The sequence below is a fragment of the Myodes glareolus genome, chromosome 11 (assembly GCF_982192425.1).
Source record: "Myodes glareolus chromosome 11, mMyoGla1.1, whole genome shotgun sequence".
Taxonomy (NCBI): Eukaryota; Metazoa; Chordata; class Mammalia; order Rodentia; family Cricetidae; genus Myodes; species Myodes glareolus.
Window position 1 is genome coordinate 31221018 of NC_142036.1, and position 144179 is coordinate 31365196.

Sequence of the window (144179 nt, forward strand, 5' to 3'; positions counted from 1 at the left end):
TATACAGAAGATGTTGGGAAAGAATTACCTAATTATTCTGAGAACTTGTTCTATGATTACTTTTTAAAAAAAATGTATTGTTTCCAGATTTGGAGGATGGAGTGGGATAGCTGATGATAAAATCTGTTCTGCTTATTCTAAACTACATGCTCATAATTGAATATTATCCTTTGTACTATTCTCATGATTTTATTTCTCTAAATATGAAACAATTTTCAGACTCAGACATCAAAGACTTTGAGAAATGGAAGACAAATTCGCCATTTCAAGGAACTCAAAGGAGGTTTTTATTCAATGTATTTTATAAATAAGTCTCCTTAGTTATATAATTATCAGTTGGAACTTCAAACAATGTTTCCGATTGCTTTTCTCCTTACTGATTTGCAGTTTCTCGGCTGCAATGCCTGGCATTGACCTTTTCACATCACTGACTCTGTTAAACTTTCTGAAGTATTAGTATCCTATCTCACATGTGTGGTGACCAAGTATTTAGGGTCCTGAAGAACCTCACATGGATTCAAAGTCACAGTTATTTGAGACTGTATCACTCCTATTGATTGTGAATATGTATGTCACTCCACTAGCCTGCCTATTTTAAAGTTAGTCTTTATTTTTATTTACCTTTTATTTTATGTGTATGTTCATTTACCACTTGTGTGCGGGTGCCCATGGAGGTCAGAAGAGGGAAACCAGTTCCCTGGAAGCACAGTACCAGATGGTTGTGAACCTCCTGAGGTGAGTACTGAGAAACGTATCTGGGTTCTCTTTTTGAGCAGTAAGTACTCAATTGCTTAGGCACTGCTCTAGGATCACTGGCTAATGTGTGACATGTCAGACATTATAATAAAACCAATGGAACTGACTGCATGGATATTCTCTGTATATATCCTTTATGAAACTTTAGTAATTGCTGACGATTCTTACAATGAAAGGCATGAACACAGGACTTCTGAGACCACAACAAACTCTTCTGGTTTTTGAGAGCAGGCAGCCAACAAGAAAAATAAAGTGACCATACCCATGGTCCAGTAAATAGTTAGCTTATGTTGAATAAATTCTGAAAACCAATTCCACATATTTTACAGTGGTCCGCATTATTATGTATTCGGTATACACAGGCATTGTGCTGTGCTGTATTGTTAAGGAGTGTAATTTAATTCCCCAATACAGTTGAGAAAAGCAATGGATAAATATGCTCTTGATTCACATCAGTACAAGCTGTGGCAGAGATCTGAATCTAGGTCTAGAGAGCTTTCACCCAGAAATTAAAGAGATCTGTCATGTTTGAATAGGTCAGCCTTTTGTGTGGTAGTCTAAGTGTCTTTAGATTGGTGCTTTCATTCTCATGGGAGTGAACTCCATTACAAAGCAATTCACTTCAGCTTCTCCTTACCTCAGAAAGACCAGGGAAATTGACAGTCACCCTACTAGTGAGGGCCAGTATACAACAAAATACAAAGAACTGAGGGACAGCCAATCAAGAGTTGTCCAAAGAGAGTAGAGATTGGTTGTATTGCATTATATAATGCTATTTCCTTGGACAGGTGGCAAATGATTTTATCATAATCAATTGTACAAGAAAATTAAGGGTGGAAAGAAAAATACATATTCAATGTAAGACTGGAATGTCTGGCTTTCTAAATTTTTTTAAAGAATGAAAGAGAAAAGATTGGGGAAAGGAGTGTTCCTGCAAACCGCAATGAGAAATTTACGTTCATTGATATATATATATATATATATATATATATATATATATATACAACATAACGAGGGATGTATATTAGATTCCTATCCCCCACATGGCAGGTCACAAGTATCTGTACCTACTATCTCAGGAAATCCAAAGGCCTCTTCTGGTCAATGGGCACAGGCATGTACATGGTATACAGATGTGCAGCCAAGACAAAAACAACATACAAATGAAAGACTAAAATATTTTAAAAACTATATTCAAGCAGAAGGGATTGGATAACCTTATTTTCTACCAGAACAGAAAACTAAGAATCTCAGTGATTGCAAAAAGTAACTGGCAAGTAGTAAAAATAGCACCTGCATTGCACAACCATAAAAATACTTTCTTTGGGTTACTGCCTTGCTGGTCATTGCAATACAAAGGTAGATTTACATGTTATGGTGCCAGCATGGTAGCTTAAATTACCATCAGGTCATATCAGACTACAGCTTAATGGAGAGCCTTAGGTTTGATTCTAAGAATGGCAAATAAATACCAAAAATCAAACTTACAGATTTTAAGACATGCATTTTAAATCATGTCATATTTCTTATTTATTTTTGTTTTTGCTTTTCAGGCACCTTCTGAGTACCCCATTCAGGGATGCATGTTTTCTACACATGTTGAACTGACTTTCCAAAAGGACCACACTTATTCACATTCTGCATGATGGATGGAATGGGCTAGATTTACAAAGCCGTGTGTTCTCACTACACTCAGTAGTTGTTCAATGGGCCTTCTCACCAAGAAAGAAAGAGCCTGCTATTTCCATGTCCTATTCCAAGTCCAGTCAGTTCTTTCAAAACTAGTGCAATAATAAAAGATAACAGAACAATGGAAAACTGTCTAGTTGTAATGCTCATAGTTGTACACAGCTAAATTTTATTTGGAAAGCAGCTTTAAAAGGGATGAGATCTATGTCAAATTCTTTTAATTATTCTAGCATTTATTTTTCATCATAGAAAAATGGCTATAGGTCATCTTGTATTGAAAAACAAACCAAAAAAAACCACAAAATATAGGGCTAAATGTCATTCACTTGGTGTTTCCTCAGAAGCAAATACTATGTAAGCTTCTTTGTATGTTAACACTTGTAAGAAATATCATTATCCATACTTACACAAATGGAAAGAAATAACTTCTAATGCAAGTTATTGGTTAGGTTAGTTGGCTGACTAGTAGTGTGGTCAACTTCTTCAAATTAATCAGACTGATTTCAAGTCTGAACTTTTAATTATCACTGACTGTATCTTTACACAAGGAGAAATTATTTTTAGAAAGGATTATATATTCCCCATAGATAGAAATGAGAGAATACAATGTGACCCTATTAGTGATATTTGTGTGTTTTCATCTGTGCTGTGGCAACGAATAATGAACAATAGTCTTTTATGAGTTTACTGCTAAAAATGAAAGTAGCATCTACCTACGCTTTTCAAATGTGGAAAACTGATTTAAACATACAAACTGTCAGAATGTTTGATTTAATGTGGACTGGTGCTTTGTGGACTTTTCATATCTGTGTCATTGAATTGCAAGATAATTTTAAAAGATATTCTTTTATAGGCCTTTATTCCCCAAAACTACTTCAGAGTTTTAAATTTGCCTGTAACTTAAAAGGAAGTTCTTCAATTTTGTGTAACTTGTTCATTCAACCCACGCTTGGGGCATAACATGATTCTATAGAAAAATTTCAAATCAAATACATGGCCACAAGTTTTTCCTATAAATATATATATTATTGGTTAGTCAAAAATTTCTTTGAGGGAGGGTGATCATTTTTCTTCCACATATAAAGCAAATTTTCAGCTATGTGAGCAAGGCTACCCCCTATATTTCAAGCCTCTATTTGTAGAAGGCATTTTGATTTAAGACTTCTGATACACATCAGGGACCTAGAATTTCACTCAGCAATGGACAGAATGAAGGAATTGGTAGAACATGTTCAACGGTTCCAGGAGCATAAGAATGAAACAACTCTATGAAAATTTAAGGTGACAATAGCTAAAAAGTTGACTCGGTGTGTACAAGCATTTACAGCCAAGCCTGGCAAAATGAGTTTGATCCCCAGGATCCAAATGTTGGAAAGAGAGATCGGACTTCAAATAATTGTTCTCTAACCTCTACTTCACAAGTGATCTCAATAGGTTTTCAAAGCAAGGCCATATCATATTCAGGCATTGTACACATAGTGTTTCTCTGCAGTGCATAGGAAAGACTGGAGACAGCCAGAGGACAGAAAGGAGGAAAACGAATCTGAAGAGCTCCCGCAAATGCTGGAATAAGCAGCATCCATGAATGTTAAATTAAACATAAATATGAGAATCCTTGAAGGATGTAGAAACATGAGGAATCTGGGCCAAGTGTCAAGTACTCTCTGTTTCTGGGAGAGAGTTTGATGCATCATCTAAATTCCCCTAGAATATTGTTCTATTCAGCATCCAAACTTTCAGCAAATATTCAAAGGATGGTAATAAAAATGAAACAATAATGACTGACACTGCCAATCCAAGGAGTTCAACAGAATCCAAGGCTGTGTTATATATCATTAAGGGAACATTACCCCAATATAGAGAATTATAAAACACTGAAGTAATAAGAACCATCTTTCCCTGGAAAGTATCAATATGCACATCTGTACACAGGAATTAGTATTGGTGTACACTGAAAGCCTGCAATAACTCTGTCATTAAGACTGAATAATATTTTGTCCTGCACATCAGCCAGCCTTCAGGTTATTTAATTTACTGAATACTCTATGTAGTCCTGTGAGATGCTAAATTCTGACTCCATCTACAACACTCGGGGTTATGGACAAAACACTGAGATTCTCTTGAAGTTCAGTTATAAAATCTGAAGAAGTAGATATGAAGAAAGGGAGGGAGAAGCGAGGGAACAAGAGCACATTTATCCCCATGTGTTCTTTTCACTTCTCAGGTACAGTTATTACATTTGATTGATTCATTTTCTGCTTCTTAATAGAACTTTCATAGGTTGCATGTATAATTTGCAAATATACATTTCAATTTCTTGCTGTGAATTTGAAACCCTAACTCCAACCAAGCCCCTACTTGTCAATATGATATCAATTTGTGACAGTTTATGATACTTAATGAAAAAGCATCATCTCACTTCCTCACTGGTAGATGTACCTATTTTATTACTGTGGGTATACTGTTACTATAGGGAAATAAAATAGAGTACATCAGAATGTCTTTTTAAAAACATATTGGGAAGTGATCTTTGAGATCCTAAATAGCAAGTTCATTATTGTCTGAAAGTAACAGAGGAGAATGTAACATAGCTGCGTAGAAAGGAGATTAGGAGTAAATATTTTGGGTACACGGATTTCCAGTAGACTAGAAAATATAGGTGGTTTTTCTTAGATATCATTGCCCTCTTCTAAAATCTCTGATGTCACTCTAGAGCCCAGACAATGAAGACCTTAATAAATTCTACTAAATGAATGGTTCTTGTTGGCTGAGAGCATAGTCACAGTAACCTCTATAACTTGTCAAAAATAAACAAGTAGCAGTGAATATTGTATATAAAGGCTTCTCAATGTGATATGAATCACCTGTTAACTCCAGTTTTCATCGTTCATTACCCAGTTGAAATCCTACAATTAGTAATGCTAGTTAACTGAAAAGTCATCATTTTATTTCCGATTCATTAATCCCATGCCAAATTCATCAGTGGTGAAATGGTCAAATGTTAGAGAAAGGGGTTCTGTAAAATCATTTGAGACTAATCTAAAATCAAATCTGAGTTATATGGGTAGATGTACTACCTGGAGTATCCATCGGAAAGTACAGATGAACAGTGAGCAATACTTAAAAAAAAGGGGGGGGGACAGGAATTCTCAAAGTTAACAATCAAAATCAATAGTGTATATTGTGAAAATGAAAGACTTCTGTAATTGTGTACATATTATACGTCTCTGTATTTCTCAAACAGAGAGGGCTGTGCTTTCTGCTGTGGTGCATAAATAAAACTATCCTCTGAAAACATTTCAGTGGAGAAAAAGGGAGGAACTACCACATTATCCTTTTACACAGAGAGAACACTGTCTTTAAAAATAGATGTTGCTTTTACAGTAGCAGGGTATGAACACTGTACAATCTACTTCATTTCTGCCGTCTTTGTTGTATATGAAGAATTTCTCATGTTTTTCATTTACATTACAGCAGAAGTACTGGTTACATTCCGGTGAATTTACTCAGATAAACACAATGGGTTTTCTTTTAAAATAAGCCTTTACTGAATATATCAACAAGGTACTGTATAGTGTAGAGTGAAGTTTGTAGTTAACAAAGTGTGCAACATGGTAGGTCTCAGAGGATGCATGACACGGAATCTTCCAGCCCCTTGAAGTCCCTTGTCAGACAAACACACTAAACACAAACCAGAATCAAATCAACATATGCTTCAAATAGTAACAGATCATCAAACTTAACATTCAGTAAATATTATCCTATGAGGGCATACAATGGTGATGCCTCATTTTGTCGGAGCTGGCTACAAATCTCACATCCCACAGACACCTTTACAAACAGCCCATGTATTATGTATGCATGGAATAGCATGTTTTATGTTAATTTTAAAATGCCTGTTGCGATGGCCTTGGTTTGTGCTCTTCTGGTGGATGTGCAGCTATAAAATGAAATACTGTAACAAAACAACCTGGTTTGCTAAAACAGCATCATACTGTGTACAAAATGTATTCCCCACAATCAGTGAAAAGCATTGCAGTTGCCAACAATTGCTTCAATCCTGCTGAAGAAACTGGAGAAGGGTGTAGATACAGCTTCCTACCATTATTTATTTTAACTAAAAAAGAAGAAGCTAAATTTGACAAGATTAAGAATTGAGACTTGTTTTTGTTTTTCGTGTGTATTGTTTCCCTGTTGTTCACTCTTCCTTTTTGCTTTCCCATTTCGTTGGAGAAGCAAGTTTTGAGTTTATGTGTTATTCTCAAGTTCTAAAGCAACATCTAATATCCCCTTTTGACAGGCCAGAGGTAAACCCTATAAAAAAGACATTGATGAAAATTAATCACCTCACTGTCAAAAGCTGCAGGGGATGCTGCAGCTGGAATTTGCTGATCCAGTGTAGCACCTGCCTCTGAAGAAAACAATGGTGCCTTGTATTTGAAATGGATGCTCTCCTCACATGAAGAGTTATGCTTTCTCCAGAGAAGAAGGAAGTTCTGGCTGTGTGGCATGACTAAGACCATTATGACCTCCACTATGTAAAAAACTGAGGTGTAATATCAGTTACACCATTAATACACTTTTTTCCCAAAAAAGATCATATTATAGTTTTTCTTTTTTCTATTTTACCCTTGAGAGAAAATGTCTAATATTGTATCAACAAACATCTGGAAAATTAGAAATAGCATTATTTCTCACAAGGGAGGATTATTCCACTTATATTATAAATAAATAGCTAACACCCTTCTCATGTCTGTCTGTGATGGTCACAAGTGTTGTACTGCCTAGCCAAGACATGTGGCTGTGTTTAAGTGAAACCTAGGGTCGCTCCAGGGTCATATGCATCTCTATAAGCAAGGAGGTACTGGTGATTACCTTCTGTTTAATCACTGATGACATCTGTGTGACCTTGATTTACTTTTCTCTTTTGCAATGTCCTCTAAGAGTTACAGTTATTGTACTGACAGGGGGTGAAACTATTTGAGATAACTGAACTTTGCCTCTTAACTAATCACCTCAAAAGAAATAATGATGAGGCTAAGAGAGGACCAAACACAGAAGAGATATAACTGCAGGACAGTCTCCGGATTAAAGATGCGAGTCAAAATACCATCCAGTAAGGACTGGAGCTCATCTGCTTTTGAAAAAGTGTCATAAGCTAGTAGAGATTACATAATGTGATCTTGACTCTGATGTAGGAGTCCCTAAAGCACACTACTACAGATGGTAGTCTGATTTTCAGGGCAGATGTCTTTGCTATGCTGCTCATAAAATCAAAATGAAGATTTTTTGTTTTGAAACACCTCTCCCAGAGCAGTTTTGCAAGCAACTTAACCATTGTACATGACTGGGTCTCTTCAGTACCACTTCAACTCTCGATAGTGTTGTGGATGCCATATAACATTGCGGGGACCTTGCCATCTTTCTCCTGGAACAAAGAAAAGACATTTCCATAGTCCTGAATCCCACCGGAAGTTAAACATACAATACGAACCGACAATATTGATTATCTTGTTTATAACAAAATAAAAATCTTCAAAAATCAAAGTACCATTGTATTGTTCAGCACACAGTTTTATCTACAGTGAGATGCAAGAGGACAGTGAAAGGCAACCACTCAGCTAATACTCGGGGACCCATATCACTGTCCTGATTTTAGATGATGTAACGCTCCACTGATCACCATTCCAGATGGTCTTGTTCCTTCACTGTGTGAACCTACTTTTACAGAAACCAACAGCCCAAACCCTCTAGCTACTAGACGAAAGAGGAAACCCGAGTCACTTTAGAATTAATTAAATTAATTCATAACTATGTTCAGCTCTACTGACTGCACAGTTTAATGCTTGTGTCTATACCATTATCGCTGCAGTTGTATTTTCTGCTTATTCTGAGGGATGAGGGAGATTAAAACATATAAGTCAGGGTATATTATTAAAGAAAATAAAGCTCTTGCTATAAAGAAAAGCTTGCATAGCATTTTATACCTAAAATTTTACAAGAAGACACATCACAGTTTTATTTTGCTTAGAGAGAAAGAGAAAGCAAGAAGAGTGTACATTTACTTCATGAGTCCCAAAAGTGATGGATGGTTGTAAAGGAATACAGAATGAAATGCCTAAAAGTGGCTTTGAAAAGAATTCCCCAAGGGTAAATTTCTTTAAGCAATGGATGTGGTCTATAGCCCTTCTACACCTAAGGGATGACAAGAATAAGGGTAAATTATGCATGTTTTCTGAAAATGGACTTGCTTCAAAAATATCTAGCATCAATAGTGGGCATCCCTCTCTTCCCTATACCTTCTGCCATGACGAGAGAAATATTGCATTCTCTGACTTACTCATTTTCACTGGTGGGCTTTTAGTATAAAGTTAATTATCACCCTCAGATGAACAAATTAGAGGGACATCCACAACCGAAAAGAAACAAGTGGGAGTTTCGAATGTGGAAAAGGATCAAAGATAATTCCCAATGGAAACACAGTATTGCTTTTTAACAATACGCATTGTTTTGGCCAGTTTGGTGTCTCCACAGAATCATTGGCAATGAATATTCATATGAATTTTAATATATAGGAAATACACAGGGATCATTTGTGCAACCAAGTTTCACATCCACAATTTCTTTGAATTACTAAGCAGAGGTGGTGGAGGGGAAACAAAGGGGGAATATACAACTTAATTACAAAAAATATACGCAAGATGATTGGAAGACAAGAATTTGAGAGGGGATATAGGTATTAACTCAAGCTATTTCAACATGATCCTAACAAAGTCAGGTGATACAGTGTAAGAGAATCACTGATTGTTTTTCCTAAGTGGTATTAGTACTTTTTAAATAAACACATTACTGTTAATATAGTCCAAACACTGTTCTTTGTTGGTCTAAACACCATGTTGATATAGCCTCAGTGAATCTACCCAAATAATTTTCATTATCAAAAATAATTCCATTCAATATAATTCTTCCCGTTATTTTTATTAGCCTCTTCTAAAAAATTATTCTAGAATATAACTCTATTGGATATACTTCCACCTGACATGTTATTTGAATAGTGACAGTTTTGAGGGGGAATTTTCTTGCTAGAACTGATCATATTGGTCCCTGAAGATGACTAGAATCAGACTCAGGTTTCCAACTCTATTATCACATAAGGCCAGGGAAGCATGAAGAGTGATTTTGAAGTTCACAGTCAGAAAGCCAACCCTGGGGTTTTAAGGACATTTCAAACCTCTCAGTTTCTTTGATTTGGTCAAGTAGGCCTAACTTATCTCATGGGAACTGGATTCCTCATGATGTTCTATTTCTTGTACTGGGTCAAATTGGAATAACTACCTCTATTACTATATTATGGAGTTTTCAAACAGTGTTTCTTCCAGGCCAAGAGGTATAGGAAACAGGAATAACTAGGTCATTCTTTCTTTACTCAAACTATCCCTCTTACCCTGATGAGCCCATCTGAATCTATCCTTTCCTATGACTATCAGCTATAGAGAAGGAATTTATTCTGACAGCTTCAACAGCAAAGTGGTTAATATGCATCTTAAATATGAATCACTCATTCTTCTGCCTTGGCATTGGGTCCTCATTGTACAACCCAGTACAGTACTTCAGCAACATTTTTTTTTAATTTTAAAAAGCAAAGAGTTACAAAACTGTTTGTAATTAACTTGAAATAGAAAAGATAGCACTTTTTTTTAAATCCCATTATATAGTACACCGTATAAATTACAGAGTATTCAAATGCACAAACGCATCTGGGTAACATTTATCAAATGTAATTTGCGTGTCTTTATGTGCACACTCATGTGTGTTCTTGAGAGTTTGGTTGTCCACTTTTTCTGACGTTGGACCTCTGGCTGTTACGTATGGCAATGCTCCAGATCCGGGACACTGCTGTTGCAGTATCGCATGTTGTTGGGGATGTGGCAGTCTGTGTAATTAATGCCCCCATTTGGGGTATAGATGGGCTGCAGTCTGAAATCTCCTTTAAGGAGCTGATCGTTATTTAAGGAGACAATCTGAAAACTGGTTTCCGTCATCTCCAGGATGGAGTTGTCTTTTTTGGTGCCTGCCTCACAATAGTCATCTTTCCGTCGGCCCCTGTTGTATTTCCACTTCTGGGAGGTGTAGCGTCCCTTTTTGTGCATGTGCCAGCAAAATACACCGAGCAAAACCACGAGCACAAAAATCACTGCGCCCCCAATTAAGCCCGCCAGCAGAAAAGGGGAGCCCATGCTGTGGGAAGTTGTCTGCTCGTGGCTAGAAGCAGTGTTACTGCCATTGTTCAAATAAGAGGCATGGGTAGTGGCCTCGGAACAGATGGTATCCTCCACAGTGCGGTAGTTGAACGCATCCAATGGCACTAAACAAATCCGATAGGTGGACCTGGGCTCTAAATTAACCAGATTCAGGTGTTGCTTCTCACCACTGACAATTCGTTCCTGAACAATTCCCCCTACGAGACTGTGACCCATTTTCACCCAGGTCAGTTTGTACGCCATCACAGTAAAGAGAGACAGCCAGCTGACTTGAATCGACGTATCGTTCACAAAGTGGATGGAAAGTTGGATCCTTTCAGAAACAGGTGGGGTCACTCTTTCTCTGCCATCCCAGTCAGGGATGGTGGGGAGTTTCGATGGGGTAGGAGCTAGAGGCACAGAGCCTTTGCTGGGGCTTGGAACAGAGGGAGTAGGAGACTGAGTTGTTGGAGAGACCGTAGTTGGAGCTGGGGTGAAGACAGGCAGTCCAGGGGTGGTGGTGGGACAAGATAGAAGATTCATATTCAGCTCCCTGACAGCCATTCCGCGTACTTGCTCAGGACCTTGGCACATGAAACCACGCACGTTAAGAGAAGACGGGATATATTTGAGCCATTCGGTGACCCATTTAATACTGCAGTCACAAAACCAAGGGTTATTCCGAGCAGTGAGTTGTTTCAGGTTGGAGAGATGATCGAAGACCCCTTGAGTTAACATTCGCAGCTGATTGTTGGATATATCTAGCCGTTCCAGCTTACGGAGGTTTGCGAAGGCTGTCAATGGGATGTGGTTGATCTGGTTATCCTGCAGGTAGAGCCTGAGCAGGTGCGTACCTGGGAGATCAGGAGGTGGGTGGGAGAGCGAGTTACGGACTATGGAAAACTCCTTGAGCTTGGTGAGATGGCTGAAGGTGCCCTCAGCAATGCCCTTGTTGGTCAGGAGGTTCCCATCCACAATCAGACGCTCCAAGCTTGTGAGGTTCTGAAAGGCCATGTCTGATATCACTGCGATTCGGTTTTCATCCACTCGCAGCTCTTGCAAGTCCACAGGAAGCCCAACAGGCACGCTGCTCAGGTGGTTCTTCGACAAGAACAACAGCTTGAGGCTAATCGCCTCTCGGAAAGCTCCGTCCTCCACCCCCACTGTGGATATGGAGTTGTCATCTAGGTGAAGCTCCTCCAGCTTCAGGAGCTGCGCGAGAGCCGCCCGCGAGATGGTCTGGATGTTGTTTTCCTGCAGGTGGAGGACTCTGACGTTCTTGGGAAGGTTCATGGGGAATTCATCCAGTTGGTTGCCATACAGGTAGACCGTGTGCACTGACTGCACATTGTGCAGCTCCGCAGGAAATCCAGCATTATTAATTTGGTTGTTGTGGAGGTAGAGTACGGTTACGCCCTCCGGGATCCCAAGAGGCACTGAGGTCAAGCTTCGTTCATTACAGTAGACAAAGTTCCTGTCACAACGGCATACGCTAGGGCAGGCCAGGAGTTTGGACACTTGTGAGGAGAGCCCCAGGGAAATGATAAGCCAAAGTTTTAGAAAAAAAGCCCCATGGCTGGGCCACTTTGTAGTCTGCAGGCCCATTGCTGAAGAACGGAAATAAAATACAAAGTGATGGGGGGGGGGACTAAAAGCAAAGGCAACGGCAAATAATAGTAACAAAAATCCAGGAAGCAAAATCAAAATGGCTGAAGCAGATTCTGTCAAAGTCTAGAGCTTCTGTCCCAGGAAATGACCTGAAGGCAGATGGTAAAAGTATCTTCCTGATGTGTTCAGTCTGATCTGCCTATGTCGCCCTCCTGCGGCCGTCCTCCATGGGCAAAACAACTCAACAGCGAGGATTTCCCACACAGGAGAAGAGTGTGGCCAAGTGGTAAGTATGGTCAACTGAAGTCCAGCCCGTCTGGCAAATCTTGCTTCTTCTATAGGAAGTCAGGCCAGTGCAGAGCAGCCTAGGAATTTCTTGGTTAAACAGAGTCTGGAACCTGTTGTAGAAAAGAAGACATGAGAGTCAGTTAAGCAAGAGAGTGGAAGAAGTAGTGTGACAACTCACTCCTGGAACACAATTCTGACCTGGGCTGTGTGCTGGGACTCAGGCTGGTGCCATCTTAAATGATAACAGTTCAGTTCAAATGATGGTTAAATGAAATAAATGACTGAGGAATGGAATCTTCAAAAGGAGACGGGACTCTTACAGTTTATTACCAAACATCCTAGGTAAATATTATACCTCAACCAGTACCTTTTCTTAAACCTCTGTTTGCATATCCTGATAGGCAAGTGCAGCTGACACCCTGTTGGATTTCTGGTGTCTGTTAATGAGGATTAGCTGAAAGCTCTATTATTTTAAGATGGAGATGGGGAAATTTTAAGAGATATGACATGAAGTCCTATAGATCTATCATCTGTAAAAATGCAACATGAAAACTAAGCCCATTGAAAATGCATCCGTCCTCCTGAAGAATTTCTTCCCAAATGTGCTGCATTTCTAAACATAGATGGCAAATAATATTTTCAATATAGTAGACAAAACTGAAAATTTCTAAGTTCCCATCGCCTGAAAAATAAGTTTTTTAATTCTAGTACAAAATCTTGTTTGTGCTTAAGGGAGAACCTTAGAGAACACTATAAAGAACAGGGGCAAAAGGAGTGGGAGGGTGTTGGGAGGGGGGGCGGAAATGGAAACTTTTATAATTTAACAAAATTTACTAAAAAAAAAAAAAAAAAAAAAAGAAGTCTGCAGCACAACTACCAAGTCAACATTTCACTTCATTGGAAAAAAATAAAGTATAACGAAATATATTTAGCAGTATGACCACTGCAAGCTCCTATGGTGCTTTTACATAAATTAGAAACATGAAATATTTATTCAACAGTTTTAATTTCCATTTCAGAAATGCCATAGTATGCTATTATTCAATGAAGAATTTATTTCATTCCTCTTTGAAAATGCACTGTGATAGGAAACTGACTTTGAATATGATATAAAGTGGTATATTTTTAACTTTAAAAAAAAAAAAGAACAGGGGCAAAAGGTAATGAGAGAAGAAGGGTGTCCTGAGACAAGTATTTACATACTTCCTGTTTTTTTTTTGCTGTGAGAACACAACACTCACATCAAAAGTAGAATAATTATTTACCATTGTGTTAGTTAACAGTACATCATGATTATAACCAGTATCATTAAAAATACCACACATATTTTTTCTCTGATACCATGATGTAACATAATTCAAGTATGAAGTCAAAGATTTCCCTTTTCCACCTTTCTCTCTCCTTTCTTTACTGTAGAACAGCTTAGACTCACTACCAAGGACACTGACCAAACAACAATTCATGGCACATTTACACGTAACCCCTCCATTGAGGCTTTTAGGTATAACAGAAATAGTCCGTTGTGATCGCCCTAAGTGTTGACAACTTCAAACTGAGAATACATTTTGTTTCAACAGGATCACCTTTCAGTGAGAGAGAACTTTCTTGCCTGTACAGGATGACTTTTAGCAAGGGTTGGAAAGACAGAAGCCACAATTAAAGGCAGTCAAGGAAATCCAAGGATAGCACTCATGCCTTCTTGCTCTGCAATGTGTGCCATCTGCTTTGAGATGGAGAGTGAAAGAAGTTAATTGAAAGGTGCCAGATTTGATTTCCTTACAAAATAAGCTAACATGACAGGACATGGCTGACTTCAAGATCCTCAATTCTCACCAAGAGGGAGATTGGAACAACTTGTACCCAAAGCAGATAGACTACGCTTGAAACTATTTCCTTAGCTAGCTTTAGACTTACAGTTTGAAATTGAAAAAGGAGTACTGCAAATGTTATCTAAGTGTCAAAAACAGTATACATTTATTCTGTAATTTGAAGGATAAAAAAGATCAATAAAGCTTTGGAATAAGATATATATATCTTCGTGTCATACTTAGCTTAACTTGCCAACGGTCCTAATGTTTTCTAATACCTTGCCACTCAAGTGTGGTGGTTATCTCTGCAGCATGAGTCTGACGTAAGCTGTTGGTAGGAACACGGAAACTCAGGACGCAGATGGGCAAGTGAGCAACAGTCTGAAGAAAAAAATGCAACTACCAGCCTTACTTGTCTTGAATTCTCCATATAATAAGCTTTTAGAAACGAAGTTAATGCATAGCTTTTATCTGAAGTCATGTATTCCTCGATGTCCCTGCCCAGAAAAATATGCATAGATATTACTTGCTAAAAATAACAAATACAGAGGTTGAAAGCAATCTTCTAAAATGAACAACTGTCACAAGTATTGAATATAACATTTATGGGTAATGATTGATAAATAATGATATTTATAGTGCCGTTTGTTGTCTGGGTCAGTTGAGATCAGTTGCATCTAGTGAGTCAATCTCTTATAAAAGTCTGCCTAAAAGTATTTTGTAAAGTACCTTATTCCTTCCACACACGATGATTTCAATGAAGTTCAATAAAGACAGAGCAAAGCCTTTTATTTGGAACAGACACACATAGCCACACATAGTCTTGCAGCAGACAGACACAAAAGGACAGACAGATACAGATACAGGGACAGATTCACTCGACAGTCTTCAGGCATGCACAGATTTAGTTTCATATAAGAGATAGACAGACAGACAGACAGAAGACACAGGCAGGAAGCACGAAGTAAAACATTCAAATCAGGTTAAATAACTCCAAAGGGAAGTACTTACATTTCCTTCCATAATGTAACACCTATGCATTATTGGCAACTCTGAGTTAGTTACTAACGTCCCTAATTCACACAGAAGGGACCATGTGATTTATGGCCTAGTGGGGCTTAGAAGTTTAGTGAGGGGAAAGAATATGTAAGCAGGGAATTAGCCAACAATTTCAAGAGCTGCGAGTCTATAACACCCAGAGATCTAGCAGTATGTAATGGTGTTTGAAACCTAACCTATGACATATCAGAAAAAAAAAAGGAACAAACAAAAAAAAATACATGAGAGATCGGAGGGATTGGAAACAAAGAAGGCTCAAGGCACGAGTCCATCTGGAACTTTTGTTATGAAGACAGACTGCCTACAATCTGAATCAAGACATACAACCCAGCTCAACTTAGAGGACTAAAATTTCTACTACAGAACACTTTCTGCAACCTTTTATTGTCCTTTTAAAATGCAATAAAAATTTTAAAATCATTCTATAGTCCATTTTCAATTGTTTAAAAGTTGGTAATAAAAAAGCTTTATAAGATGAATTCAATATAAGGAGAGCAAACTTTTTTTCATTTTTTCCTATATTCATAGGGATACTGTGTGGAATATGGCCCTTGCTCAACCCAGATTACAAAGAACAGCTATATAGAGAAATTTTTGGATAAAAACGGAGAGTTGCACTGAGAATGGAAAACACAGCACCAAAAGCCAGGATGTACAAATGCTGTGTGGAGACAGTAGGAACCCAGTCTGTCCAATCTTGTAAAGATGGCAATGACAAGAGCAGTTATTCTAGGCTACTGGAAGCTAACTTAACCCTTTCAGCAGGAACTAAAACTCAAAGCACGTAGATGATGTGAAACTTCTCTGCACATTCCTAAACCTAAGAAGTGTGCCTTTTTAATTAATTCCAGAAGGCTGAATTCCAGGAGCGCTTAATAAACTCAGACTATAAAAATCACAGAACAGAAAATAACATTTGTCAATAAGCACTGCCAACTGCACCACATAATGATACCAGGATAAACCTAATAAAATCTTCATGGTTCCAGAGCTAACTACAGTATCTGAATTGTGGCAGAACAACAATGAGTATGACGGGATGCCTGTAGGAAAGTAGGCCTGGGGATGCAGCTCAGTTGGGAGTGCTTACACACATGCACAAATGCCTGGGTTCTATATCCATCACCATGTAAACTGGCATGCTGATGTTCACCTATGATTCTAGTAACCAGATCAGAAATTAAAGGTCTTCCCTGGATACACAGTGAATTCAAAGCCAACCTACTATACAAGAAACAATTGTGAGAGGGAGGGAGGGGAGGGATTAAGGGAGGGAGGAAGGGAGGGAGAGAGAAGGAGAGAGAGAGAGAGAGAGAGAGAGAGAGAGAGAGAGAGAGAGAGAGAGAGAGAGATCTGAATAAAGAAAAGTTTTCCAGGATTGTGCTCCACTCAGACAAATTTTGGAGTATAGCAATCTGAGTTTAAATTGGACCCTTACAGGTGTGTTGTCCACACAGACAGCTAGCCTGAAACTGATTTCCTTGCAATATAGAATCACCAAAGATATTAAAGATCTTGCACACAGCTCTTCTTCCGAAGCACAAGTTATAAGGACTGTGCTATAACAATGAACATGCCTTGTTAGATGACCGAGATGTGGGATTAGAGAGAGAATCTAAAAGACCAGAATGGCCTCTCCCCCATCTTGAAAATCACTCTGATCGTGAGCAAGGAAGGCAAGGGCACAGGAAACCTTCATCCGACGTTGGATGGCGATACAGATGGAGACCCATATTGGAACACCGAACTGAGCACTCCACAGTCCAAATGAGGAACAGAATGATGAAGAAAATAAAAAAAGTAATCAGGACTGCGAGGGATGCGAGCACCCACTGATACAAGGGGACTGATATAATGAGAGTTCACCAAGGCCGGTTGGACTGGGACTGAACGAGGACATGATCCAACCAGATTCTCTGAATGTGGCTGGCCCGGAGCCTTTTTGAAAAGCCGTTGACAATGACACTGGGACTTGCTTCCTCTGCATATACTGGATTTTGGTGCTCCAGTCTGTTTGGACTCTCACCTTCCCTGGACCTGGAGGGAGGGGGGAGGAACTCGAACTTCCCACAGGGCAGGAAACCCTGACTGCTCTAGGGGATGGAGAGGGAGGTGGAGAGGGAGTGGGGGGAGTGGGAGGGTGGTGGGAGGAGGGGCTGAAATGGAAACTTTTATAATTTAATAAAAAAAAAAAAAGAAAATCACTCTGAAGCAGAAAGATACATGAAGGGATGCCCGGGAGCAGAGAAAGATGAAGGGAAGATGAAGATAGTCTAAGCAGTGGGACAGTTCCAGGCTCCAGTAAGTCTAGATCTGAAAACATTAAAAGTAAAAATAAAACCTACTCTAGTCAAGCATAGACTCTAGGGGTTTCAAAAGTTTTTCTCAAATGGTTTCCAATTAGTTTGAATGGTAGACATAAACTTGAACTAAACAACTACCATGGCCGAGTCAGACACTAAATAAACAAACAAACAAATACATATTCACTACTGCCACCTCTCTGGAGCATTTACTGGAAGTTTGAAGTGATTGCTATGTGATTCCTGCAGTATTGGGGCTGCAAAACACGGACCACTTTCCACATTAAACTCCCTAGAAGTTAGTTTGAGCCAGCACTTAAGCATGACCGGTTGTCTTGACGATGCCCCTAAAACAATTCCTGATGACAACCATCAGAGGTGTGGATTAGTAGCCACGCAAACTCAATTGCAGAAGGAGGAAATGAAGAAAGAACAAAAAAAAGTGCGTGGTGCATAAAGGATGATCCTCCTAGAACTTTTACCTAGAAACATTTTCATCCATGTCTTACAGTGGCTAGGCATGCGCACTGTAGTGATGTTTCCTGGGTAACTGACTGAGAGTCTATCGAGTTATTTTCATCAAGAACTGCTTTCATGGCATCTGAACAGTATGTCCTTCTCTCTCCCGCAAAAGCCACATAGCGCTTGGTTTGCCATTCTCAAAGATCAGTGGGTTTGGGGTCAAACCAAATTGGTTTTGATTTCAGGACAGCCACTCACTAAGTAAGTGCAGGGTGATAGCGTCAGGTTCCACTCTGGATCAGCTGTGTTTACAGAACATCGCGAAGATTAGGTATCAAAAGGATAACCAAGGAACAGCAGCAATTAAACACAAAGTACATTCGTTTTAGAGCGATAGAGCATGGGAGTGGGCTCTGAGGACATATAACCTCAAACAGCATCTACTTATTCTCTGGGTTAACTTGAGCAACTGGATTCACCTCAAACAAACTAGATAATCCAGGGAAGGTTGGAGGAAAGAGTGCCACCATCTCGTAACATGAACATACAGAAAACGATGTGCACTCCTCTGATCTTCCCTACCGATAGTTTAGACAGCAATACTTCCTGCACCCGGGAACATTTGTTTCTCATTTGATAGAGGTGCTTTTCTCAAACCCAGACAACTTCACTTTCCTTCTTCTATTCACTGGTTACAGATTTTCCCATTGGTGTTAGGCACATACCTCTTCCCAGCCACCAGTACTGTAAATATATCAACACATGTAATGGCTGTTCCGAGAATAGGAGACATGATTGGACCCTGAGTCCAGACAGGAGCTGCAGGGCCTTGTTCCTCTATGCAGTCTCCTTGTAGGCAGAAACGTCTCAGCTTTTGATCTGGACTATTGCCACAGAATACACACCTGCATGTGGCAAGCATTTATGAATTCTTTATAAAACAAATGAATGAATCAAAGAAGGCCTTCAGACATTGCTCCGTTTGAAGAGGCAATCTGCAAACCTCTTTCAGGTCTTCAATCTGAGATTTCATAAGAAATCATAAATATCATATTTCAAAATGGCTGTTAAAATTTTAGCTACCCCAACCTATGCAGAACGACTGAGTGATAGAGAGATGAATGAATAGTCCTGAACATTAAGAAACTAGGTGACTGAGGCCGGGTGGTGGTGGCACACACCTGTAATCCCAGCACCTGGGAGGCAGAAGCAGGTGGATCTCTGTGAGTTCAAGGCCAGCCTGGTCTACAAGAGCTAGTTCCAGGTCAGGCACCAAAGCTACAGAGAAACCCTGTCTCAAAAAAAAAAAAAAAAAAAAAAACCAAAAAAAAAAAAAAAAAAAAAGAAACTAGGTGACTGGAGAGAGAGGTATAGAGCATGCTTCTGGAAAAGAATTGCAAATTCCTGTAGCATTATACTTGTTTCACAAAATAACACTAAATTCTATGGTCTTACTAACCTAGACATAGGATCAGAGTGAAATAGCATTGAGAAGCAGGTTCTGAAAGAAGCATGTCAGTGCCTAATGCTTCAGTTCTATGAGGTGAAGCAGGAGCTAGAATCGGGAAACTGTTTCTGGTGTGCTATAAAACACGTTTTTCTGATCAAATAATATAAATACCTTCTAAATATTTACAGAAATTCATCGGGACTGTTCAAGTGACCTTTAATCACATAGCATTTTATCATTCTACACGGTCAGTATCAGTAAAAAAAAAAAAAATAGGCCAATATCATCAAGAGCTAGAAAAAAGCCAATGGTAAAAAATAAACTGAATCCAAAAATATAAACATGGCCTACTTCTTCACCAAAATATTTTACCACACATAACATACATATCAGAACAGAAAATCTTATGTCTCCTTCACAAGGAGAATGCAGATTTCAGTGGGTTATACAATACTGATTATGCAAATGAAATGAAATTACATACTGTGTTTTTCCAGGTGAGTTATCTGGTTTTGAGTTTAAAAAATGAAAAATTCATCACATAAGTTCATTTTGAAATCCTAGGCATGCGTCTGAATGGAAATGGTGTAAGATTCTGTTCTGAATAAGTAGGTTTTACAATGCACATTCTCATCCTCCAAGAAATTGGCCATACTGAGGTGTCAAGGCATCATTCTGGAGAATGTTTCTGGATTCGTGAAATGAGAAGGGAAAATCCCTCGACCCTTTCTGAATCTCTCAAGGATATTCTACCCCTCAAACATGATGGGATACAGGTTAGGAGCAAGCCATTCTCATGATTAAAATAAAACTGTAGATAAGCATAATCAGTATCATATTCAGGGTTTTTGCACAACACGCAGAATAAATTATTAAAAGGAAAATACATTTTAAAAGCAGATAGCAGATTGTAGAAGCCTCCATGTATCGGGATGAGGAAGAAAATGGAACAGACAGATATTGGTGATTCTTTAAGAAATCATATAGGTATGTAAACATACAAGCAGGTCCTTGTCCAGGTTATACACAGTAGGAACACTGCTCTTGTACTTTATCCCAAATGTAAAAAGATTATTCACTCTGCACTCATAGATACTGTTGTTCGACTTAAGCTATTTAATTCTAGGGAAGGGGGAAGGAGGAGACAGGAGGGAAGGGAAGTAAGAGAGAAGAGACCCTATATATCTTCCCACAGAAGTAAAAGAGAAGAGACTATATATCCTTCCACAAAATAAAGAAGGTATATCCTTATTTTTCTGTCTAAAATTCAGACTGCATTTTGAGTCAGTACATGTCCTCAGGCCTATGTAAGCAAAATTACCATCACAGAGGTAAAATCGGTGAAAGGTACCCAAATTACACACACACACACACACACACACACACACACACACACACGCACGCACACATTTAATTCATAGAAAAGATAGTTAAGATTCATTTTTCAATCTTTGTTTTAACCAGTTAATTCCTGGGCAGAATACCAGCAGTCTACACTGCTTAATATAAGTGAAACAAAATGTCAGGGAGCAGTGGGAAGTGAGAGTAATAAAGTAGATTTGAAACAGAGATGGTTATGAAGACATCATTAAATGGATACATGAGACTGAACTAACCAGGCCTTCTTTGGCTAGGCTGAAAGACAGGCCCTGGTTCTGAGGGGTATTGGAATAAGTCCACAAAATAAAGACTGTTTAGCAAGTTAACTTGGGAACATGACTTCACCATTCCGCACCTCTTGCTGATCATATAAAGCACAGGAAATATCAATCCTTCCCAATTGCCTAAACATCAGAAATCAAATTTTCAGCACGCTGGACCTGCTTAGCTTTAAACAGCCAAAGCAACTCAAGCCCCAGTACTAAGCCCCTCGTGTGCTGGAAGTGCTTCTGCTGATCCATTCAATTTCACTTCCTTTCTTCCACCTCCGGGAGCTGTTTGATGGAGAGCTTTGGAAAAATGAGTTGAGATGTGGCCACCACAAATGGCATTTTACAGAATGGAACTCGACTGGGAACTTGATGAGAATGGCATCCAAAAGCAAAGCTTGACTCAAAAGTGAATGACAGAGCCCAAGTCAAGGAGAAAGAGACACATATCGGGAGAAGGACTTATGAGCAGATGAGCTACTACTGTCATTTCCCAATGGACTTTCTTCACTTTCTTAAGCACTGTCCATGTCAGCTCCCTAACATTCACATTGACTCATTACTCTCCAATCAAGCTGGACTACAAGGCTCCCTTCAATACCCTTCTACTCCAGTTCCTCAACATTCAAAAATTTGTTAATATAAAGCAATTAATTTGGACTAGAATGCCACTTTCTCTACAAGTGCACATTAACGGCAGGCAGTTTCAATCAAGAATCAAGTGGGGTGTTTCAGATTTTTGAGAGTGTGTGTTTACATGTGGGTCTATAGACAAGGGTGTCCTTTGATTACGGCTGTGGGTAGAATTATGTGTGAATGGCGCATACGTGTGAAAGTTAGAAGACAACCTTGGGTGTCATCTCAGGTGCCCTCCACATTTTTGTTTGAGACAGGATATCACACTAAGCTGAAACTTTGCCAAGTAGGCTAGGAGGGCTGGCCAGTGAATATGGAACGTAATTCTGTCTCCACCTCCCATCTTGCCATCACTGAGCTTATAGGCCTGTGGCACTATGCCCAGCTATTTATATAGATTCTAATGATCAAAACTCCATATTTGTGAAGCCAGTGCTTATACTTGCTGAGTCAAGTTCCTAGGTCTAGATCTTTGCTTAAAGCTGATGTTTCTTACTTACTCGTGTTGATTGTTCAGTTTTCTTGTTCCCTCTGTACCTTCTTTACCATTTTTTTTAAAAAAATCAAAGTATAGAAATAATTTCAAAGCTAGTAACAGTTCCAGAAGAAGTTCCAATTTCGCAGATCACCACCCCTAGGCAAGTGGTGCCCCGATTTTCAGAGACCGGGATGCATAAAGTCGCAGTGACATACCTTGATAAAGTCTATGCCCTACCAAGATAACAGCATAGATACACAGATTCCATAACATCCTGTGCTAATCCTTTCAGGGCCTGGGTGGCGCAGGTTATGTCCCTAGGCTTGTTCATATATGTAGTAGGGGGAAGGAGGAGCCTTCTCAGTTTGCCCTGGAGTGCATTCAAAGCCAGCTGGAAGAATAACAGCCCAGTCCTACTTGCATTCCCAGCTGTCCAATCAGAATTTTCTGGATTTTGAGAATGCTAAAGTATAAATTATTTGCCCTTGCAGGACATTCTAAGATACAGGTCAGCCACAGTACATAAACCACACACACATCAAAATAAAGTGGCTAACAAGATTCATAACTTTTTAATAATTACACCTATGGCATACTTCTCCATGCATCATTCATGAGAGCTTTGCAAATGTCTCAGAAACGCTTTCTGATGGCAGCATCTCCTTACAAGATGTGATGACTCTTTACCTTCTTAAATGAAGAGAAATTGTGCTCAGTTACTGAATAAATAGAAACATCACTGAGGAATTTATTTCTGAAGCATATTGGCAGGGTGAGCAAAGCAAAAAAAAAACTTTAGAAAATGACATATTAGTTAACTGTTAGAATTTCTAACTCCTAATGCATACTAAAATTAAATAAAAATCCATTATCCACTCATGCATGCAAATTCATTTGTTGAAGGTTTAATCTCCTGTATTTTAGAGTGATGCTATATTTAGAAATGGAGTCTAACATCTCTGTGTCTTATTAAAAATTAGGAAACTAGGATATATAGTCATACTGAGGATAGACCATGTCAAGGAACACAGGAAAAAAAAGTGGTCTCATAAAATCAAAGAAATGATGCCTCATAAGAATCCAACTCTGTCCGTAGTTTTACTCTGAAATTTTAGTCACCAGAATGAGAGAAAATAAGGTCTCACTGCTCTAGATACATAATGGGTGGTGTTCTATCATGGCAAGGTAGCTAATGCAGGGAGACACACTTATCTTCACAATACAGCAACATGTACATAAACATGACATCTCAGATCATACAACTTACCATCAGAGGGGATGCTTAAGAAACACCCAGCTTGAGCCAGGAATGTAGCTCAATGGCAGAGTTCTAACATGTAAAAGGCCATCCCATTCTTCAACCCCCCTCCCTGCCATAAACAGAAACAACCCACTTGATCTAACTCCCACAGTAGGTCTGATACATATGTTCAACTATAGGACAGCTTCTTCTATAGGATGCCCATTTTGAAACTAAGTTTAGCTGCCAGGCGTCCCCCAGAGGAATTCCTATTTTAGGAGCTGAAAACTGTCATTTCCAAGGTGCTGTAGTCTTAGCAGTTCTAAGAATCCACCCAGCTCCTCCTGTCCAGCATAATGAGTTATGACTTCATATCTTCAATGATGATCCATTAGCAAAAATGAAAACTGCTGCTAAGTGTTCATTAAGATAAGTGATATCACCTAACTCTAATTGCATTCTCAGACCATGGAAATCACTGATGTACTTGGATATTTTACTCACCCTCTGCACCAGTAGCTTCCAAAACGAAATGCCTATCTCAGGAGGGAAATATGCCAGATAGAGGTGAGTGGGATTTTCAAGCTGATATTTGATCAGCCCCCAATTCACATCATTCCCATGCTAACTTTGCTCCCTAATGCTTGATCTATAGAAAGCACAATACTTGAAACAGACCCTTACATCCTTAATTAGTTCAGTAAGCACCAGAGGATAAAAATTGGTTCTCGCTAAAAGGAGAAAAATCACCCAGCCGGGTTGTAGTGTTTGTATCCCTCCAACCACATGAAGTAAACAGGAAAAAAAGAATGTGGGCCACCTTTCTAGATAACAGTAATGAAAAAATATGAGTGACAAGGTTGTAGACAACTAATCATGGAAGTAATTAACATTACAGAGAACCCAGCATCAAGTGAAGGGTAGTCTAACACATGACTGTGAGATCTGTCAACTGATTTCAGCTCCTGGCCAGGCTGTGAAATAGCATTACTATGTTATCATTTCTGTGATGTAGAGACAGAATAGTGAAATACTGAAGTCACTTTTCTAAGGTTATATAATTGAGATCTCCCTGCTAGGATCCATGTTTTGGAAATTTCCCTGCCAATATTGCACTGCACTCTGTTTACATGTTGGTTTTGAACTAGCAAAACTCATGATGCAGAGCAAGCTGATCGTAAGCATCCAATCCTCCTGCTTCAGCCTCCTTTGTGCTTGGATTGCAAGTATCCAGGCCATCTATGGCTACTCTCAACAACGGAGTACAAGTGTCCAAGACTATGTAACATCATCAATACTTCTTTTATTGTTCACTGTAAATATATAATTTAATGAAATTTTTGCTATGAAATAATATATGGAAACACAAAAGAGGAACTCATGAGTTATAATGTAACTATTAGCTAAAAAATAAATAAACAAACAAAAACAAAAAATTACCAAAAGAAAACTTCCCACATTTTCTTGTCCCAATCTTCTGTTGTTGGATTGAAGGATAAAGGGGGGGTGGCAAAAGGGAGGGTTGGGAGAAAGGGAGAAATGTGATGAACATACAATAGAATTTGTATGAAACTTAAAAACTAAAAATTAGGAAGAAACGAAATAATAGACCACAGCAATATTTTAAAAATCATTGATGATACATGGTTAAAAGTACTGGTGAACTGAGGTTGAAGGGAAACAAGGTGGAAAGAATCTTAAAATCTTCATTTCAGTAGAAGACAGAAAATGAGAAAGGAGAGATGACCCCCTGAGTGGAGAAAGCAAAGCTGCCTTAGTAACTCTGTGAAAAGACTGAAACCTGGGCTCCACCACCTGGTAAGTTCATGTCAAACTATGTACGGTTTACCTATAAGCTGGCATTTAATGTTTGTTTCATTTTATTGAAGTAGCTACCAATTTTGTCTAATATTGGGTAATTTAATTACAGTCTCAATGTCCAAATGCACATACTGCTACAATGAGCCTTAAATATCAGCTTACTGAGGCAAAACCCCAAGCAGGTAACAGAGAGAGAGAGAGAGAGAGAGAGAGAGAGAGAGAGAGAGAGAGAGAGACAGAGAGACAGAGAGAGAGAGACAGAGAGACAGAGAGACAGAGAGACAGAGAGAATATAAATTACCAAAAGAAATGAACCTCAAAATGTCCATCTATGAGTTACTTACTGTAAGAAAAGTAAATCTGAGAGCAACCTAAACTCCTAGTGCTTTTAGACCAAAGCAAGTGTTGGAAGGATACGAGTTTTAATTGAGTCAAATAGAAAGATATGAGATGACATTTCGGGAGAAGAGGGCAAGGCTGACTTCCAGGCCCATCTTCATTATTTATCAGATTCACTGTAGTCATTCCCCGAAAGGGCTATGATTAGTTAGGGGTACTTACTGTGCAACCTGGGAGAACCCTGTGCTCTGCACAGAAGAGTCCTGTCTTGGGAACAGGACTGAGGACCAAACACCTCTGGAAAGTACACCCCAGTTTGCCCTTTTGTTTCCTAATGTCTGCATCTCAGAACTTAGCACACACACCCAGGAAGGGTAAACCAGTCCCCACCCTCACTCTGTCATAAGTCCTTTTTGAAAATAGCCCCAAACTGCAGATATTTAGAGAAATTCCATTTATCTGGACCTATTTATTGACTCTATAATTAGTCTAATTAAAATAATACTAAAATATATTGTTGAAAAAATCCAGAAGCTTCCTTTTATAATTTTCAAATTATCTCTCAATTTCTCCATTCGTATCAATTGGCAAAAATAAAGGCAACCCACAGTAATAATTCATCGTTGGTATGACCTATCAAAAATTGTAATGTTAAAAACATGGGATAGATAGTAATCATCTGTTCTTAAAGTATGACCTACCAAGAACGCTAACATCCAAGATGTGGGCTAGGTATAGTTAAGAGTCAAAAGACGTCAAATATAATATTTTTGAAATATTTTTAAAGTCCTTGGAAAATGTAGTCTCACTTGGTAAACAGAATTAGCACAACAGAGAAGATTTAAACATTTAGAAAACACAGGAAAAAAAATAAAAGTAGTTCAAGCTCTGGAGAAAAGTCGGAACTTCGACTTTGAGTTCTGAATATTATAGGCATATAGATGTGTCACTCGGCTTTCATTGCCGCTACTCAGGGCACCCTCACAGAAGTGAAGCCATCTGTTTGTCATCTTTACAGTGGGTGACAGTCTTCCAGCGCCTACATATAACAAACTACACAACATTCCACAACATTTTTAAAACCTATTACACAAGTAAAATGGCTTCTTGAGATTATTTAGCTCATCAAAATACCATAAAAAGCAATAGAAATGAACATTGAAAGAAACATAGCTTAATATAATCAAAATAGCCCCAATTACAACACAGGAAAAGGTATTTTGTTACTTAGAAATCTGTACTATTTCTACAAAATTCAAGAGTATCTTATCTGTTCTTTTCACATCCTCTAAGAAAGCTTCTATTGGCAGTGAACAATAATTTAGAAGCCTTCTGATGTGATTATCAGTTACCCGGCAAATCCTAGTGTTTTAGAAAGCAAACAAACACCGTCTACCCTGCCCTCTGTACAAAACAATGCCCAGGACTTCAGCTTGCCCTTTCCTTAGAGCACAAAGGGACCTCCCTCTCCTCTCCTCTTCCACTGACTCCAGAAGAATAACTGTATTCGTTCATAAAAGAGCTTGTAAGTGGACATTGTATACTAACCAGATTCCAGGAACTCAGAAAACAAAACACTTCAATGTCCCACCTGCATTACTTACTAGGGAGAAACACAAAGATGAACTAATGGGTGACTGGTGGCAGAACATCAAAATGAGAGGCATCACCAAAGTTGTACCCCGCTCACAAGAAAGAGAGGCTATTTGATTTGGGAGACCTGAAAAGCCGGAGCGAAAGTTGCATGAGAGATAATTTGTGTTTGCCTGTTTCTATATTCCAGTGAGCTGTTAGAAAACTATCTTCAGGCATCCCCTCCCCCAAAACACAAGCCAAGAACACCGTTCATCCAGAGTTAGGGCAGATTGCTCTGCCATGCATCTTCCAATTGATTATTAGTTTCATTCTCCAAAGCAATAAAAGATCTCCACACAGAGTCCCATGCCTGAAAAGAATCATCATTTAGCTGGAACATTATAAGCAACTTGTTTCCCAGTAAGTTGCCATACCGTTGACATGACAAAAGCCACTAATGTGAGAGTGCACTTGCTAAAGTATAATTGCTCTCTTTCCAATTCAGTCATCGAAAATAATCAGAATGTTGGTCAAATTATACTTCTCTGCCCTGAGTGTAGGACATCATTCAATGACTCTCACTTTGAAGACATCAAAGTCTTGGATGAACCCTGATGCAGACAAAAGGAACAGAGAATGTAATCAGTCCTGATTTCTCTGATTTGTTCTTTAAGCTACAGGGTGCTGCTATGAAGTCAGAAGTGCCATCTTCCATTTCAAATGACAAAAAGAAAAATTAGGGCAGGAGGAGGAGCCAGCCATACAGTAGAACCCCTTCCGCAAAGAGAAGTCTAATTACAGCAGAAGGATTGTCCCAAGGTTATATTAGCAGCCCTGTGACTCTGAGAAACTGGACCAATATTTGAGGAAACACCTTGGTCAGGCTATAACACAGAAAATCATCAAATATGTGTATCTGAGAAAAATTCATGCATCCTTATCTTCATTTACCGTGTTTACGTATAATCACAATATATCTGAATAGACAGAATATGACTATATACTATTAATGAGTATTTATTGATACATTTTATTCATATTTATATATGGTTCAAAAGGATTGATCTATAATGACTAAGAAGAATTGTGGCTTGAGACAAGGAACCCATTCCCAAGTCTCTAAGGACCACTTGCTTAGTATTAAGTGTCTTCTGTGATATAAAAGGAAAACTTTCTCATTCATGAGTATTCTTGCCTGGTACAGGGCAGTACTCTCCATGGTCATCCCAACCTTGGAAGTTTAACAATAATGATGATGATTAGTAAAGATCTAATATTTGTATTTAACTCGTCCATTAAACAATATTCAATATTCTGATATACCTCATTGGATACATCACGGTATCTTGAAAGCAGTATCATCACAGATCCTCCTTTATAAATGACAAAACAGAACCTTGCCAAGGATTTGCTTAGTCTCTTCTAGGCAACAGGCACCAGAGCTTGGAGTCAAGCTATTGTATTCTGTTCTTTCTTTTGGGTTGGCAGGATCTTTAAGGTTTATTCTCTGGGTCATTCATCTATGGTACTTTGCCATTAACCACAACTGAACCATGATGTATTCTATTAATGAGAGAACGCCAGGTTTCACAGCCGATGAGTGATAATGGGCATAATGTTATGCATACAAGTCTGACTATATTTCAGAACCCTTTTATGAAGTTCTGGCCTCATTTAAAATTGAATGTGACATTAAAGTGACTCTGGTAACGGTGAAATATCTTTCTCCGGAGTTGAGCTACTGCAAGTTCATTTGGTCCTGATGGAATGGAAAGCTCTTCACTGCCCATCAGAAGACAGAGTCTGTTTTAGGTTTCTTTCTCAAAGTGCTTCCCCTGAATGTTACTTTCACATTGTGCATTCTGTAACTCCTTCAGCACTGTCAGATATCCCATATACAACCAAAGGCATTGTGCTTAGTTCCCTTCTTTATATACTGTGCCTATCATACATCATCCTTACTTACCTCCCTGTCTATACGAGGATCCTGCAGCCATTTGTGCCTTTGTATTCAAGACCCAACAACATCTCCAGAATATAAAAATATGAAGAATTATGAACCATTCTATCTTGACAAAATGCTAAACTTGTCATCTAAAACACATCCACTAAGAATTTACACCAGATAAGACACTGTAACATGAAGAATAAGCCAAAGATGGGGCCTCAGGCTAAGTCAATCTCAAGGATATAGATGGTCAGCTTTCTACCGTTCCAAGTTTCTAGCACTAGAAACTTACCAACCTCCCACTTGATCTTGTTTTTGCTTTCATGTAAATTGTAATGCCTTTACTTCTTATTTTCTAGTTCCACATACTTTAGCTCAGATCAACTGAATTAGCTTTGGAAGTATGCAAAGTCTCATGGTCTAATGAAGTCTGTGTTTTCATGGACTTATGATCATCTGTCCTTTCTCTGTCATCACCTACCTATACGCTTCTTCTATGTCTACTTCCCAACCCCTGAATGCACCAACATCAAAGGAAAAGAAGACACACACACACACACACACACACACACACACAAACACACACAAGAAGGAAAGAAGACACACACATACATAAACATACACAAACACACAGAGAAAACTATTAGATCAATTTAATATCTATTCAGCCAATCTAATATGTTACAAGAGCAAATAAACATGTTCAAAGGTAAAGGAAGTAGTATTCTATTCCTAAACATTTTTAATAAGTGTGTGCAACTGGGAAGAAACTGAAGTTCATAATGTTTTTCTCTCTCTCAGTATAGGTAATAACAATACCTAACTCCTGGAATTACTTTGACAACTGAGAATACTAATATGTTTTACTTTTGGTCACCACCCACTCCACTATCTTTACTAAGAACTGTGTTTGTGGGTGTATGTGTGTGTGTGTGTGTGTGTGTGTGTGTGTGTAAGTGCATTTGTATAGAGCTCAGAGAACATTGGGTATTCTAGAAAACAAATTTTTATATTCTTTTGGGACAAGTCTCATTGTACCTGGAAACTTAGATTTATGTTTTGGGGGAATAGGCTGGTGTTCAAGAAGCCTCCAGAGATCATTTTATCTCTGCTTCCTTCAGTACTAGGGTTATGCACATGGTCAAGTCCCGTTTTCGAACACAAATGCTGGGGCTTTTCAGCTCCATTCCTCATGCTTGGTATGGAAGTACTTTTAGTCTTGGAGCCATTTCCCCAGCTCTAATAAAACTTTATTTGTAACTTGTATAATGAACACACTCATGGGTAGCAACCAAAAAGACTGTTTCTGAATCTGGGAAAAATGTTTAGCCTCTTAATTCAAAAAAGTCACCTGAATTCCAATTGCCACCTTAATATAAAGAATAACTGTATTCCTCTTATTCCATCCCAAGGCATAGCTGCACTGAACAGATTGTACATGGTTAAGTCAATCATACAGCAGGTATAGTAGAAAGAGGAGACCCTGGGTTCTAGGCTTTAAAACTTTATCTTGATTCTGTCATTAACTAAAGATCTTGGTTGTTTGGAGTTGAGTATTTTGAAACTGCATCAGGAGGGAGTTTTCATAATAAGTAAGGTCTCATTCAGTCTCAGATCCTGAGTTAATTGATGGATGGATGGCTCAGTATACTATCAAGTCCAACTTAGAAGAAGCCCTAGGACCTAGAGAACGTCTCAGAGCATCTGAGTGTCACCAACAGAAGCCAGAGATTATGGTGAATTCACTGACCACGAAGCATTTATGAAGATGATAGAAAAGACAATTCCTTGCACAACTTTTGAGTTTCTGGGATTCCTTATGAATTGTGGCCAAGATTTAACTTGAAAATCTAAAAGAGTTTAAGATTCCAGAATAATCTGTTTACTCAGCTACAAAGCCTGCTTAATACCAGGACGATTGAACATAGTCAGTCAGATTGTAGATCCAAACACTGCTCTGCCATTAATAAGCAGTGGGCAAATATTTAACAAGTCATTTAACTTCTCTAATGCAACATTTCCTTGCAGCATAGTTTTAGAGATAAAATGAACAGTTTTTTCTTAATAAATAGCCTAAATGGAGTAAGTGTTCAATAAAAGATAACCATTATTTTCATCATTAGACATAGATTATGTCTCTATGAAGATCATGTCTTAACACTTTTGAGTGTAGCACCTTAATTCAAAGAATGGTAAATGTATGCAAGCCATCAGAGACAAGTTGGCAATGGGTCAAACAACTCAGCTTAGTTTACAACAACCTACATACATACTGTAACTATAAGTTATAAAACTTATAAAAACTATAAGAATTTTGCTGGTATAAAAGCAATACGAACACTATCTTCTCTGCAGTTCCATTCAGCTATAACATCATATATTGTATAATTTTAAGCCAAATATTACTGAAAAAACTCGGTATTTTTATATTTATTTACAAAAGTAGAAACCACTGAGAAGAGATACACAACATTTTTATGAGCAGACTGAGATTCTCTGGTTTGTTCTGACCCATTAAATATCATAGAGACAACTGCATGCTGATATTTCTTGTATTAACCTTTCAAATGAGAAAAGAGAATTGTTTTTAATCTTAAATTAGAGACTTTTGCTATCTTACTGAGACTACCACCAACAGAATTTAGCAAACAAATAAGGAAATCAAACTTCTAGTGACATTTATGCATAATATTTTTCTTCATAATTCAACCAAACAACTCCAAATGACTGTATTTCAAATAAATTCAGTTTTGGTGTCTGGGAACCAGCCTTGCACAGGTAGTGGTACCTTGAGACTTAAGAAAGAGACAAAGTTTTCTAGAATTCCAAAATTTATGGCACATCTAAAAACTAAACTTTATCATCATGGAACTTGGCATCAAGACAGGTAGAATTTAATTGCCCACAGCAAGCTGAAGGAGCTCATGTGGTATTAAGTACACATGGATTATGACTAACTATATTGTTCCTGGGCTTTCTCTCATACTATCAACACAGTCAGGCCATCAGATGATAGTACACAATTCTTAGATGGCTATTTTCGTGACTTTGCTTGTCCTACAGGGTTTGTGATGTATACTAAGGTCATTTGTCAAGCAAGATGGTAGCTATGACCAAGGCGTCTCTCGTTCTGACAAATTCCATCCTTAATCTTATTTTAATTGACCACAAGTTTCTCTAGATTAGGAGAATGTATTGAATAATATGTGTAATAGGCTTATAATAAATTTTCCTTCTTACATCTTAATTTACATTTGCATATTAAATTTTATTTGATGATTTTTGATTTCAAAAAAACTGAAGTAGTCATGTTATTATAGTGACGTTTTATATCATATCTGATTGACGTAAGCTTGGATAGCTAGTTCTGGTTTTCCTAATTATATTTTCAGAACAGCAGAATGAGCCATATCTAAAAATAAGGAAGGAGAAAATCACTTCTGCCATTAAAACATCCTGACTTCACCGTGATTTTCACTATCAGGAAACACTGTCATTTTTAAATGTTTGCTTACATTCTGAGAAACAGATCTTTAAAGCCATATGCTGTATCCCTGCTCAACATTCTCAGTACCATTTAAAGTGTGCTTAAAATCAACTGAAAGTCAACACATCATATAATAAGGTACAACTAGCATGTTTGGATCTGTGCAATTTCAAGGAAACACCCCAATTCTCCCAGGGATCATGAGGACAGGCAGAAAGAACTAAAACAGGAAAAAAGTTCCGAAACATAATCAGTTCCCAGGAAAGATGATGGGTAGTTGTACTAAAATTTCTAAACTTGAAGTTCTTTTATCTGCTTGCACATTGAACAAATCTAGAAAATATTCTTTCCCCTAACATTTTCACATTACAAATGACTTCACAGGCTGAAGAAATCAGGTAGTAGAAATAGTGCTTGCTGTAACAAGCAAAAGTACCTGAGTTCTGATTTCCAGGACCCATGTAAAAAGCTGGGCACTGCACCAGTGCCCATAATGCTCGGTACTGGGAAACAGAGATAGGTAGATCCCAGAGTTCTCTCACCAGCCAGTCTGCCTTAATCCATCAGCTAGTTCAGTGGGAGACCTTATCTCAAAAACCAAAGTGGAGACTGGTTGAGGAAGACCCCTAGTATCAATCATGTCTAGACACATATAATCATACAAACCCACATATATAATGTATACATGCATGCCTTTGACACACACAAACACACTACTTCAAACTCAGTTTATCTTATGATACCGTCTAATTCTGGCTTCATCGACAATTCTGAAAAGCAAGGATGACAAATCGTTGAAAAATATGCTTCAGCTCTCAAAATTAAAAAAAAAAGAAACAAAAGAAAGAAGACAGATAGAATGTGTGTGTTCAGCTGTGTTACAGATGTATATGGTTCATTTTAATTTTTGTGCATGTGTGTGTGTGAAGATAAGAGTAGACAGTTATTGTTCTGACTCCACCCAAACCTGCAAGTACAATTTCTACATCTGGCTCCAGATCTGCAAGAAGTGATAACCAGTGAAAACAAACAGAGACAGCAGTTCGGACGTGCCTGCTTCCTGCACCCTGGGTGAGAGGCAGCCTCCCTGTCTTGTACAGGGAGATGCTGTTTGTCTTAGGGGCAGCAACCTTTTAAAAGACTCTTCCTGAGCATGGAAAAAATGTTAATTTCCTGAGACATGTAGTCACAGGTCTTTCCTAATATGACTGAATAATTCTAATACCAACTGCAGAATCCTCAGAGGTACTGACCTCCCCCTCCCCAGGGATTCGTACAGACACCCTAAAGGCATACCAAAGAACAAAATCATTGCATGTCAATCAACTGACGATCTCAAATTTTCATAATACCAGGAAAACATGTAAATTCATAGGTAAAGCCAAGAAAACATAACTGACTAAAAATAGCTGAGATTTCCTACTGTAAGCGATTCTTTATATATTCCCTTATTGGAATAACTATAGATTTTACTTCTAGGCTCTTCTGTATTAGGACTTCAAAGAAAATTTTAATATTAATCCTATTGGAAGGTACCCTTTGAACATGGCCAGCATTTAGAACTTGGATAAAAGCAGAGTATTAATTTCTGAGCTCTTTTCATAGACTTCAAAAGGCTCTTTATTTTTTACCATTGAAAGAAATCCATAATTTCTTAGGGTCATGTCCAAATATGTACACATAAATAAATAAACATTAAGACAATCCTTGAAATGTATGCACATCAACTTCTGAGAACATTCCCTACCCACATCAGGCATTGTGTTGAACATTTTTTTATTATTGTATTTTCTTAACAATCTTCAGAAATATCCTGGAAGACCTGATTATTCACGCATTTATGGGACTTTTAAGACAAAAGAAAATTAAAAGTCACTCAACATGATGGAATTTATTTGAAAAGTCAGCACTTGGTCCTATGCATATGAGAATCCCAAACCCACATTCATAATAACAATTTATAACACTCATTTTATGTGAGCTAATTACTAGAAACATTCATAGAACTGTTAGAAAACTTTAGCTCATAACAGGATTGTAGGAAAAATCAATGTGATGTCTGAGATTCAAAGGTTTTAAAACATAATTGTATATGTGAATCAATTTCAAATGAGCAAGACAGAGACAATCCCAAAGGCTCTGCTTCTTGCAGAGTTTAGGAAGATAAGTTTTCTACAAATAAACATATGTTAAAGGAGTTTAAGATGTGTGGTGAAAGGGTGTGTGGGAACAATTTTACACATCTGTGGTCAAGCTAAACCATAACAGCGATGTTTAACAGAAGTGTTGCACACATAAGGGACCTGGGTCAAAGATGTCTGTGGGAATCTCTGCCAGTTCACACACACACCTACAGTCAAAGACACACGTGCATATGCATTCTACACTATACACAAGGCAGGTGTCTTAACTCTCAGAATCACGACTCAAATTTCTCTTTGTCTCCCTTCACTAAGAGCAAACTTGGAAAGCAATCAGAACCCGAACAAGATCCTTGTGCTCTGCTAATCACCATATTCTATAATTTCCAACTTTCTTCTTCTCTTGACAAGCTTTGAACCCAGGACTTAACATGAACTGTGCCTGTTAAATTTCTTCTGTTACTGCTTTGTGAACCCATCTTGACTCAGCTGCCTGGTTGCATCTCACTTTTCTTTCCTCAGACGTCTTTCACAGTCATATTATTATACCACATTAATAACATTTGTTACTTGACCTGTTAAGGTGATAAAACATGCACTTGTTTGTGTGTGTGTGCAAGGCAACTTAAGGAAAGAAGTTTTCACTCCCCAATCAAAAGTACAATCTGTTGTGGCAGAGAAACCACAATAGCAGGAGCTAGTCAAAACTTGTCTAATTGCATCTGTAGTCAAGACCCAGAGAGATAAGAGTCCTATCTCTCTCAGTTCACTATCTCATTTTATTCGGTCCAGGACCTAGGCTCATTGATTGGTGCCAGCAATATTCGAGGCATCAGTCAACCTAATCTAGATAATCTCTCACAGGCACGCCCAGATGTGTATCCTCGGTGGTTCTCCAGACTATCATACTGAAAATCAATATTAAAAAAAAATTTTAAAAAATTAAAAAAAATAAATAAAAAAAAAGAAAATCAATATTAACCACCGCACCAGGCACAACATCCCAAAGTCTGCTTACAGACTTCATGAGTTACTTTATGAGTTACATCATGAGTCTATTTTTGGGTGCAAGAAAGCCCCAGAGCATTTCCAAGGAAGCTGATCTTGTTGTTGGGTAAGATACAACTGGGCAAAGGTTTGGGGCAGTCAACCAGACTCATGAACCTCTGAGTACAGCATGGTGTCAGAATTCTCTTCCCACAAAGGCGATATCATGTCCTCAATCCGAGAAAGACACATATTTTGGTCCTGCTAATAAAAGGCCAGTCTTCATTCTCATTGTAGGTGAATTGCATGTGCCTACCAACTCAATGCTTATTTGAATTTCTTGCAGAAACTTGATTCTGAAGCCAAAATCAGCTCCTGGAAAAACTATAATATGAGTGGACTTAAAAACTTAGACAACAATGAGGACCCAAAGAGAGATATACATAGATCTAATCTACATGGGAAATAGAAAAAGACAAGATATCCTGAGTAAATTGGGAGCATGGGAACCTTGGGAGAGGGTTGAAGGGGAGGTGAGAGGTACGGAGGGGAACAGAGAAAAATGTGGAGCTCAATAATAATAATAATAATAATAATAATAATAATAATAATAATGAAACTCATTATATATACATATATATACATATTTTAGCTTAGGTAAAAGCTAATTACTATGAAAATCTCACTAGTTGATTTCTTGAGATTGTTTAAATAATCCTATTTCAATCCCTATGCACTCCATGTATGTGTTCAGTAGTAATTTTAATATAATTTATTAATAAATACGTGAATATTCTTAGAAAACAGAAAGCTGATGAGATCTATAGTCTAAGGTGACTAGTGACTTACATATGTAATTATTTGGGGGGTATTAATAAAATTACTATTTATTATTTTCATAGAACTGTCCCGCAAATATTTTTTGCCAAGAATATTTCATTTTTTCCTCTTTTATTTTATATTTAGCTTATTTTTATATTTAATTTTATATCCATTCACAGTTCTGCCCTCTACCCCTTCTACTCCTCTGCCAAACCTCTCTCACATCTCATCCCCCACTCACTCTTCCCAATCAGTAAAGATGCCCAAGGGAAGTCAACAAAGTCTGACACAGTAAGTTGGGGCAGAATTTTATAAGAAACACGTGGTAACTATCTTTAGGATTTGGAGTCAGATGCAAAATTATTTCAAGAAAAGGGAGAAATCCATAGGCAATTAAGAATCATCTAAACATTGCTAAACAAACAAAAGAAAGAGTTGAGAGTTGAAAATGATGTAGAATTGTTGACAGGCTACAAAATAATATTCATTAGCTTTCAGAAATACAAAATATCAAATGCTACTTCATGGTACTGACCCTTAGAAAGCACACACGCCTCAAGTAATATCCTACTAGCATGGCCTAATTTCTGCTCCACATTTTCCACCTTATAAAGGCACCCAACTTTTGGTTAAAAGTGGGACCTTATGAAAAATATGCCAAGACTTAGACTAACTGTACAGCCTAATGGTCAAAAGATGTGGAATGAAAAAGAGGTTGGACATAAGATGAAAGAGATGATAAGCGGTTAGCTCCATGGACTTTCCGAAGCTACATGAGCGCATATTAACTGGGAATACATGCAATGTAAACCAAAATTCAAAAAAAATTAGAGGGTGAAAAACAAACTGATTAATCATCAAAAGTCATTTGTGCAAAAGAAAACAAAAAACAAAAAATGATTAAATATTGTATAAAAACTATGTATACGCCTTCTAAAATACCATTGACAGCTTTTCTTATGCAGTTAAACACAACATTCTCAAAGAAACATAACACTGTCAATTATCTATCTGAGAAAAGAAGAAAATATTACCAATATCAGATCAGAAACAAAACAGCAGATAGTAAGGGAAAGAATATTTTCTGTATTCCCATCCATTCACTGATCAGAAAATTATGAATAAAATATTTTGGTAATTTGGGCATACATTATAATACTTACTCTAAAAACTCTGGTGTTCATGAGACTAACATGGTAGCTTACTTTTTAAATGTAAATTCCATAGAACAGCATATAATATCCGATATGAAGCAAGGCAGAATTCACAGACATAATTTTTGATGGAGTAGATATTTTCACATGCTGAGTATATTTATTCTTACAGAAAGTCCTATAATTTACTATATAACAGGAAGAAAGGCAGATTCCTTCATTTATCAACTGCTTCACTATTTGCGGATAGATTGCTACTAGACTAGGAGGAAAAAGCCCTGAATGTGTTAAACAAACTGGGGCACTAAAGGGAAGTGTTTGTTTTTCTCTATACTCACTTTTATACCTTGCTGTTTTACTTATTCATACAATATATAGTGATGAGTATTACGATATTAGAAAGTCATCTTTATCCTGTTGCTCTCCCCACCCGAATAGTCTGGCAAAATGTTTCTATTGGATAATCAGTTGGTGTGTTCTCCCCTGGAAAAGACTTTTTCTCCCACTCTCTGTGTTTCTTAGTTGCCCATAGATTTTTTGAGGGTATGCTTGTGTTTTCCCTCATCTACATCAGCATGACTATGTTTGCTGTCCGTGTTTGGTCCATGATTAGGAGTCATGTTGGTGAGACTTCACGGGTGTAACTTCTGATATTCTTAGAAGACACAGTCTTAGGGAAACTCTTCTGGTTCATAAAATATCCCCTTCCCCTCTTTTGCAATGGTCTCGCATCCCCGGAAACACACATATAATGTGTCATTATGCAGACAGAGCAGGTTTTACTTACGTCTTTATGAAAAATATTTATATTATAACATTTAATGGGTAAAAGAGGGCATGAATTTGAAAAAACACAAGGAGGGATATATGGGAAAAATTTAAAGGTCACGAATGTGATAAGGATACAATTATACTTTTTTAAAATTAAGGAAATATTTAAAAACAATAAAAATATCCCAACAATATTGTTGTGTTGCACTGCTGATATTTTGGATATATTATGTGAAATAAAACTTATTACTCATTTCAAAACATATTTAATCTTGTCACATTATTTAATGACCAATTTCGAATCCTGCCAAATCTATTACTATGATGTAAAGAAATTGTTCATTTGACAATTCTTAAATCACTTGGTAATTTACTTTGTGATTTTTCAATTAGTGTAATAAATTATTCATTTCTTGACTGTTATGAATGATTGAAACATTAAGATGAATGTGTCCTAAATTTATATAACAGTCTGTGTGAGGATCAGGTCCTTTTATCCTACATGTCTGCAAGAGACAAGGTTTACCTGTCAAAATATTTATTAAACAAGGAGAGTACTATACATTCACCAGTTAATGCAATGTCTGAATTATAAATGAAGAGCCACCCTCATCTGTCACTCAATAAATCAAAGATAATTAAGAAGAAATATGTAGTTACCTATAACCCTAGATGTATAAAGATTTGTCTTATTCTCAGATATAATATTGTATTAATTGGCCAAATCAACTTGATAGTTATTTTGTAGGCTTTAAGTAATGGGTCTCTCCATCTCCCAAACGGTGCCCTAAATTTCAAGTGCATATAAGAAGCTGTACTGAGAGGCAGCACACAAGGGACAGTGCTGTGTTGTATGCTCAGCTTGTTTATCTTCAGAATCTAAATTCCTACACCACTGAAGACTTTATATTCAGGAGAAGACTTTACTTCAGCTCAGTGCACTTTTAAGGCACCTCCAGTGCAAGGAGTCTGCTAACTTCTATGACTGTCAGCTGGCTCTAAAACCAAGTAACCACCTTCTTGCAGTTTTCCTAATGGTTGTTTTCTTATTGTTGTTCAAGACTGGCTGGATGATTTCAGATTACTTATGAAAAGTTTGACGGGTAGTCTTCCAAATATGCAGTGGATTCAAGGAATGGAGATAATTCCAAATGGTTATAAATAAAAAAATGCATGGGAATGAGATAAATAGCAGGATATCCTTGGGTTGGTGTGTCAGTGCAGCTGCTGGGCTATGCTTGGAGTGCGAGGAGTATGTGTGTGGACCTGGCCCTTAGGTACTTACTGGTTAGGACAGTATAAATGCTGTATGACAGAGGCTAGGCATGAGAGTTGGGGATGGCACACACAGGCAAAGTTCTAAACAGTCAACAGGCTGGGACAGTACAAATGTAAGACCCAGGCTCAGCCTAGAGATATGAAATGGTTTTGTTAGAGTCACGACAGGTTAGAGTCAGGCAGGCTTTGCAGATTGATATGTCACAAGGATGCTAATCATGGAGGGTGGAAAGGGAATAAGAGTTCTATGGTCCACAGCACTCACTAGACTGAACAGGCACAGACAAAGTATCACCAGGTCTAGAGGCCAGTCTTCAAGGATTCCAACTCTGACAAAAGTGTCTACACTGAGAAAACAGAAACAAAATGGTAGCCTGCAAGTCAATGAAACCTCCCAGGTTTCACTTAAGAAAAGAAAAATAACGACTATTTCACATCAAGAGTTAAAGTCAAAACACTCGATGCTTTCTTTCTCAAGCATGATATTAACCCACTTGGAATTTCTTTCAAACTACCTTGTTGTTAGCCCTTTGCTACCTACCAAAAGACAAAGGTAAAAGAAAAATCAAAAAGAAAAAACAAACAAACAAACAAACCCTCTCACTTCCTCTACATTAAAAAACAAAAACAAAAAAAAACCAAACAAACCAAAAAAAGAAAACACAAGCAATTCAGTGACCTACTCAAGGCTTTCCAGCATTCAGAAGAAACAGCGATTAAATGTCTGACTTAACAAGCTTATGACTGCCACAAATTGCAAGCGCACGCTCGATGTGAATAATCAAATGGCACTTCACACAGGCCTCTTCATATGTTAGCATCTGTAGATGCCATGGCCTTCAGGTACCCAAATCTCTACACTATTTTTAACTGAATACATTGACAAAGACAAGAGGGGAAGTAAGTGAGTTTATCCATGTGCTGAACCGATCACCTTGGGGAACAAGTAGACACTAGTGATTCGATTTTTAGAGGATAAAATGTCAGGTTTGGAATTCAAAATTTAAAAAGCGAGGGGGCAGAAGACACAAGCTGGCATGATTATTACCTACGAATTAAAGAGAGAAGCAATTTTACACATGAATTAAGAAAAAAATAAATTAGTCTAGAACGTTCCCAGACTCTGCCACATAATGTAACTATCATAATAGCTATCTGTTAAAACAATTTTACCTCTCAGCCTCCACTCTCTGAACCTGGGCCCAGGGAGGAACTTTTGACAGTCCCAGCCTGGGGTGTGATTAGCATTGAGTGGGCAGAGAAAACAGAGATGGCTAACTCTCCTACAATGCTCAACACAGCATGACATTTTGAAACAAAGATGTCAGTGTTTTGAGTGTCACCTTGAAGGAGTACTGAACTGGGGTCAGGAACTGGACTAGGTTACTTATTTTCTGGAGCCTTTGTATTCCCATCTACATAATATTACTAATACAACAGCAGATTTGACCATGAAAGCTACATGTTGGTGAGTCAAGTGGGAGCCTGGTTTGTTTGGATGCTCACCTTTATAGACCTGGATGGAGGGGCGAGGACCTTGGACTTCCCATGGGGCAGGGAACCCTGACTGCTCTTAAAACAACAGAGGGAGGGGAAGGTGGGGAGGGGGAGGGAAAAGGGAGGCGGGGAGGAGGTGGAAATTTTTAAGAAATAAATAAATAAATAAATTTTTAAAAAAAGAAAAGAAAAAGAAAAAAACCCAATTCAAATCCTTCATTCAATTACTCAAAGTCTCCTGAAAATTTAACATTAATGCTACCTGAAAACGTTAAAACACTTACTTAAAAAAGGAGAAGAAAATTTAACTCCACAAAAAATAAACACTAGTCTTAAATTTATAACACTGAGAAAAATGTCCAGTATTGAAAACGTATATACTTGATATATTTTAGAAGACCTTTGTCTAATTCAGTCACCACCAATAAGAAGGGATGAAAAACAAAAACAAAAACAAAACAAAACAAAAAACACTAGAATAGTCCCTCAATAATTTCTCATGCCACAATTCTGAGTATTTTACTGAATGTAAATGGTAATTAAAAATTATGGCCAGAATTTAAACTGGCAACATTCACACCAAAAAAAGGATGCTAAAATTGTAATTATATTTGTACCATCTTTGAAACACGAGTTCCTCTGCCAAGGCTAAAATTTTTATTTAGTCTTCAGGGATCCGATATGGTTTGTTTGAACTGTCAACTGTGACCACATCTGAAGATGTGGATTTCATCTGTCTGTTGATCTTGTGGTGAGTTTTGAATAACAGGGATGTCTTCACTTGGGCATCAGGGATTTTTTCCTCCCTGGTCAAGTTATTTAATTTGTTGAAACAGTTGGCACTTAAAAAGCAAGTTCCTATTAAAATGACCTGAAAACCCAATATGTTTTTCTCCACTTTAAGAGGTGTAGAGAGCTATAAAGCACAAGATTATACAGTCAAGGAACAAACAAAACAAGTCGAGAGGATCCGGACAGCAGAAGGAGCTCATCAGCAGAAATTCACTGCAACTATTAGCACATTGGTGTTTGCTGTCAGTGTCAATTAGAGGGTCCAAGATGATCTCTGCTATTAAATTTTCTTTCATTCCTCAGCCAGTACAAACTAGATGACAAAGCATTTGTAGTGCAAAAATGCACTTGTGCCCACTTCCTGAAATGCAGAAAGTCTGTGTGAGAGCCAGCATTCATGTGCATAAGCATCACTTTTGGAAACAAGGCTAAACTGAGCTTCCTCCTTCGATGGTAAGAGGCAATCACAACACATTTGTCCACAATATAGTAAAGTTGCAAATGCTGTGTGAGAGACTGGTTATATAAAACTGCTCAGGTTTTGTTGCAGTTAAAGGGGAGACTGTTGATCTGGAAAGGAAAATCAGTGAAATCAAATACATAAATATAGCAAGCATTTTCAAGCTTCCTGGGAACTTCCTTGTCCCACTAAAACTCCATAACAACCCTTCTGTGTGTGTCGAACATTTCGTTGTGAATTTCTTTCTTATTACTTTGAGGTCACATTGGACAAATGCTAAGTTCATTTCCAAATGGAAACTATATTGACCATTACCATGAAAATGTGCATTTTATATATAAAAGTTATTCACATATTTTTATGTGTTGCATGTATTACATATGCTTCTATATACTATATTTAAAGGTTTGTTTTACTTTTAAATTTGTGTGTTTGGTTGTTTTCTTTTATGTGTATAGGTTACAAATGTTTATGAGCAACCATTTTGGTGCTGGGAATCAGGCCAGAGTCCCCTGCAAGAACAAGAAATGCTCTTAACCACTGAGCAATCTCTCCAGCTCCACTGAATTCCATATGTTAAAAAACTACACAACAAAAATTATTACATAAACATTGGTACATACAGAAAAGATTTAAACATAAACTTTTAACACCACACTTCATTTTAGAAATTTTACTGTACTATAGCAATCACATCTAACATGTGATCTACCCACTTATCAAACTTTTAACTGTTCAGTATGACATTTTAACCACGGGGCAATGCTGTCCTGTAGACTTCTACAGTTTGTTCTTTTTTCATCCTTGAAACTTTATGATTGCTGATGGAAGATGATAGTTTGCACTGACTGGCCAACTGAGATTAGAGCAAAGCTCCGGCTCTACCAGTAAGATACAAGTACAGTACCTCACACTAACTGAGTGACTTAGGGAAGAGTTATTTAAGTTCATGGTGACTTATTTCCATCATTTGACAAACAGAGATGAAATACTTATAACAGAGTTATTTTAAGAAGTATCCTGGGCTAGGGATATACATCAGTAGCAAAGCACTTGGCTAGGATGTAAAAGGTCTTAGCTTCAATTCTTAGTAAGATTTAATACTATATTGAATATATAATGCATCCATAAATACATGCATAGCATATATGTGTTTATATTATATAAATGTTGATTACATTAAATACATGTTAGTTGTAGAAAGTATTTAATGAAATGCATTCATTTACTCATTAAAACCACGTAGAACTGATGCCAAGGAGGAAAATACATCAAAATATTTACTGCAATTGTCAGCAAAACTAAAGCGCTTTTGCTCTTCTGCAGCATTAGAAAAGCACACAGAGCCACTCATCTCTGCTCTGACATCCTCTAGACCTAATAGCAAGTTTCAAGAAGAAATATAAGGAACCTTGTGGATATATTTCTCTCTGACTTCGATTAGGTAAAATGGGGGGAAAATCTACCCTCATTCCATGAAGCCTAAACAATACACTAAGAAATTCAGTATAATAGATTACTTCATATCTACAATGACATGTAGATATAAAAATAAACACACATGTACACACCAAAGTGCACACACAATGATTCCTTCTGCATGTTAAGTTTACAGTTGCTGCCTAGTTGACTCTTTAGTTTTGTATTTGGAAAAGTCATCAATCAATCAGTTTTGCTTAACATCTGAAATTAAGAAGGCTTCCATTTTTGAAATGTGGATGGATTTAGTGCTCCCATTACACTGAGCACTAAGCTTCCCTTTGAATGGGGAAGTCAGGGTAAGTCTAGTAGAATTTATAGCCTGTCCTGAAAAATGAAAGTCAGGAATCACACAATCCTGAGAGAGATTAGGAAGGGAAATTGAATGCCTCAGCAAACAACTAATCTTTCTCAACTCAGAGGTAGACAATCAACTCAGTAAAACCTGATCAGACATGGCTTGCAAAGGGTAGGGCTCTCAGAGAGCTGATGACAGAAAAGGTGGCAGGCATTATCTCCCTTAATCGCAGCCCTTGTTGTAGGTGTCACTAGAGTACGTCATGAGGAAGGCAATCAGAGCTCAAAGCCACCCAATAGGTCAGAAGAAGACTTTTAAATACCTTCATATTCCTTGGAAGTAAGTCAAACAGCCACTCACTACGGCACAGAGACCTAGGCTGTCTCTTGTCTTTTTCTGGTCCATCTATTTCTGTATTTATTCTTTTGCCATCCCCCCGGTTCATTCTCTCTATACTTTTTGGATGTTAGCCCTTTTCAATGAAAAGCAAGCAAATTTACCAAACCTTCCTCTATCTTCCACACAGAACGCCTGCCTAAGGTGGGGCCAGTGATGATGGAACCCACAAGCATCCTCACAGATGTGCAGCTGCAGACATGCACAGCACATGCATGGCTCAGAAAGCAGCTCTCAGCAGCACTTAGCACCCCATGTGAGTGTGCATCTGCAACAGCAGCCAGCCACTGCACAGTGAGTGATTCTCTGCCAAAGCCAGGCAGGCCTGCGTGTGAGCAGAGCAAAGGGCCTGGGAGGCAGAGAAGAACGTCCATTCTCTGTGGTTCTGGAGGGTGTATTGTCACATCCTGAAAGACAGGAAGGGAAAAGCCAGCCAAAGGCTGTACATGGATGAACGTCAGCTCCACTGTGGCTCCCAGCCTAGGCACTCACGATCTGATTCTTTACAGATAGATACACAGAATGAAGGTGTGGAGTAAGAAATTTTCCTGCAGATTGCATCGGCCCTCCATTTTTTCTCATTTAAATCTTTCAGGGGTTTGGTCACGAAATATCTTTCCTAATTATTTAAACAAGGAAATAAGTATCATGTCCTGAATCAATATTCTACAACCTGGGAAGCGCACATCCCACTCAGAACAGACATCTCAAGTCTTATGCAAACATTAATCAACTCACTCATTCATGTTATGAGGTAAGTAGCTCAGAAGCCCTAGTTCAGCAGTGCTTAGAAAGGTTAAGACAACAGAGCAATTTAATTGAAGGGCCTTCCAGAGCCTTCGAGCTGACTACCAAAGGAACGCGGCCGTCCACATTCCCTGAAAAACAAATAAGTCTGACTGCAATGCTAAAGACAGTTCATACCGTGGAGCTCAGTTGATAACAAAAAAACAATGCCAATCACGAGCTGTTCTTATGCCATTCATACACTCATGGTCAGATTCTGATTAGCTTAAGAAAGGTCCCTGTTCTCCTAACGGATCCCTAGGAGGCTCTTGCTCTCTGTTTCCTACATTACGGCAGACAACTTTCTTCACTCATTGACAATAAGTCGAGCCATATTTCCTTCTTTTAACAATGCCTTGAGACAACCTTCCTAAATGGTGCCAGGAGGTATGGTTCTGCCTTTACTATCTAGGAGTTCAGGAATAGGCTCCAAGTAACTCTCAGAGGCGTCAAGGGCTGATTCTGGAAGTACTTGCGGCTTTAAGCACCTGCTGCCAAAATAGAACTGAACTCCTAAAATTCGTTGTACTAACCCACATTTGAATTCTGCTCAGGAAGGAGTGCCTATCCATTGCTCAATGGATTAACTCCTTAATAACTACTACTCTGAAAAATGTGATGTCCCTGTCTTCCAGCACCAAGAAACTGGGAGGGTTTAAGAATACGCACAAAAATTAAAGACTCTCCTTGATATTTTTTTAATTTTCACATTTCTGAAAATGTTATGATAAACTTCACAAAAGTGAGACAGACACCATAAATGGATACATATCTCTAAATATTGTTGGGAGAAGTCCTAGAAGAAACAGTCTGATCCTTAAAGGTGAACCTTGCCTATTATGTTCACTACACACAGAGATTATCTTCCATTGACATTTCTCAACACAGTTCTTAGAATCCTTGCCATCAACGCGATATTCCATTCCTCAAAAGGGAATTTTTTCTAGGTTCTTTCCGATTTTAAGTCTTATTATTATATTATTGTACATGTGTGCCTCTACTTAACAAGTTATCAAAATGAGGGGGTTTCCTACAGAATTGATAATAAAAACCCCGAATTTACTGGACACTTCTTTAAGCTGAAAGGGTCTCTACATGAATACCTCATGCCGTCCCCTGAATGGCCACTTAAGATCAGCCTAATTACCATTGCTTTTATACACTCACAGTAGCAATTACATTAGTAAGATCTGGGAGAACTTAGCTGTATCTAAATGAATGTGCCTTCATTTAGCTCACGCAATAGTAGTGAAGTAGGTTCTTCAGTTGTTTCCAATGTACAAATCAGAAAGTGACATCATAGAACATAAATGACTCTGTGCCTCTGGAAATAAGTGCCAGGATTTTAACTTACAGTGCCTGGATCCTAGACTTCATAACCTCTGCGTAGTGTTACCTCAAAGAAATGCTAGGTACAAATGAAACTTAGTGAGTAGAATTCAAAAGAATGTCTAAATGTATTGAGTAAATAATTGCCCAGGCTTCTATTTCGAACTTTCTGGCTATTTCCATTATTCTTAAATCAAAATAAACCGTAGCTACATTTCACTCAGAGAAAAACACCCATGCAAATCAATGAATGCTAGAATATTTCTTGTGACAAAAATAATGTTCATATCATTACTGAACAGAATTATAGCCAAATTCCACTTGTTTTACCTTACTACAAGCCTGCAGTATCTAATAGCAGGACCTGAACATGCATTTTAGTCTGTATATCAGAAAGGCTATAGATTAGCAGTCATCATTAAGGAAAGATTTCTCAACACGAGAGATACCTTACATGTCTCTAATAGCGTGTTTATATTGCTTAACATTTGTGTTTGCCTGTACATGTGCCTATCATCGGCAAGGTTGCATTCTTTCAAAGGCCATAATCTTGGTAGAATATAAATGACACACAATTTTGTGCATGACACTTCCAAGATGGGAGCAGAATAAAATGAAGTAAGGAAGGAAAGAAGAAAGAAAGAAAGAAAGAAAGAAAGAAAGAAAGAAAGAAAGAAAGAAAGGAAGGAAGGAAGAAGGAAGGAAGGAAGAAAGGAGAAGAACAATGAAAAATAGGTTTTAAAATTTTTATCACATTTTTCTTTAAATGAAATATGGAAAACAAATATTGGCTTAGCATTCTCATAAGTTCTGCAAATATGCGCACTGTTTTCTTAAAACCAAACAATAATTTCATAATTTAAAATTCATTACTATCAATTAAAATATAAAAGTGTCTAAAAAGCAAACCTTTAGGAATTTTTGCAATGTCACACCACCATTTTCAAGAGAGAATTTATCCTCTCGTTTCTCTTTTCATTCCCGCAGATAATGAGCACCTGCGTCCTGGAATAAACCGTTAATGCTAAGGTTACTGTAATGATGAGCATGTATGCCTTGGAAGACCAGGGTTGTGAACTCTGAGGAAGGAAACAAGCTCCACAACCACCACCACAGGCTTCCAAGAAGTTGAGAAGTGGTCGAGGTTCCTGAACGGTTGCAACCAGAACTCTGTGGCACTACCCAGTTACTGTTTTCTTTCTTGACCACTAAAGCAGGCCTTTTCTGAGCGGAGTGGCTTTCTTCAATGAGCCACTGAGACCACAGGCATCCCATTCAGCACATGGTTTGTTCTCTTCTGGAATTCGGAATACTGGCTGCCCTGGCTGCTGCCTCCAGACCATCACTGAACAAATAAGAAAGCAATGTGTATAGGCTTCATATCCACTTCTGCTTTTTGTCCAGGTCTAGATCAGGATGGTAGAAACACCCCAATGTTGAGGTCACTAATATTCAAGGGTATACAGAGTCCTAAAAGGAAAAGGCTCAAGAGCTACTGGAAGCTAATAGCGGAAGAGAAAGGAAGCCTATTGCAGGAAAGAATAAAAAGACCCGACTGACAGTGAAACATGTCAGAATGGAAGAACCTGGAATCACTCTCTTGTCCTATCTCTGAGTAGCCAGCATTTATAGAGTGTCTATGAGGTATCCCAGGTACTTCACTTGCCTTTCTGCTCTTAATATGCAAAAGGGGGTAGAATTATGAGGATATTCAAAATACTGTAAGAGAAGAAACAAGATACAAATGCAATAATGATTGAATTTAGACCCATTTTCTTAACTCGCAGTCTGGGTTTCTCATCAGTCATTTTTTAAGAATCCTTTCCCATGATAGGAATTGTGCTGTTATATGCAACTAAGCACTTCAGCAACTCACTCCGTTTTCCACTGATCTGCTACCTTGAACATTAACTAGCATTAAAGCCTACTAAGGTTGTGTGTAATAAGCGGGGCAAAGCCATAGTAAAGGTACATTGATAGTAGCATATGCAAACATGAATAGATATTCCCCATGTAAACATACTCATCAGGGGCAAAAACCACATTTCCTCTCAAACTCTGTAAAAGTCCAGCAATACCAAAAGCACCTCCCCTGGATCATTAATTCTGACCCACATTTGTTATTGTCAGAAAAGCAGTCACACTGTCCAGTCAGACACACACCTGCTATTAGGCAGAATGTGCCTGCCATCTTGACATTCTATTGATTCTCGTCCAAAGCTTATGAAAAAAAAAAAAAAGAGGGGAGGGGAGCACCTCACAGTTCAAAAGGAATCTCAGCCACAAATACTTTGGAGGAAATCCAAGCAACTAAAAACTGAAAGAAAGAAGAAAGGAAAGAGGGAGAGAGAGAGAGAGAGAGAGAGAGAGAGAGAGAGGGAGGGAGGGAGGGAGGGAGGGAGAGAGAGAGAAAGAGAGAGAGAGAGAGAGAAAAGAGAAGATGCAAATCTGAGTGACAGAACTGAGGCAAGTCAAAACAGACTAGTGCATGTTCAAGGGCAAAGACGCAAAGATGCAGACATCCACTTCTGTCAACCACACATTCAGTAAGCCACAGCACTGTACATATGGGATGGCCGCCCTCGGTCGTCCCATCTGCAGTACTGTTTACACATTCACTAGAAAGCTTTCGCATCGATCCCAGTGGCATTGCCTTGAAAACGTTTCAAATCTTGCTATTTCAGTCTCTGTGCATACCCAGTAGCACCTGCCTTGCCATAAACACAGCCCTGCTTACGACAAATGATTAAAGTCATTGAGCAGTTAGAATAAATGAGAAATCATATAAAGTGCCTCAGCATATCACATCTTTTAGTCATTAAACTACAGTAGAAGCAATAGGTTTTGTTTTTTTTTTTCTGTTTTACAGATACAGAAAATTGAGTTGGGGGGGGTTATTTGATCCATATAGCAAATTAATGAGGAAATAGCAAGGAGAGGGTAATAGGGCCTTTTATGTATTTTTATGACACTTCCCTATCTCTTTCACCCATTCTCAATAACTTATGTCAATAATCTATGTCCAAGTTCCAAATCCTGGCACCAGTGGCTTTGGATACAGGTGCTCATCACACCCAATTCTTCACAATCAAACTAATAACCAAGTGCTACTGAAATCCTGATGTCTTTTTCTTTTATTTTAGCAAAGAGAAATTACACATTTCACATCAAAAACAAATAACGGAAAAGGGGGAAGAGGAGGAAGCCGCAGTTCCATGGAGCAATATGGACGTCTGCTGGCTCTTATTTTACTCGTCAGTGTTTCACTTCCCCCAGCCCACTGAACAACTCCCACTGCCTTCAAAACCAGCTCCTGGGGAAAAAGAAAAAGAGCAGTGAGGTCTAGCAGGGTCAGTGGGAGGAGGCGCTGATCTGGAAGGGAGGCAGCAAGAAACAGAGATTCATTGCAGATGCCAGGCACCTCAAATCGTGCGTTCAAAGAATCCTCCCAATGCTGATTTCTATCAGGGTTCTGGGTTGGCTCAAAAAGTAAGAGTTTCCATCTGGGAGGGATGTGCTTCTGCTGTGCAGATATTGCCCAGGTTTCTAAGACTGTTCCAGGTTTCTGTGGGCCAGTCTGAATTTGACGAGGAGGGAAAGGGATCCATATGTCAACTGGACTTAATTTACCACTACCATGACAAGGCAGCCTTACTCTGCTTCCCACAGAGCTGACCTGTCTCTACTTGCACATTTCTGTAATTTCAAGGAGTCCTCTTTTTTTTCAAAGAGGAAAAATATCGACACTATATTGAGCTAGAACATAAAACAAACTTGTGATATAACTAGAACACTACTTACAAGAGGTTTCCTGTGTTTCCAAGCTCCAGCCTCTCTACATTGCTTGGGTTTCTGTTTCTTCTGCTGTATCAGGGATTGGAGTTTGCCTGGAAGTCACATCAATGCTTCCCTCCCTCCACTCTGCCACTGATTTACAAGCTGACTTTGTTGAGACAGCCACTTTGGCTTTTATTCTTATTTTACCATCATTGTTACTTCTGTGTCATTATTCAAAATCATTACAGACTTAAAACGATGAGCCTTCTGATAAAAATGTTTGCAATAAGCTTCCTCAGTGCTTAGTTCATACAGCATGCCATTAATTTCTGCTCTGCCACAAAAGGGTTTCCTGTGTGTCAGCTTTCTGCATGGTGCCACGTAGAGTTGAGAGGGACAAAAAAAGTCCATGGCATCTTTAGAAATAATAGAATAATAATAGAATGAGTGACCTTTCATGTAGCGATGTCAAGAAAAAGGAATATGGATCCCAACACTAAAAACCACTGGCCCATTTGTTCTCAACTCACTTTTTGAGAAACTCTCCAAGGATTTTGACACCATCTGCTGAATGAAGGCCCAAGTCTGTCCTTCACTTTCTCATACATGGTCTACTGAGAGTCAAGGAAGTAAAACACATTCTGAAGGGAAGTTATGCTCCTTAGAGACTAATAAGTACACTATAAGACAGTACACTGTCTAGAAAGTAAACATGGAGGGAGTGTGGCTGCAGGGAATTATTAAAAATTTCATGCATCTCCTTTTAATCGCAGCAGCAGTGAGCTTGTGACTAGAATCCTATCTATAAATGCACTCCCTTCCAATGTCGACAGGAGGTTTGTTACAGCATTGCAGAGAGAAATGGATTCATACGTCATTCACAATGATTCATTTTGCTTCCTCGGCTGCATTTTGATATATATTGACAAAATATAAAAATGCATTCTTAAAAAAAGTCAATTTTGTTTTGTAGGATCCTCCTGAAACATCGAAAGTAGCCCTGAGAATTAAAAGACTTGACAGCCTGTGAACAAATACTTAAGTGGGGTGACCCACAATGGAATTCCATGGGCCTCAGACAACCAGCTCACAAAGAAAAGTGCCAGTGCTTAAGTGTTGCAGATTGCTCTTGATTTATTTTGAGATTTGAATTTCCATTTTATTTTTAACAAGAGCTTTACAGTTCGCTGACAAATGTCCTGCACTATATTTAGAGGAATAATAATGTTTAAGATCGGGAGCACACACTGACAGAGCTGGCTTCCCATTTTTTTCCTCCACAGACAGAGAAAGCAAAGGCACACAGCAAAAAAAAAAAAATCATGTCTATGGTTCACATTTTCCAGCAGAATTGTCAGTTCGACTCTGACCTCTGTAGTAAATGGCCTTGTAGGTTTGTCGGGGATGCTTTCAGAATTCCTCCATGATGTCTTTTCCCCTATGGACCAAAAAATTTCTACCATTAAACAGGCAATTAGTTTTATCCAAGGAGAGCCGCGAAGCTGACAGTGAATTTGAAAACAAAAATAAAAAGGACAAATAGCTTGTTAACCTAGCCCTAAACAACATAAACAGGGTGTACTGCCTTTGCATTTAAAGTTAGATTTTTCAGCAAAAGAAAAACACTGTTTTTGGCTTTCCTTGAAAGAAAGCTAGAGGCAAGAAATATGCTGATTATTCTTCAAAGAAGAAAGGGTGTTGAAAGCTTTTAATAACATGCAAAAATCTCAAGTTTGCAAGCCACAAACAGCAAAGAACGATAATGTTTTATCACATTATAAATGTAAGTCACTCTGTCTACTGTTTGGAGACTGCACACACTTTCAAACAAATGAGAATGCCTTTACTTCTATGCTCAAACAGAAGAAACAGTCAGGCACTTTGAGGTATTCAAAGATAACTGTTATGATAGAATTATATAATATTCATCCTAAAGAAGACATACATAATAAAAAGAACACTGAATAAAAACAAAACTGAGTAACTGGGATTGGTCATAAGTTTCTGAGCTTACTTCTGTCAGTCAGATTTTCAAGTATAGCACAGATTGTCATTGTTTTCCTTGGGATGGTCACTGTGAGTTCCACAGTAGACCATTAGTTGGAGGAAAACACAGCACATAAATAAATAGGCCCATGGGTTCACGCACCGAGCATTTACTCCAAGTCTGGAATGTGCTCTTCCAAGAAGCAAAAAAGCATTAAGATTTCCTGAATCCTAAAGGGCTATAGCCCTGTATGGTAATGTGCTATGCTCTGAACTGATAATATTTCCTTTAATGCTTCCCATGGCTCAGCTTAGTAATAGAAGACATCATTTCTCTTGTTATGAACACTAAACACTCGAAAGTAAAGGCTATCTATGGCTGTCCTCCACTAGTAAGAAGGTGAATAAAAGGCCCTCTACCTTCCCTCCTAAGCATCATCAGTGTGTGGTTCCTACATTGACCATTGGAACTGTGAGGAAAGTTCTTCATATACTAATCCACTTTACCCATGGGAAGGAGCACAGAAGGAAGAATTTTCTATACAGACCATAACACATGCTAGTGTAGGGCCTCAGAGATTCTACTTTTCAGTTTGTATATATGGTGGATTACATTGACAGATTCTCATATGTTGACCCATCCCTGCATCTCTGGGATGAAGCCAACTTGATCTTGGTGGATGATTGTTCTGATGTGCTCTGGGATTCAATTTTCCAGTATTTTATTTAGTATTTTTGCATCAAGGTTTCTGAGTGAGATTGGTCTGTAATTCTCTTTCTCAGTAAAGTCTTTATGTGGTTTGGGTATCAGAATAACTGTAGCCTCATAAAATGAGTTTGGCAATGTTCCTTCTGTTTCCATTGTGTGAAACAATTTGAGGAGTATTGGTATTAGTTCTTCTTTGAAAATCTTGTAGAATTCTGAGCTGAAACCATCTGGAGATTCTAAATGTTCGTCTCCCACTACTCCATGAAGCTCTGTTAAGCATGGGTTGATAAGCCACGCCAAAAAACAGAAATATATTGTTTTTCTTTACTTCCAACCTAACTTATCATTTCCAAAAAGGTAAAGTCAGTTAATACTTGGAGATTACAAGTTCCTTGATGTTCTTCTTTTAAGAAAACTACTTTTAAGGTGACAATATATATGTAGATGCATTGGTGTTGGAAGAAACATTTCAACAAAAAAATGATCAAACTATCAATCTTTGAAAGAGGACACAGGGTTTGCTCCGACTTGTCTCTGCATCTATACTACATCCTCAAGAATCCAAAAGTAACCGATACATACACTCAGTGTTTTTCTGCAATATAACACCACTCTTGCACTAGACATAATATTGATGTGCAGGTTCATCTGGTTCTGAGTTTCTCCGTCTCGGATTGTAAATGCCTGAGGACAAGCATTGGAGACAAACAAAGATGATGATAAGTTTGAGTCTGGCTGGAACAACTGTTTCCCTGGCCATCCTAACTAGGCATTCCAAGTTCTGTATTAGAATCTGATACAAGCACAAGGCAGGTATACTCATAGATGAGTACAGAAAACCACATGTGATCACTTATCAAAGGCCACAGAGAAAGCATTTGCTTATCCAGGTCACAGGACTTGTCTGCTGGGTGAACCTGTAACATGTGTGGGTGGTACCCAGAGATCTGAGTGGAAATGAATCCTGGTAATGTTGCTATTGACCTAGTTTACTCTTGAAAGGCGGCCAAAGTCTGTGTTTTGTGCGTTGCCTAAAATCATCTGGACACTTTTGTTTTTCTCAAAATGAAACTGAAAAGGCGTAGATCAATTACTGTGAAAAATATTCCATTTGAAATAATGAATTGAGAAGACAAAGCAGGCTACAGGGGCATTGTGAACTCCTCATAGACCAAAATAAAGTCCTGCAGTTTAGAAGGCTTTGCATCCAAATGAGAAAATCTGGTGCAAACTACCATGCACAGTGAGGACTTAGTAAGAGCCATGGGCTAGGCACCTGTGTACTCAGTAAGAAAACCTTCAGTTTATTTAAGGAACAAAAGTATATGTTGAATTGCCACTGAGTGGTAAAATCAGAGGAACAGAAATGAAATATAAATAAGATATCTCCAAATTTCTAATACAATGATTCTATAAAAAGTATCTTAACATGGGTCCATTACAGGACCAATGCCTCTACAATGTCCTTGTCCCAACCTCTACAATCTTTCTGTATTATCATTTGAGAAAAAAAAAGGAAATTTTCTTGACTCTATACCTCACAAAGAGCAAGCATAATAAACCAACTATAGTTCTCACACGAGACATATAGGTACAAAACACAATCACTGTTTGTCAGAAATTCCAATGTAATCTAGCGTACTGAAATTTACTTATTAACACCAATATTGTATTAACAGGAAAACCTGGCAGTCATGAGTCAAATACTGAAGGGTATGTTCTTGGTTAGGGATGGAAGCCAGAGGTCCTTATCTAGGAGAGCACTTCCCAGTTTCCTGGGACATATTTTGAAAACACCCACTGTTGGGATTTCCTTTTTTGATCAGGATTCTTGTGAATCAAGCACCATTATGTTTATATGATGTTTATAGTCCCTTCGCACTTTCATCCAGAAATAAATGTTATAACCCAGACCAATAAAAGGGAAAAAAATGAAGAAGAAAAAAAATACACTAAGGTCCTCCAGTGGCTCGGATTGCTTCACCAGGACTATAGAATTACTTTAGAAGTCCCAAACCTCCCGACAGCATCACCCTGGGAATGATTAAAGAGAACGAGCCAATGCAAATGACAGTCTACTTCTTTAGCACCCAGATGAGGACGCTACAGACGAAGTGAGCCTCACCTAAAGTAGGAAGCCAGAAGCAGCAGAATAGAAGTCGTGGGACCTGACGTTGTAGCTTCCACATGCTGTCCCTGCTGAACAAGCCCCTCTCGGGTCCTGTTTCTGCAACAGCTGAGAGAGCTGACACGCCCAGGAGAAGGAGTGGAGACATTTTTCTCAGCTTAGGTAATGTGCTAACTCCTTCATTGCACAGTGACTGTCCAGTCAAAACACGGCACAACAAAATCCACACTGGAATTAGGAATTATCTCAACAGATGTAAACTGATTCCTCATTTTATCAGCAAAGGGGCATGTAGCACTAAAAGTGAGGACAGAAAAATATAATTGCAGTTCAATAAAAAGAAAACAAATTCCTTTCTGCTATGGATATATATTGTGTTTGTCCACGTGTGGTAAGTGATGTGTTGTGGTGTAGCAGGGTAGAGAAGGCAATAGCCTTCTTTGTTTTTCTTCATAATATCATTTTGCGACTAACATCATTAACTTTTTACATTTATTTTATTTTGAAATTAAGTATAATTACACCATTCTCCCATCTCCTATCCTTTCTCCAATACCTCCCAGGCCCTGCCTTGAATTCATGGTCTCTTTGCCAATAATAATTATTGTTACATATGTGCGCCCATATTAATGAGTAAACATATAAATACAACTTGCTGAATCCATTTACTATTGCTCATATGTGTATGTTTTCCAGGCTGATCACCTAGCATTTGATAGCCATTTAAATTGCTCATCTCTGGGGAACATTGATTCTCTCCCTCTCAGAACTCATTAGCTGCCTGCAGGTTTTCATCTAAGGGTGGGGTCCCATGAGATTTCTCTCATCTGTGTTGGCATGTCAGCTGGTGTCATCGAGCAGGTCTTGTTTAGGTAGCCACACTGTTGAGATTGCAGGGGTGTAGCTTCCCTGTCACATCTGGAAGACACAATTTCAGAGTCACCCTTTTGATATGGTCTCAAAGACAGGGGTAAAGGATTCTAATATAAATGAAATGTATCGACTGGATCTGGCACCTCACTGCCCATTGCTTTTCTCTGCGTTTGTACCAGCTGTGGCCTCCTGCAACTATCTGGCCCTGCTACAAAACGAATCTATTTTGGAGAGGAGTGAAAGCTACACTTAGCATCTTTGTGGATTAACATACTAGGCTTTTAGCACAGCCCATTCTATATGTGGTCCTTTATAATGGATGGGAACTTCCCTATGTAAGGGTATGGATGACAATTCTGGGAATTCCAAACTTTTAAAATGACGACTCAGCCATTGAAAGCTATGCAAAGAAAATCCCTTGCAAATCGAGGCAAAGAATGGCCAAGGGCTGGAAAGCTGAAGCTGCGGTGTAGATGCCCATGAACTCAAAACTGCATACAAAAAAGCAATGAGTGACAGAAGTTTCCTCTTGAAAGTTGTCCAGACCCATTCTACAATTCAAGTTCCCCCTTCCCTGGCTAATAAACAGAATATTCAAACCCACACCCTCTGAGCATCCTAGCAATATATGAAGAATAAATGAATTGATATATGCTAAGTACTCACTGCACAGAATAGCATGTGTCAGTAAATGATCAGTAAATGACAAGAATGAACAGAAACAGAGTATATTTCTGTGCACCCAAATGATTTTCCAAATACTATACATTTACCAATCCTCAGGCACAAATTTACTTAGTGCCTAGCTATGAATGTAAGATTGCTCTTAGCTATTAACAGGACAAAGGAGAAACAGGATAGCATCAAAATCTATCACTTCTCTTGCCCATCATTGTCAAATAACTAAGGAAATCAAGGCATAATGCTTAATACAAACCCGTGTCAAGATCTTAGCATAGGAGTATTCAGATAGTACACACATCGTAAGACTGTTTTGCTGAACCTCCACATCATGCAGGAGAAAATAATGTATGATTGACTTGAAAAGTTAATAGGAATGATTAAAATAACAACTACAAAATGACTACATAAAAGAAAAGAAAGAGTAGCCACGGAGCATTAGCCAAAGTTAGTATAATTAGTTTAAAAAAAAAGTTATAAACTTAGAGGAGAAAGGAACTACCTTCACTGAGAGAAGTCTGGGAATTCCTCATGGAAGATAAGCCACTCAAGTCAGGCTTTGAAAAAGAAGTAGAGTTCAGATAAGCAGAGAAAAGGAAATCCTTTACTTATGACACAAGTGAAGGCACACTCTGTATGAGAAAATACAGAGTCAAAGGATGACTGGGAGACATTGCAATCCGTGATTGATGTTGTTCTTATCTTCAAAAGCAAATGCCAGTGCTGAGCCACTGAAGTTTATGGGCTTCCAACAGTTTGGTATCTCCCCAATTTATTGCTATTATATAATAGTCTTAGTATTGTCCATTTTCAAACTAAATGAAAAGCCAGCGAATTAGAATTATATCCTCTCAACAATTTAAGCATACACTCATGCTTTTGTTCTTTGGAATGCAAAGTCCAGGAGTTTCTGGACACATGGCTTACATCACCGCCATGGGAAACAGGAGCCACTGGATGCTTTGACAAGACATATCATAAAACACTCGATAAAGAAAGAAGGTGCTGATGTTGCTCTTCAGGCATCACTTGCACAAGAAGTCAGACAAACACAACTTTCTACCACTCTTCCCCCGTCATCCTAAGCAATTCCATTTGCTAGAATTCGTGCCTCAGAACCACTGTGACTACATCATGGAAATAATACCAAATGAATATTGGTTAACCTACCTATTTTAGGAATGAATTATTGACATCGCCTTGGGACATGTCAATCAATGAAAGGAGAGATCTCAGAAATAAGATGGGCAATTTTTTCTCTATTCCTTTACCAAGCTCTATCAACAGGACTGGATTACATTTATACATTGTCACCTTTTACAGGGAATGGGGGTATCGTAACACACAGTATTCAGACATCTGATAATTCACTACTCCCCCCACCCTCTACAACTTTTGGTTAATAGATTTTGAACATTTCTGAAGTGTGTGTGTATGTGTGTGTATAAAAATATAGCCATTTTAATTTTGAAAAAAAATGCTAGAGGATTTATATTCTATAAACAAGATAGCTGATCCCAAGTTAACATCATGGTACTCTTAAAGTGACATGTTTACCTACAGAAAGATATCAGTCTTCTGCATAGAAGTAAAGCTTTGCTTTTTAAACCATGTCAACCCTGCTAAAATAGAGGAAACAAAGCATGGTTCCAAATCTTTAGCATGTGGCCAGGACAAAAGATCCACTGTTGTCAATTTATGTCACTCTAACAAAGACTGAGAAACTTAAAATGGGCATCAAACACAGAGAGTTCTTGGCAGTTGCTAATAGAAGCAACAAGTTTGATCTCTGAACTCCTGCTGTAGCACAGATTTGAGAGAAAAGTCTAATGAGTCTATTTTATAGAGTATTCCTGTTTTCAAGAAATAATGAAAATTGAAGGGAATATACAAAATATGCTTCAAAATCCTCAACACTGACAAGACAGTGTTGCATGATTATTATATGGCATTTGGTAGGTAGAGGAAGGGATATTAAGAGTTCAAGTCCTACCCAGAATATATAGGAAGTGGGACTCTTGCCGAGGATACATGAGACCTTGCCTCAAATAAGACATAACATAACAAACCAATAAGAGCAAGAATAGAAAAGCATGTACTTCATTCTTTGCTTCCTCATTCAATTGTGTAAATTAAAGAAGACCAATCCAAACTTTTAAATAAGCAATGAATCCCTAAATGTGAAGTCATTTGGCTGCTTATAATACCATGCTCACATTGAGATGAGAAAGCAGAGCCAAGGATTCTAACGTCTAAAACAAACAAAGAGCTGAATTACCACTCTTTCCGTTCCCATACGTATTCTGAATTATTTACAATATCTTCACACAGACTCTAATCTAAAGTTGGGTTTTGGAACCTATAAAAAACCAAGGTCTTTCATCTTTAGTGCTCAATGGAAACTCGACACAGAAGTCAGAAAACATCTTTGAAAGGGCAGCGATATTACTCCTGTGTTGAAATGACAACTCTGTACCCCTGGGTGACGGCTATCGATACCAGAAGCCAGAGAGAATGGTAGAAATTCCTATGCTATTTGGTGTGAAAGCTTGTCACTTTCAGCTTCTGATTTCCTCTAAGGTTGGAAGATGATATGCCCATTTGGAGAAAGACTGTTTAAAGAAGGCGGAAGTAAACAAAATGAGCATAGCAACAACTTATAAATACCACCGGGACACACTGTCACATTCAATTAACCTGATACCAAAGGTCAGTCTTCCAAAAATATTTAAAATAAAACGGCCTTGCCACCACAGCTCCGGTGATGCTTTTCAGTGTTAATGCAAATATCCTCTAAGAGCATGGGAAAAAGAATAAAGCCTTAATAACATTATCCTAAAATTGGCATTCTTTGTCTCATCACCCTTTAGCAAGATACATATATCTTTTAGTATATGTAATGAAATCCTAACAAGCCATAGTTACAGAGGACCAGGGACAAAATAAACCTCACCTGGAAGTCTCAAAAATCATTCCTTACCATGACAGTCTACAGTCGTATATTAGGACTCTCCAGTACACTTACAATACCCTGGCCCTGAATGGTCCCTTGTTGTAAACTTTCGCCTGCACAGCTGAAATGAATGCATCCAGTGAGGGTTCATTCAACATGGAATGACATCTTGTCCCTGTTGCCCTTGCCCTGCTCTGGCCCCACAGTCCCAGGATAGAAGATTTCATTTCTGATTCTGCCCTCCTCCTGATTTCTAATGCCATTTCCTGGTCAGCCAAGGGAACCAGAGGAGATCAGATTTCCCCTTCCCTCCAGGTCAGGCTGGAAAAAGAAAACCTGCATTGACAGTGGCAGCCTGGACAGTAGCTGTGCAGCTGCCAAGGATGTGGGGGAAATGGCAGAGCTGCTCTGGGCAGACACATTTCCTTTTCTTCCTAGGAGAAACCCAAGAGTGGCACTCAAAGACAAAATGGTGGGCACCTGTGGCTGTTGCAGTGTCCTTATTTCCTTCCCTCGGGTCCCTCACGGCTGTGCCACATGCCTGCCAATGCAACCTACCAGTTTAAATCTATACCACTGTGTGGACCTTCCTGCTAGCAAAGGCTGCAGTTGCTAGGAAATTGCAATTAAACTATCGTATCATGAAAGAAATTACTGATCAAACTTACACTATTTCTAAAATGACAAATCCATTGACCTGCATATCATTTAAGAGAACATAGTATCAAAATCAAGCAAAAATGTGATTAATAAAAGTCCGGGATAAGGAGTAAAAAAAAAAAAATTGAGGCAGACATTATGCTGAATACTTTAAAACACACTTGGCTTTCAACATCTGAGGGTTACTAGTATCAAGACATCATTCTCCCCTGGGAAGGAGAAATAGACAAGATCTCCTGACAAAATTTGGAGCATGGGGGTGGAAGAAACAGGGAAGAAGGGAGGGTGGAAACAGAAGGAGGAGGGGAGAAGGGGAAGAGAGTGGAAAGCTTGGGACAGGACAGTTGAGATAGAGCAAGGACAGAGATGACAACAAGGAAAGAGATATTTTGATTGAGGGAGCCACTTTGGGAGTAGCAAGAAACCTGACACTAAAGAAATCCCCAGGAATCCACAAGGATGACCCCAGCTAAGACCCTAAGTGAAAGTGGAGAGGGTGCGCAAACTGGTCTTGCCCTGTAGTCAGATGGACAACTGTCTTAAAAGTCACTAGAGAACCTTCATCCAGCAAGCGATGGAGACAGCAGCAGAGACCTGAAGTGGAGCACTGGGCTGAGCTCGCAGAGTCCAGTTGAAGAGTGGGAGGAGTGAGCATATGAGCAAAGAGGTCAAGAACATGATGGGGACACCCACTGAAACAGCTGACCTGAGCTAATGGGAGCTCACCAATTCCAGGCGTACAAGGAAGGAACCAGCATAGGCTTAAGCCAGACTCTCTTAATGTAGGTGACAGTTGCATACCTGGGGCAGACTGAGGGGTCACTGGCAGGGGTACCAGGATTTGTTCCTGTTGCTTGTACTGGCTTTTTGGAAACCTATTCTCTGAATGGATATCTTGCTCAGCCTAAATATATTAGGGAGGGCATTGGAGAAACTTGCCTTTCCCTCTCTGGAGAGTGGATGGGAGGTGGAGTGGGGGAGAGATGGAGGGAGCAGGAGGAGGGGAGGGAGTGGGAACTGGGATTGGTATGTAAAATGATAAAGGATAGCTTGTTTCCTTTAAAAAAAAACATAAAATTAAAAACAAAAGTGAGAAAAAAGACATTATTCCAGCTCCAAAGACTCCAACACTTCAATCCCTCTTTTAAGTTGATAATACTTAAATAAAATTTATACCCACCCATCTTCATATTAAATCATCCCTTAATGTCATGTAATACTGAATACAACATATGTGCTATATGAATAGTTATTGATTATATTTTGGGGAATGACAAGTAAACTTTCCAGGTTCAGTACATTGAGATACATTTCTTTTAATCCAGAATCAGCTAAATATATGAATGCAGAACACACAAAAATGTCATGCCTGCACCTCACATCCATTACCTTACAAAGCCAATAATGTCTGTTTCACTTTACTAACTGGAATTGGAACTCAAACTGGTAAGTAACTAAGGGCTGGTGGTGTGGCTCAGCAGTGAAGTGAAAGTCTATCTTTGTGTGTGGGTGTGCACACATGCATGCGTTACTATATATAATACTCAATACTTACTCTCATTCCTAAATTTAAGCAGAGATTAGGTTAAAGGAGAGTAAGAATAAATGTAAGGCATTCTCTTAATGATAGTGTAGACACATATGAATGAGCAATTCTTTTTTTGGCTTATAATACAGAGACAGAAGGCACTGAAGAGGTAAGAGAGGGCAACCAAACTGAGGCTGGGTCCCACTGTAACTAACTGAATGGCAAAGGGGACAGGATCTGAACTTCTTCCCTAAGAAACTTCATAAAAATAAAGCATAAAATGGCAAAATAAACCCTCTGTAGGTAAACTGAGTGACTTATGATTAGTCAAGAGCTAGACAAGGCCACTTGCATGAAATATTTGACATTGTGATCTCCATAGATCTTGTGCAACATAAGGAAGATTCACTTAAAATGAAGACCAAGCTTTCTAGGTATGACTGTTGTGTTGGTATTAATACTTGACATGTAATCTAAGAAGTTCAATTATTTCATTACAGATCAGCACAATATGCCTCTAATATACAAGCAATAAAGAAATAATTTGCCTAAAACTCAAGTGTTCTGTGCTTCAAAGCCCCCACTCTGCACTGAGCTATTTCTGGCCTATACAGAGATCAACGGGGTTTTTATGAGAACAGCTTTAATTAGTCTTTATGTGCCCCCTTATGAAAGAGGATAGCTGAAAAATTCTCAAGGAACCCAAGTCAAGAACAAGATTGTTACTTAGCCTAGCAGCTGTCAAACTCCATGCTCATGGCATCACATAAGCAGAGCAGAACATCTGTGCTGAGAGGAAGGCAAACCATGAGGTTTTACAGGTGAGTCAACCAGATAAACCTTCCCCTACAGTATATCCGCTACTCTAAACCATTTAAAGATACCTATGAATTCAGGCATTACTACACATGAAGTTAGTGAGATCTTCCCTCACTTTACAAGGAGAAAAAGGTAAGATTGAAGGCAAGCTGCCAAGGAAGCAACTGGATAATATTCACCAAAACAATAAGCAAACACCAATTGTACTCTCAAAGAGCAGTCTAGAAAGCTCTCTCTCTCTCTCTCTCTCTCTCTCTCTCTCTCTCTCTCTCTCTCTCCCTCTCTCTCTCCCCTCTGTCTGTCTCTCTCTCTCTCTCTGCTTCTTATCTGGCTAAGATGAAGAAGGAAATGTAGACTCTAGACCCACTAAGATCATCTTGCAGATCCAGGATGGAAAACATAGAGATCAAGACTATGTCTCAGGGTTCAGGGTGAACAGTCAAGTACAGCACCTACATTTGGATGGTTCCAGATTTTAAATTTTAAATCTGTAATTCTCCTCCTAGTTTATGGATATGTGTGTATATATATATACATATATATATGTATTTCCCCAGCTTTAGCCTCTTTCAATAAATAACAATTCAAAAAATATTAACATAATATATATTTAAACAAGTTTTAAAAGATATTTCCCTCCCTCAAATTTCAGTGATGTTATAGGATGAGAAATTTTGTATAACTAAACTAAGCTTCGTCACCCTTTAATCCCAATACAAATATTATTAGTGTCTGAAATGTCATAGTATATTATACTTCATCTGGCAGAAATGGACTGCTCTTTAATTGTGACTAATTCACAAATTACTACACCATGAAGTATTTATGCTTTCTTCATTTCTTGGAAGCTGATACATGGACAGAATAAGTTCCTTTTTCATGTCAAAGATTTAATAGGAATGAACACTGACATTATTTTTCAGCCAGTGGATGACACTTCCTTTTCCTGCAAAGTAGGCTAGGAATTATAAACCCTGTAAACACTACCATGCACAATTCTAGCAAATAAATAACAATGATAAATATTGCATTTTCTAAAAGTCTTTCTCCAAAGTAGCAGAAATGTCCTTCTTGTTCAAGCACTTATGCGCCTGCCCACACACGCGTGCACACCACACACACATAGACACACACACACACACACACACACACACACACACACACACACACACACACACGGGGTAGAGGAAAGAGATAGAAAGAGAGAGAGAGGTAAAGAAGTAGAGGTAGGCACACATAGAATGAAAGAGAGAAAGAGACATATACACACATACACATAAAACCGATTAACAACCAGCTTGTCTAAGATTAGGTTTGAGAATTCTGCCAATGTTTTATCATATACTGAAAAATCAGGATGGATACTTCACTTTTCTTAAAAAAAGGTTTCAACCCTAGAGAAAAACTCTAATTTTTCAAAAATTAAAAATAAAAGCTTTGTTATTTTTGTTTTTTCTCAATGAAACCTTCCATTATGTATATCTCGAGTCAGACTCATATATTATCTAGTCACTGGATTCTAGTGAATGCCACTGTCCCAGGCCACGTACATGGAGCGTGTCAGGTTCTTTTGGCCTTTCCATATCTACTATATCTAGATGTCACTGTATGTTTGGCTCAAGCATTTTTTTAAGGCCCCAGTACCGAATAAATAGGCAAGGACCATTACAAGCACCAACTTTATTCTATATCTAATTCCTGTGTTCCCTAGTCACCCCCAGTGTGTGTATCATCAGATTACACCCCGATAAAACTATTACTGACAGAATAAAATTTAAATTTCCCCAACTTGTTCATTTTTCTAAACATTTTCATCTGTTACCATGGTATATATTTAGCAGACGATAAATATGGTTATTTCATATTTTAAAAGTTTGCAGGAGGATCCTATAAAATTGAGTATGTGCATTTACTCAGGTTCAATGGCAATCTCTCTTTAAATAGAGCATTTTCTGTATAGGAGGCTAATAGAAACATCTTTTCTCCCTTAACATAAAGTTGTGGTATTTTGTAATAAACTCCATCACAGATTCTGTGGCCCTATGGATTTAACCTGTGTGAATACATTACTGTCACACCAAGCACATTTTCCTTCATGGTATATAGCAGCTTTCAATCCAGGAATCCTTTTATGCTCTTTCAAAATGTCTTTCAAGCCAGACATCCCAAAATAGCAACATTTATTTTAAGACTTAACAACCTATATTTTAAAACCTGTAACCAGATTTCAAGGACTCCCCCCGCTCCCCCCCCAAAAAAAACGACAATACCTATCTTTGTCCTTGGTTCCTGATATTATTTGGAAGGTTAAGAGGCAAATTAGTAAATAAAGAAATAAATTACCAAGCATGCAATAGATATGGTGATATTCTTATTAGTAAGATTAAGAAATTGTCAAGATTTCAGATAGTATACAATACTATGAACAATTACTGTAAGATACTTTTCTACCAACAGACAGACTATTCTCAAAACCTGAGGGTTCTGCTTGTCTCACAGACACATTTTAGCTTAAAATGAATGTGACAGTTTTCTTATGAGAAAAGTAATAGCACACCGGTGATGTTATGACAAAAGTTATTTTTATTATCCTATATACTTTGATGAGTTTACCATCAGTTTATGCAAAAGGACACACTACACACACACACACACACACACACACACACACACACGGCACTCCTGACTGCCCATCACTTGAGTCAGAGAGACGTTCACTATCCCCACTCACTCAATCAGGGAAAGAACAAGAAACAAGCTCAAAAAACAAGCAAAACAAACCAGTAGCCAGGATTTTTTGTTTTGTTGTTTAGCTTTTATTTTTTTTTAATTAAGTCCTTTCATTCCTGTTCCTAATACTCTTCGAAAGAAAAGCAGCGGCGATAAAACTGAAAGTGTGGCTTGAACTAGAACGCCGGGATTTCAAGACGTTCTTTGACTCTCCTACATATCACCACCTTAAACTCTGGACGTGAGTCTGGAGCAATTCAAAGACTCACTGCTTGTTTCTTACTGTCACAGACAGTAAGAAAAGACAGTATAAAATTATTAATCATGTGGTAAATGACCTCTCTCCTTTGCAATAAGAAATCACCATTATGCATTCAATAGCTCTCTTTATAATACCCTAGAAGTTAGGTGACTCCATCAAATCACTAGGTAGAATTCTCTTTTAATGTTGAAGAAATGAAATTAGAAAAATCCCAAAGACCAGTCTAAGTCCTACATTTATTTGCTTCTCAAGGAAGCCAGGAATGTAATTAAGAACTGAGCTATAGCTATCTATACAAGCTATACAATAATTGGAAGAGACATCAGTGAAACGAAAAGAAATCAAATTATTATTACTATTTGAAATTAAGAAACAAAACATCATGAGAGACTCAGAGTTTGAATCACTTTAAAGACTCACAATAATTATCAGCCATGGGGTTCACATGTGAACAGGACTTTTTCACTTCAAAGTCACTTCTACACAGTTTCACAAAAAAATCCCTTGAATTGCACACTGTTACTGGTCTAGTGGAGTGAATGAAACAGCTGGTCCCCAGGGGATACAAAGCTTTAGTTCAAGAACTACAGTATTCAATTACATAGTGTTTATTTCAGTAAGAATAGGAACGGTAGTATACGGATAATAAGGTTACCAAGATGTAGAAGAGACCTAGAGAATGGTCTAATAGAATCTTGCTTTCAAGTGCTTTCTTTTAATGTTATTTGAGAGCATTATCTATATGTGAAAACCAGTCTTTCTTGATGACATCAAAATATCCCCAAATAGACCTCAATAAAAACATGTTGCATGGTACTGGTTGGTCCAATAATGATACAATGACTTAGTCTTTTAATCACATAAATAACACTCTCAGTTTTCTAGTGGTTATTTTTGTCTGTTTTTTTTTAAAATAAATTCCACCTTTCTATAACAAATATTTTTTTTCCAAAAATGAGATAAACTATTGCCTATTTTACTGTTTCTAAATTCCTACTTGACATAGGGTTTAAAGAGTGATAGAGCTTCTAAACTAGCAATCTATTCACACCGATCCATCCAATGAGTATTCAATTCATTAATAGATGCTGGCCAAATCAATTCACGAGGAATGAAGAAAAGATTTTGGCTGTAATAACATTCTTATATTAGACAAGAAGGAGGGTGTAGCCAGTGAAATGTATTTTTGCCATATTACTAACAAACAAAACCTATGAGAAAGGACACTACTGTGAGCAGCCGTTCTCAAATGCAAGTCACCCTGTATACGACAAAGGCTCTTACCCAGCCTCCCCAACCAAGTATCATATTCATAACTACCCTTTTGAAGATCTTTCCATGTTAAGTCTTAAGAAGAATCCATCAACATCTTCCCTTACCTCCAGTATATTCACTGGGATTGACAGTCAATCATCCTCCATGGAGTTATAAAAATGTAAGAGACATTCCTATGATTTCTGCCTAGGAGGCAATCTTTGCAGTGCTTCACATATTTGGGGAAAAGCTCCATGTAACATTTTTTGTTTAGCAGATTTGTGCCTATTTGTCAGTATCACGTAAACTATCAGGACTTGATATTAGCAAAAGATCTGATTTAAAAGCCAGAGCCAGGATTCAATAACCCTTTGCTGTCTGTTGCAAAGCAAAATCTATTCAATCAGTTGAATTGTTCCTATTTCAATATCCCTTCTTCTTGACTGTACAGTCCTGACAATTGAGTAATTGTTAGGATATTACCCAGGAAAATACCTGTGATAATTCATACTACATTTCCTCCTATAATGACTAACCTGAGAAGGAAGAATTGTCCATGCAACCTTAATTTCCTAAAATAGAGTTCTTTACGTAGTAGGTACATTGCAGCATGTATTCATGAATTTTAATAAAAGACATAAAGACACATTTTTCTACTATAATTATTTAACATTATAGAAAGTCATAGAAACGTAGAGAATAGGACCAGGACATGTCCTATGATGTTTCACAACCCCTCTCTCTTTCTATGTGACCAGAGAGCATCTCTTCATAGAGGGTTCTGTTACCATCTATTGATTTTCTCTCGCAGTATAAAATTTCCTTTGCCTAATTTCATTGGGCTATTTCCCCTGGGTCATTCTGAACAATTATGTTCTTTGCTGTTTACACTGTTGAGCCATCAATAGATTGTGTTCTTGAGACTAGTGGAGCAATCATGTGACTGTATTGTTTCTTGCAAGTGAGCTGTTACAACCTGATGAATGTCCCAAAGAGAAGAAACAGGAACTGTGCTCTTAAGCATCAGACTCTTTGAAAAAAAAATAGAAACAAATTATAGAACTTAAAAGGAATGTGACAATGACCCAAGGCAATCTTTGGTAACAAACACCACATATCAGACAGTTTCTAGCAATCTATTTTCTATAATGATATACAGACAGTAGCTCATCAAATCCTTGCAATTCATCTATGTGTCCATATCATTACATGAAATGTACAATGGAGACTCAAAGTTTTGAAAAATTTAATAACTTTCAGTAGACCCCGGACTCAAAATGTAGTAGATAATGCCCTAGACACTAACCAGGAGTGTGAGGACATCTTTCAGAAGCCAGGGGTAGTTTTGTGTCCATGAATATTTTTACCCAGTTCCTGAGTCATCCAACAAAGTCTTTCAGAAGATACTATAGCTATAGCATGTAGTACAAGCCTCATGAGTTTGAGGGGTAAATACTTTGGGGAACCGCCCTTATAATGTGGGTTTGGGGTCAAAGTCACTATAATGAGAACGAGTCTCCCCCTCAATGAGACTGGCTTCTGTCATCAGAAAACATTAGGACACATGTAACAAAATGTATGTAATCCAAGTGCATCAAAGGTGCAAGGAGGAGGCTCTCGGGACGTTTAGGAATAGCACAGCTGAGAAATAGCAATAAAAAGCAAATACAATAATACAAAATATTTCATTATATGTCCTAGACTCAGATGCCTGCAGAACTGGTCATTTTATTTTTATTACTTTGCCTGTAAGAGTGTTTTGACTACATACATGTCTATGTACTATATGCATGCAATGCCTGTAGAGAGCAGAAGCTGGAAACAGATCCCAAGGAACTGGAGTTGCAGGCAGTTGTAGGCTACCTTGTAGGTGCTGGAAATTGAAGCCATGTTCTTTGCAAGAACAGTAAGTGTTCTTAATCAGTGAGCCATCTATCCAGCATTGGGACTAATGATTTTAAGGTCTCCATTATAATACATTTAAAATTAGGGCAATTTCTGATAGCATATAGAAAGTGATTGTATTTTATGGCATTTCCAATTATCATTGTCTTGTGGGCACCGTTCTGTAACTTTATTGGTTGTCAATAGCTGTAACAATGGAGGGAGAACTTCCACACGGGCAGGAGCCATGCATCAGGGTGACTTGTCATCCACCTGCCAAGGTTCAGGGAGTGTTCTAGTATATTTCATCGGCCCATTCCGTACAATTTATAATCTAACAGATGGCATCATTAAAGAGTGTCCCTGATAGTCAGTCTCATTGAAAATGAGGTCAAAGAAATGAATGAAATATTGTCGACTAGAATAATACATATGCTTTTTCCTTATACTATGTTGACAATGGCTGACAAATTTCTAGGGGATGTAATCTCCCCGAGCATGCACAGTAATGTTTTATAACAACATAAGCTCGTAAGATACCTTGATAAACAGCACCTTTCTCACCCCAGGCTGTGTTTTACTTCCCTCAGTTACACGTACCATTCCCATTCCCATCAAAAAGCCAGAGAGAATTACACAGTGCTCAGGAGACAGCTTCAGCCACTGTGGAGGTGTTCAAAAAGCTATATTCAGATCATGAGGTAGTGGAACACAAACACATCATACTGAATATATTACCATTTTCTGAGGCAAAGAAATATGTGCTGTGTAAGAGAAATGAAATGGAGAAAAATTTTAGCATCCTAAGACTAGACAGTGAACCAATATTGGTGTGATTTGGAGCTTATGTTTTCTGTTTGGAGAATTATGACAATAGGACAAGGCTATCATTATAATTAAGAGAGTAATTATCATATGTGGGTAGCTGCTCTTCTGTCGGAAGTTTGACTCCATCTAAAAGATCTAATGTTAGGCGAAAATAAGAGAAATGTATACACGTATAATCCTTTAAATTTTCCTATAACTGGCCCAACAGCTCAAGGATGCATGACTAGCCTTATGGGCACAGACACACTCCTTCTGTTTGTTTCCTGTGGATACCCCCCGCCCCCGCTTTTTTAAGCAGTTACAAATTCCTAGTTCAATAGAACGGATCTGCATGTGTTGGGTGTGTGAGGAATCAGTCTTCACTTGAGTGATACCATGTCTAATTCTGTTAGATCTGGTTCTGAATACAGTCATTCTAGTTAACTGAGGGACTACACCCTCTCATCTACAGAATGAGGCAAGGTAAAGCATACAGAATGAGGCAAGGTAAAGCAGTTTTCTTACATTATGCATGTCCATGTAGAAAAGAATGAGGATTTTAATAAAGATTCAGAGGCGGTTCAGGAAATACGTCTGGTGGGAAATGTTTGAGGTGTGGAAATGAAGAAATGGCAAGTAAGAGATTTATTGAATTTCCTGGTGATTTGGCAGAGTTGACAGAGAGTCAACACTTTATTTAGATTTCATAGGATGCCTGAAATAGTCCAAATGGCACTCTTAGGAAAGTCACTAGCAAGATGTTGATAATGATCAGAGGACAGAGGTCAGAACTGACTGCCTTCTGCAATCTATAGTCCAATCTGAGAGTCATGGCAAGGAAACTTCATGGGAAGAAAAAATCCCTATGAAATTCCAAAAGTAACACTGTCTCCATTCCTCCTTATCCTGCTCTGAAAGATAATTGTGCTATTAATATGATTCATTGACAGTGAGGTTGAAAAAAAAGAAAAAGGAGGAAAAGAAAAGCAGAATGTATAAAAGTTTTATAAGCAGCACATGCACACAAATATGCACACAAACTACACATTTAAATAAATATGGACATGGGTGTGTGTAAATAGTTTTTATATACTACAGTCAAGTCATCATGGCATAAGCCAGTTTCCCTGACTCAGTTTCCTCAAGACATAAACCCAACAGACCAAAATAACAACGGATTTATTTGAAAATGAAAGACTATTAGCTCATGAGTAAATTTAATCCCAACGTGTTTACCTCTATCAAGAATCAGCTCAATGGCCACTCCTTCCTAGAAGCTGCCAAGGTTACTGAGGGGAAAAAGCCTCACTTCGCTCTGCTCCCACCTATGTGTCTATATCCTCTACCATCAAATAATGTTACGTACTCCCATCATTGTTTAGTGCATAAGTAAACAAGCTGAGAAAAGAAACTGTGTCCTCTAGACACAGAGTTCTTTACACTAAGCCCACATGTAATCTATGTGTGTTCGCATGTACATGTATCTATGTGTATATTGCCTCCATGTGCATTTCTAGCTCTGTAAACACATTTTAAACTCAAAGTCTCCTGATTAAGATGCTAAACCCCCAGGAAGCCAAGAGCCACCTTGCACAAATTATCCTATCTAGAAAACGCTATGCAAATAATGAGCTCTTTTATTTCGGGATACATTATTTCTCAAAGGTTGCAGCCTGTGCAGATAAAGGAAGTGTCACAGCCATTACTGCAAAGCAACATTGTGTCAGATACGCATGACCCAAAAGCACCCCCCAAAACACAATGTTGATCTAGAGAGGAATCATGTAGCAGGAACTCCCAGATGAATGAGCACCTCCATGCTGAGATGGTGCTCTGCAGACAGGCAATCACACTCTCTCTGTGAGGGGATTTTAAACCTTAAGCATTAGGGAGCAAGAAGTGCTGTAATTAGAGCTTCCCAGAGACTGAAGGAGCACTGTGAGAAACTTCTCCTTTGAAACCACATTTCAATTTTTCTCATGTCTCTGAAAGAAAAAAAAAGCTCTGACAGTCTATATTTTATCTCTGTTTCATTTAATAATGCATATTGACATTTATCCAGGAATATTGGTTCCTGATATACTGCTTTCAAATCAACTGAGCACGTGCCCATTCCCCAAATTCTGAATCTTCTCATTGGCACCCATCTATTTTATCTTTTTCATTTCTTCATATTTACTTATTTTTTCCAAATTAAGTTTAGAAACAATGTTAAATCATGCAAGGTACAGTAAAAAAAATTTTTTTCTCTGAAAAACTTCAGTATGATTTGTGGGTGCAATAAACATTTTAACTCTCATCCTGCTTACAAAATAAAAATGTTCACTAAACCTAGAGAAAGCAGGGACACAGATACATGTGCACACACACACACACACACACACACACACACACACATGAACACACATACTCCAAGGGCAACACGGAACACCTGGAGGCTTCATGATCATAATAACCTGTCCCTAGATATGTGAAAGAGATGCTTCCTGTAGAAATCCATTCTGTGCTTTATTTTCCTGAAAATGCTTCCAGGCAGACAAGACCAGCTCAATGGTCACTCCTTTCCTTTTAGTATGAACAAGTAGAAAGAAAAAAAGAGAGAGGGATGAAGGGAGGGAAAGAGAGAGAGAGAGAGAGAGAGAGAGAGAGAGAGAGAGAGAGAGAGGTGGCATCATATCTTATCTAGGCCTATGCATGACATTGTCATTAACATTACTCATATTCATACTTTAAAGTTAGGGGAAAGGCCATTAAGGAAGATTTGGTTATCATTTTAATGCTCAGCTAGGTACTGCACAGGTATCACGAGATGCATAAAGCACCACCCTTGCTTTTGCAATATTTTAAAACTAGCACTTCAGCTATCTCATTAAACATGTTTTAAGAAAGAACACTGGAAATCGGTGATTTTTTTAAGCTTCCACATCAGCAGTAATATGTTTTATACCAGTATTTGTGATAGTATTTAGTAGGCAAACTATGAGTGATATAGAAATTATGCCAAGAAAGCATCATTTATAACTACAAGTAAAAGCTAATACTTGCCATGCAGAAACCATGTTCTGAAGTTATCTGTATGCTAACTGATGTAATCTTCTCCATACCACATAAGATAGGCATCCCATTAACACCCACATGTTCTAATAGGAACTTTAAGAGATTCAGAGACAAGAGGCTTGTCCAAAGTGACACTGTGCTTGGAAGAGATGCCGACTGAAACTAGGGAGCCTGATTCCCCAGCCTGTTTAACATTTTCTTCAGCTTAAGCAATCTCCCTTAATATTGAGGGTGAATGTGCCTTTCTCCCAAGAATATGCTATAACCCGAAGTTACATTCCATTTCAAATGAACATATTTTACAAATACAATTTTATTGATGTTTCCCTTTTATTTGAATATGAAATTCAGGGGAATGAAACAAGGATATTTTGGGGAATAAGTGAGCACTTTGAAAGGAAAGTTTTTGTTGTTGATTTTAGTTTTTTTGTTTTGTTTTGTTTTGCTTTTTTTAAGTGCTTGTTGCTAAAATCGTTGTATTACAGACAATCCTATCCAAGCTGCTTTCCAAAGACCCAGGTGGCATTCTTTCTGCATCGTGATTACTATAGACAGAATCCATACATTTTTCTCTAGCACATGATGCCTGGTCATTTTAAATTCCAGACAGTAGGAATTACTTCTGATGCTTTGATTTTCATTTTAAAAGAATCATCTAAATATTCCATTTAGTTCTATGCAAATAGATAACTCCATGACCAAAGTAATGCAAGCTTCCATTAAACAGATGCTTTGAGATGATGCCACGGTTTCAATCCACACCAGAGCACTCTTCAGCATATAACAGATACCCAAGGCAAATGGTAGGTTCTGTGGGCTGGCAAAATGGCTTAGGGTGTAATGGCACTTCACACCAAACCTGATAGCCTCTCAGTTTGATCCCCCAATTCCCCAAACTGGAGAGAGAAAATCAATTCCTCTAAGCTCTCTTTTGATGTCTACATGTGCACCATGGCACATGCCAAGCACGTGTGTACACACACACACACAGAGTACACTAAACAAATATTGTAAATTACAAAAGAATTTGAGATTTGCAAATTTGAGATAAGATGATTTGCCAGTTTGATGGGGATCCCCTAATTCTACTCACAGTGAAACAACATCTTATTGCTAGAAATCAGAAAGCTAGATGTCCTTTTGTGTGTGTATATTCACGGTCATGAATGCCGCAGCACACATATGTGGAGGTCAGAGAACAACTTCAAGCACCAATCCTGACCTTTCACTTTATTCTAGTCAATGTGGTTTGCTGTTCACCACTGTGTATGCCAAATTAGCTTGCCTGTGAGTTTCCAAATATTTCCCTGGAGGAAACAGCAGCATGTGCTACCGAGTCTGACTTCTTACAGGGATTCAGGGGATCCGGACTGCAGTCATGCTTGTATGGCCAGTGTTTGCCGCACAGAATTGTCTCCTCATATCATGTGCACTATTGTTGGTGGTGGTTTTCTTTTTGTGATATTTTTATTTCTCCTTCTCATTTTAAAAAATGTCCTCAAGATTTTTAGTTGCCTGTCTTCATTTTTTCCATTTCCTCAGCTAATCAATTTTGTCAATTCAGGGGCAACACACTGGACTACAAGGCCCCAGGTTCAATTCTGAACAACAACAAACAATAGCAAAAGAACATCCTTTATTCCGTTCCTAAGTCATGTATTCCTTCCTCCCTCTCTATTAGAAGAACTTTTACACATAGAGCAATTACCTATTAAAGCTCTCAGGAACAAAACTGCACTTCCAAAGTGATGTCTGTTCCCAGTAGACAGACACTAATAGAGGGTACATTGTTTTCTTTCTGTTTCTTTTGTTTTGCTTTTCATCTGCATCACAGCATTTTGCAGAGCTTAGCCTATATTCAAGCGGTGAGGGTATGTGGTCCAAGCTCAAAGTAAGGGCTAACCCTGACCTTACAGGACAACAAACTATCACTTTCAGCCATAGAGACAAGAAAATCATATTTTCAGATGGTGGCCTTCACGTTGTAATGGTGCTCCACCAAGCTAAATTCATTAAAATTCAAAGCAGAAGCTCTTCTTTTTGACCTTACATTTAGAATGAAATTACTAGAGGGATAAACATTGTTTGGGGTAGGTTAAAAGCTACACTAATATTCATAATGGTAATTGTTCAGGTCAATGAATTGAACTATACAAATGATTCAAATGGAAATCACATAGCTTAAAGAAGAAGCAGCCTCTTTTTTATTTGATAAGTTAGATTCATAGTCATGTTTTCATGTAGCACTCAAACTGAACCTATATATACATATGTGTGTGTGTGCGCGCGCACACGTGTGTGTTTTGTGTGTGTGTGTGTGTATATATATATATATATATTCTCTTTTTACCCTACAGATCATTTGCATACATATTATGATGTTAAGATTAGTGCTTTTATAGGATTTCTGAGTGTGTGATGAATGGGACTATTTTTTGTGCCTTCTCTTGGACTCTCTTCCTTTTGCTTGTTTTGTCCAAATGTAATGTTAGTTCTTGTTCTATCATATTTTTACTATCATCCCATAGAATGTTGTTTTCTAATGAAAGGCAGAAAGTGGGTGACTCTGGCTGGGTGGTTAGGTGGGAAGAAACTTGGAGGAATGGAGGGAAATGAAATCATAACGTATGTGTGAGGAAAAAAATCTTTTTTCAACAAAAATAAAAAGTAAAAAAGTAAAATGAGTGCACAACCACCTAAGACCTAAAAGTCATCTGCCATCCACTGGTACTCTTCAAAAACAAATGAAACTCCTGGGCATTCTGGGCCATAATTTATAAATATACTACTATGCTGCAAATGTAGCATATACTGGTAATTGTTAAAAAGGGCATCACAGCCGTGACAATGGCTTGATTAATGTTCATCTTTAATAGTTTTTTTTTTTTTTAACTAGATGACAGACAGGGTGGTGAATCACTCAGGACGACCACTGAACTAGCTTTAGAACTTTCTGGCATTTGGAACTTCAATAAATACTTGATGATCACTGTCTCTGGCAAGAAAGGATTTTTTTATTTTTGCTTAAACATATATGGTATCCTGCAGAGTGTCATAAAACCTTCTACTAAGTAAAGCTCTTAAAAGAGAATAAAATAAGAAGTTTTCCCTTTCTTCTCTCCATGAATGAAAAGGGAGGCTTTGCTTTGTGTTTCTGATAAGATTTTCTTTCCAATTTAAACCCTCAAAAGCACACTTGACAAGTATCTACCCAACCCTGTAAGTCAATGAACATAGAATCTATTGTGTTTCTTTGGGCAGAATTGCATTTTAATATGCCTTGAAAATTCCCACTTAATTCTATTTCTTTCAGAGTCCTCACAAAGTCTCTGTCATTCTCAAACATTAAAGTGGAGAATAAAAATAAAAACAATTTACAATGTGTTGGAGGAAAGCTTCAATTTTTTTCACCTTACACTTATCCCTAAAATCTCTTCCTTTTCCTTTACATACCCCCAACCCCTGTCTTCCACAAATATTTGCTGAATCTCCAATTACTGTCAGGATCTGAGGACAAAATCATGGATTTTACATCTATAGTCCCCACGTGTTTCAAGAACAGATGGCCTTCAAAGTTACCAGTGACATCACAGCACCAGTTCCAAGAGACAGAGAGAACTCATGGGTCACAAGGGGAAGACAGCTTAAAAAAAAAAAAGTAAGCTTCCATTTCAGTCTTTCCAAATATGTAATCAACTGCCCTACCTATAAGCAATGGTTAGGTACAACCTATATATCCTGTCAGAGATCTCCTAATCATAAACAAGTATATAAGGATTTATACTCTCTTTAAAATTAAGTATAAAGAATGAGATCACTCTAATTTACATCATAGTGTCTCCTAATCTAGTGGCGTTTCCTGGCAATCATTCGTATCCACATATATTAGAGTCACCTCATTTCTTTTCAGCTGTGTACAAAATTCAATCATAAGAAAGTATTTTAATTTCTCTAAGCACTGTATCACTAAAAGCCATTTAATTTTGCTTTCCGTTACTGTTCTTTTTTTTTATTTTGTCATTGTATACAGGAGATAGGGTCTCCTGTAGCATTGTCTAGTCTAAGTAAGTGATAACGACCTTGAACTCTTAACCTTTCAGCCTGTACCTTCCAAATTAAAAGGATAATATGTAGGTACCTTTCTATTGATTCTGACCCTTTCTATTTATTCTTTTATTTTTCTGTTGGGTTTTTGAGACAGGTTCTCTGTAAGTCGTTTGACTGTCCACTAGTAAATACCCTATATTAATCACCATATCTTGTCTTCACTCATGTTTCTTGGCCCATCAAATTTTGTAGCTCCAATATTCATTGAATCCTTTGGCCTTCCTGAATATTGCGAAGGATAGTCGGGAGCACATTGCATAGCAATCTCTAACACTGATACTCACATTCTCTTACCTGAATCAAAAAGATAAGAACCAATATGCAAAAAAAGCAGCTGCTCTTGAAAGTTCTATCTGATCCTCCTTATCAGCTTTGCATGAATATCTTTAAAAAAAAAAAATCCCATCATTGAAATTCAGTGAAGGATTCTCATGCCAAACACTGCATGAGAAAAGGATCACTGCTCCTATAGTCTTCAGAACACTATCCTAGTAACTAGGCTGCAAATTTTCAGAGACTTAACACAATGGCAGACAATCAGATGGATGAGCGTCAAGTGTCATTAGGACAGCCGTTTAGGTGTCTTAGTATTTCAGAAATAGCTAAGTCCCTTCCAAAATACATAGGTGTCCCTCACAACCTGCCATAGTACCACAGGTCTCCACAACGTGCCTGTCTTCACCTGGGTGCCTCATGCTTCACAAAAGCATCAACACTATCATTCTCAAGCCCCCAGTGCCTAGAAAGACTTACTTTCCCTTTGAGGAGGCCTGTGAGACATGTTAGGATTAGTCAGGATGGCCCAGTCCTTGGGGTACTTCATTGAGCATGGTTTAGACTCCTGAGTAAATAACACAGAAATATATCAGTTTTCTGAAACTATCAGAGATACTTATCCAAATATATTTTCGGAAAAGGCTTGGAGGTATTTATTCACTCCTCACCTGTACCAGGTACTCTGGCAAAGGATTCCTACTAAATTGCCATTTAATCCCCAGGCAACTCATTAAGATGTTTGTAATCAATGCTTCCCACACTGCCCACATATGAAAAATGAGGGTCACACATAGGTTAAGCATCCTGTCAATGACAAAACTGTGGAACAATGAAGGCAATTATAAATCCAGGATGACTAAGTGAGGGGCCAAGTCTTCATCTGCCAATGTTGGCAACCTAGACTGAAAATCAGAGATTAGTTCTAACATATAAACTGAAGCACGAGATTAAGTCATTTCATGAAACACAAAGAATTTTTTAAAAGCCGTATAAAAATTAGAAGGCAGGATTATCTATAATAAATATTATTGGCCTGTCGAGAATCCCACATAACTTGTAAGGCTCCATTCACAGTATCAGTTGTTAACAAAATGCCTATTGGAACAGATATAGATAGGTAGAGAGAGATAGATGGAAGAATAGAGATAGGTAGATAGAAAGAAAGAAAGAAAGAAAGAAAGAAAGAAAGAAAGAAAGAAAGAAAGAAAGATAGATAATCACCTTCAGCATTCCCCAACAGGGGATCCACATGCAGGAGAAAGTAAAATGTCATAAGCCCAATGGACATGTTAGTCAAAGGAACACAAATTACAAAAAAAAAAAAAAGCATTAGTCTTCCCTCCAAGTTTCTCATTGCCAGGTTATATGCATATACTTTCTTTTTTGTAATAATTGAATTGAATCTGCAGTTATTCCTGTGGATCCCTTGTAATCTTAAACAAAATAAACCTTTATAAATTTAGAAAACCAAAATCTCACACAAATGCATTCAGCCTCTGCATGCAGGCCTTTTTCAGTAAACTTACGAAACAGCTAGGATATGGAAGTCAACTGTGAGGCAGACATAATACCAACAACAATATGCTAGATCCCTAGACAGAGCGCCGTGCTCAGCCTGTTTCGCTTAAGTTTTCTATGAACTGCAATAAAATATTCTCACATTATAGGAAGGGCTGAGATAAGACTTATAATATTCTCGTGTTTTCAGGACTATTAAATTCTAAATTGATGTGGCACCTGTAATTCCATTCGCATAGAGTCATGCTTGCCCTTGTCGTGGGAAAACAGCCACTGCCTCTTCAGTCCTTTCCTACTGAACAAGACACACAGGGAAGACCTGGAGTCTCGATTGTTATCACAAGGGCTTCCAAGAGATAACTAGATGAAAGCAGGCGTTTTACCTTTCTGAAATTTTTCAACAAATTAACAGTTAATGCCTCTTGGAGACATATAAGGTCCACTCTTCAAAAATGGCACACAGAAGGATTTTTTTTTATATCCCTAACATACCTGGAGCTTTCTTGAGTATTTTCCCATCATCCCACCACTCATTTTCAAATCTCTGTGCTCAATCTTCTTTCTCATATTACTTCAACTCTCATAAAGTGCTCCCATTCATCACCTTCCATCCAACAGAGTACAGTGTTCTTAATTTCAAAGAGAAAAATAAATGGAATTCGAAGATTAGATTCCCTTCATCTTCCCATTAGGAGTTCTGATATAAAATTGAAGTCAGTGCTGTATCCAATCGACCAGTCAAAAGAATCTAGAGACAACACCATCGTTAATTATTTAGAAGCCTCTCCTGCGCACAAGGAAGAGTTATTTGAATAATAATTTATTTCAGGAATTTATATGCTATATTCAGAGAAATTCCATTAATGATTTAGCAATTTCAAAGCACAGAGCTGGATAGGACAATAATGGTCAACTTGTTTGCACACTTGTCAAAAGACGACTGAATTGATACTAAATTATTTAAATGACATCTCCTGTTCTTAAAATCTCTGGTATGGGAAATGCTTGATATTTCTCAGGATACCACTTCCAGATCTCCAAAGTGTGTTGTATGGGAGATCAATCCTCCCACACAAAAAAATATTCAGCATTCTTTTCCCTTGGGTCACAAACATGTTCCATAAATCACTGTATTTATGTCTGATATTGACCTTGCAGATTATGTGCAAACCTTTAAGTTCTAGTAAAAAAGAAAAAAGAAAAGAAAAGAACACTGGGCTAGAGTGACAACTCAATGGCTAAGAGCACTTAGTGGTATTACAAAAGATCCTGGTTATGGTCCAGCATCTGCACAAGGACCCATTCCTATGCATGGGTTCCTCCACTTCCAGGAAATCCCAGGTTCTCTTTTAGCCTCTATGGGAAATGCACACATACATGCATATATGCAGGTAAACCCACATACATTAAAAATCAATAAATCATTTTCAAGAAGAAAGGAATACAGACCACATTTTTCTCCAACCAGTGAAAAGGACAAAAATCTAACATAATTTTGCATTAGTAAGGAACTTGGAAACAAAAATTTCATATAGTTTCAGATGATATTAATATCATGCAGAAAAACAAAAGCACTCATAGGCAAACTATAATCACATTTATCCTATACTGAGCAAAATGAAACATATCCCATGTCATAATGTGATAGAGATTTATTCAAATGATTTACCTATTTATTATTTATTGTTTATTTCTGCCTTTCTCTTTCCAACCACTCTCTCATTTGTTCATCTGTCTGTCTCCTAACAGTCACTCCCTGGGGTTCTCTAAAATACATGTTCACCTCAGACACTCTTACGGGAGAATTGCACCTAGAGGAAACATTCGCAGCATTGTCCCCATAGACTACATCAGGAATCCTGTACTGGCTCGTTTATAGTGACAAGATGAAATTTAGCAGAAAAACTCCCTTTCCTCCTATTATCAGCAGCCTTCCTCTACAGCCATGTACTTTGAAGAAGGCTTTGTTTGGGTAATTCCTTTCTATCAAACCCCATTATCCACTGTCTGTGAAATGATGAGACTGCGGGAAAGATTTCTCTTTCTTTTATCTTTCTTTCCCTTTTCTTTCTCTTTCTTTCCTTTCTTCTTTCTTTTATTTTTTTTTCATTTTGTTCTCAGAAAGAGAATTGATTTTACAAGCAAAGAGGATCCTCATTGAGAGAGAGCAATAACTATTTCCAGAGTATCTTACCTTCCTCTGAACCTCAGAAATAAATATTGTTATAGAGAAATGCATGGTGGCCAGACAGAAGGTTCCATTGCGGGAACCAGTAGCCGCCTTGCAGAATGTTCTTATCTATGCAGGAGAAAACAGCGACTTAAAGCCAAATTCCCTGTGTCAAGTTGATTGGTAGACGAGAAAGGCCTTTGTTCCGGGGAGTCATGATATATGCCGGTACCACATAAGCTGCCAATCAAAATGGTCCTATGAGTATTATATATCCTCTAATTAAAAAGTGAGAAAACAAATATAAAGGGAAAGAAGCATGCTGACAGGCTGAGGCCGATCCAGGGTTCAAATCTATTCTTTGTAAATCCAAGCCTTCCTCCTTCTCCACCCTAAGATGTGTTCCCTGTATACTATGGAAATAATCAAAATATGATTAAAAAATACAATTATTGTATTTTGCAAAATACCATTTTGAATTCCGGCAAGAATTCTGGCAAGCTGGAGTCTATGGTTTTGCAATATCACAAGTATTTCTTTCACAATAAACTACCAAACCACTAATTTTGGCTATCAAGCTCCAGTTTTAAAAATCCAATTCAACATAATCAAGTTCTAATGTCTCTGATTACTCCCATTTGCTCTTGCCTGGAGGCCTGGAAAGAGTACAGGTTCGACAGATATAAACAGAGGACTCATGATGCCATTGGAATGCTCTACCTTCCTGTTTTCACAGCAAGAGGCCACACTGCTTTGAAAAGTACTCCACGGAGAGAACAAAGGAAGCTTCTTCTATTAGATCATTTAAAACCTTTGTACATCAGCGTTGTTTGTACAAGATCCATAAATACTAGTATGTTCAGCAATGAAAACGCCATTGGAGCAAGTATCGCTAAAGATGGGCTCAGCCTGTAGCAACACTTAAGTAAGTTTCAGAGGTAGAGAGACAGACACCTGAGTGTTCAGCTCCTCATTTTTGCAAGTTACATTTCCTCTGCGTGACTTCACAGTCAGAGAGTAGAAACACCATTTGGGAGTACTTTATACCCACACTGAGACTAGCAGAAAAATAAGTAAAAGCCTATCCTTAATTTAGTTCAGAAAAGGAGAAGGGTAAGTGTCCTTGAAAGACCAGGGAAGACTTTGGGAGTAAAAAATTTAGTTTCAGACTCTGGAAATCAGCCTGAACTGCACAATTAATGTGAAGTGTAATTACCAGGAAGAGTAGAAGTCATGTAACTGCCCTTGAGGTCAGTGAAGAATGCACAAAAGGAGGGACTAAGTGTAATTCACTACCCTGGTGACCATTGTAAGTCTCTGCTACAGGCCCTAAGGAAAGAATTCCCTCATAATGCAAGAAACGAAAGGTGGGAGGAGTAGGGACGAACAAGGAAGAATGGTAACAGTTACTCAATGTTGGCCAGGCACTGTAGAGAAAACCTGTACTTCCAGCACTTTGGACGCTAACACACAGTCTCAAGAGTTTGAGGCATACCTGAACTGCAGACTGAACCCGGACTCACAAAACAACAAGAACAGATGACCCAAAGTCGTGGTCCTATATAGGCAGCACCTATTGTTCATAAAATATCTGCAAATTGATGAGAGGTGGGGCAGGCCTTTAATCCCAGCACCCAGGAGGCAGACACAGGCGTTTCTCTGTGAGTCCGCGGCCAGCTTGGCCTACCAGAGCTAGTTCCAGGCCAGGCTCCAAAACTTCAGAGAAACTTGCCTCGAAAAACAAAAAACAAAACAAAAATAAATGAATAAATAAATAGAAAGAAAGAAAGAAAGAAAAAAAAAGAAAAAAATACCTGTGAATCAAGCATGAGTGGAATTTTCCCAATGATGATTAGCTCAACCTAAAATATACTGACACTGAAATCTGGAAAGCCCAGGTAAGTTCTGCAATAAAAGGGAAAAAGAGAGTTCCCATGCCCGAGGCCAACCTACTGAGGCTTGTGGTGCAGAGAACGGAGCTGGCCAGCCATTCCCAGAAAAATTCACAGAAGGCAGTTATGAGTTGTGTTGAAATGGACTTGATCCTTTCTAAAACCAAGGTAACCAAAGTTTATATCCCCTTGAGTGCAGCGTCCGAGATAAGAAACACTAAAACATTTCCAGAGCTCTAAAATGAGCTGTTGTTTCCAAGGAGTCAGAGCTAGGTGGCTGTAAGGATGCTCTCCAAAATTTTCCCACACCTGGGTATTGAATTCTGTCAGACAAGCCCCTAAGTGAGCTCATCTAGACTGACCCAGGTCAGAAATAATCTGCAGTGGCCTCATGACTCACTGCAGCTAATGGGGTAGGGTGACAAATGTGTGCAGGGATAACAGAAACTACAGCCTGCTGCCTTAAGGGAAGGGAAAGGAATGATAAACAGAACCCTTGGTTTCAACAGTATTAAAAGTATTTACGTGCAAATATCATGAACACGTAAATGGGGGAATCTCAATTCTAACTCTGGAATTTAAAAAAAAATACAAATTTTGCTTGTGCAGAGATAAACTCCATTGGCAGAAAGTCAAGAAGACAGGAGGATGGCCAAAAGAATTTAACAGACAGGAGATCTGAAAGCTTAGACTTTGCTTATTTTCAAGTCATCAACAGAGAATAAGTCTTTCCCAGCCCATCTCTGGGTCATTTTTTCACTCAATAAAATTCTACCACCCAGGCAATTACATAGATTGAGAAAAGGAGCAGACCTGACCTATTTATAACACAGTCAATTCTCCATTATTCCAGGCTCTCTCAAGCTATACACTTTATGTTGTTATCTGCCCTCTGGTCACTTCATTGCCCATTATCACCTCCACAGGGAAAAGAGGTGAATCTCAAATCAATTCATTTAACTATTTATTAGCGATGCTGGTAAGCAGGCAAGGAAAAAAGAAATGAGAGCCTCGTCTACGTTTAAACATAGTCCTCCACTTCTACTTTTTATTTGCAGACTCATACTCCTGTCAAAAATGTTGCTAAGTGTTGTTGTTCTTTATTTACAAATAAATGACACTTCCACTATGCCCACTTCACTGAATTATATTAAGTGATTCAAAAATCATTTCCTTCGTGGAAAACAATGGCAAGGATTATATCACAATGTCTTAGGTGGTTGCACTGTATAAACCAAAAATATTAATAATTATAAGGTAAGGTAAGGAAAGTAAACAACCCTACCATTTGCTCTATGTGCAAAGCAGAACCTTTACAATATCAGTCAGAATAAGGTACTTCACACAAGCTTTGTAAAGAATTTAATGTGGTATCATGCATGAATTGAATAAGCAGCCTTCTAAAAGAATAACTCTATGATGGATAGCATCATCACTAACCTTTAATGAAGGTGCTGTGATTATTGATCCTCTGGATGAGACTGTGGCCTCTCTAACACCCTTTGCAACTCAAGAACAGGGAGACGCTAGTGCTTCACAGAATCCCACAGATTAGCACTAAAAATGTGAGATGCCATTAGTCTGCGGTGTGAAAGGTCTTGACCTTGTGGAAACCAATCTTAGTGTGTGAAAGAAAGGACAATATATGCAACGTTAAGGGAACCTTACAAAATGCATATCAAAATATATGCCTCATTTTTCCATACTTTTCTGCCTCTGCTTTGTTCTTCTGAAAAACAGGTGCAACCATAGACACAGCGCTTACAAGCTAGCCGTCTCTAACCACCTATTCATCACCCACCATGAAATCAGAAGAGTGGAGTTAGAATTGTCTTTTGACCAACAAAATAAATAAAGCTATGATTTACCCACTGTAGTTGCCATGATTAACTACTGAAGCAACTTATGCTATACATGTTTGGAACTCGTGATAACCTTCGCAAGTCCTTTGCTGGACTCAACATGCAAATCCAACAGACTAAGCAGACCCTGTTGTGTGGAGAAAGAGTGATAAAGAGGTTGTTATTTCTAGTCTTCTTTTGCTCTCTCTGGAAAGCCCCTGCCTCTCAGAGAACGCTGTTAAAAAAACTATGCCTAAGATAGAATACATAAAATAAAATCAAAGGACAAAAATTATAAAAGGAGAGCAAATGTACAAACCCTCACATGTGCTTTGCTTTGTTTCCTTTAATACTGCCAAGACAGGTCCATAAAGGTAATTTCAGTGAACTATTAACTTTATCCCATGTGAAAATACACATCTAATATGAGGATCCATTCAACAGTTTCATTTGGCATCAGGAAAGACATATCATGAGACAAAATTATCTCCTTAAACAGATACGTGCTATGTGGCATCTGAATTACCTCACGTGTGGGTTGGCAAGCCTGATGCTGATCAGGGTTTGGTTAACCAGCTAGTATTTACTTGTAAAACCTGCTTAGAACAAATCAAAAAGGCGGGGGCAATATTTCTTTCCATTAGGCAACCCGTGTAGGGGAGTGAAATGGACTTCCGACAAACAGTCCTTCTCTGCTACCATATGAATATCTTGTCATTCATGATCAGCTCAGGACGTTACAAATGAACTCATGTAATTACACGGATGCAGAATTTGCTGAACCAGGCATTTTCACTATCACTAGGAAGAAATAATGACTGAGTCAAAGTCTGGAATACAGTGAGAGACACAGACATGAGTGAAAACACATTAAAATAGACCATAAACCAGTAGGCAAGGAAGTTTTAAATGATGCTTGGAAAAAAAAAAAAAAAAAACAAGCTTACTACATCCCAGTGACTTTTACAGGAAAAGTTGACTAAAAGAAGAAAAATTGGTTAATATTCTGCATAAAAGATAAGCACCATGGGAAAGGTTGATTTTTCTTAACTTAAGTACATGGCGCGGGTGTTTGAGAACAAATGAGAGCTTGGTTTTATCCAGATACCTGGATAATCAGGGATCTTGCAAGACAGACCAACATATTTGGACAGGCTTTGTCTAGAAGGACAGAGAACCCAGGAAACTCGTGAGGTGATGAAGAATACGATGCAACTATATCTTTTGGCTTCTTTGATGTTTTAGTAAATTAATTCTGAGAATAATAAAAACAGGATATGAATTCCAGGTGGCGGGGAGAACAGGTACTGATAGAAAGAAAAAAATATAGGACACTGTTGCTTCTAAGCGTGAAGCCACCCGGATATCTGAAAAATAAAGAACTATGGAGCAGTATTTTTAAGTGGGAAATGCACGCGCGCGCGCACACACACACACACACACACACAGAGAGAGAAAGAGAGAGAGAGAGAGAGAGAGAAATTCCTGTGATTCTCAACTAGCTGATCACATATCTACAGAATACTGAGGTTAGAAAGAATGAAATCTTATAGTTACAATTAAGTTGTTCTTAATTAAGAGCCCATAATCCCAGGTTCTACTAAAACACAATGTCCAAAAACTCGCATTTTTATCCAGTGTCTTCACTTAATTCAGCTGTGGCTTTATCTATTACCATTGTGTGAGCAAGGACGACTTCCTGCATAAACTTTTATCCCAAATGCCCTAAGAAAACCTAGCATGGTGCATAGCACATGGATAAGATTCAGTCTTTGTCCAGGCCTCATTTATAAGCTCCTGACTCCAGCGGAAGTCTGCCTGGCATTCCTTGGAGCCTGAGATTATTAGACTGAAGTTTTAAATTCCATTGCTGTCAGCACTACTGGACTTGTTCCTTACCTAGTTGGGTAAAAAGAAAAATATTTTTCAAAAAACTCAGTTTCCAAAGAATTTTAATCTCTCCTTCATGTTCTAAAGTAGCAAAACAGGCTCTTATTGTTTTATGTTGGGTTGAATTGTAGCTTAGAAGCTACTTAAAAATACATCAAAAGCTTACAAAGGGTACTCTAGTGTCTGCTGCCCACTGCACCAATTTGATTAATTACATGTATTTGTGCTACATTATATATTATATGATCTTAAAATGCAAAGTTACTGTCTCCCTACTTGGGGCTTAGGCCTGCCTAACATTCTGTTAAAGATCACCTTTATAAATCAATACATTTATGCACTCATAATGTTAAAAATAAGCAAATCTCATATATATATATATATACTATATGAATTTATACTAATTTCTGCATTTTGATCTGTAACTATATATATACACACATAAATATATAATGATATGTAATATTTTCTGCATACATATGTGAGCAAAATGATGAATTAAAATTGATTTTGAACAGTGTATCTGAGGAATATACTTGCTGAGAAGACTGTTGTGGAAGTTGTGCAAAGCCCCACATTTAAATTAATTGAAACTGCTTTTGAGAGAAATGGTTTCGCCCTGAAATGATGGCCCAACAGCACCCTCCCACATCCGATGTCCATCATTACATAAGGGTTCTAGTCATGCTACTCTGAAAACCATCATGACCAAAAGCAACTTAGGGAAAGAAAGGGTTCACTTCAGTTGCTTACACTTCCAAATCACATCCCAACACTGAGGGAAGCCCGGGAAGGAGTGGAAGCACTCGGGGAAATTCTTACACAGTTTCTTAATTTGCTTGGCTAATGATGGTACAGTCTACAGTGGGATGGCCCCTCGCACTTAAATTATCAATCAAGACAATCTCTCACAGATATGGCCACAGACTCTGAATGAGGTGATTCTTCCGTTGATGTTCCCTCTCCCTAGCTAATTTTAGGTTGTACTGAGCTAACACTAAAAACTAACCATGACAATTATGGTATAATCGTGGCACACAGACAGAAAAAGTATTAAGAAATTACGACAATTATTATAATGTTAATTTTCTACAGCAAAGTGGAGAGTGTTCCATGAATCTGGCAAGGGTCATGGGTAAAGTGAATTGGTCAAGGCAAATGCTTAAAATTCATTGTGATAAAAATCGCTGTACCTTGACAAAGACATCATCACCACAGCTCACTGTGTTCAGTGTCCCAGTCTAGAATCTGGCTTTCTTCCCAACATTGGCAAAGGGTGTAAGGATATACACCTCAAGGTGTGAGAGCACATTACACAAAATTGTTAATCAAAAATTGGTGCTTTCAATGAACTCATTGGTGTAACTGTCTGATTTCCCAACTTGAGAGAAGTTCTTATTCTGTTCCTCTCTCTTTCCCAGCCTCATCACAAACCACCTTCTTCTTCCACTCACTACTAGCTGAACTTTTGATACCGCATAAAATTTTATTCCCTTTCTTGTTTCACTGCACGCATCTCGCTCCTTCTTTCCCAGTCCTTCTTCAGCTGGAAATAGATAGCAGAACCTTATAAATACTAAGCAGTTTCTAGACCACAGAGATACATACCCAGCCCTCCCATTTTCTACTTAAACAGACAAAGACTGAGAAACATTTTAAAAATGGGCACATTTCACCAAATTAACAAGCAGAAGAGCCAACATTAGGACCTAAGGTTGTCACTGTCCAAAACCAGAGTTCCTTTCATTGCATATTCTTGGCTCACTTACTCAGGCTGACAGCAATGTCTTCAGCCATGCATAAACCACTGATGAATCAGGCTTTGCCCCACCCTCTCCTGCCACCAGCTTGGAGTCTCAGCATAGGACTCATTCACTACTTAAATCTTGACTCTCCAGTCATACTGGTTGTTTATGCCTGCATTGAGTTCCTGGCCCATGGCAAACGCTAAACAACATCTTCTGAATGAATGAATAAGATTTCTTCACAATCTGTAGTCTACCTTCTGCTTCTAAAGAATCATACTCTATTTCACAAGAGACAGATATGCTCGTGGCAGTTGGTATTTTTCTTCACAAACTGTTTCGTTCAACCTACATGGAAAAGAAAAATCTCCAATTAAAGAACTACAGGCACCTAAGGAAAGCAGAGTGGGACAAAGAGTCTTCTCCAGGGATGATCACACCAGTTGGCTGTCTGATATAAATATTCAGTCCTGAGAACATATTTGTGAGTATGCAAATTGTTCATACTGAGCAGGTTATGTTTGAGAATATATGAGTATATACATAAACAATACATATATGCATGCAGCAGTAATATAAGAAAGGCCTGAATTTGAAAGAGAGCAAGGTGGGGTGTATGAGAGGGTTCAGAGTGCAGAAAGGGAAGGGAAGAAGTGTAATTAAAAAAAGAAAGAAAGAAAACATGAGAAAAAGATAAAACTTTTAGTGAGTTTTTTTTATCCTATTTTTATTTTATTAGCTCAAGAAAACAATAGCTAAATTAACAACAGCTTGGTACTTCCTCTCCAGTCTCTAAGATTTAAGATTATATTTATTCTTAGCAAGGTTACACACTAACATACTAACTCCCCACACAGATACATATAAGGTCCTTTCATTTGATTATTTAACTTTAAGTAGTAGAAAACATCTTCTTTCTTAAAATCTTATTATTAAAGTATTTAACAAGTCCATAACCAAAAATACTTTGATCCATACTGTCGAACTAGCTATGATCATGGACTTTATGAGGTACTATAAAATGCAAAAATTCAGAAAGACTAAGCAGTAGTGATACAGACCTTAACCTCAGCTCTTGGAAGCAAGGACAGGTAGATCTCTGTGAGTTCAAGGCCAACTTGGTCTACAGAGTGAGTTCTCGAGCAGTCATGGTTAAACAGTGAGAACCCCTACTTCAGTAATCTCAAAAAAACATAAAAAAATAAAGAAATAAATAAAACAAAAAATTAAGACAAAGTTTTAGAACTTGGAAAGCTAATAAATTAGAACTCAGAAAGAATTTAGAATCATTGGTTAAAATATTAGTTCTGACCAGGAATCCCCATCTCAAGAGAGTTTTATATATTTCACAAATGCATTATCCTTGTAAAACTTTGGGTCATGGATCATCAAACCAATCAGAATTAACCTTCACAATGGCCTGCATGCGAACAAATTAGCAAAGGGTAATAAATGTGTAAACAACTGTTTAACATAGGACAACTGCACAGATAAAAGCCGTAAAGAAGTAGGTCACTAAGAGTCAGTGACACTAACACCACAAAGTTTTGTATTATTTGTTTCCTTCATAGCAAATCAGACTCATTAATAACGAAGGAATTGTTTTTCAACCAAAGAACTAAAATGATAATCTTTTTTACAAGATAAATGCTTTATTAACAATGTGTTAAACTTTTTTATTTTTTATTACTGCTGTTATTTCCACATGAAGTAACTCTTGCACATACAGTTTAAGCTTGGTCAGAAACAGAAGCAATTTAATTTCAAGGGAATGTGTAGTTTCTTCCAATAAAGATCTGTAACAGAATCCATCCATGATCAATTCAGCCTCAATCAGTTCTTCAGTAGCTCAAGGGAAGGAAAGGCTAGTACTTGAACTCATCTCACCCTTTCTACGGCTTGGAAAGAAGTCCATCAAAACAATGAAGCTCACCAAAGGAATCACCAAACAAATTGAAGAAGAAAAAAAGAGATACGTGGGTATAAAAAAAATTCATAAGTTAGGTGAAACCACACACAGAAGAGCCAAGACTCATTAAAGAGCAGGGGAACCTCTTGGTTAACCTGTTAATTAGACAGAACCTAGCCTATCCCAACATAAGACAGTCATGCTGTGATAAATGTTATCGACTTGAATAATGCCTCTTTATGAGAATATAACACTGTATTGTTATCAAGGCATTCCACACACATTAATCTTATTTGACCTCTCAACAACTCTGTTGAACTCTGCAAAGAGGAAATTAAGTCTCCAGGAGATTAAACAAATCCTACAAGGTCAAATATAGGAAGGAATATACTGACAAAAGAAGGCTCTCTGTATTTTTCTTTCCTCAAAAAAAAAAAAAAATGTCATTTCTCACGCCCTGTTGTGGTTGAGAAGCCAGATGCCTACACCACAAAAATATTCAGAAAAAAAAAAAACTCGTAATCTTGTACAATCGTGGAAAAAGGGTAGGAAAATACTAATGTTTAAAATGCAAATATATCAAAGACTGCCATGAATATCCTGTATTAAAAAAAAACAAATTCAGATCAATTTTGGTGGTTCTATAAAGAATGAAATTTTTGATCTATATTTGGAAATTTCTGCAGTTGCTTCCTTAAGATTTAAAATGAATTAAATGGATATGTACAGAGCATCCCTTAGCTTCAGAATGTCACTTACATAGAAGTTGGATCACGAGGGAAGAAGAAAAACACTGAAATTTCTAATATAGTCTTAGAGGGCAATGCTTATCCAGGCTATCCTTCTTAGCTCCCCTTTGTCCTTCATGGCACTGAGCACTAGAACTCCCTCACAACTTCTAGAACAGCAGTACTAGAACTTCTTTACCCAAGCATCTGCATCCAAGTTGGGGAGCCAAGTCGGATAGGAAACGCTCACAAAGGTTGCCTTGACCCGAGATTCTCATGAAAGTGACACCCACAACCTGCTGGGGATGAGTGACACCAACATGTGAACCTATTTCAGGACTAATATGTATCTAATGTTTTCCACTTGGCCACGTGACCTGGGTGGACTCTGGTGAGCAGTGTATTCGTGAGTCGACACAGGAGCCACTGCTCTTTCACTCCCCGAAAAGGTGGTCTCAGTGACCACGGGCATCTACGAACTTCGAGACCTCCTAGTTTTCAGTAGGCTTAACTCCAAAACCCTTCAGGTTCTTCAACAGTTCACATGGGGAGTTCTTTTATCTTTATGAAAGCCTGGACAAAAAGAGCTGAAATACAACAATATGATTGAAATGAGCAACAGGACCTATAAACTTATAAAAACTTAGGTCAACAGAAGGCTGCTTTCAAATTTCTTGCACATTCCTCTAAAATCAACACAAGAAGAAAATGAGAAGCGTCAAGGAAATGTTTGCAGCTCCAAAGTCTTATTATGTGAATGCTTCCAAAAACGGCTGAAGTCTTTAACCACTAAGTTGCTGGGAGAAAAATGTATGTCCTTATTAAATATCAGCAGAGTAACTGACCAGCATTTGAGAATTGTGAATGAGGCCTTCTGACTTCCTCAATTATAGCAGAGGATTTTCTGTGACCTTCCCTTATTGCAGTTTGGTAACAATGATACTGCTTTGTTGAAGGGACTCGGGACACACAAGGCAAATGCACACTTCTGCAGAAACACATCCCACATTAAATTAAGTTAGAGGTGGTATTTGAAAAATAAATAACGGAGTTCCAATTCACTGCAAATGGTACAGGAGGCCAGTAAGTAGGAAGCCTTCAAGAGAAGGACTTCTTTTACAAAGATGTTTTACAGGACTTTTTCTGCGTCATTAACTCTCCTGGAATCCAGAACATACCATGATGAATTTCCCTAAAAAGTAGCTACTGTTTAATTTTGAAGCACTTCAAAGAGCCACAGTAGAAAGAAACAAAGAAAACCAAAAGGACCAGTAGATGTGACATTCGCCAAAGGGTAGGGAAAAAAAAAGGAAAGAAAAGGGAAAGAAACATGAAGGTTCTAACAGATTTTGACCATGTACTCAAAATATCACTGATTATTTTGTTAATACAGTGTTTTACTGTTTCACGAGACTGAAATAAGCCTCTGTATTCATCAGAACACAGAGTATTCCTATTACAATATTAGTGTCATAGCCCTTAAAAAAGAAACATACTTTGATTTTTGAAAATAATGTCTGAAAATAGCTATTGAGGTGTGTATGTGTGTATATTTTATTATAAACTTGGAGGTTAGTTTTTATTAAAGAAGATCACAACACACTGATAATACTGCTCCTACCCTCAACATGTAGTTGTAGAGGAAAAATATGATTTCTCAAAAGCAAATAAAGGAGGGCAGGAACAATAAGGAAAGGAAGCCCGTGGGGATATTATAATACTATAATTGTTTAACTTCAGTAATAACAATAATTGGTCTTTAAAAATGTCTCTTGTATAAAACCTGTACAAGGGAAAAGAAAGAAAAACTCCTAAAAGCTCCAAATCCAAAACACCACTACATGAAAAACATGTGGAAAATGTCACATAACGATATCCACTAAAGTTAAGAAGTGCAGAAAACTTTGGCTTCAATTAACATTTTGAATAATCAACTAAAATTTGGATTTCTATTCGAAAAGCCCCAGAAGATACAGCTGGATTAGGAGTCAGGCTTTTAGAGTCTCTTTAAAAGACCATTTGTTTACAGATATCGTTTTCGTACTCCACCTAGTCCCTCATCTGCACCTAAGTTCACAGCAGAAGCCAAGCTGAATTTAAAGAAGCAGGCATACGGCAAGTAAGAAGTCCAGTTACCACATATATGTTCTGGGCCTGTCTCCAGTTTCCCTTGTTATGTAAGCACTTGGGGGCAATAAAATTTCACAGACATTCAGCAGCATTGTGAGTCTCAACATAACAGTAGCCTTGAGTGTGCAATTCTGCTGGGATTTAATTTATGTTGATCATATTGTCGATGCTTTATGGAAAAACTATTTAGTAGTACTGTTCCCTGATAACATTTATTACTGTTATTAAATATCATTATCTGCACTGAACTCTGTATTAGAAAAATCAAATTAGAAAAAAATATGAAATATTCAGAAAGATCTATGGAGTTGGTAGGTCCCCAGACACTCATCATCTGTCTGCAGATGCTGATGAGAAGCAAGAAAAACAATGAGTATTCACTTCTCACAGATAGAGGTCACTAATGGACTGAATTTGAATCAGTGTGGCAGAAACCACAAAGTTATTAAAGCAATCCAGTGTGTGCGGGGGAGAGAGGGAACTTGAATTAAAATTAAATATACCAAAAGATGATTGTCCAGAAAAGCATGAACCAAACAGAATCAATGCTCATCACCTTCACCTTACTGGAATATTCCAAACAGACAGCAAAATCTCTGAGCGCTCTCACTCTTTCTATTTATTTATTTATTTTGAACCCAAGGTACTGCTGATCACAGGAGCCATTCTTCCTTTCAAAAGTATAGAGCTGAAGAGTCAAATCAGATCAGATGCTCCAGCTGAGCCTCTACAGAATACTCTGGTTGTGGACATACTTGAAACCACAGCTTCAAACAGGGAAACTTAATCGCTGCTTTAGGAATATTGGTCTAAATCCTAAGTCAAGCTATCCAGCAGGCCAGAATAAACGTAAAGTGCATCAGAGAAGGTTCAAACGAGATCCAGACGTTCAAACTCAGATATGATCACATCATCTCAAACCTTGCATACAGGAAAAAAACACAACTGCTCTAGGAACCCCAGAGTAGGCCAGCATGGCAAAATTTATTTCCTTTAAAGTGAAACTACCTAAGTAGGTACCAAAAACAAACAAACAAACAAAAAGGGATGGAAAGGAAGAACACAAAAAGTCTAGCATTCCTCCTGTGGTAAGTCTATGATAGGTCTACAATAGCATTGTTGGCCCAATTCCTTTTACAGCTCTGTGTTTCTACTATCCAACACATGGATAACGTTTGAAATCACATTTCCCAACTTTCTCCAGTCAAATATATTTGCAACTTGACATGACAATGTGGTGCTGTACCATCAGCAGTCATTAGTAAAGACGCTTAAATGGTTTACTCTAGCCTGTTTTGATTTCCTCAGGCTTCTGGAGAAAAAAAAAATGAGGAGATGAGAGAAGAAAAGATGTACACATTCAGGGGCAATAAGACAGGTAAAACAGACAAACGGGCAACTTTCCTTGCTGCACATATTCCTCAAAGATTGATTCTCCTCTAATATGGTGGTCAGCCAAACCACATGTATCTGGTAAATATCCTTGATGATTTAAAAGACATAATCCAGTTCCAGCACTTCAGATTCGGACCTGAAAATGCATATCCATACGGCAACAATCAAATAAAGCACTGGATAAATGCCAACCTGGCATCCTATTTATCTCCCAATTTTGGGGAAGATGCTTCTTGGCTTATTTAATAAGGTCATACCAGGTAGGACTAGAGAGGATCCCACTCTGATACAGAAGCCGTCCTTCATATTAGCTTTGGACTGGGGGAAGCTAGGCACAATAAATTTAGCAATAATCCTGTAAGCGAGTGGACATGCTCTGAAGCTCACTGGAGCCCTGTGTGATTTAAGTAGCCTCCCAGCTGAATAGGGAGCAAAGGCTCCCATTTACAAGAGGCTATGCATGGCAGACACAGCATGCAAAGAAATCTGATAGGCACCCTGTACCCCTGGAGAAGCATTTGCTTGCATTTACAGGGATTTTCGCCTTGCATTTACTTGATTAGTTTACTGTTAGCTTAACGGGAGAGTCCCTCTATTAGAACTAATCACAAGCTCTCCAAGAGATGGTTTTCATTCAGAGAATGTACTATGAGGTTCCAGCAGAATTAATAATGATCATCATAATAAAAATGATACCAGGGCCCTCAAGAGCTGCTTCAAAACTCTATAGTATTTTAAGTGGTGGTGGTGCTGAATCTTTTCTGCCCTGGGAGCAAGGAGAAGCTGTTTTATTAGCTGAAGTGCGTGGAGCTGCTATTCAGAACTGTGAGTGTCTTCCCTCTGGTACCCTAGCCTCTTCGCCCACATGAAGCCATTCTCAGTTCACCCACATCACTGAGCATCAGACCAAAGTGTGTGTGGGGGGGTGCTCCCTGTAACATCACTAACCCCAGGCAGTGGAACATACCAGACACATCCATACCCATTCCTCCTGTCTCTCTTTCCCCTACTATACGCAAATTTAGAGCTAGAAAGGCTAACGTATTAGCCAAATTTCATATTGTCCTTCAATGAAAATGTGACTTTTATAGTTCATATTTTATGACACCAGAAGATGAATGAAATTAGGGAAGACTCCGAGGATGTCAAAGGGTCGGGGGGGTTCGGGGGGAGAGGATGTTTTTTCCACTTTGCTTTCAATATTCATACCCCTCTCTAAATCTAAGATTCAGAGAAGACTGCGAGAAGCAGGCAAGCAAAAGTAAGCTTCCTTTCTTTTTATATTAAACAGGGCTGAGAGAATGGGGTGAATGAAATCCATCAATCACAATGGATTCAGGCACACTTAAAAGTCCTTGAATACACTTTCTAAATTTCCAAACTATACAGAATCAGACACCAGCTGGGGCCCACGGTTCTCCTCCACTGAGAGTGGGGGGTCGATTTACACAGCTGCCTATCTGGCAGGAAGAAACACCAAGACACTTCCCACCCCCGCCGCCACAGGCTCCCATTCCCATCCCCAGTTAACATGACTGTCAACTGCCAGCGCTGGAAACCCATTTCTGGGACCTTGAACTTGGCCCCAGTCTTACTTTGAGTCGAACCTAAAGGATCCAAAGCCTGGGGGGAGGGGACACGGTTAAGGGTGCGCATTTACCTGCTAAGGTTTTCCAGGTCTCTCTCCAGCCCTGCTGGTGATCCCGCTCAGCGCAAAGCCCTCCCCCAGATCCAAACTTTTGCTCGGTCCTCCAGGTGGCGGCGGTGGCTGCTGCAATCCAGCTATGTTTCTGGCTGTGTCGGAGCTCCGGGAAGCTGAGGCCAGAACCTCAGAGCGGTGCGCACCTCCCGGCAGCTTGCCGGCGCCCAAGCGCCCTGCTCGCCTTGCCTGTAGTCGCCTACGTCCCCTACGGAGCCGCGGCATCGTCTTCCCCCGTCCTCCGCCACCTCCGCCTCCAGGGGTCCAGCATGCCACTTTATCTAGGCTCCGGCTGCCACAGCTCCGGGTGTCCTCTCTTCCGTCTCACCCCTCTCCACCCTGTACCCCGAATAAAGTAGAGCGATCTAGTAGGGCGGTGGAGAGCGTCCCGGTCGAGTTCGGGACTTCTCTGAGACAGAGGACCGCGGGAGTCGGCGGGAGAACTGGGCGGGCGGGCGGGCGTTTGGTCGCAGCGAATGTGCGGACCACGCGCAGCAGGGCGTGCAGTTCGGGCTGCGCGGGGGCGGGCGCGGGGCTGACTCCAAGTGCAGCGTCTGCGGGGCGCGAGTCTGGAGGCTGCTCCAGCCACACTGCTGCCTTGATCGGACCGGGTCCGCTAATGTAGATGCCGAGGTCCCCACCCCCACCCCTCCTGACACCCCCGGGAGATGTTTACTGTAATGAATTCGCAGGGTCGGCTTTGCAGCTTGCACGCCCCTCCTCTCCCTCGGTCCCTCGTGCTCTGGCGCGCTCCCCTCTTCGAGCCTTCTTTCTTGGCCTCCCTCTTCTCCTCCCTCCCAAGCCGAGTCCCTCCCACTTCTCTGGTTTAAAGAATGCTTGGGAGGAGCCGCAGCAACCCTAAGCTTTCCAAGAGGCAAAGTCAGATGGGGCTTTTAACCCTGTCCTCCCTGGAGAGAATTACGTGCACCCGGCTAACCCAGGAATGCCAACTTGACCTAGCACCGCGCCTCTCCCTCTCTCTCTCTCTCTCTAAGCCTCAGGCATCCTCCCTACTCTCAGTTTCTCAGAACGGTGAAGAAACCACCAGGTTGTTCGCCCGATGTACGTCCACGCAAGAGGAGCTATTACTTAGACTCAAAAATGATCGAAATGTAACATTAGAGGGTAAAAATAGAGCAAGTCTCTCAACCAAAATGGCGTTATTTTACTGGCAGGGAACACTGGGGATGTGTCGCACCCCCAGCCCATCAAAGGTCTACTCATCAAGGTTTCTTCCATAAAGTTTAATTGGAGGAATTAGAGTTTGGCATCATATTTAAACAAACACATCAATTTCCCCCTGTCACCCTGGCTACTCCTGGAAAGAGTGATTATCAGTAGGTGAGCTGTCTCTAGAAATTACAATGAACAACCCGACAAGGTCCGCTTCAAAGACTGAAAACAGGCTGCGTAGTTAAAATGTCCAACTGGCACACCTTTGCCACTTGGGATTCTCTTTGCAAAGGTTAAAAAGTAATCTAAGAAATCTGAGACATATCTGTCTCATTTTTTTTTTATTTTTTCCCTTTCTCTTTTTGGCAAAGGGATGGCAGCCTGGTTTGCTCTTCCATTCATTGTTGCCCATAAGTCTCCAGCAAGTTGTGATCGTGTTTTAACTAGTCTGGAGACCCGGAGAAAACTAACAGAAAAGGGAGAACAAGCACGCACCGAGCTTTAGGCTGCAGTGAGGCGCGCTGTGGGTAGGGCCCCAGGAAAGGCAATTTGCAAGTTGAAAGCTCGCTCTGGACCAACTCCCTCGGGATCTTCTCAGCATTCTGGGCTGACGACTTTGGCAAGGGCGTTGCCTGTAACACGCTGGAGATGATTTCCGGACGAACCCCAGGCGCGACCGCACTCCTTGTCCTCGGTTCAAAGTCTGAGTCACTTGGCACCACTTCCCCAATTGTTTTTATTTCCTTGCATAGCTGTTGTGTCTGCTGCCTTCATAGATTTGAGCGCTTAAATCCTGGTAAAACGACTTGGAGATGCGCCCGATTCGTCTCCCAGACCACACAAGGATCCACCCAAACGCACCGCGACACATGCATTCACACACATTGACACACACCGCTGAGGTCCAAGAGAGCTTGCCACTTCTGTCCTTTTTAGATACAAAGGCAACTAGAAAACACATATATGTAGCCTGTCTTTTTTTCAAACTCGAAGTGTTCCTGACAAATATCCAAGAAGAATGGGGCACCAATGGAGACTCTAATCTGAGGAGAAGGAACAGTGAGAGTCATCTTGGAAGCTTCCGAAGAGAAGCGCCAAGATGACAGCAGCGATTGCTTGCGGTAGCCTTCAGCAGCAACTGCCTCGGCCCAAGACCTGACTGGCAAGATGATTTATCCAAACAGCAAGTTTAGGACCAGTCCTTTCAAGACAGACAGACTCTTTTCTAAATGTTCGCTTCCCTGATTAGTGCAGAGACCTTAGCTCGCTCGGACCCTTCATCGTGGAGGGTTTGCAAAACAGAAGTGATTCGCGGCGGCGCTGAAAGCTCCAGGAAGAGCCCTGGACTGGTAGCTTAGCAGTGGAATCTTTCCCAGGAGGTCGCTAGTCTGGTGGGGACTTCAGGGCAGCTTGATGGGTCCTTGCCCTTACCACTTTGGGCATCTGTTCGGCCTTGCATTCAACGCCGGGGGCGGGGAGGGGGGGGTAGAAGGACCCAGATCTACCTCCCAGGCACGCGGCGCAGGGAAAGTGATTATAGAGTTCCGGGGGACTTCTCCATCCCCCGCCGGTGAGTCAGGAAAGCGCAATTACACGAACCCTGGAACTGCCAGTCCCCAGTGCAAGAGCAGAACAGAAAGGGTCCTTGGTTTGGAAAAATCACACTCGATTGGAAAGAAAACAAACTAGCATCCTCAGTTTAGTAGCTAATTAATCCCGGATTTGGGGCACAGGGCGGGTAGAGGCTTCAGATACAAATATTACTCCTAGGATTCAACAGGGACGGGTAGGGGTGGTTGCTACTTACCGGACTTAAGAGAATCGTTCTAGGGGAAATGGGAAGCTGGAGTTCGAAAAGCATGGGGGATTTGGAAAACTCCATTTAGGATCGATGTTTCTGGCAGGCAGCAAGGGAGCGTTTTTACCCCCACAACTTAGTCACAAAACACCCCTAAAGGACGTGGATTCGACTTGAGAGTATCCCCAAGTCGGGATAGAAAGAGAGAGACAAAAAAAAAAAAGCCTATATTCTTTGGGAATGTAAAAAGACAATACTTAGAACTCCCACCCAACGACCATCCACCACTTGTTCAAAAAAGGAAAAACAATCAATCTTCCCAGATAGCGTGGTGCCCACTTAAGAAAAGCTAAGACAACCACTAGAAACTTCGCCTGGCTTTGCAATCCCTTTACCTGGTGTCCTCGTCTCCTTAGTTCATCCGAATTCGACTGGGTCGGGAAGGTGGAAAGGGAAGAAGCTGGCACAGCGGCAGCAGAGGGACTCCCCGGGCATGGTATTGTTTTAGGGGTCGCCGCCGAGGTCCCTCCTGCCCATCGTTGAGAACTTCCACCCTGGTCCTGAGGCTCCGTGGACGCCGTGACGGTTTCAGACGTGCTGTCTCCAGCTGCAGGAAACTGGAGACGGAGGACCAGAAAGGAGCGCACCTGGAAGCAGAGCGAGCTCTGCGTGTTTGAGAGGCCCTGCACTTGGTGTTATCTCCTAGCGCACATTCCTCGGTTGTGACAATGGATGACGCCAAACTCACAAGTGATGGCTACCGCTTTCAACTGTACAACTAACTGCAGAGTACCCTGCGAGGCAGAACGCTTCGTTCCCCCTCCCCCTCCTTTCCCTCCTGCTGAGGAGGGAACTAGCTTAACCCTGTATTCACCCTACACTCCGGAGAGAAGCTAGATTGCACTGAGAAACCGCAGGCGGTGGTTCTCCGGGCAAAGGCTTTGTTCACGTGCAGTTCCAGTGGGCGTGTGGCTGTCTAGGGGCACTCGCGTGGCAAGATGCCAGTGGCGCTCTTTGCGAGCCAGACTCAGGAATTGGGAAGGAGCCTAGCGTTTCATCCGGACCAGACCCAGCCCTCACAATCTATTTTTTACCTCCAGTTACCGGATTTATTGAAGTTGCCAGAAAAGTTGGTTTTTATTCCCTTATTTCTCGGTCCCCCCTCCCCGCCCCTGGTATCATTTCCTTTCCCAGCTGCGCTTTGAAGACGTGGAAATCTCTGATCTAGTTCTAACTCTTAACAGAATTCGGAGTGCAGTGCGAGAGAAATGGAGGAGGGTACACACCCACTCCAGGCAAATTTTAAAGAAATCACAAGGACAGCCGCCTCCCACTTATCCATCTGAGGCCAGTGTAAACTAAATGACATCACTTAAGTAAGAAAGATTAAGACACCTGAAGACCCAGTGGAGAAGAAAAAAAAAAGAAGGAAATTGATATGTGATTGGGGAAATGGACAGAAAGGGAAAGGCTGGAGTGTAGCTACACGGCGGGGGGAGGGGGAGCAAAAATAAAAATGCTAAACATATAATAGGCAAGAAAAGGGAAATAAAAAGCGGGCGGGGAGGGGTGGACTTGAAACAGCAGGTCAGTTTTAAGGGCGATTTGACCCCTGGAACAGGTTAAACAAATAATAAACTCCTGCTTGGATTTAGTAAACAGCTTTGCCTATGCACTGCATTCAGAACTTCCAGGAAGTTAACTGAAATAGCAGAGAACCATCTCGCTGACCCTGAAAAGAAATTTAGTCCCGAGAAAATCGTTCTGAGGCGCCTCTCCTGCAACCTTCACACTAAAATGAGCCAAGACTGATGTGAGCGCAAACCCAGATCAGTGCAAGGACAGCATCGCTTTCTAGGGCTCTGTTCTGCACTAAAGAAGCAGGAAGCTGTTAGAGAGCTCTGAGAGTTACAAGTAGATCTTGCTGAAGCCGGATTGTTTCTAAAAGGAAAGAAAAGCATGCTTTTCCACAGAATAGATGCCAACGTCCCCCCCCATCCCCGCCCCGCAACACTTCCAAGCCAATGTGAACAGCAGTCATTCCAAATGCTTGCTTGAGCCCTGCAGTCCTGAGAGGCCAAGCAAGCAGCTTCCAGACCTCGGCGTGAAGAATTCCGTTGTAAATCCTTCTGATTTGCCAAGGTGGCAGTAGAACATAGGGAGAGCTCCTCAGGCTCTTCAATCCATCCGCGAAGAAGACCACACTTTTAGGACAAATGAGCTTCCAACTGCCTTTAAATAGCCATTCTCCGATGTAAATGTGTCTAGGTGCCTGCGGAAGAGCTCTTAGCCTGCATCCTTCTTCTGAGGAGGACGGTTTATTGAGTTTCACCCTTAAGTACATATTTAGGTTAACTGGCAAGATGGAAGCCTAAACAGGCTTTACTTTCAGATTTATGCTGTTGGGAGGAGATGAACAGCGAAAAGGAAGAGAGAACGGTTATCAATATTTAGAATTTCATCTTCAAGTATTGGTGATTCTTAATTAAAATAAAACAGTGAGATGAGCATGCTCTTCTCTTTAAAAAGCCACTGGTACAGTTATTACAGTTCTGATTTTTTAAAAAATATAAATAAAAATAACAGTACAACAACAAACGCAATGTAGTAAATTTCTTGTCCACATGACTTAAGCATGACCTTTAGAAGTGTATGAAGGTGGGACCAGACAGAGCAAAGGAAATGGATATGGTCCAGGGGCTCCTAAGTACAATGGCTTTATAAATTCACAATCTGTGATAGCTACACTCTTTTACTTCTATTGAGAAACAATCATTAATAATCAGAGTGTTAACAGTTGTCTAAAGTGGGAAGAACAGAAATAAAAAGAAACAGAAAACTAGTAATCTTTAAGGTGTTAGCCCTTAATGGAGTTTTTATTGCAGCTAAACTTTTTTGCCACCTCAAGTTATTCACCTCCCTCCTAATACCTCAGATTATTCTCCATTAATAAGTAGCATGTGCACACGCTTACAGGAGCAATGGGGTGGGGAGAGGCTGACCTTTCTAATTCTAGGTTGTAACATGAAGAGGCCGGGCCTGCTTGTTGGGGTTTTTGTCCCGCCCTGTTCCCCCAGCTGTTTAGCCCCAAAGTAAAATCACACAAGAGATCTCTATAAGTTATAATGTTGATTGGCCCATTAGGTCAGGCTACTTATTAGCTAACTCTCACATCTTGATTAACCCATTTTTCTGATCTATGTTAGCCATGTGGCTCAGTACCTTTTTCAGTGGGGCAGATCACATCCTGCTGCTTCAGTAATCTGGGCAGGAGTGGGAGGAATCAACTTCCTCCTCCCCAGAATTCTCCTGCTCTCCTTGCATCATTTCCACTTCCTGTCTGGTTTTCCCACCTACACCTCCTGCCTGGCCAATCAGCGTTTATTTAAAACATGATAGACAGAATACAGACAATTCTCCTGTACCACTAGGTAACAGTTAAAAATAACACAATACCTGGGTCACAGTACACAGTTTATACATCAAGTGCTGAAAATTTCAATGTTGTGTAAATTCAAGTCTACACCGAGTCAGTGTTACTTGATTTAGAAAATGGACATGTAATATTACGCTCCACAGGGAAATCAGCATAGGCAAGGTGTATTAGCATGAATTTGCTTATTATTGTTAATGGGGTTATCCTTACATCTCATAGTCCTAACATTCACTGCATAGGCAAAGTCCTTCAGTTTTAGTATAGGCAACATCTATTAATATTCTCACCTTGCTTCCAAATGTTTATCAAAACTGGGAAATCAATATGCCTGCATACTGCAATGAACTAAGTCCACATTTCAACATTTTCCCATTTTCCCCTTACCTTTTCCTGCCTCAGGAGCCCTTAAGGTTGACTCCTTCAGTACGTTCACTCTGACAGTTTATCAATTTCTCCTTTTTTTTTAATGAGAGAGAGAGAGAGAGAGAGAGAGAGAGAGAGAGAGAGCACATACATGGGGAGACCAAAGGTCTACTTTGACTTCTTCCCAAATTGCTCTCCACTTTATCTTTTTCAAGATAGTCTTTCTCAGTCGAACTGACAGCTCACCAACTTGGCTAGACTGACTAGCGTGTAATCCTTGAGGATTCTCCTGTCTCCTCGCCAGTGCTAGGATTGCAGGCACACATGCTCCTGGCTTGTTATACAGTACATTAGGATGCAAACTCACATTCCCATGATTGCACGAGAAGCACATTAGCATGAAGCCACCTTTCTAGCCCCTGATCCTGAGAGTTTTTAAAGTGAGGATTAGGGATTTTGTGGAATTTCTCAGTTTGGGTTTTTAATATTTTTCATGCTCTGACTTTCATTGTGAATAATCATTAATCAATCTCATGGGGTCAGGTATTACTTATTACATCAAAATTCTAATATTCTTCACCAGTTTTTCTGCCAAGAGCAGTAAAATGCCAGTTTTACTTTGTATTCTCTTCTTGGGAAATAAATTGCTAAATCCAGCCCTCACTAATAAATTAAAGATAGTCAAAACAGCAAAAGAAGTATCCAACATGATGGACAAGAACCCCAGATACAAATTCTCATAGGGTTTCTCACAGAGAAGACCGCTTATGAGATACCTATGAAAATCTTTTATTTTCCTTTTTTCTTTTTAACACTTTGGGGCATTTTAGTTTTTATTTTGGAGAACTAAATACCTGAGTACTACTGTCTACATCATCCCCACCCAAACCTTTTCCTTGAGTTTAGTTCATGGGCCCCTCAATCAGTAGACTCATTAAACATTATTACACACCACACACACACACACACACACACACACACACACACACACACACACACACACATACACGGGGTGGGGGGAGACACTATTTAACATTGCTTGCAACTCCTTGTGTCAAGGATAACCTACATGGGATTGGAGATCCTGGGAAGTCACCTTGGGAAAAACAGATTCTACCTCTCTCAACCTGTCATTGAGAAAACACTTGTAGTTCTTTTTCTAGGTGTGTGATGATGTGGTATTTCTGCTGTCCACAATACCATGTCAACTCGCAATGTCATTAAACCACATTATAAAATCTCAGGTGTACATTTTGCATGTTATGTTTGGGATAACATCAGGCATCCTGGAATGCTGGATCTTACAACTTTTCAGACCCCTTTTCCATAAAGTCCTTTGAACTTTTCATGTGTAGGGTTGTCATTACCAATGTTACAGTTTGGCGTAACAACCAGCAGATCTTATTCTCTATATTTCAACAAGTTGTAGATCTTTATAAGAGTCTTCATCTGCTGCAAAAGAAGCTACTTGGATGAAGGGTTACAGTCACATTCATCTGTGGATTTAAAGACAACGATTTATAATAGGGTTAGGATTTATATTAGTTTAGAAAAATGACAGTACTAGGCTCTATATCATCTCCAGACATAGATAGTTAGCTAGGTTTATAGTACGAGGCATTAATTGCTTACTGTTGTGCATGTTTTTAGCCCAATTGCACCTTTGGGTGATGTAGGGTTGCCCTCTCTATGCTATGAATATGTTTTATTACCATTGGTTAATGAAGAAACTATTTTGGCCTATGGCAGGGCAGAATATAGGCATGCCAGGAAAGTAAACTGAATGCAGGGAGAATAAAAGTGGAGTCAGGGGAGCATCACGTAGCTGCCAAAGGAGAAGGACACCAGAACTTTACTGGTTAGTCACAGATTACTAGAAATGGGTTAATTTAAGATGTAAGAGCTAGCTAGAAATATCCCTCAGCTATCAGTGAAGGAGTGTTGTAATTAATATAGTTTCTATGTGATTATTTGGATCTGGGCAGCTGGAAAACAAAAGTGCAGTCTCTGTCTACAAATGGTGCCTAATGTGGTGCTCAAGACCACAACCCTGAGATTAAGAGTTTCATGCTGTACTGTATGAACTAACCAGGCATTCTCAGTTATCCCAGAACTGGTTGTGGTGGTGCATTCTAATAGTAGGATTTTCTGAAGGAGGCTGAGGCAGGAGGATCATGAGTTTGAAGCCAGTTTGGGCTGTACAGTGGATTTCAGAACAGACTCCAAAGTTACAGAGAAACCCAATAAGACATATTAGTAGCATACAGAGGGGAATCTCATATCAATTTGGGATATCTTGCAAGTACAGACATTGTTGTGGTTGATGTGGATTATATTTGAAGAGGACTCTCCTATCCAAATTTGGATTCATCCTCTCCCTTGGCAGTGGGCATTGCATAGCACCTTCTGATACTAAGAGAGACTCCAGTATTTATCTGGAAGAGTGTTCTACCTCCCCTTTGTGTACTCACATTGAAGCAATTTTAACGAATCTGTGCCAAAAAAGTGTTTCTTCAACCTTTTTAGTGCTTGGCTGTGTATTCTGCATTTTCCTCTGTATTCCTACATCACATCCCTCATTTTTTCAAGGTTTCAAATTCTTGATGCAGAGATGAAAGTCTTTATGCCCACTGCTCTCTGTCTTTCCCTCTCACATTTTCCCACTACTGTGCTGCTTGCATAGAATGGATTTATCTTCATGTCTGTCTGTCAACTAGATCTTAACACCTCAAAGAATTATATTGGTTACACTTTTCTATTTCAGTCATACCCAGACCATCACACTTCTCCTGCCAGATGCTCAAAGATGGTTTGACTGCACAAATAAGCCTTCTTTGACATGCATAGAAATGCATCCTTTCTTCTAAGGTGAGTATCATTGTAAGGAAATCCATGCCTAGAACACAGTGATTAGATTGCTTTTCTTCTCTTTCAGGAGCAGAAAATACTACTAATATATGAAATTATTTTGTGAGTGGGGTTGTTGTCCTGCCATCTTCAGCTCCAAAATACTTTTCCTTTTGATTAATGTCACACTAGAAAGTGTAGAGTATACCTACAAATATCTATAGGAAATATTCGACATGTGCCAGATCTTTGATGAATAGATTGTGTCTACCCTGTCAAATTCTCAGTCTAGTGGAGACCCAGAGACACATAATTATATGCTCATTATAGAAATAAAACAACTTTAGTATGTGCAAAGTGCTTTAGTGATTTGCAAGGCGTTTCTCTAGAGAGAAGGCCTCATTGAAATGATGATGAAGTTCTCTTGACAGTGTACTGATTTTATAGGGGCCTCTGTGGCATTATTTTATATCTACCCTTTTGCATGTTGCAACCCCAGCTACTGGAGTCTCTGGCCCCATGAAAAGCCCTTTTGACAAAAATTGGAAAGCCAGCCTATAAGTAATTGCTTGAACATCCATTTTCCTAGCTCTGATTTTTTTTCATTTCTGTGTAGGTTACAAGATGATTATGCGTGAACAAAAACAGAAGGTACACACTGACAGGAAACAAAAGCACATTAAACCATGGAGATTTCCTCTTACATAAACCTGCCATTTGTTCTGTAGTTGCTCTGTTCCAAAGGAAGGCTAGCAAAAATTTGATGTATATTCTCCAACTGCTCTAGTGGGAATAACTGAGAGACACACCTCTTTTAAAAGGGGGTATAAAAAGAAATGCAAATCTACCAAGGGACTTATTTAATCTTAGATGTTGCCATTATAGTAAATGTAACTGAGCTTCGTATGTCTAACTGTAATTCTTATAAGCAGAAGCAATGACTACAATCTAAGAAAGCTCATTTAATTGAATATTCTATCTAAGATTCTGAATTAAAATTGATATATATCTTCTCAGTTTCTGTGTATTGACATACTAAAAAAATAAACTTAATTTCTTAGGAAGGCAGAGACAGCATTCAAAGCTGACTTTTATTAGGAAAACAAGCACATCTTCACTCTGGCTTGTTCGATTACAGATATTCCAAACTTGGACTTAGAAGATCTTATTTCAAGTCTCCATCAATTTATCAGGTAATCTTTAAATGGCTTTCAGCCACAAGCTACTTCCTACCAAGTAAGAAAAGTTAAAGCAAGTCTGCCATCCAGAATGCATGTGTAAAAATCAACTCCAAAGAGGCAACTCAAGCCTCAACATAGAAAGAAATTGTAATTATGTATTCTTCAAAGCATAACTCAACATCTGACATTTTTCAGTCCAGATAATCCAATGTTTCTTCACTAGAAACAACAACTTGTGTGTTGTTTCTCTCTTTGCTGTTCACTTAGGTCCACGCAACCTCTCTGAAACTTCCCATGCATATGGCCACAGTATTCTTGCAAAGTTACACTCCACAATGCCTTCAGGTATTACATTTTGTATCAAAGCTCACTCGTGAAATACAGTACCTGACCTCAGAGACATTAATCTGTCACCATGTTATTTTAAAACTTCATATTATTTGCTGAAGAAATGTTATTTCATGATTCCTCCTCATGTTAGCAGAAGCAATTGTAAAGGTTTTAAAGCATATCCTCCACTTGTCATATTTTTCAGGTTCTTATATTATTTTAGCGACTGAATTTCCAAGATGTAGTTTTCTCCTTTACTTACCAAGTTGGAACTCCTACTTGGGTTCCGTGTTTCCTCCTTTTTCTACTTAAAACACATTCTGAAAATTAAAATTATCACTAGAACTTGGTACTAAAAAGCTTAAATAGTTTCTCATAGATAGTGTTTCTCAATCTTCATAACTTTATTTTGAAATTTCCCATTTTGTTTTAAAAGCCACTCTGGATTTCTAGCTTGCTTCTTTTAGGTTGACAATAGTATTTTACTGTGAAATAATTGTGTCACTTGATAGTTTTGCTGAAACAAGATACCAGAGAAATGCACACATTATTTGGGCTCATAATCTGAAAGAACAGTTCTTCATGGTAGAGAAGGCATGGAGACAGGAGCAGCAGGTAGTTGGCCACAATAACCCAAAGTCAGAAAAAAGAGAAAGAACACTCACCTCATTCCTTATTTCTACTTCAGCCTGGAACCCCAGTCCACGTGTTCATTAGAGTCACATTCTGGGTAGGGCTTCCACCCTCAGCTAAACCTTCTGGAACACATTCTGAGCCCTAGAAAACTATTTCCATTGTGATTCTAAATCTTGCCAAGTTGACAAGGAGCAATCATCACACCTCCATACCTTGTCAACCTGACACCCAAACACATCAATTTTATAATAAATCATTCCACCTCTGGTTCCTGACACTTCATTTTCATATTATAATGTAAAGTATATTTAGATTGTCTCTAAATGTCCCCTTATACATTGCTGTTTCCAACATTGCTCCATATGCTAAAAGTCTTTTGAGACTCAAGACTATAAGGCACTAAAAATTAAGTTGTATTCATCGTATATATAATTGAATAAACATTTTTCGAATAACAAAGAAATGCTAAACCAAAGACAGAAAAAGAGCAAATTCAAAAATTTGCACCTTCATATACAGCATATGGAATTTTGGATTGCATCTCTGAGCAGCCCTGGTACCCCAACTCCAATGACTGCAGCACACACATACTCTTTCTTGGGAAGGCTCCAATCCATGCATGAAATTTTGTTTTTGTTTTGGATTTGGTTTTTTGTTTTTTTATAGAGTAAAGTTGGACATTTATTAGGTGGGTTATGGTAGGCACCTCAGAGCAATGCCAATGACCTTTGTTGTTCGGGAGAGCTCTGGAGCTTTCCTGAATAATAACTTATAAGAAGGAATTTTATGATGGTCACTGAGATTTTTCCTTTCACCTCCCTTGTCTTTTTGGAGTAGCAATGTCCACCTAATCAGATCATCTCTATTCAAATTCTCTTATTTATTTATTTATTTATTTATTAAAAATTTTCACCTCCTCCGCGCCTCCCTTTTCCTCCCATTCCCCACCTCCCCCTCCCTTTCTAGTCCTATGAGCAGTCAGGGTTCCTTGCCCCATGGGAAGTCCAAGGTCCTCCCCCCTCCATACAGGTCTATAAAGGTGAGCATCCAAACAAACCAGACTTCCACAAAGTCAGTCCATGCAGTAGAATCAAAACTCAGTGCCATTGTCCTTGGCTTCTCAGTCAGCCTTCATCGCCAGCCACATTCAGAGTGTCCAGTTTGATCACTTGCTCCATCATTCCCAGTCCAGCAAGCCTTGGTGAGCTCCCATTAGATCAGTCCCACCGTCTCAGTGGGTGGACGGACCCCTCGTGCTTCTGACTTCCTTGCTCATGTTCTTCCTCCTTCTGCTCCTCATTTGGACCTTGGGAGCTAAGTCCAGTGTTCCAATGTGGGTCTCTGTCTCTATCTCCATTCATCGCCAGATGAAGGTTCTATGGTGATATGCAAGATATTCATCAGTGTGGCTATGGGACGATCAAGTAGGCTTCATCCCAGAAAGGAAGGGCTGGTTCAACATACGAAAATCTATCAATGTAATTCATCATATACATAAACTGAAAGAAAAAAACCATATGATCATTTCATTAGATGCTGAAAAAGCATTTGACAAAATTCAACATCCCTTTATGATAAAGGTCTTGGAGAGACTGGAGATACAAGGATCATACCTAAATATAATAAAAGCAATATACAGCAAGCCGACAGCTAACATTAAATTAAATGGAGAGTAACTCAAAGCTATCCCACTAAAATCAGGAACAAGACAAGGCTGTCCACTCTCTCCATACCTCTTCAATATAGTGCTTGAAGTTCTAGCAATAGCAATTAGACAGCATAAAGAGATCAAGGGGATGCAAATTGGAAAGGAAGAAGTCAAACTTTCATTATTTGCAGATGATACGATAGTATACATAAGCGACCCCAAAAACTCTACCAGAGAATTCCTACAGCTGATCAAATTCTCTTCAACAATGGCAATTAGCTTGTGAACTAGTAGGTTTCCATAAGGCCTATTATACAGTATTGGTTTTGATTAACACACTCCTCCTCCTCTCAATCCCTCCATCTCAGACTAAAAGATGAAACTTCAGCATTTCCCCATCATTCGTATTACACGAGTTCTACTTTAATCTGGACAATTATATCCTTAATTGGGTTGCAAGATAGTTTTCAAAATGGCATTTTTATATACCTTCAAGCATATTAAACATTTGTTTAATCTTCTCTTCCTCTCCCCCTATTTTTCCAGATTCCTAACACATTCCCTCCTTAAGCTTTTCTACCACTAGTAGTCTCATCTCTATTTTTTTCTGTGAGCTCTGTTTTACTGGCTCTTCTCCATTAATACACCCCACCCCAGTGTTTCCTTTAGTTTTCTAGACTATGCATGCTATAACACAGACTTGCCAAACAAGATAGGCCCACTGATGCAATCATGGTGTGACACTTGGTGAGATAACCAATCATTTTTTGTAAGATTTGAGACCTGATCTACAAGAGAGAATTCATTACTGAAACTATAAACCTCTTCAAAACCTGTGGCTGGGCACATCATAGAACTTATAAGGGAACTTCCTGTTATTACTTTGCCAAGTGGTCAGATTTTCCTATTACCTTCTAATATTTATGCTCAAACACATAGAGTCAGACTTTTCTCAACTCTTCAGAGCAGTTTCCTTTTACAGTAGGCAGCCATCAGTGTCAAGACAGAACTGTTCTAAGGTCTAAGAATAATTGACTGTTGAGTACTCACACATAAATGGGTCATCTGCATTAATTATCACCTAGTGCCTTCCTCCACCAAACATGAATCATGAAAGAGCATGAAAGAAGGAGCAGAAGAGAATAAGAGACGAAGAATGGGAAGGATTGTTGTTAAATGCTCTCTTCTATACACCAAGTGACTGCTACACTCATGAACTGTACAACTGTGACTATCGTCACATAATCTGCATAAGACCCAAACAATAGAACTTACTAAACGAATGGGGGGAGAGCTCAGCGGGTCTTTTCTTAGATGAGAATCTAATGACAGGTAATGGCTGCCTTAGAGAGAGTTGTTTTTCTTTAGGGGTGTGTTCCATTAAATGGCCGCATGCCCATAAACATATGAAGAGCACTACTTGGACTCATTAGAACACCAAGCCATCTTAAGTCAAACAAAAAAATAAGAGGACATGAAATTGGATGGATAAAGGTTTGAGGTTGCAGTTTTAAAAGCTGTAGGCTAGAGGAGAGTTGATGAAATCAAAAAACGTGGTACACATGTATGATATCTTCAATGAATAAATGAAGGTAGTATGAAAAGTATATGTAGGGTCATAATATTATGGTGCTGATGTTCTGAAAATATTCAAGGTGACAGATACCTCATTTGTTAAGCTTGTTAGAAAATCATTGAGCTGTATACTCAATAACAGTGAGTTGTATGATACAAAATATGCCTAAATGTAATTATTTTCTAAACCACTAACAACAAAATGCCAGTATCTATGATGATTTAATCTTGGAAGATTGTTAAATTGTCTTTCACTATCAATGTCTAAGATTGAATCTTAAGAGTAGTAAATGAGGTATTGGGTGTATACTACAAATGACGAAGTAATGAGAAAAGTAATACAGCCTGTGATTTTCAAGTTCTGAGTTTTTTGTTTGTTTGTTTTTGTTTTTGTATTATTTTGGTTTGGTTTGGTTTTGGTTTTTGAGGCAGGGTTTCTCTGTAGCTTTGGAGCCTGTCCTTGAACTAGCTCTTGTAGACCAGGTGATCTCAAACTCACAGACATTCGCCTGCCTCTGCCTCCCAAGTGCTGTTATTAAAGACATGTGCCACTGCCGCCCAGCTAATTCTCAAGTTATTTTGAACAGCGGGTGATCAGAAATTTTATTAAGTTCATCCATGTGATTTGCAAATATCAGAAGAAGCATAAGCACAGTTCAAAGTGACTTATCCTTCCCACTGTATTTTCTTTAAAAGCTACAATACTTTTTAAAAGGCATGTGAACCCACATGCAAAGGAAATGTCCTGTTTCTGTGTTGCCATCAACACCCAGATACAATGTCAAGATGTCTTCTGCTAGGACAGCTGTAGGGATATCTGTTTACTAGGCTTAAAGTGCAATGGATGGTTGTTTCTTATGAAAATTCTATCTTTGATCACTAAATTATGAATTATTTGCACACAAAGAAGTTTAATTCTTTTATATTCAAGCACTGAGCATTTTTTTTTGCCCTTGTCCAGCTACAGAAAACATATAACTCTCAATTTCTGGGAATGTCAAATTTTTCTTTTTCTCTTCTGTCAAAATAAGAAACAAAAGACAGATGGTTTAAGAAGAAAATCAGACATAGTGTCTGTTGCCAAGGGGGAAAGATAAGGACAACATCTTGTCCATCAAGGAACTCAGATCAAGGGCCTTTCCTTACTCAAATCGTGACAGCTACAGAACTACGAGCCCACATAAAATCAATAACCAAAGCCACCGAAGGTACTGCTTCTTCACGCTTTTCACTAAAAAAGTTAGATCTGTTATTTTACTAGGAAAATGACCTGACAAACTTAACTACAAAAAAAAGGAAAGAAAATTCAACAAGGGTGTGTCATGTCTTTTACATTTGGGTAGCTGTCATCATGCTTTGGGGGACACTGTTGAAGAAAATCTGCAGGAAAAATAATAATAATAATAATAATAATAATAATAATAATAATCCCCATCTACCTTCAGTGGTAGAAAATGATTCACGACGCACATCAGGCTCGTCTCACCAGGAGTATCAAGACACTCGACTCAGGGCCAGTCAGTGAGGACAGCTCCTGGTTGCTGTTCTCTGTTCATTTTTTTCCAACCACACATGCAGTAAAATCAAGTTGGCATGCCCTTTAATGGCTTTTTACAGCTAAGAAGACTTTGATTTTTAAGCTTGAAAAAACTTACTAGGATGAAAGATGTCACGACGAGATCTCCTGGGCCTGTGAGTCGCCTATCAGTTGTTCTGAGGGAAGCAGCCTCAGTGAGAGGGGGGCAGCACATTTTAAAAGGTATGAGCCTTTGCTGGGCAGATAAAACACAATTAGGAACATTTAGAGAATGCTTATTTTTATTGAAACAGTAAAATATGTCCTTATAAATATAAATCATATGGCTTTTATGCTTCATATTACTTTGGGTAAAAGGGTAGAAACTCAGTTTGTAGATGTTAGGAAAACTTACTAATCAGCCAGTTTCTTTAGTCAATGCCTTATAGGAAGTACTTAGGTGAAAAAATATGTCAATATATTTTAATAATATATATGCATGCATGTTTATGCATATTATGAATTAGGAAGGGAATAAACAAGAGTGGAAAAGGGAGGAAGAAGGTAAGACAAAACAGGGGTGAGTTGGAACAAATACAACAGAATAGAGGCATGACTGCCATAAGAAAACCTATGATTTTGCATAATAATTAAAAGCAAAAATTAAATTGAGCTAAACTGAATTCTAGTTCAAACAAGTTCCAATCTGTTATAATTCAGGAAAGTCACTTAATGACCTGTGCCTCAGATACCTCAGCCATTCCTGGACATTGCTCAGGACAGCGATTCCTGGCAATCTCTCTTTACACTACTCTGCATGTGTAGAAGAACATGACTGATGTGAAAATGTTTGAGAGCAAAGTCTCTTACAATGCAAAGGTGTTTACCTCATTTAGAAAATGAGACTGCTTCCTTTTTAACCCTGTAGCTTACTAGAGGATGGAAGCCAGGCTTACCCCTCTGGAAACCACTAAGCTCTGGCTTACATTTCTGTCATTATTGGGGTGATAAAGGTTGATCTGTAGTCATGACAAGTCCAGTCCTATGCTGGGGTGAGAGCTGGAAGAGCCTCATTAATCACGCTCCATTGTGTTAGAGGTTCTGTAAACACGGCAGAAGCATGAAGTACAACCCTACTCTTAGTAACATCTTTCCAGCCTAACCCCAGGAAGCCTTTGAGATTTCCTTAAATGACTGGATTTCATTTCAGTCATTAGTTAACCCTGCCTGGTGGGTGACTCTGAATCCCACCAGGCAGAAGTAAGGGGATATGCATTCAAACAGTTCAAACAAGGTTTGTCCTGCCACATAACCATTGAGAACCGTAGGAGGCCTTTCCTTTCTCAGGATCAGTCAAGTTGTTTATGTGAATCACATAATATCCCACATTTATTTGCTTTCAGATACTTAATAATCTAAAGCTGTAGTTAGGAAAAGAGTGCTGGCAGCCCTTCCTGCAAATATTCTGGGGGAGATTAAAAGGAAAACATTACTTCTATCTGACGGCTGAAGTCTTTGGCAAAAGCAGATTCTGGAGGAACCGGGTTATTTACACAACCAAGAGTTGTTGGTCAAAGGACATTTGAAATTTAGTACTTCAGAATCCTCTCTTTTGCCAATGTTTTATTTTTTTTTCATATTTACAAATACTTGCTAATACTTTTGTTCTTGGAAATGTCTGAAAACACATCTAGTTGCAACGAGCGATTTTTCAAAAAGCTGTAGAAAGAAGTATCTCAATAAAATTAATGCTAACAAGAATACTGAAATGATTCTTTGAACAGAATTTGAGTAGAATATGTAAGTATTTATTATAGTATTAATAATTTAATGATGACTGGAGTTTCAATATCAACATTGCTTTTGAAGTTTCGACCATTAGGTAATATTGAATAAGATTAAACACTAATGTTCTAGCAGTATTTCCTCTCATTGAACATCTTACTGAGCTGTTGTCCAGGTGACCTTGTAGCTACAGTAGTTTAGAGACTGATCTAATAAAACAAATATTTCAGTCATTTAATTTTATACTAATTAATAATTTTGTTTATTACAAATCAGGATCTAGGTAAGCAGTGATGAAAGTAATACTAATAATATATATATATCGAAACAATAACAACAGGTAATTCATAAACATTATCATAAATATGACACAAATAAGGAAATGTTAATATATGCATCTATATACTAAGTATATTAATAATCAGCATAAAAGATACAGCTACGGACTTGTTCACTAAGTTCTACATGTGATGAACCAACACATAAGTATTGTCACTACACCATTATCTCTTACAGCTTTATGATATTTCTTTCTAAAACTTAACAAATGTCCAATAAACTTATGTATTCTTTTAATTACTCTTGAGGTGTTTTCTTATTCCCCTCAGCTTTTTTTCCAATTGCATTGTTTCAGAAAAATCTTTATATAGAAATGGATTTTTCACTTTTCTTTAAAATAATAAAGTTCTCTCTCTCTCTCTCTCTCTCTCTCTGTGTGTGTGTGTGTGTGTGTGAGTATGTAGGTATGTGTGACCTTAGTGTGTGTATATGTACCAAATAGATGCAGTACACTAATAGAAGCCAGAAGAGGATGTCATTGTGAGTCATCAGGTGTGAGTACCGAGAGCCAAACTTAGAACATCTGTAAGAGTAGCAAGTGCTCTCAACTACTAAACTACCTCTGTAGCTCCTTTCCTCTCGTTTTTGAGCATGTGAACACTATATAGATTCTATTGTATATTATTATTTGCATCAATGTTTATTTCTTAAATCTTCCTATATACCAGGAAGTGTATTTGTTGCTCGTGAATGGGGAAGTAATTTGGACAATGAGTGAAGCAATAGAGAAACTCCAGAAAGTGTTGAAATTTTAATGTTTTATGGCATAATGTTGGGAGGCCCTTTATACACTCTATCAGAATTAGCAGCCTTTCCTAATATGATGTGGGATACTATGGAAACGTATTCAAAATTGTTCACGCCTAGAATCTCTATTGTGTAGGAAGAAAAAAAATAGCACAGAAGTAACAACAAGCCATACAAAGTGATGCTAGGTAGGGAGTCCCTGGGTGTTTTGAAAAGGATAACAAGAAGTTCCATTTTGTGCTGTTGCTACACATTCTGCTGTGGCCTGTACCAAAGTAAGCAAGCACTACTATAGTCCAATAAAACTTCATTGACAAAAATCAATTATCAGAATTTGACTCTTGGTTCAAAGATTGCAAGCATTAGCAAACTACTTATGATATAAAATTGCAAGATAAATGATGGGTAAAAGTAAGGAAGGGGGAGATTTGGGCAGATTCTGACCTAATCAGCATGTAATGATAAATACCAATGAGTAATCTTAAAGTTCACATAATAATATACAGAGTGCTTTGAAAAATATGATATATTAATAATATGTAATTATCCATTGAAGGATATCTTGAAATAATACTGCCAAAACCCGGAGTAGACTCGTAGAATTGTAGAATCAAAGCCCAAAGCATCCATTCTTCCCCTTGTGTACATTATGATGCAACTCTACAACCTGCTAAACAAATAAACACTTTTAATGCTGTGCTGAGGAAGATGGTACTTGTTTGAACATACTAAATCCCCAAAATAAAAAAAGGTGTTAGGTACAGGGAAACTATTACGTTATGTGTAATATTTTGAAATGCTCTGCTCAACAAAGAGTCACACATAAGCTGTAGAGAAAGGGAAATATGGAAGCATTTAAAGAAAGGATGTGACTCACCGGAAGAGAGCCAATGTGAAAACTGAGAGAAACGGAGGGAGGAGGCCACGCAGAAATCCAACTTGATAGGAAATAGCGGCTTGGAGAGCAGATGGTGCACTATCTCATCCGAAGAGATAAGATGAGGGAAGGAGCAGGGTGTATCCTAAAAACGTTACGTGCTTTCGAGTGCACTTTAAAGAATGCCTCTGCCTGTAATCTGTCTTTATTCAAGATTTCAAACCCATCATTGTTTTTTGTTTAAAGATAACATCACTGCTATCACCTCAAAGACAGAGTTTTCTCCTGCTATTTTCTTTCTCTCTCCCTCTTTCTCTCTCTCTTCCTCCCTCTCCCTCTCGCTCCACTTTTGGCTGCCATCATTCATACTTTACAGATGAATGTAGAGACAGGGTGGTATTGTTGCAATTAATGTTAAAATGTGTGGCAACTCCTAATTACTGTTTCTTCAAGAAATTGGCAGATGCTCTGCTCCACTGTGAGTAACTGGGATCTCTGTACATCGCCTTTCTGGCGAACTTCTTTCTTGGGTCATCACAGACAATCAGTGAGAGACGTTGCTTTATAATTTTCAAAGAATATAGCTTCAAACTTCAAGCTTTCATTGTTTTTAGCATCTATAGTCCAAATACCCTTTCGTGCCCAAGTTTGCTCTGACTCCAGCAATCTTTGTTCTCTGAACACTTGGCATCATTACCTTTTAAGTCTGAAACTTTTGGCATGTAAACCACCAGCAAACAATGAAACATTTCCTTTTCATGTACACCGAGCTGTGTCAGGGTGCTTTAGATCTCAAGCACCATTCCACAAACTGTTTTCAAATGCTCTCCATCTAAAGCAATGGCACTGATACAAATGTCAAAAGCCAGTGACAGCAGAGCAGATTCCATCCGCAGCACTCTGCTCCAACATGACGAGCCCTGAGTGTGTCCAGATGTATGTGGGCAAGGCTTCATAAAACTTGCCAAAATGAATGTGCAGGCACACAGAAGACGATTATGTATTCAGAACTATACATCTATGTACATGTGCATACGTATATGTATATCCATTACCTATACTTCCAAAGAAAACTATAGAATCCAAAAATTATATTCAGTTATTTGCATTTCCAACTGTAGATACCAGATCATGTTATTGTTATTCTTGTTTTTTTACATGAATTTCAAAAGTTCCTTCTAGCTTTACTGTCTATCAGATGATAGCAAACACACAGGCATAGCAATTAATGAGTAAGTATTTTAAAGACATAGTTAACTTTTTAAAAATATATAACGACAGTTAAATAAAAATAAAATAAAAGAGGTGACCGCTTTTAATCAAGAATATTGTTAAAGCACGGAATTACTTATTAAAGTTTAATCCTAAATGCTTTTTTTAGGTGGACCATTACACTAAAAATGTAAAGCATAGACTGGGTACATTGCCCATTAGTTAAGAACACTTATTAACAACTTGCCTTTACATTCCAAAGCCCATGTCACAGGGGTCCACGGTCTCACACATGTCTGTAACCTCAGCGTTTAGCAGGACAAAGACTGGAGGATCTTTGGAGTTTGCTGCTTGCTGACTACCCACAAAACACAAGCTTCAGGTTCAGGAGAGCTCCTTCCTCAAAGTAAAGTGTGTAGAATGATAGAAGACAAGATTTGATGCTGTCCCCTAGCTTCCACACACATATGCATATATACCATATACATATGCACTCACACAACACACATTTTTAATGTAAGAAATGTCGTCAGTCAAATATAAATGCAAACAAGACCGAGCAATCATTTCTAATATTGCAAACATTCATATTTATGATATATTATTGTCTCAATGTGTCTTTGCTCTAACCTAATTCACCCAGTTGCTACACAAAGTGAATAATTTTCCAAATCTCTTGTTAGCTTCATTAAAATTACTGAAAGGCAATATTTACAAATAGTTGCAAAACATCATTGTTTTGTCTGAAACAGATCTAGAGTAAATGAGATTGTAATTTAAAATTTTATAACTGCAGAACATCAAATATATTCCAGACAATATAAAACACAAAATCAAACATTGCTTTACAAAGTCTTACCCTGTCCAATAATTACTCGAGTCATCTGGAGAACTCTCAGATATCCACTATTTAGAATATGCTTATTAGTCCATGTTATTCCAGGGTGATGTTTGTGATGCAGGCCAAATCATCTTATCCATATCAGTTTTACAAATTCATGGATAGCCATGTGTTCCTAGTGACTTTAACTTTACTGTTAGAGCCCTCTTAGAAAGGACATGGTGTTAGCACACATGTAATTCCAGGTAAAGAAAGGAGAATAAAGGTTCAGGAACAACTTTGTGTAAATTGTGATTTTTATGCTAGCCTACCCTTTTACACACACACACACACATACACACACATGCACACACATACAAAAACAAAACATAAACAAAAAAATACAATGTGAGGAAGAATAAGATAAGGTAATGGGGCAAATATCAAAATAAATTACACATATTTTAAAATTTATTCTTATATATAAAAGAATAAATGTAAAGCATTAAAAAGAAAAAACAACAAACTAAAACCAAAGCAAAACCAAGTCAAAAACCTGTCAGAACATGCATTTTGTTTATGTTCTACCCAACCATCAATTTTATCTTTCTAAAGTTCTATAGGAACTACCCCAAAAGAGAATGTCATTTTTAAACCTACTTTCTCTCCAAGTTTCTCAGAAGCAATAACTGTTGCTATTGCACTTGGCCAGCTTGGGAAACAGTGACTTCTACAGATATTGAGAATTTTCTATATGCATCCTGAACAACCAAGCCAGGTAGTAAGAGCAGAAATTTGACTAGGAAGCACGTCTAGTCATGCTCCTCTAACATTTCTTCTTTTGAAACAAGCAGAAAGAATATTAAGTTGCTTAAGTTGGCTATCATGACCTACATATACAAAAGGTCATCAATTATTATGATCTACAAATAGCCAATTTTCTTTTGTTCTAGAGCATGTCCAGAAAAGGACTTGCTAATTTTATTAGCAAGCTGAAGTTTGGCAAAATGACAAATAATTCTTGCACAACTTTCTAGTGGGTACGGACTGAGCTCCCAAGGCCCAGATGAAAGGTGGAAGGAGGGAGAAGACGAGCAAGGAAGTCAGGACCATGAGGAGTTGGTCCACCCACTGAGGCAGTGTGCGTGTTCTAATGGGAGCTCACAAAATCCAGCTGAACCGGGTCTGAATGAGCATGTGATCAAACCAGACTCTCTGATTGTGGCTGACAATGGGATCTGACTAAGAAGCCATTGATAAAGGCACTGGAACTTGTTTTTATGGCATGTGCTGGCTTTTTGGAGCTCTAGTCTATATGGATGCATAGCTCCCTAGACCTAGATGTAGGGGGGAGGGCCTTGGACTTCTCACAGGGCAGGGTTCCCTGCCCTCTCTCAAGCAGGGTGGGAGAGGGAGGAGGGGGTGTGGGGGAGCAGGAGGGGATTGGGAGGAGGGAAGGAAGTGTAGATAATTGAATGGAAAAATAAAAATTAAAAAAAGGAAAAAAAAGACATTTAAAAAATATTGTTACTTTGTTTAGCTAACCACTGAAGATGTGAAGAATTATTTACTGAGTAGTTTAATAAATTATAGAAGCAAGACTCAAAAAGGTCAATAGCCAATAAGAGAAAATATGGCTGATTTTATCATTGATATATATATATATATATATATATATATATATATATATATATATATATCCCTCATAGGGTTATTTCACTTCCACTGACTTCAGCTAGCCTATCTTCAAGCATTCAGTGACTCTCTAAAGGAGTAAACAACATTTTTAATTTTTGATTTATTTTTATTTTATGGATATGGTAATTTGCTTTATATCTCTGTGTTCCAAATGGACTCCCCTGTGTACACAGAGGCTAACAAAGGACTTTGAGTGCCCTGGCAGGAGATACAGATAGTTAGAATCATCATGTGGGTACCAGGAATTGAACCAGGCTCTGCTGAAAGAGGAACCAGTGCTCTTAACCACTAAGTCATCACTCGAGCCAAACATTAATCCTTTATGTCAACATGTTTATATGAATCAAAACCTACTCAACTTGATGGCCTACTGATAAAACTCATTTTGGCTGGAAATTCCCCAAATATTTACTGACTACTAATTAAGAATAAATGAGAAGGAAGTGTAGATAACAAAAGAGAAATGCATTTTATCCAACAAAGTAGAAATGTTGGTATTCATCAAACCTAGATTTTTTTGCATCCTTGAGTTTTATCTTTTGAAGCTAGCTAATTAACTCCAGACACTATCATAAGAAGTGATGTCAGTGGAAAAGGAGACAGAAAAGTAAAATAGATTTGGTTTCTGGGTTAGTTGCTTTGTAGACAATATTTTCTTCTATCTGCTGTGCATGCTTACATATTAATAGGTTATAATATCTTCTTTGAAGAAAGAAAAATTTGAAGTTACTAAATAAGCTCTCTTGATCTATGTCCTTCAAGTATGTGTGGGACAAACACATGACATGGACCCTACTTAATATTTTCCTTGTTTCCATGGAAGCTATTCCTAGATTCCAATAATTGCTTGATATTCCTCAATATATTACCATAATCCATAAGAACAAATGTTTTATACAACTGCAATCCCCAAGAATATTGGCTTTATTATCCTACTTCTGGTATTTTCTTAGATTTTTTTTAACTATTTCCTCTTGGAAGTATGTGTTCAACATCATTAGATGAGCACAGAAACATCTCTGTCCCTGTTGGATTCCTTAGTCACTGGCTTATGCTCTTATGCTCAGCATATCATTGCAAGTCTAAGTAGAATGGGATGAATGATGGGAGAGAGGGACAGAGCGGGAAAACAATTAGTTTTAATAAAAGATCCTAGATGAATATATTTGGAAAATGCTACATCTTGCAGTCTGTAGAAGAAGTCAGATTGTAAAAGTCAGAGGTGATGTATGACTTCAATTGTGTCCTCTGGACACAACAGGGCTGATATCCATATAACTGACAGAGACTGTGGCAATATACGCAGACCCTTCCCCGATTCAAGCCAGAAAGGCTTCCAGTACTGAACACGAGAGATGGACATGCGTTCCCATCCCAACCAAGAAGCTGTCTGCAGTAGGTACTTGCATGAAAAGGAAAAATAATCTTCCTCAATGGAGTCTCACAGAATACGCTCATCAAAATTCAAGGTTGGCCTCATGTTCAAGAGTAGATGGCCAACACACACACACATACACAGACACACGAAGACAGACACACACATTAAAACAACAACAACAAAAAAAGCGAAACAAAACAAAAACCCTCAATGGTAAGATTGTAGACACTTTCTGTCTCATAAAGCTTTATATGGATCCTTTTTTGTTTTATTGGTCTTTTGTTTGTATGTTTTTGTTTCTCTATTTTTTTGTGTGTGTGTGTGTTTGTGTTTTTTATTTCTGCTTGCTTTTTGTGTTTTGTTTGGTTTTTAAGAGGGAGAGAAAGAGAGAACATAGAGTGGTTGTGTATGGAAGCTGAGAGAGTCTGCCAGCAGATGGGGAAGGGAAAATTTTGATCAGTTTTGAGATAAAAAATTTAACAATAAGGAAAAATAAGCAAACTTACCCAACTTTTGCAGGCTTTATCCAAATATATTTTATTATGAAAAAGATTCCAGTTACTTTTCTAACTTTTTTTCACTTTCGCTTAACTTTATGTTTAAGTGTTTATTTATTGATTGATTATTAAATTTTTGGTTTTTCAAGATGAGGATTCTCTGTGTAGCAGTTCTGGCTTTGCTGGAACTCTCTTTATAGATCAGACTGGCTTTGAACTCAGTAAGTTCTGCCTGCCTCTGCCCTCTAAGTGCTGGTATTAAAGGTGTGCACTACCAAGCCCAACTTGATTGATTATTTTTAAATGTATGTGTTTATTTATATACCTGTTGAGTTTATGTGCAAGAGATTGAGGAGGCCCGAAGAGAGCAATGCATTTCTGGCAAGTGGAGTTATAGGTGGTCATGGCTGCCACACCGGTACTGGGAACCAAATCTAGATCCTCCAATTACAGCAAGTGCTCCTACTCACTGATCTATCTCTTGAGCTCCCCATTCATATGTATGTCTTAATGTTTTGAATTGCTATCTCTACTTATATGAACCAAAAAATTCATCTAAGTGAACTCAAAGATGACTATAGTTTCAAAACCATGTCTATTAGTGCCTCCAAATCCTTAAAGGCACAAATCCCTTCAGACATTCTCATTATCTTTTGACTAGACCTCTCTACTTGAACACTACTTTTTCATAGCTGGATAGCTTTTTTTGGAGGTTTGTCAGCCTCATTTCCACTGAAATTTGAGATGAGATGACTACAATAGAGAAACTGCCCCAGAACATTGTAGACTCATTTATTCAGAAAAAAGAGTAGCTCATATTTTTTTCTTTAAAAGTGATGTCTTGTAGATGATGTCTCAATAAAATCATAATTACATTTCTTTTATCCTCATAGAGCTTTCTGACAACTCTAAGTATTTGAATTTAATTTGTCTATTTCTTACCTATCTAAGGATTTTTTACAGACTAGAAGCACATCTAGCTTCTACTTACAAGATGTCAGTTATACTTTTACCAGTTGTGACAATAATTCTGAAAAGACTCGAGATAGTCCCAAAGACTTGTTGGCTTTGAGCACTTTTTTGTATGGTGTTGGAGAGGTTCTTCTTGGTCGATATATTATGACTACTAAATATTCTCTGAATTGCACATCTGTGAATTGTTCTCATTCACCCTCTTAAATGTTTGATTGCAGTTGACAAGATAAGAGAGAGAGGGAGAGAGAAAAAAATGACATACTTTAAAATACTTTAATCTGGCAAATGTTGTGAGCTCCATTTTCTGCATTCAGATGTATCAAAGCCAAGCTTGAGAAAATCCAGGACAAATCCTCCCCATCCAAACTCTGGGCAGAGCTTCCAAGGCTTTTACTATTGGATTATGCATTCTAAAGTCATCTTCTGCTTTTGGCTTTCTCAGATGCTCAGGGTTTGCTGAACTGAACACACAATTGAGCCATTAAGATTTGCTAACTGCAGTGGTTTGTCTTTTTTCTTTGTTTCTCTTTCATTAATGATATTTAGCAATTTGTCTCCAGAGATGTTTTCTTTTAATATATTCAGAAAGAAGAGAAACTCATATTTTTTCTTTAAAAGTGATGTTTTGTGGATAAGTCTCAACAAAATTATAATTACATTTCTTTTATCCTCATCAAACTTTCTGACAACCCTAAGTATTTGAACTGAACTTATTTATTTCTTAGCTATCTAAGGATTTCTTACAGACTAGGGGCACATTTGGTTCTCTTTAATTTTTCTGGATACATAAAAAGGTAGTTTATAATCAAATAGCTGGTGTATGTATACAAGTGTGCATTCAAGTATTAAATTTGCATAAGTGGGATGGTAATATCCATAATTTCCCACTTCTTATTTCTTCCAATGTATTGCATCCTCTAGGTCTGTGATTTGCTTCTGCACATGCAATATTTCATAGCATAAAATGATCACTATTTTATATCTTTGTATTTGAGAATTATTAAAATATTTAATTTTCTATTAATCTTCATATATACCCAAGAACTTTGTCTATAACAATGATCACTATGGTTTATTCTCAGTATTTATATCCCAATTTAGAGTAACAGGATGAATTTAAAAGAAACAAAATGTTGAGATTTTCACCCAAACCTTATCTGAACATCCAGTGTTTTAAATTTCTCGTCCCAAACACCAAGAAATACTTTTCTCCCCACAGCTCCTTGATTTTATGAAAAGCAGTTAATTTTGGAGAAATTTCTTATGTAGGGGCTGAGTACATGTTAGCCACTAAAAAGTTGATGGAGAAGGGTCATGTTACTTTCATTGGTTAATAAAGAGACTGCCTTGGTCTTTTTGATAGGCCAACCCTTAGGTGGGTGGAGTAGACAGAACAGAATTGTGGGAGAAAGAAAGCAGAGGCAGGCAGTCTCCATGACGACTCTCCTCTCTGAGACAGATGCTGGTTAGAATCCTCCTGGTAAGCCACCACCTCGTAGTGCTGCACAGATTATTAGAAATGGGTTAGATCAACATGTAAGAGTTAGCCAATAAGAGGCTACAGATAATGGGCCAGGCAGTGTTTTAAACTATAGTTTCACTATAGTTTCACAGCCCGCCGTTCCTTATCTCTACAGAGTGCTCCATTTACAGATTGGCGCCCAACGTGGGGCTAAATTCACTTAAAAACCTGAGAGGGCTTTAAAAGGAGAGACAGAGAGTTTAACACAGCTTTTTGCTAGGGTGTGCTGTAGAGAGATTTCCTGTTTCTGTATTAGCGGGAAAAAAAAAAGCTGCACCATTTTAAAACACAGCTTCCTGGGCCCTGCCGCTGGTGCAAACTCCGGCTATGGAGCATTTCTGGGCCCGGACGTTTGTGTGCCCACTCGGGGTTGGGAACAAAGTAGCTGAGACCATGTCCATAGCTCGGTTCTTCCTGCCTGAATAAGCACTGGGATAAGGTCTACTAGAAAGTGGCAGTTTTGAAATACCAGTTTCTGGGCTGTGCTGCCATCACTATCTCTGTCTGGCTCCTGTGGGAGACAGAGCTCTTAAATGGAACATTTGGAATAAAGTGCTACAGCTTGCTTGATGGCAATGTGGACTGCTGTGTGCCTAGAACTGTGCACGGCTCAGGGGCATCAAATTGCTCTGAGGCAGGAGCTGCTCAGCTCAGCCATACTGAATTGTGCTGGTCTCAGGCAGAAACTGTCATAATTATCCTAATAAAACGCAGTTAAGGTTTAGACTGGGCAGAAAATAGGCGGTGCCATATTACTTCTACATGGTGCAATTTAAGTTTTTAAGAACTGCTTAGCATATTAAGAAGTGCTCCTGGATACTAAAAATATTACAGATTCACAATAGGACAGATTCAGACATATAAGACCTATAAATGGGTCACATTGTTGGATGACTGTACTAGGCTTGGGAGACAAAAGAAAAAGAATATAGAGAATAAAGTTAATGCTTTAAGGAAAAAGGATAAAGTCTTTAAAGAGACAGAATACAGATACTTATAGATTAAAAAAAAAGAAAAATAAGCCACGTAAAAATGGAAAATTCACAAAGATTCTGGATTCTTTGTATTATTGTGTTTTCTTTAAATCTTTTGACTGTAAAGGAGCTAATTACAGAGAGACATTTCATTATATGGGCTGCCAAACTAAACCAAAACTGATATCATAAGGGTATTATGACTTCAAAATTTGGGTCTAAGGGTATGATGCTTTGGAGAGGGTCTTCTTCTGTTTTCACAGAGGATGAGACCCTGTGGATTGCTTCTATCCCAATATGGTATGATAGACCACACCCTCCTGAAAGGTTGCTGTGAACACCCTCAAAAAATTACTTCGCTAAACTGCCAACTGAGATGAACCTGGCACACAGGTTATACCATAATAAACCTGATTAACAGCGCCCCTATTCAGCAGGAAGAAGTTTAGAAAAAAATAACTATGACCATATTCCCAAATATTGTTTATAAATTTTCTTTTACATTTAAAGGGGGATATGATATAGATATAAATAATTTGCATTGGTATGGAATTTAAGGTCAATTTTGTTATATGTATATGCATTTCTGATCTTGATTAAGGTATTGTGATTGTGTAGTTCATTTAAAAATATGATGTATAATTAGGAAATATAGGTTGTTAATGGATAATTATCGATAATAGTAAATCTTGTAGTCATGTTAGTTAGATTTTCTAGATATATAGAGATATATTTCAGTTAGATAGGCATTCTTCATATCTTTCAAAGACTTCAGAATATGGCATTAAATGTTTTAATAACTTAGAGTTTTTCATGACAATGAGACACGTCTATTCCTGGTAGCACCAATCTACTTCAAGAGGAAGATGGGCATCAAAGAGGCTCCTTATGGAGTTTGATATCCATTTGGGCAAGAAACTGCTCTTGCCTGGACTGATGCATAAACTGGACACAAAGAACCCACAGAGAGAGAACTGCTGAACTTGCCGAAAGGTGAGATGATCTTTTGGGGTTCCTGATTCATGAAAGAGTCTGCGAGACATTCTACAGGACACAGCATATAGTGACTGAAATGCCTTTGAAATTTCCTGCTTCATGGAAATGTCTGCTGGATACTATGGGCCTGAAGGCCAAAGATGGATGCCCCAACGGTACAGAGAAACTTTGGGTGACTGTCCAGGCAATGAGATGTCTCTGTCATTTCTAGAGTTTGGTAGTTGCCTATTTCTTGTTTGCTTAGGTAATATATCCTTCTGGAGTCTTTGATGGAGTTGAAGAGCGGTTAGTTATAATTTTCCTTAGTTATGATAAAAGACAAAGTAGATATAAATATTGTAACTGTAATTCTTGCTTGATAACTGTTTTGTTATATGCAATTTTACTGTGTTAAAGTAAAAGCCTTTCTTTTTTGTTTAAACAGAAAAAGGGGAAATGATGGATAAGGGTCATGTTACTTTCATTGGTTAATAAAGAGACTGCCTTGATCTTTTTGATAGGCCAACCCTTAGGTGGGTGGAGTAGACAGAACAGAATTGTGGGAGAAAGAAAGCAGAGGCAGGCAGTCTCCATGACTCTCCTCTCCGAGACAGATGCTGGTTAGAATCCTCCCGGTAAGCCACCACCTCGTGGTGCTGCACAGATTATTAGAAATGGGTTAGATCAACATGTAAGAGTTAGTCAATAAGAGGCTACAGATAATGAGCCAGCAGTGTTTTAAGAGAATATAGTTTCTGTGTAATTATTTCAGGTAAAGCTAGCCGGGCAGGTGATGGGAACACAGCCCACCGTTCCTTAACACTACAGAGTGCTCCATTTACAAAAAGTAATTAAAATTATAATAAAGAATTTTCTTAATTATCATTATTTAGTAAAACATATGTTGAACTCAATCTAGGGATCATTCAATCAATAACTTTTGACATCCTACTCAAATTTGTTACTTGAAAAGAAAATAAATAGTCAACATACAAAGAAATAGTCTTAGTAATATCTTTTCTCCTTGTTTGACTCTCCAAGGTCAGACTGTGAGTTTTTAAATCAAGTTGAGAGATAATCAGTGGCAGACACTTTTCATCTTATTTTTTGAAATACTTTTTGTGTGTTAACCTAAGCACAAAATAGTGAAAAAATAAATTGGCATAAATTTGGTATCTTCCACAACTTAACTTTTGCTTCTTTTTACAATTATTTTTGTTTTATTCTAATTCCATGTAATAAGACAATCAAATACTCAGTCGTGCCTGGCTTTCCTTTCACTGAAAGGAGACTTGCCTATATTCATTCCCCCTGTAACTCCACATTTGTCACCTCTAAACATCATAGTTATCGGATGTCGATTTTCTGCCTTAATATCGAAATGAATTCTTCATCTAGAGATTTTTCTAAACCCCCCTTTCCATAGTTTAATTGTGTTTCTTCCCCAAATGCTCAGATTTTTTTAAAGTGAGCACAAACAGCATCTATTACTGTTTTTGGTAGAACAGTTGCATAGGACAACCAGAACTGTCAAGCAACCTATCAAGAGAAACCAGTTCCTTTAAGTGCCCATTTCATAGTTAGTGAATGAAGCTATCTTCACATAGATTCCAGTGTGAAGTACTTAGTAGGTGCCTTTTAGGGGGCTCTGGTGTAATGTCACATTTGAGGCAACTGCCTTTAAAGTGGTTCTGGGATTCTAAGTGTTTCCCAAAGTGGTTATGCTATGCAGTTGAGTCCAGCAATGTCTTCACAATCTGTGCCCAAAAAAGTTTCTGCTGTACAAGTGTGGCTAAGCCACCACTGCCTTTTGCCACGGTCATGGCTTCTTAGTCCTTTCTTCTTTCTCTGCTTGTTATAGTTTGGTCTATATCAGTACAGAAAGGTCTTTAATGTAAGTGCAGTCCTAACCCTCCTTTGCTCAAATCCTTTTGGTAGCTTCTTGCTCAGAGTGGAGGTCAAAGTCATTGCAATGCCTCACTCAGTCCTTGTGATGCGAACCATGAATGATTTCCCTTTCTCATGGCTCAGCAGCCCACTGCTCCCTTGCTCTTCTTCCACATGGCAGAAAACTTCTACCTCTGGCTGCCAAGGTTCCAAGTTTTACTTCTAATTGTCTGTCTAACTTTATCTGTCCAGATTACCCATTAACTGTTTCTAAGTCTTTGTTTAAAGCTCCTAGCAAGGCTTTTTCTAAACAACCCTACTTAAAGTGAAATTCTCCTGCACCTGGGGACATTTTTTCTATCTTTCCCAGTTTCTTTTGTCTATATCAAATTCTCATCACCTATGTATGATTCCATACTTTTTCTTTAGTTTATATTTTCTCTATTCTTTCAGCTGTGAGCCATAAAAACTAGACACTTTAGTAAAAAAAATATGTTTTAATTCAATTTCTTCACTGCCAAATCGCAACCCTAAGGAATGGGAAGATATGATACCCAATAAATATTTATTGTATTGAATGGATAAAGTATCTCATTGTAACTATCCTACAAAGCACTGTTATCTCCACTACCAGATAAGGAAACCAAGACTTATAAAACAGAAATAAATAGCCTCCTGAAAGTCCCAGAGCCCATAAAATCTGAGCAGAGATTTTCTCTGAGCCAAACAAACTGTCCTTGTCACATTTTCAAATTGTTTTCAGTATTCTCTTCATTCAGTTTCTAGAGTGCTAAATAAGAAAGTGGTTTCTGCTTAACCTAGTACCTGATCAAAATTAGAGAACAATGCAGAAAACAGCCATATTGAATGAACAACTGTCCCTGTCATTTTTCCAGCCCCTTTCTGCACATGGCCATGAGTTCCCAAAGCCACATTTAGGGATCTTATTGTTAGAACACAAGGCAAGACATTGCCACTTAAATTTAACTACACATTTTTTCTCATTATGATTATTAGGTGCAGGGGATTGATAAAAAGTGTTTAGTATTTCTGTGAAATTAGTATTGTGAGCTATGTTAAAATAAACTCAGTTTTTCTTTCCTTCAGGACTTCATTGCCGTTATTTCCATGCTCTGATCATTCATCACCATACACATGTGTATATTTTAGTGCACACATTTTCAGGTGAAGAAAGGTAAAATTGGTACTGCTATGGTGTATATGTATATATATATGTGCATGTGTGCATGCAAGTGTGCATTCAAGTGGTATATAAATTTACATAAGTGGGGTGGTAATTTCCATATTTTCCCACTTCTCATTTCTCCCAATGCATTGCATTCTCTAGGACTGTGCATTTCTTTCTGAACATACAGAATTTCATAACATACTTTTGTAGGAATTGACCTCGTTCTAGGTCTCAATTCATGCTATATTTTGTCTTATTGCCATGATTAAAGAAAACTTCAGATTTTATGTGATTTGTCGAAGTTCAGAAAACAGTTTGTTATGATAGCACTGTAAATTTAGATATGCCCTATGGAAAGAACTCTCCTCTTAACATATAAAAGCAAACACATGGATGGAAAAAAATCTTGGGAAGGTGTTATTATATGATATTTTAAAGAGCCTATTAAGAGCAACAACATAAATTCCATAATATTCACAAGAAATCAGACATGATATGTTCATTGTAGCCTTGTTTATAGAGCCAAGTTTGGATAAAACACCATAAAGATAAAATTGTCCTTTTCTGACAGGTAAAGGTTATGTGACAGAGGTCATCTTGTGAAAGCTCTTGGAATACATCATTGTACATTATCTGTGAAGAAGCGCTAATGGAACACTCCAGAACAAAGAAAAGACTTCATTTGTAATTTTTGCAGTTGGGGAAACTTAAGACCTGATTAATGGTAGTAAAGGATTCTATGATGTAGTTTACTTACCTTCAACATAACCATGCCATTAACTACCAGGCAGTGTTGGTGCTAATTGCTGAAGGAAAACTAGCTAGCACCAACATCAACTAACTAAAAAATAAAACCTCTCTTTTTCAAATTTAAAGATTATAAATGTCTCCGGATTTTCTATGAGTATCAAAATCGTCGAAAGAATTCACTTCTCTTTTACTTTTATCGTGCCCCATATTTAGTCATAAATAAGTTTCTGAATTGAGAGATTAGCAGAAGCAATTTTACCTTTTATTTAAACATCCCAATGTGTCCAAGTCTCACTCTTTTTCCCTCAAGTTTATTTCTTTTGTATTATACTTGATGTTTACTGAAGACAAGATCCTGCAGGCCGGAAGTGGGTCTTAACAATATTGGATCCACCAGAAGGCTATACACTGATTAAGCTCCCAGGATGAGTACACAATACCAACACAGTGACTTATGTCACAGAGAAACGAAATGATTTTTGCCCAGTAAGAAATGACTAATATTTTAATTGAAAAGACTTAATTTATCCTGAGATCCAGAAAACACACAGGTCTTGCTTCTCAGTGGGAGTTAAGGAGCTTGTAAGAAAGTGATAGCTTACACTGATTCTCAGGAAGGCCTGTTAACAATTGTCACTAGGTTGAATACTTGTAAAGCATGAGCAGAAAGTCCCCCAGCTGCCTCCCCTTTGGAACCACTCACACTCCATCTCTAATCTACCTTCATGTATGTGCTATATTAACCCCCCTTTTGTTCTCCTAAGACATTGATGGGAACAAAGGAAGTTTTTGAAAGTGTGAATGGCTTTCTTTGAACAGAGCAGCACAAATTCATACACAAAGGCCGTCACCCTTCACTTCCCCGAGGGCCTGATTCTAGGACCTCTATTCTTGGATAATAACTCTAATTTGGTTAATAACTGGAATAGGAAGAAAAGGAAAAGTAAAGGCAAACAATTCATATAAACACTACCCACTGCCCTAAGACCTATCTTTGGATAGATTTAAAATCTGAAAGCCAAGGACAGCTTTTTCATTCCATTCTTTTCCATACTTCCTTTTAAAACTCTCAACAGGAAATTTAAAACATGTGTACACAAAAAAACCTATGCCACTTTGACATTTACATAAAACTTGTCCCTGTTGGTTTGATATTTATTTAAATTTTAATACACAGTAACAATACATGTTCAAAAACTCCCAAGGGGCATATCATGCTGTTTCTAAGAAAAATGGCATAAATATTATTGATCATATTCATTTCTCTTTCAATTTTAATTTTTAAACTTTTAGGCATTTTAATGACCATATTTTTAAATTACTCATTTCAAATATTAATCTGACAGAATAAAAATTTGAAGAAATGAGCATAGTCCAATTCGTAAACGCCTTTGTTACGAAAGGAGAAAATAGACCCTTTGTCTTCCTTGATTCCAGTATTTAGCAGTTTGCATCTAATTAAATTGGTTATCAGGGATGGAATCATGGAGTAAAGCATCTCCCTTTTCTCCTGATTGTGGATTCCTGCTTGACGGTGAAATTGTTGGCTGTATCCCTCCATCTTGACAGATTTTGTGTGATTAATGTCTTTGGTATCATTTTTTCTGTCACCTTCACACAATAGATGCCACAGAATCGGCATCACCAAGCAAAATGTACCCCCACCCCCTTACAAAGGGTTGTTTTCTCTCTTCTCTGGCTGTGGTGGATCTTTAAATGCATCTGAAAATTCAGGACAAAGTGACAGATCACAAGGTCACTGGGTTGATGTTTTAAGTTCAGTTTAAAATATGGTTTGTACTTCTGAGCTTCCTTTTTTTCTCTTTTTTTAATACAGACAGAACCATTTACAATTAGTTAATTAGACATATTTACTTAATAAACTGTCATTCAGCAAAATACTGTTTTCTGTGGTTGACCTAAGCACTTAGTTATTGAACCGCAATTCTGTGTAGTTTTATTTGTGGGCGTCCTCAAACAAACACACCAGACTTCTCAAACATTTGCTCAAATGCATGAGTACGATGCATCTCTTACATAGTGGATGCAAACATCACCCCATAGTACACTTAGCCTGTGGATTTGTTTACAATAGCCGTAAGGAAAAGAGATCTTTCAAGTTACCTTAAAGGCAGTGATTTATAGACACAGACACACGGAGGAAGCAAGGCTTCTCCAGAGACGTCATTTACTCCCAGACGTTGTGTTCTTCTCTGTTCCGGTTGCATTCCCCCATAAGCCGATTTCCTGTATTTTCATATGTCATTTCAAGCAACTTCCTCTTATCTTAACTGTCCACATGGATTTTCATTGCCGTGCCTGGCTCTTTGTCTGCTCAAACTCTTTAAAGTTGTTTAGTCTCTTAGCTGCTCATAATCGAGGTCTTTTGAATGAAGATAGGTGTGTTTACAATGACTGGATGCAGGTTAGTTTACAAGACTGTGATTTCACTGCTCAGGATTATAGCCCATTCTTTGTCTAATCAGTTAGACCTAGGAACAGCGTCACCACGTAGATTAACACAAACTCTTTCTATTGTATGACTTTATCTTCAGAGGCATGATCAAACATCTCTTTATTCTGGGTCAGCCACTGATGACAAATCCAAGAAACAATTCTACCCATGCCTTTTACTGAAGCAGTGAGAGTGATAGCCACTGATATGATTACAGATGAGGAGTTCCATACAGGAGTGTGATTGGTTCAAAGCATCTGCGTCATTCTTAAGTCCACCTCAGCATTGACAAAGACTCATGAAAGCTTCGTCCCTAGGACTCCCTATACCACACGTGGACAGCTCTACTAGGGAAAGTTACTTACTACAAATGTTCGTGCCCACAACCATGGGAAGGGGTGTTGCAAATTCTGTACCTTTTATAAGCTTCCTGAAACTTGGACATTTTGTTTACTTCCTGGTCTTTATGAGTTTCCATTCTCTATGAAGTGGGGGGAGGGCAATTTACTTGGGAGGAAATAGCTATACAACGTGTTCTAAGTCAAGTCTAGTAGTTGTATAAGTAGAAAATATACGTTCAGAAGAAGAAGGATCTTATATCTTAGTCCATATATATAGATATCTTACTCCATAATATGCTGTCACGGCAATACTGAACACCTCACAAGAACAGAATTTCTTCATAGATCTTAAGGCTGGGAAGTCCAAGATAAAGTGCCAACGTTTGATGAGAATGTCCTTACCACACAATTCAAGTCACATGGGAAAGGTGAGGAAAAGAGGGAGCAAGATATTTTGAATATATTTTGTAATCAATCAGCATCAATTCAATCAGAGGAGAAAAACCTTCACAACCAGAAACACCTTCCACAGTGATAGCCTTCCATCAATATCTCCACCGTCAATCACTCTGCATTATAGAAACTTGAAATTTTTTGTACTACCTACCTTGCTGGGGGACTTTCTAAGCTAAGGGGAAAAGAGACAAAAAGGAAAGAGACTTTTATTAGGTATTTATTGCTGTAGTGTTTGCCTTTGTTTTCTCTAACAGTAAAGTTCTTTAGAACCATGATATGTGAAGGACATTAAATTTGGAGTCAGAGAACATAGATGCATATTATTAACCTTGTAATTCTGATAACCTTACAGATTTCTAGCCTTTGAGATTCGCAACTAGGCAGTAGAGAAAATGCTACATATTATTGTAACTACTATCTGAAATATCATTGTCTGGCACGTGTTATAACATTTTCTTCAGTGAAACCAAAGGTTGTGTGTGAGTCTCAGTACTTTTGAACCATTAGTCAATAGTTTGGTCTGGACTTTTCTGTGAAATATTGGTCATCTTAGTAAAAGAAACCAGAAATCCCGAGGGAGAAGGTGCCATTGCAGAGAAAAAGAAGAATCTAAAACCTCAATGTTACTTTAGAAATAGGGACGTAATAGGGTCAGCAACTGTTGCTATCAAGTGCCAATAAAGAAATACAGATGTGGAAAGGAAAGTACTGAAATTTATGGTTCATCTACAGGGATATAGTAGACCAGAGTGTTTGACTAATTCTGCCACTATTGCTTCCAAGCTGAGATGGGCTTGCCCTTGGCTTTCTGGTCTTATAAAACAATAGCTGCAGGTTTAGAAGAAATTGAGTGGAATCAATTTTACTCTTGCCTTTATGGACAAAGGAGAAAATGGCAGTGGGAGGGAATCTGGAAAATTGATCCTTGACAAAGGGAACTCCAGCACTACGATTTATTTAGCTGTTGAATATAGAAAACAATAACTATAGAAAAACACAGAACCTGAATAGACATTCTTTAGGACAATGAAAGTATGCTTTACTTTTGTTATATCACTGTTTTCAGCTAGACTCAATTCATCAGGTTTCTTATAATTTAAGTAACTCTAATGTATACTTTATTCTCATTTACAGAATAAATGCCTTCAGACAAATAACAGGGGAAGCTAATTAACAACTTATCAGTCCTATTTTGGCCAGAAGCCACCTCTACAGAGTTCACCACCCTATGAATGAACCTTAGCTCTAGGAGTATTAATTAAGCTGCTCTTTCAATAGTCCTACACTTTTAAAAGGTGAGGTTATTATATTGTGCTGATTTAAAGCAGCTGGTGTCTCTTTTCTTAAATTGTGTTGGGGGGCATTGTACTGAAAATTTTATAGAATGTTCTAACGAAAACAAGAGTCTGAGAAATTTTAAATAACTTTCAAAATTATGAATCATCTAGATAATTCTGCCTAGTATACAAATTTATAATGAATTTCAGTGTGTCTACATATTTTCATTGTGGGATAGTGGAAATGAGCAATGAGTAAGAACAAGGAGTTAGAAAGGGGAGGTTGAGGAAGTATTCTAAGAATATTGCAGCAGAGACTCAAAGCAAGAAGACATTATGTACTATATTCTACAAAATAATCAAATCTATCCAATAGTGAGAGTGTGTGGTGATAATGGAAAAGGAGGGCTACAAAAACACACATGGAATTGAGTTTTTCTTGTGAATTTTAAAATTTGACAGTTTACTTTTTCAGAAATTGGGGACAACTGCCTTGAAAGATGGAACTTTCATCTTTTTTTTTATTTTAGATTGCAAGTCTGATTCATTTTATTCAGTGTAAAGACAGTGGGTCTCTGTAGTGTAGCTGACAGCCTTTTCATGCATCTGGGACAGTGTGAAAGCCACCACTGGCCTTATGTCACACATAAGTCTGGCAATCTTCCAAAAAACTTCATACACAGCATTTTGAATAGCATATCATTTTCACATGTAGTGGTATCATGGAATATGCAAATATGTTATTTTTTTATTCTAGTCTTTTGATAGTGCGGAAAGGCATTCTGACTTGCATAGTTGTACATCAAAGGCCACACTCGGACTTTATCCATAATTTGACCATCTGAGCAACTCAAACATTTTGTTTTCTTGTAACTCAAATCCTGGCCTAAGTTCACGACAGAGTTTTAAGAAATGAGCTTTTCCTATTTCTTCTTCACACCCAAAATTATATAAAAACTCAGAGCATGGATTTGCTTTGCGGTTTGAAAGCACTGAAGCACATTTATTGACTGGTGTTTCTGCAGAAGAAACTGACAACTCTGAAACCTTTCTTTGTTTAAGCATGTCAGTTTGCCCAGAGGATCATTCTTCTTAACCACAATCTTGCTTAACTGAATATATGGTCACCTTACTTTTCCAAACTCCCAATCTAGTAACATAATCATAATTCTGAAGAACCATAGACTTTGAGGTCATAGCCTGAATTTGATTCTGGTTTTCTGTACCTGTTCACATCATTGGGCCTCAGTTTCCCTGTGGGTAGTGATAGACCTGACATAAATAACATTTCTTAGTTTGGTTATTGTGAGAATTGTGATAAATAGTGCAAAATATTAAGCATGGGGAATTCTTTAAATACTTGTTATATATTCATTATTAAAATTAACAAAATTTTCTGTACATTTTTATTTTTTTTAATCTGAAGATAGACCTAGATAAATGACAACAGGCTTTCAAAAAAGCATTTTTTTTTATTTTGTTGGTTGTGTGTGCTCATGTTTATGCATGCATATAGTAGCCTTAGGTTGAAGTTCAGTGTTTTCCATTACTCCTCTACATCAATATCATCATCATGTATTATTATTATTACTATTTTTATTATAACAAAATCTGTAACTGAGGCTCCCTTACTGTCTAGATTGACTGTCTGTGGTGCTCTGGGGATCCATCTGTCTTTCCTCCCTGGTAGTTTAGGTTACAGTTACATATGCTTTGTCCTGGACATACAAAGTAGACTATAAAGGGACGTATTGAGGACATGCTGGCCATTCAAAATAGGTCCTTAACACCTGCACCCTATTCTTGGCACTTGCACACAGACTTCTGATTCATAGCTACAATGTCTTTCATCAAGCTACCTAAAAATTACTAGAAATCATTACTGTGTGCAAAGAGGAAAGCTGTGCTTCCTGCAGTGGAGTCTCCTGACGAGTGAGAGCATCAAACTGTCAGAATTCCTGGACAGTTTTCATTGTACTGTCAAGCCCCTTAATTTTCCAATCTCGGTTACCTCTCATTTCCCACAATTGCAGCTTTTTTATATCTCCCTTGTAAGCTGGTCCTTTTTTTATTATTATTCTGAGATCAATTTATACTAGAACCTGACTGAGTTTGAAGAAACTCCCAAGCAGCATATTGGCTAATGGCCTCAAGCATCCCTAATGATAGTCTTTAACCATTTTTTTTTTGTCTCTGAGGACTTTGTTCAGCTATGTCACTTCTGATGTCTACCCTACTGCTGCTCCTTATTTATTTTCTAGTCACTTCTCTAAGTGACCCTTGGAACTAAGGTCTTGACTATTCCTTGAAATTTCCTGTCCTGAACACTTCTGTCTTATTCGTAAATTATATAATTTCACTCAAATTCTGTCATTTACTAATGGAATTATTTTTTCCTTCTACTGATTATGTTTCACTTCTTCTCATTTGCTTTCTCAAATTTCTCCATGCTCTGCTTCAACTCTTGGCTATCTTATTCCACTGACTGCTGTTCTTGGTGATGCCTTATCCTACTGGATGTTTATATATGTGTAGACACACAACGCAGTATTCACTGTGTAGGATAGTCATGACACTGAAATTAACACAGGTGTGGCATGTCGAGATATCAAAAGGGAAGGGATTAAATGATAGAGTAGAGCAAAAGAGTATGAGACAATTCAACAGATCTAAGGATGTAAGAAAAGACCATTGGAAAACTTTATAATATAATTAAATATATTTTAAAGAGTTTAAAAACGAGAACTCTAATTGTTCAGATAATGCCAATCCCAGATGCCAGGGATGATCAAATAAAAATCCGAGTGCCAAGTGTATGATAGTTCTCTAATGAACTGTGGATCAGGAAAACCCTGGAGGAATTCCAAACAACATATGCTTTTGATGTTGCTCTAGGATTCCTAGAACAAAATGGTAAGAACTTATGGCTACAGGCATCACACACATTGGATATAGTACAAAAAGAAATCAAGCTAGAACTGACCTGGAATCTCCTTCTTTTCTGGAACATAGTCATAGAGGGCAATATGCAGGCTACTGGGGGAGAAATCGTAATTTATTTCATAAACCTACAATACCATCTGCCTGAAAAAAGAGGCCCATTGATTCTATAGTGGCCTCTCTGTTATAGAGGTAACCAACTGCTAGCTCAGTGATTGTGTTTGAAGTCCATTCCACAGGAGAAAATTCACACAAGTTTCTTTAAACCCGCTCAAAAATCTGTGATTGAGGAGGTCATAGGTCCTATAAGGGTACCTACTACTGTCATTTCGCTACCTGGACATGTCAAACTGCATTCTAAATATTTATGTTTCCATGCTTAGATGAATGTTACTCTCAGCTTGATCAGAGAAATTTCTCTTCTGTGAATTCTGATGAATGAAGAGACTCATTGGTGTTTAATATCTGATAATAAATGACTGTTGAATAAAATCCTAAGGAGCACATTTATACATTTCTGATGCTAAAGAAACATTGAGAAAGATAGAGAAGAGTTGATGCAAAAGTAATAATGAATGACTTCTAAATACTATCCTCTGAATGTGACAGAATCACTGCAATTATGAATGCACAACATCTGTGTTTGCCAGCACTGGTTTTCACCAGACAAGCCTATCAGCTGTCAGTGATATGGATGGGAGGGGAGAGACTTTATAAAGCTACTACCTCTTTCTAAAGCAAGAGTGGCTACTAGTAAATTTTAAGAGTAATAAAGCTGACATCAACAGTTGTGGATTCACTGATGGTCCCACCTGACTTCAAACGATAGGTTTGTATTCATGGTCTTGAGGATAGCTTTAGCTAAACTGGAAACAACACAGATAAGTATGAGTGTGGGGGAAGAGTCCTCTAGAGAAGAGGACCAGAAAGGTGGAGGGGAGAGGAGAGAGGGTAGGATAATCATAATGCATTAAATGCATGTATGAAATTGTCTAAGAATAAATTTAATTGATAAAACTTGCCAAACATGTCTGAGAAACAAAGATAAAACTACCAGCAGAAAATATAAGAGATTAGAGGAATTCTTAATAAAATCAGACTAAGATGATCAAACATTATCTGGGTCTAGGCCCAGGATGGAGAACTGATTTGATAAATAAGTTCATCAGACAAAAAGCTGGGAGATCCTGACTACCTCTGCAAACCCGAGAATATTGCTAAAACTGATTGTTTTTTTTTTGTTTTTTTGTTTTTTTTTTAGTAATTTTATTAAATTATAAAAAGTTTCCATTTACGCCCCTCCTCCCAACGCCCTCCCACTCCCCCCCTCCCTCTCCTCCTCCCTCTTTGTCCCCAAGGGAAGTCAGGGTCTCCTTCCCAATGACACTGGGACTGGTTTCCTCTGCATATACTGGATTTTTGGGATCCAGTCTGTTTGGATGCTCACCTTCCTGGACCTGGAGTGAGGGGGGAGGAACTGATTGTTTTTTAAATAAGTACACAGATGGACTTTAGGGATGGTTCAAGAGACTAACATAATTTTCTTTATGCAAAGAATCTTCGTCAGGTCTCATTTAGATGTAGTGAGATAGCAGCTGAGGGTAAAGTCAACAGAAGCTGGAAAGGGCCGGACGGATTAAGGTGACTATTGCCTTCTCTGGTAGTTGATTCTGGCTGTTGTTGTGAGCTCAGCTTGGTCAGTCTGAAGAGCAGGTGCACATGCCCTGTCCATCTGGCTTCTGCTTGTCTCAGCGTGGAAGAGTGTCCAAGAAAAAGGATTCTACAAAACCCAGGCAGGGGTTTCTAGTGCTCCTTAAAATCTCTGCACCGGTCTCAGCATGTTGCTATAGTCAGTGGTCATAGCAGTCACACACCCACAAAGATGTAACAGTGATGCAGTGATATAGATCTCCAATGCTGTGGAGCACATGAGGAGGGAGATGCATTGACTGTCTTGGGAGAAGCTAATTGCCACAATGAGACTCTGAGAGTGACTTCTATCTATGAAGAGGCAAAACTTCTCTGAAACTAAATGAATACTGCTAGCAGTCTAAACAGAGTAACATACTTGTTAAAGATAGAGATTCTCATGCAAGAACTACCAAAGCTAGTACTGCACCTGTAGTGTTTTCATTGCTCCAAGAGCTGCTGTAAGGTGTGCCTTACTTAACACAGAGGTGGTAAAAAGATTGAGCTGATGTTGTAGTGTGTGTGAGAGAGGACTCGCTACTATGAATAAGATATAGGACAAACATTTCTTCCTGTAGCTCTTCCACAATTTCCAATCCTAGTTTCTGGCTTTTCAAACATATTCTCTATATTCTCCCCTATTCTAAACCCACAGAAAGTGCCTACCTTATCCCCAGACAACAGAGAATCTACGTATCTTAATGTAGCATTAAACTATGGCTTTCTAAGACATACTGCATATTCTACAATGTAAATATCAATGCCCAAAATTCAAATTTTAACTATATTATCATTATGTATATTATCATTTCAAGGTTGTTTTTACGACTTTTAAACAGTGCTAATTCTTTCAAGGACTAAGTCTGGGCCTGCATTACCTTCTGTGACTTTCAAAGAGTCTAGCACAGTGACAGAGACATGCCAAGCATGGAGGAGATTCTTGACTTTGTTATATCAGGCCATTTACATGTTACTGTAGTAGGAGGTCGCTTGTTTTATTCCTGGCCACCCAGCAGTTCAGACCATAAATAATCAGCCAGAATCTGTTTTCATTAAATCACTTCTTGGTCCCTTAGTTATAGTTTATTATTGGCTAGCTCCTCTATTTTAGTTTAATCATCTCTATTAATCTATGTATCACCACAAGGCTGTGGCTTCCCAGGTAAACTACCAGTGTCTGTCTAAATCAGGGCTGCATGACTTCTCTTTGACTTCTCCCTCTTTTTCCCAGCATTCAGCCTAGCTTCACCCCCACTCCTGACTAGTTCTGCTCTGCCTTGACATAGGCTCAAAGCAGTTATTTATTTACCAACGGAATTCACAGCATACAGAGGAGAATCCCACAGCAAGTTACTAGGAAAACACCCAAGAGGAAAAGTCTACTTGGAAATGCTTCTTGAGATTTGTCATGAAGAGAGTAAGTACCTTCTAGCCAGAAGGTGTGGATTTATGCCTTGTTAGCCCCAAGCATGTGAAATACTAGGATGTGAGTCTTTTCTTAGACTTAAATTTTCTTAGGACTCGTGAATACTTTGACATTCCATGTAGGATTTTATGTATATGTGTAGAATTATATTTATTCAGAGGAAAGCCATGGTTCTCTTGAAGCTCCTTGAGGAATCCTGAAGAAATAAAAGAGAGCAGTCAGAAAGTCCAGCAATGTCCTTTTGAGCTTGACATATCCTGGCGCCTATTTTTATCTGACCATAGCCTTGCCAGTGTCCTTAGTTACTACTTTTCTCCCTTTGGGCATAAAATTTGAGGATTTCAATTAAAAATTCTTATAAAGTCTACCTACATTATTTTCCTACCTTAGTGGTTTGGACTGTGCATAAAAATGGATTTACTAAAAAATAAAAATAAAGAAGGAACTTACTGCAGTATAAAAGTAGTCTAAAATTTAGACCATAGGGATTCAGGGTAGAATGCTTGTCTATTATTGAATTAGCTCTATTATCTATCTATCTATCTATCTATCTATCTATCTATCTATCTATCTATCTAAATCTATCTCTATAGTTGTAGTAGAAGTAGTACATAATTTTGAACTATTTAAAATCAACACACAGAACTTTACATTATAACGATTAAAGCTTATTTCCTTTTTTAACAAACACACGTGAATATGAATACACAATTAGTGCACTTTCCTCTCTATATTTGTATGTGTGGTTATAAAATGTGATAAAATATTTGTAAGTTTTTTTAAAGTACATTTTTTATGGGAAGACATATTTATTTTGAAACGTTCAGAAGTCCTTGAGTTCTGCTAACTCACAGAGAAAACCTTCCAATTACATACCAGAGCTCCTTCTCTTTGTGTCCAGAGGCAGAACTCTTGGAGAGTCTAATTCTTTACTTCTATTGCTCAGAAAGCACATGTACTTACATTTCAGTCCCTGAATCTCCCCTCGACAAACACACAATATTTATAATTAAGCAGAGAATTGTGCTTGGAGTTAAATATTAAGTATATTCTAAGTGTTAGATTCTAGATTACAATACTGAGCAAGACAAGAACTGTCTTGCCTTAAAGTGTCTTATAATTGGGTAAAATACAGTGTGCACTACCAACAGAGCATATCCATAGTGCACATTTCAAACTATTGGGCTGGAAAAAAGTTATTGCATCCTTTTTAGCAGACAAGAGAAAATAGAATTGTTTTCAATTGTACTGTTTTTTGAGAAACCCATTACTGCCATTCTTTTACTAGTTATGTCAGAAAAATTCAAATTAGGTCTTCCTAATTGCCTCTCATTGTTGATTAAAAGCTTTCAAAGAAAGGAGGGTGTTTTAGTAATATCGCTGAGACTGCCTGTGAGCAGGAAGGATCAGGTCTGCAACTTTGGGTCACTGTTGCCGATGTTGTGATGGTAAACAGATTTTGTTCTCTTGCAAGAAAAATGGCCTTACTGGTGACATAACTGTTCATGAACATTTCTAAATATCTTTAATCATCATAATACACACACACACACACACACACACACACACACACACAATATTTGAGATAGTCTTCTGGTGGGACATAATACGGAAGATTACTGATAATACTAAAGCTGCATTTCTCTGATATAATCATAAAATTCTGTTATTAGTTTCTGTTTTCCCTGATGTAACAGAATGCCTGAGGAAAAATATTGGGAAGGAAAAAGTTTATTCAGGGTCACAGTTTCAGCAGGGATGTGATCTAACCATCATGGTGAGAAAGGAATGACGGCAAGAAGGTAAGGCAGCTGGCCACATGGATCCTGGAGTCATGAAGCAGAGAGAGATGAATGCTGACTGGTACATCAGTTTTTACTTTTTATTTATGTTAGGACCCCAGCCCTGGGGATACTGCCTCTCCCATTCATCATGGGTCTTTTTTTTTTCTCAAGAAATCTCTAGAAACACCTTCACAGAGATAACAAGAGGTATGTTTGCATAGTAATTTAAAGTTGGCCATGGTAAGTAGCAATTGTAATTAACGATCACAGACTTCATACTTCAAATCCCCGCCGGAAAGTTGTCCAATTACAGAGTGCCATGTGTCATCTACAATCCACTAAACTTCAGTGTCTGGGCTTGAAGTACTAAAATGTGCCTGTGACTACAGGGATAACTTTCAAGATGAGGAATTCTACAAAAGTAACCCAGAAAGGTTTCACATGGCTGAATGGTGAGTGGTGAGAAAACTGACTCTTTGGTACTGCAGCTGTTGGTAACTATCAATGTATCTTGGGATTAAATAATTTTAGTTATCTGGTTTTGATTGTTTAGTCCTCTTCCTCTACCTCCCCCTTATTCTATCTCCAATAAGTTTTATCAAGACATGACACTCAAAAAGTAACTGTGAGTAATTAGGAAATATTATTCATCGACACAGTGTCAAACCAGGACACACTCTTCAGTCAATCACTTAGTGTTCAGGAAAAACGTAGTGCCGGAGATTGAGAGAAGTAAAGACAAGGTCAGTGTATTCAAGAAGTCACCATCTGCGTTTCGAAAATAAATTTCTTTTACCCCGATCAAATATTATAATTCTCAGACAGCAAGCACAGAAAATTACTGTATGAGATCAGAGATCAGAGAAACCCCTCAGATTGAGTTGTCAGATCCGATGTCATCAAACGAGATATCAGATGGCACTCACAAAACAACTAGATATAAATTCTTGGAAAGTTCTGATTGACTATTTATATGAAATTATAGAAGTATGTTTTCATTTTCAAAAGGGGAAAAAAAAACAGAGTGTAGAAAAATACTGCCAAGTTGGCAAACTGCTTTGTCAGTCATAGATCTTTCCAAGATTGTTCCTCTAACTCACCTCGTCATTATGTCTGTTAATGGTAAACTATATCTACGACAGTTTAACTGCTGCAATCTGTCCTTTGGTGCTGACTGTGAGAGAGAGTCAATATTTACTCCATGGCAACTAATAGTACCAGACAATATAGCAGTGCATCTATGGAGCTC

The 144179-nt window shown here is 38.4% G+C and overlaps 1 protein-coding gene across 2 annotated transcripts; it reads right to left on the reverse strand.

Moving 5' to 3' along the window:
• Positions 1-5969: 5969 nt before the first annotated feature.
• On the reverse strand, positions 5970-100351 carry Flrt2 (fibronectin leucine rich transmembrane protein 2). 2 transcript variants are annotated; one of them, XM_048449367.3, is made up of 2 exons: positions 99801-100351; positions 5970-12691 (listed from the first exon to the last, which is right to left on the reverse strand). In XM_048449367.3, the coding sequence occupies exon 2, from the start codon at positions 12288-12290 to the stop codon at positions 10308-10310; it is 1983 nt and encodes a 660-aa protein (XP_048305324.3). In that variant the 5' UTR covers positions 12291-12691; positions 99801-100351; the 3' UTR covers positions 5970-10307. The 2 variants fall into 2 exon arrangements, with proteins under 2 accessions (XP_048305324.3, XP_087767713.1); XM_087911587.1 differs by lacking the exon at positions 99801-100351 and adding an exon at positions 96396-97154.
• Positions 100352-144179: the final 43828 nt, after the last annotated feature.

Coding starts and splice junctions, on each gene's coding strand:
- Flrt2 (XM_048449367.3), bottom strand. CDS start 12,290: ATGGGCCTGCAGACTACAAAGTGGCCCAGCCATGGGGCTTTTTTTCTA.